The 144179-nt window shown below is 43.2% G+C and overlaps 1 protein-coding gene across 2 annotated transcripts; it reads right to left on the bottom strand.

Moving 5' to 3' along the window:
* Nucleotides 1–4770: 4770 nt before the first annotated feature.
* Nucleotides 4771–101299, bottom strand: SLC9A3 (solute carrier family 9 member A3). 2 transcript variants are annotated; one of them, XM_019485508.2, is made up of 17 exons: nt 101089–101299; nt 50066–50368; nt 39515–39675; nt 37958–38036; nt 36072–36249; nt 34193–34413; nt 31924–32126; nt 31040–31129; nt 28160–28230; nt 26384–26513; nt 22181–22296; nt 19012–19141; nt 18242–18418; nt 17905–17980; nt 15896–16009; nt 13566–13809; nt 4771–11041 (listed from the first exon to the last, which is right to left on the bottom strand). In XM_019485508.2, exons 1-17 carry the CDS (start codon nt 101219–101221, stop codon nt 11038–11040), a joined length of 2430 nt encoding a protein of 809 aa, XP_019341053.1. In that variant the 5' UTR covers nt 101222–101299; the 3' UTR covers nt 4771–11037. The 2 variants fall into 2 exon arrangements, with proteins under 2 accessions (XP_019341053.1, XP_006259297.1); XM_006259235.3 differs by lacking the exon at nt 4771–11041 and having other exon boundaries at nt 13562–13809.
* Nucleotides 101300–144179: the final 42880 nt, after the last annotated feature.

Genomic DNA, 144179 nt, shown 5'->3' on the forward strand with positions numbered 1-144179 from the left:
TACTCATAGGATTTTAAAATTTAGTGGGTGCATTTACATATGCATTTACTCCAGCCTAAGTTTACTCTGGTGTAAAATACTGTGGAGTAAGTGTTTTTGGGCAGGAATCTACACATGTGGGGATTAGGGAACAGATTTGCTGCTCTTTGCTCCAAGTTGCAGACCTGCAATGGGCCCCCTGCCACCACTCAGGGGAGCTCCAGGCTCCCTCTGGGTGCTGGCCATGGGGCTGGCAGGGAGCACCAAGCCAGGAGACAGCTGTCTCTTGGCCTGGGGGGTTGGGGGGGGGTGCGGGGCAGGAACAATGTTCCCCTGCCCCAGCAGCAGGGAGCTCCTGGCTCTGGCTCCCTGATTAGGGGCAGGAGACTTGGAAAGAGTTGCAGGGGAGGAGCATATCCCAGTCCCCTGCCCTGATCCACCCATGAGGCAGCAAACTAGCTCCTAGCTGCCCCACCAGCAGATTAGGGCAGGAGGCTGGGACCTTCCCCACCCCTGCAGCTTCTTCCAAGCTCCATGCCTCAATCACCCAATTGGGGCATGGGGCTGGGACCTGTACCTGACCAAGTCAGTTCCCAGCCCCCACCCACATGCTGGAAAGGGGTTGAGGAGCTTGTTCTCTGCTCAGCTTCATGGCTGTGGAGATCAGAGGCGAGAGGGTGTCTCCCAGTAGCAGCCCCATGGTTGCAGACCCACTGCTCATCTCTCAGCAGTGGGTCTGCAACCATGGGGCTGCTATTGGGAGACCTTTATCTTTCATCACTGTGTCTGTGACTGTGGGGCTGCTGCTGGGAGACACGGGTCTCCAAGAGGTGGCCCTGTGGTCCTGGAACCACTGTTGGGAGATAAGGGTCTCCCAGACCCCCCCACTCCTCAATCACAATGGCGGAGCTGGGGGATTGGTGGAGCTGCCTGCTGCCAGGGCAGGGACCCATAGTCCCTACCTGGGCTCCTGTGGCAGAGCCCAGCCTGGTGGACTGCTGACCAGGAGCAGATTTTGCTCCCGGTTAGGTGCCTACACAAGCACTATGGCACTGTTATTAATCTTGATTAAATTTACTGCTTGCATTTGCAGGTAGCAAATTTACTTGGGATTAGGGAGGTTTACTGCATATTAAGCATGTGCACATGTAGATGCACGTGTTTACTTCACAGTAAACTATGCTAATGCGAAGGTAAGCATCTCGTGTAGACATGCCCAGTGATTCTAAGTTGTAAGACAGCTTATTTCTGTAAAATTGATAAGCATTACATTGTAAAAGTATATCTAGATATATATTTGTGAAATGCATTATCTGCATTATATTATCCTGTATTGTTACCGATATTCATATTTAGAGATTTTTAATAAAGTTTGCTGCACACCAACTCTGCTGGAGGATTTATTATTTTGCTGAGAATGGGGGCTGTCAAAAGTAACCCTCAGATTCCCTTGTGGGAGGTGGTTAACACATCTAGGGGAATCCCCTGTCCTGAGTAGGGGGCCTAAGTTCCCTATACTAATGCATAGGAGGAATTAGGTGCCAAAAAGTAGGATCCAGAAGATAAGCATGCAGGATACCTCAGTCAGGAGTAGGATGCTGACCTCTGGAAGATAGGGAGGTGCTCATCTCCAAATGGGAGCCACAACCACAAACTCTCACCTGAAAGTAGGCAACCTTGCTTTTGGAGGCCCGTAGGCCTTTGTTTTTGGAGGTGTGAGACCAGTGTTCTAGTTATACATCTACAATTTATGTGCAATATTAAGAAAAGAGCCAAATTTTAGACTCATTATAATCACTCCAACTCACTCCAATCACTGCAACTCCAAAAAGAAAAAAAGCATTTCAAATCTACCTGAATGAGATTGTTTTCTGAAAATTATAAATAAATGAAATTCATTTTGAGATTAAAATGCTTTAAAAGTGGCCTCTGTGACAGACATGGAGCTGATATGCAACAGTGTTATGATTAGTTATATGTCACAATTTTCTGAATGCTGTATGTAACTGAATTCTTGAGAAGTTAATGTGTACTGGATTGTTAGAGCTTCCTACATGGCTCTATTGACATAACTGATACTGGAGGAAAGGTTTATTACAGCACATTGGAGCTGCCTCGCTGCTTGTGTATAGACAAATGCACAAATTCAATATGCACATGCCTAAGACAATGGCCTCCTGAATAAGAACACCAAATCACACACGTAAAAAAAAAAATGGGGCTGATATGTTGTGAATTCAGCAACAACACTCTGGACACTCCTGTGTTGAACTAAGTTATTTATTATTATAAGTCCCTGAAATTGTATCCAGAGTGGATCTTAATAGTTCCCCTAGTATGTATGCCAAACGTATACTTTCTCTGTCCCTGACCTTGACCCAGCCCAGTCCTGGTGAGTGAGAGGAACCAAGAATATGTCCCCTGGTCCTTCGAGGCAGGGAAGATGAAGTCCCCAGTGCTGCAAAACTGCCGCAGAACAAAACTGAACCTTGCAGTGCTGAAAGTGAGGGCTTTGGCCTTGAGGGATAGTGCAAGGAAAATACAAGAACACACAACAGGGGCAAACTGCAAGCTGCAATCTTCAAGAAGCTGCAAACCTTGTTTTGCTGAAGTTAGGAGTTAACAGATCGAAAATGCTATAATCTATTAAAAAGAAGCTTAAGTCCAAAGAAGATCAATGATTTAATAGGTACTGTCTAAGGAAGCAAGCCGACAGTGTGAAGCTCTGAGGAAGAAACTATAAAGAAGGGGTCCACTAAGGCCCCTCTGAGGAAGATGTTTAGATGCATAGTGAGCTAGATGTGCACATCATTTGTTTTACTGTTTTTAAGATCCATTTCCCTTTTAACAACTTTGTTTTAATACTTGTAACAAACAACAATTTGCTGTAAGTGAGGGCTGTGCAAAGCTTCAGTCCCTGATTCGATTTGGCAGATATTTGGCTCGATTCGGTGGCCGAATTTCTGAATCCGAATCAAATCAGGAGACCCTTTAATCTCTCCAAATCAAATCAGAACACTCTGAATCGATTTGGAGAGATTCAGAAAGATTTGGAGATTCAGACATAGACGCAGCTTTAAATGTTTTTTCTACATACCTCAAGGTAGCAGGTGGCTCATGAATGCTGAGGTGCTGGGGCACATACAGCGTCCCACAGGAGCATGTGGGGGGCCCCCAGCACGCTTGGCAGGAGACCCGGAAGTGGACCAGAAGCAATTCCGGTCCACTTCCAGGTCCTCCGGGGAGCGTATGGGGGGCCCCCTGCACCCCCCCCGGCTCAGCGACTGGTGCCTCCTGGGTCTGGAGGGGCACCTGAGGTCCCCCTGTGGCCAATCGCTGAGCCAGGGGAGTGTGTGTGTGTGTGTGGGGGGGGGGGCCTAGCATGCTCCCTGGAGGACCTGGAAGTACTTCTGGTCCACTTCGGGGTTTGCCGCTGAGCATGTGGAGGGTCCTCCCCGCATTCCTATAGGATGCTCCATCTGCCCCAGCATCACAGCATTCACAAGCCACACCTGGTACCTAGAGGTATGGAGAAAAAACATTTAAAGCTGTGTCTATGGCCGAATCGCTGTTTCTCTGAATCAGCATCAAATCTTCAGATTTGGATTTGGCCAAATCAAATCAGGGACAGTGATCCGAATCAACGAATCGTATCACTGTCCCTGATTCAGGCCAAATCCAGATCTGAATCAAATATGGTTCGTTTCACACACCCTTACTGTAAGTAGGCTATCTGGGCATTAGATACCAGTGCCATTGTCCTGAATAAAACAGAGTAGCTAGGTGCTGGTCTGAACCCGCTGAAGTAATTCATGGTTGGGGGCTACAACTCAGGGGCCTTCTTACATATCAGATTTACCCAAAGAACCATGTCTTCTTATGTGATTGTGCTCCAAAAGACAGATGATGGTTTGGAGCCAGAGACCTAGGTGAGATAATAAATCAGACAGCCCAAGAGGGTCAAAAGTTCATCTGCTCCAGTAACTGTGATTTCTTACATTTTTTTAAATGCCCAGTTTCTCATTATGTCCCTCTGTTTACTGACTAAAGTTACATGATGCCACAACATTTCAAACAAAGATGGGAGTTAGGCACTGGCTCTCACAAACGGTAGTTTTTTTGAGGCTAGAAATAATAAAATGTTTTAAAAATTGGCAACACTTGAAAACAACATAAATCATTTTTATCACTGAAGCCAACAGAAAAATATCCAAGGATATTCTCAGTGCCAATGAGCTACTCTTCAAAAGTAAAAGGAAGCTCCAAGTCTCTTGATGAACACCTCATGCTGGTGTGTCCCCTTCTAAAATACACTACAAAGGAACAGGATATGTGGACAGATTTACTTTGCAGATTGGGTCATGGTAAAGTTCCTACTCAGAAAGCTTTCAGCACAGCTGGGAACAGATCCCTGGCCCAGGAGAGTGTACGCCAATGTTTTACCTGTTAAAGCATACTTTGCTCCTCGGGTGAAATCTTGGCCGCACTGAATTCAGTGGTAAAACTTCACTTGATTTGCTTTTATTTGTAGGTAGCATAACAGCCTTCCAGCTTCCTTAACTTTTCTTTTATGGCTAGGAGGCATTGCAACTCATTCTGCTGTCTTATTCCCCAATAGTTTTTTCTTCATTCTAGATAATTCTAGTGTATTTAATTAAGAGATTTGATAAAGAATGAAAGGGAACACACACACAAAATATATTCAGCATCATTTCTGGCTCCCAAACAGTAGCCATAATTTTCTAACCCATGCTGCAACAGAACATTTTAAAATAGCCTGAACAATAAAACCATGTTTCAATAAATTATTTTAATGATGGAGCGTCTTGTTGGTTTCATGTGGGTGAGCTAAATAAGCCAGCTTTACCATTGTAGCATGATTATACCAATTTCATGCAATTTATTACCAAAGTTTTCATCATGATATCCTTTAAAACATATTTATAAAGACATTTTAAAAACAGATTTACTGTTTTAAAATATACAAAGGGAGTTGACAGTTTGGAACGTGCACACTAGATCTCCAAACAGAAGTTTCTTCAGAAAAGGACATTTTAAGGCACATCATTATTTTACCATCTCTGTTACATAAAATTCTGATTAGATCATACATTTATAAAACAGCATTTCAGATAATTATCGTCACAGCTCACAGAGACATAATTCATCTTAATTTGGACTACACACTTTCATTTTTTTAACATTAGTAGGTTAATAGTGCAGCACAAAATAAACATTGTAAAAAATCCTATCTTTGGAGCAAATTTTATAGAAAAGACATTACATATTTATGTATTTCATCTTTGTGCAATAAAGTAGGCCATTATTACCTATTTAATAAATAGAGACTGTGGAATTTCCCACAAACTATAAAACAACGGCAAGAGAACACATTAATAAAAAAAACTAGAGCCAGATTCTCAGCCTGTGTAGACCAGCTATGGCTATATTGGCCTCAATAGAGCTCTGCTGATCTACCAACTGGAAACTTTAACCCTACACTCCAGTTCTTCACAGCTTTTCACCTTGTCTGACTTGGCAACATTTAATCTTCAATTTGTTCAGGTGAAACAAACTGTGCAAGGTGCCATAGCCCATCAGGCCTATTATGCTTTAAACATTTCCTGTAAAGTTGCATTTTTACATGATGCGATACCAAAACACAAATTACTAAAACACACAAGGGCTGAGCCTCAGCTGGCATAAATCCATGTGGCTGCACTGAAGTAAAGGAATGACATTGATTTACATCTGCTGAAGAACTGGCTCAGTATCTGCACTACAAGGATATATATTGCACCTCAACAGTTTGTGGGAAAGATAAGGAGCTAAAGTGAGTTATACTATGACAATTTTGGGCCCAATTCTCCTTGCAGTGATCTTAAGGTATACCAAGAGTAATGCTTTTGGAGAAAATGGAGCTACACTAAAATAATGTCAAGTCTGCATTTAAACATTTTCCCAACCCAGCTTTGTTGACCAGGGGGGTGAGAAATATCACACCCTTAAGCAAGCAAAAGACCTATTGGAAAGAAGTTATAGCACAAAAAATCTTCTGTCGTTGCAGCTTGTTTTGTTCTCGGAGCAGTTATAAGCTACATTAAGAAAAAGATTCTCCACATGGAGGGCTGGGAGAGGTAAGAGGCTGGAAGCTACGGGTGGAAGAGGCTGGTAGAAACTCCACCTGTCCAACTCCACTGAACAAATCTTTCTGGCATGAACAAGTAAAAGGAGAATTAGATCCTGTGTCTACAAGTCTCTCTCTGTTACTTCTATTAAGAAAATGCCTTCCTATTCATTTTTACATAGCAGCAAATTAACATGATCCATAGCACTCTACGTTTGTAGACTCCTATTTTTTCAGCTATTGTTATATTTCTACAGATAGTTTTATTGCCTCACCCTTCTTGTTTGCTACAGAAACACATGAGAACAGGATGCAATGAAGAGGGATTTTATAAACAGGCTTCAAATACTTTAAGGGTGATTATAAAGAAGATGGAGATGGGCTTTTTCTGCAGCCATAGGGTACATCCCAATAAGCACACAAGTGCTGGCACCAGACTTCCCCTACCCCACGCAGGTCTATTTGCTGTATTCTGGAGCATGCATGCAGGGGCTCACCTGGGAAGAAATAGTGGCACAAATATGTGCCACTGCTATTTGTTGTACCAGAAACGTGCATCTCTGCATGTGTACATTTGTCAGGATGCGCCCATAGGGAACAGGACTAGGAGCAATGGACTCAAGCTACAGCAGGGGAAATTCAGGTTGGATAGGAGGAACTTTCATTCTATGAGGGTGGTCAAGCATTGGAATAGGCTACCTAGAGAAGCTGTGAAACCTCCATCGCTGGAAATTTTCAATAGCAGGTTAGATAGACACTTGACTAAAGGGGTTTAGTCAGGGATAATCCTGTCCTGGGCAAGGGGCTGGACTAAATGACCTGGGGAGGTCCCTTCCAGCCCTACATTCCCATGATCCTATGATCATGGACAGAAAGCAACATGTTCAAATATATGAGCATGCTCAACTTGCACATGCATAAACACTAACATGCAAATCAGGGCTTGCTGATGTGCACTGCAGGTCACATGGACAAAAATCATACACAAAAGCTTTCGTAAGCAAACTTTGGGAAATGCAGTTTGCAGTGCAAGCCCTTATGAAGTGGTGATATGTGAAGTGCTGTTCCTTTCTACAATGACATAATAAGGAAATCTTCACAACAGTGCAAGGAATTGGATGTTTGTGATAGGAAACCTGCATCTTAAAATAGCATCTAACCCATTCAGACTTGGTGCTCACATTTAGGAGTTATGCTGTCATAATACAGAAGGGACAATGAAAATTACCCTCAAAAAGGTTGGCCAATTCACCAGAACATCTTGACTGCGTTAGGCTACTCTGTGGATGCAAACAGTCATTGGGTTGCTTGACTGGGGTGTTGGCTGCTTTGCCTCATCAAAGTAAAGCAAAACAGCCAGGGCATATTTCTGAATGTGTCCCAAAACATTCTGAATAAAGACAAGGTTTGATTCTTCAGTGTCTTGCACCTTGTGTAGTCCCTCAAACCCATGCACAGCAGGTATACAATGCTATATAATTCGGATTTTCCATGGGTGGGGGCACTTCTCACCCACTCATCATGGGTGTAATTGACTAGAATAGATTCAAGGCATTCGGGGTGTCTGTATACATGCTCTGGTGCGAGGGTGGGGGGTGGGGTGGGCACTTTAATTAGAGCAGCTCTGAGAGCCGCTCTAATTACAGTGCCTGTAGTGTCATGCGTATTCAGCGTCCCGCATTTCAAAATGGCAGTGGGAGCACTTTAATTAAAGCTTGTTCAATGAGCTTTAGTTAAAGTGCCCCCAGTCATTTTGAAATATGGGGATGCTGAATACACATGACACAGAGGCTGCTGGAGCACGCTAATTAGTATGCTCCAGCAGACTTGATTGACTGAGTCTGCTCTGACTCATGCTAATTAGCAAACGTTGGAGCAGAGCTCCGTCACATGTATAGATGTCTTAGGACATCTAGCCTTCAGTCTTCTTCTTGTACTGTCAGTCAGAGGTGTAGCTGTCTAATCACAGTGATGAGGAGTATTTCCAACATCGCTCTAACTAGAATGATACCTAGCACTGCTATGTTACAAATATGTTTTTCTTCTTCATCAAAATAATAATAAAAAAATACATTCTTATTGACTCAGATCAAAAATAGTTACATGTACATAATCAAATTACAAAACCAACTTCTATACACATAGGGTTCTTAAGGACTTTAACCAAGCAGCATAGTATTTCCCACTGAAAGTGACAATAGGATGGCAAAAGCCAGCAAGGGGGTCAGTGTTGAGCCGCAGAGGCTTTGTCTACATTACAAAGTTCTGTTGGCAGAGGTATGTCAGCTGGGGTGACAAAATCACAGTACATAACCAGCACGGTTCTGCTGGGAAAATACTTCAGTACAGCCACAGCTCTGCTGGTAGAAGATAGCTTCTGCCATCACAGCTTCTGTTGGTTGATGTCTATGCCCATACCAGGGGGCCCGGCTGCCATTGTGAGGCCACCACAGCTGAAGTGGCAGCAGCTCCATAGTGCAGATGCAGCAACAGGCTTTAAAGGCACTGGCATGAATCAGTGCCTAGAATAACTCGAAGCAGAGACCTGTTTGATGGCTGGTATGAAATGAGTTCATAATTTGAATCTGGTCCCCAGACTGTAGCTTGTTTATCTATCTAAGCTTCTACAGCATCCACCATCACCATGGAATCCAAGCACCTGCAGTAGCTAAACCTGCCTTCTTAGCAGAGGCTGAAGATGGAAAAGAGTAGAGGGGCAGCAGTTTCACAGGTGGCCACAGACTCTAGGGCCAGAGTCTATTCCACTTATTAGGTGCTCAAGTGGACTTAGGTGCCCAAGTGCAACTCTATTCCACCTTGCTCAAGTTCCAGATAAAGTATGGGGGGGTTCTTCTCCTCACTGCTTTTTGGGACTCACTCTTCAGGCCAAGATAACAGCAAATGTTACAAAACTAGATGCATGCATGGACTTTCAGGGGCTCAGGAAGGTAGAACAGAATCACACTTAGGTGCCTAAGTCAATGTGTGCCAAATATATGGAGTAGAAACTAGTGTTAGATTCCTCCATTTTCAGGTTTCCACTGTTCCTAAGACCTACAATCTGAAGAAGCTTACACACATGCGGCATCAGTTGAGGTTTTGCCTGCAATAGGAAGCACTCAGAACATTTCCACTTGTACTTCTATTCTTATACAAGGCTAATCCAGCGACCTTTCCCACTGGCTTGGATGTGGGTTAGAGCAAGTTTGTAGGGAGCAGAGATCAGGTGTAACTTTTTCATCATTTTGCATAAAAACAGAAAGTAACTCAAATTCCAAACAGGTACAAATATATACATACAGTACAGCCCAAACTATGAGGGTACAGTACTTTGAAATAACATCCTGAGTCGTCATGGCACTTAAACAATGTGGCAAAGAATGCAGAAGATGAGACTACTAGGAAAAAATCACTGTGTTAAGCAAATATTGGAGAAAGGGGGAGGTATAAATAACTGAGATGATCTAATAAAGCTTTGGAAGACACACAAGAGCAGCCAAATACATCTCCTGTGTTTTGTACTTCCATGTGAGGGAGGCCATTTGGAAGAGAGCAACTTAATTAAAAACATAAAATGAGATGTTCAGGACCACATAAAATTAAAATTCTACATTAGCTCTGTACATTTGGTAATTCCCAGCACCACTTAACAGAGAAAACAACAGCAAAATCCTGCCCCCTGCCCCAGAAGTAAATTATAAAATGGTTGTTACTTTCAATAGGTCCGAGAGCTCATCTTAAGAGTTTGCAACAGAGACTCAAAATCCCATAATTAAATAAGCATTAGACAGTGTTACAAGAAATGCAACAGTAGGAAAATATTTCTTCTTCAGCTTTCACATTTTATAAAAAGGCACTAATCCCTTTTAACCCAAACAGACTCAGCTAGCAAGACACTACCCACTGGCTTCTTGTCTAGAAATTGCATGCAGCATGAATATGGAGCTCAATTATTAAGGCAACAGACACAGCTTATTGCTTCTATGGTGTTATATAGAAACACATGGCATGCTAAAAGCAACAGCGATCAGCTTCTGTTTTGAAAAGCTCCTTGTCTTAGCCTTTAGAAAATAGGTTTATCTTTGTAACAGTCCAGATGAAAAAAAAATATCAAGGAAGCATACTTTCCCTTACTGAAACATCCCCATAGATCCCTGTAAAATAAACAAGGAATTACAAGTATGCACATAGGGCCAAAACAGACTCCAGGTTTCCAAAGGGTCTTTTCCTTTTTCTTTCAAGAAACAGTTCCAGAAAGGGTCTCAATGTTTTCATAAATTTTTCTTTTCCCTTCTTCCACCAAACTTTTGTCCCAACCTATTCTTTCTCCCCTTTCTTGCCCTAAGTAAATCATGGCTCACAGCTGCGTTTCCTCTTGTTCCAAAGAATGTGGAGGAATGTGACAAGATGGTGGGAGAGATGCTAACTTCTGAAGTTTGGGATGTTGCAAAGGTTTTGGCCTGTGGAAGGAACGCCGACTTTGGACACGCCTGGCAGCAGCAGACCTATAATTACCTGGAACACTAAGCAGTGATTTCATCTCTTGGGTGTCTTTGGAATTAAAGTCCTCTAGCCCCTCTTGCATAGCTATCGAGTAGTCCTGCTGTGATTTCACTGGCTCATAATTAGTTTCTGAACAATATCCTGAATTTGTTGGTTGATTGTCATTTCTATCCGAGTCTGCTTTCCAGTAGAGTTCAGTTATGTTTGAGTCATGAGAATTTATATAATCTGAGGCAGTAGAAAGAGATATACCTCCTCTGTTGTCCAGTGAAGAATATCTTTCTGTCCAAGGCCCTTGAAGACAAGATGGAATGAAGTGGAGGGGTTTCTCAGCAATAGGGGCATTTTGGTTTGCTTGGTCAGATTTATACGGAGACAGCTTCTCCTCTGGAGATGAGTATCCTGTCAGGTCAGCATCATGAGTCGTGTCACCTATATTGATAAAATTAAATACAGAAATGTGTAAGCAGCGACTTCTTTTATGAGATTCATTTTCATTCTAAATAGTGATTTCAAATGGATCCCTCAATGGCTGCTATTTTGCAGAAGGGCCTTAAACAGAATCTGTTCCCTTAGTCAGCAAGGCTCACTTCCACTTGCAAAACTGAAGCTAATCAAATTTCCCTGGCTGGAAACCAGGGCAATATTTAGCCCTGTTTGTTAAGTATATCAGCCTATTCAGATCCTAAGGTAAGGGTGCCATCATGTGGCTGTTTAAATGTACTTATCAGCAATTTTCCTTTGGGCCACTTAGTTGTAAGGCTCACCTGAGGAATTCTAACCAGTGAATTAATAAGCAAATCAGGAATTGGTCCATTGTGCTATTATAAATGATGCTCTACAGGGATAGGTCACGAGGGAATTTGCTTGGCTAGAGCCATAAATCAGTTTAATATTTCAGTGAGAAGACGCTCAGAAAGCCAGGCCCTGCATACATAATTTGAAAATACAATTTCTTTCAAAGACACTAGTTGGCCATTTACAGGCTTTCAAAGCCTTTTCTAGTGCCATTTTACTTCAGGCCGGTTCATTGCATAAGATGCGTTTAAAGAGGACATTTTGACATACAGGGCATAAGGAGCACGAACAACGGTCTTTATAAGAATGCAAAGTAGAGCTTACTCTTTCATAACCATTTTTTCAAAAATCAAGTGATAATCTACTTTCATTTGGTGAGCTAACTCCCAAGAGCCACCTTTACCTCTAGTCAGTATAGTCATTCTAAAGCTACCAAACATTTTATCTGCACAAGAAGATATCAAGAGACAAGTCTGCTGTTTTAAATAGTAAAATCCATGCCAATCAGGGTGATAGAACAGAAAAAAGGATAAAAGTTGGTAAGGACAAGGCTCAGCAAGCAATAAGCGATAGAAGTGAATACTGTACAGTAGAGATAAAGGTTTCCAAGAGAAAAAAAACCCACTTCAGAATCTTTCAAAAGAAAAAATGATGATATCTATTATTGGAGGGAGATATCTTAACACTTGAATGCCATTTCTTATGTGGCAGCTTTAATTTTAATTATTCCATTAAGTTGGCATTTATTTCAAGTCACTATTTCTAAAATAATGTAAAAAGATTGATAGTCAGTTAAAGCAACCCCAGAGCATCCATTCTTGAAAATGACACATCACAACCCACTACCTAGAACTAATCAGGTATATCACTGCTCCCCACAGGACAGAAGCCATGGCTGTAAGGAAGATTATTTAAATCTTATTTCAGATGTCTGTGAAACTCTTCTTGAATCAGGATTGCATAAGTGCTCAATAAATAGAGAACAAAATGAGGTTCTCATCTTTTAAATGGAAAGTTAACGCAGTAATTGATTTGACAGTGAATAAACCATGCCTTTGTACTTTGCATGCGCCTTAAATACTGTCCTGGACATCAAGAACCATTTGGTTGTATTTTTGCATCATCTCTATATTGCTCTGGAGTTTACTTTATTATTAATACTGAATCCTACTATGAACCACCCTCCATATAGCAATGACTGTACCTGTGACAGAGACCTATTGAACAATGGGCTGATTTTACAATTTGGAAGAATATCAGTGAGGACTAATGAGAGCAAAATCTTCATTTCATGTGAGAATGAATTCAGGTTTAAGCTACCCACCTTCAAAGGTAACAAAGTACTGTATCAATAACTTGCATCAATATATTACTCAAGACTTAAAAATAAAGACTGCGATAAATAGAATGAAAAGGGCAAAATGAATGTCAGTGCTCTAACAAAAATATGAGGTCTTGGTCTCGATGGCCTAGTTTGTTTGTTAGTCACCTCCCTCTGTGTCAGGTAAAATGTAATGTTTATTGCAAGCTGTACCTGATTTTTAAACTTTTTGTTAAGTATTCATGTGCTTATTAGTATTAATTAGTCCTTCTACTAAACACATGCTTAGAAGCCCCAATCTCATTGGGCTACGGGCTGTACAAAAACGTAACAAAGAAAATCCTTGCCCACAGTTACCGTGGATAATAATTATCACTTCTGGAGATATTGATTCAAATGTAAATTCCTTCAAAGTTATTTAAGTGAGCTATTCAGCCTCCTAGTTGAGAGAAGAACTAGAACCATTACTGAAAGCGACAGATGAGCATACTGCCAAGCAAAACCAGAAAAAAACAGTAGTAGAAGTATCCTATCAGTGTTGGAAAGAGTTTTGTTTTGAAAATAGCAAAAAAGATGCTGAAACCAAAATGAAGGCCTAACTCCTTGGCTGGTGTATCATAGTCTTGTCAGGGTTTTTACCAGCTGAGGATCTGGCGCTAATTATTTAAATATTGGCCTCTTTTTTTAAAAGCACTGGATTTAAATAGAAGAGCAGCAGAATGTTTAACTTCAGAAAAATCAAGGAAGAGAAGGACAAGGGAATGGCTTGTCAGGTGGCCAGAGAAAAGCAGAGAGATTGATTGAAAATAAAAAGGAAGCTGTATTTTAAAGTATTACATATGTGTTGATTCTGGGAGAAAAGATCTGGGTCGTTCCTCTGGGCCATCTGCTAGCAAAAAGGAATCTACTGATTTATTGCTGAGACGAAATGGGGTGAGCCGTCTGAAGTTGTTTGGAGAGTACGGTATCTGCACTCGGGCCCTTTGTGATGGTACTACGGTATCTTCGTTAGATAACCATGGCGGGAACTTCATGTAGATACTTTGATCATCATCAGCTGAAAATACTGGGTTATCAATTCCTACAAAAGTTTATGAGTGACAAATTCAGTTGGTAAAGAAAATAAATACATTTCTTGGCAGTAAATGGAATGTTTGGCTTTGGACCGCAGCCATATTGAAACAAAACATAGGCAAATAGAGCATTTCTGGCATGTACCCTACTTGTAAGCCTGGTTCGCAACAGTCGCTTTTTTTAAAGAGACTCAGTGAATTTCCAAAAAAACACAAATCATTCTCAGTTAAGGTTGAACTTCTCCCCTAAAGACTGGAGTTATATCAAGCATGCCTTGAACCAAACATGCTCACTTTCAGTTTGGCGTTGACATGTAGAACATTGAAAATGAAACATACCATATTTACTCGATTCCAAGATGAGTTGTGTTCCCCCCCTCGATTTAATATGAGGGGGAAAGCCCCTCATCCTGGAATCAACTATGAGGTGCTGGGGTAGCAGGCAGATGCTATGACTGCTGCCAGTCCCCCCGCTGCCTCTGCACCCCTTGCCTCCCCATCTCTTCCTGCAGCCTCAGACCCCTCGCTCCATCTCCTTCCGGTGCTACTTCTGCCTCCTGCTCATCCCTGCTTACCTCTGCTTCAGCACAGACACGTTTCCAACCCAGCAGTGGTGCTGGCACTGCGCTGCTGCTACAGGACCAGATTGAAACCATGCTCCCTACTCCAGGTTGCAGCATGGATGGACCTTGCCAGCACAGACGAAAGGTAAACAGGAATGAGGGGACAGAGGTCTGAGGCTGGGGGCAGAAGTGGTACGGGGGAGAAGAGAGAAGTGGGGGGAAGGGAGGTAGGGGCTTCAGTTTACAGGTGGAAGTAGTCATGGGGTCAGGCAACAGGAGGCAAGCTGTTGCTTTTCTCACCACCTCCACATTCCCTTCCCCCTACCACCTGTCATCTCCACCACCTGCCCTCTTACTGCCTCCCTCATTGCCTGTCTCCCCACCACCTGCAGTGGTGGTAGGGGGATGAATTTAAGATGATCCTCCAATAATAATTATATTCTATACATGGAAAGTTATAACAAATGTATAAGTTTTCCATGTATAGAATCTAATGGGGGGGTGGGTCTTAAATTCAGAGTCAGCTTGTATGCAAGTACATATGGTGTTTGAAAGATTGATACCTAGGACTAGATTCCTTTTGTAAAAGCCAGGGAAGTTTCACCAGTGCAAAGTGGGCATGAGTCAGCAGAGACCCAGCTGAAGCAGTCAGAAGTGCTTTTTGAATGTATGAAAAATATATGATGGGGCCCTTATAAAACAATTATCAAATCTGTATGTGGTAGGCCATAAAAAATGCACACCTTGTCATCTCACTATCATGGCGATCAATAATGTCCACTTAGTGCACGTCCAAGTTCAAAATTCAACATGATGGGATATGGTAAAAAGGTTTTATCAGCATAAATCTGACTGCATCCAAATAAATGCTAATGCAAGCTTTAAACTACATTGCACCCTCATGTATTCTGCATGTGTCACATGGTATGCAAAACAGCCTGCTATGCTGTAAATCTAACTTTATAGGATTTAGATGGAAAGAAAAAAGTCAGAATATATTTTAAGATATCAGAATGTATATCTTAAGTTGTTTCTTCTATATATAAAAAATGTCATAGTTTAAAAATCTGAGGTCTTCAAGCCTCCTAAGGCTAGAAGAAAGTGCTGAACAGCTGGGAATGACCCTTTTTCAACAATAAAATGACATTACTTCTAGCTCAGCAAGTGTCCGTAGATTGATACTGGAGCTTAAAACTGCATTCGCTCATCCTGGATCTCAGGCTCTTGTAAATTAAGGGGAGGAATTCTATGCAAGGGTGAAAGACGGTGACCAGCTGGAGTCAGACTGATGTAGATATTCTTGACAAGGAAGAAATCAATTCATATGACTAAATATTGCCTTGTCCTTGAAAATAAGGAGAACTCTAGAATCATTTTTTTCTATCTCTAGAAGCAGTTAAATCTTTTACATGTAGGTTATGAAGACATGGTTGCCAACTTTTTCAGCACCCTTAGTTAGAAAGTATAATCACCAAAAGGTTCAATAAATTGCACTGAAGGAAAAATATCTATATGTTGTTTATTTTCTTACCAGTAGTAGCATCTGCAAAATTCTGCTTGGTGACATCAGCTAAAAAGTCAGTCCCTTTGTCCACATGCAGAGATTCATAATCATTGTTTTCTTCTGGATCAGAAAATTCCAAATCTGTCAGAAAATAAAACAATGAGCTTGTGCCAGAGATTCAGAAAGGATTCCTGAAGTAGTTATTTAATGCCAGTAAAGTAAATGCAAAATTGTAAGTAATAGTTGAGGTGTTATAATTAGGTTTTGCGCTCATCAGTTATGTGCTAATCAGAATACTAATATTTGATCCTTGTTTTACTCCTGTATCATCTCATGCTGTGATTATGTTAGACTTCTCAAATAAACGAGGATTCGGTTTCTAGATAGGTGGCAGCATGTTTTCTGCTTACCCAGGACTGAAACAAAACTCTAACTAGTGGTAGGAGGTATTATGCTAGGGAGGCAAAATGAAGACAAAAGGTGCTATAAAAGTATTTTTGTTTCCTTCTCAGCTAGCAAGTTTCCATTTGTAACAGAAATGCAGGCTGACAAAATGATTTAGAGAGTAAATATCAGTTTCAGACTGAAGGCAATCCGTTCTACCTCCCATACCCCCACCTATCTCTTTCTGACAGCTATGGGAAACATGTCTAGCCCCAGACACTCCCCACTTCCCAATGATAAGCAAGGTTCCTGGGTAACCTGGCAGGGGTGGGAAAGGGGAATAAATTTTGACCTATGCCTTTTTTTTTTTGTATTTTTACCATTTCAAGTGACATATATCTTATATAACCTGACCTGTCTGAAGGCATCATTGATTAAGACTGACACTAATAAATGCCACATCCTTGCACAAGACAGATGAAAACACAGATCGACTGCTATTTTGTTTTAAAACCCAAATCAAAAACTTCAGGGTTTCTTTTTTTCCCCTCCCTTTTCTTTAATAGGAGCAATTCCCAAGACAAGGGGTTTTCAAACTTTTTAAAGGAGTGTACCCGTTCTGGGTACACTTCTGGTGGAGTGGGGTGGTGGCGGCTAGATGCAGAACTGGCAGGGGTGGGTGGTGCTGGCTGGATATGGAGTGGGGAGGCTTGCACATGGCAGCAGTGGCGTGGGGTGGTGGATGGCAGCCGCCGCTGCTGCATGCAAGCTCCCCGCCATCATGTCCGGCTGGCTGGGCAGTGCCTGTGTGGCCCACAGAGGGAAGCCACTGCCTTTGCCCCACCCCCCGGCTCTGCTCCTGGGAGGCAGCTGCATAGGGTGGTGAGTGGCGGTGCTCCATCCCTGCCTGCTCGCGTGTACCCCTTAGCTCCTTTCCACGTCCTCCTGGGGGTATGCATACCCCTGGTTGACAACCCCTGGCCAAGACTAATAAACCTAAGGCTAGGTTTCCTCAGCCTTGAGTTACTCAGGTGGCACAAAAGGTAAGTCAGTGCAGAATGTGGTCACTGACTTTCCATCCATACAGATCCTATGCTGTCTTCCTGTTCCAGCCTTCCTTCTGCTTCCAGTTCCATTTAAAATAAATGTGGCAGCATTGGAGTGCTGTTGCAGGAAATAAATGAGAAGCAAGGGCATTTTGATGATACCTTTTACAGGACCAACTGTGCAGTTGGGAAAGATGTTAGACAAGCTTTCAGGCACAAAGGGCAAAAAAAGTTGTGTGTGCCTGAAAGATTTTCTAATAACTGTCCCAACTATACAGTTGGCCCAATAAATGATATCACCAAAAAACATTTAAAAAATAAATGGTAGTATGTCCAGGCCCTTAGGAATCAGACCAAAATCTATAGGGCATGCTGTTATGGGCATCTGCTGGTCATATAGATGAGAAGCTGAGATATTATCTGTACACTCCTCCACCCACACCTGTTTCAAGCCTGGAGAGAAAAATAAAACCTACCCCAGACTATAGGTAGTAGCATAGCTATTATTATCAACATTATTCTCACATTTCTTACTGACACCTCTACCAGAAACATACACGCCTATTCAAATACAGAATTAACCAGGTTGCTTAGTACAGCATTTACCTTTTTCCTTCAATGTAAAATTTTGTACTGGGTTTTCTGTAGGTATTTTCCCATTTGGTATGACATTACCATTTCTCTGAAAAAAAACCCCCAAACAATTTAAAGTTACTACGAGTTGCAATAGATACTTAATAACACTATGTAGGTACAGAAGCCCTCTGCTTATGAAATCACCAGTGATCACCATGATAATACTGAAATAAATAGTGATGAAGCATTTGCAGATATTTTTAGATTTTATTTACCCTTGGTCCTGGCAGACATAGATCCCGGGAAGCCCTTTTCCCTCAGTTTGCATAAATGCTGCCAAAGCAAGACCCTAAGTGTATGACCTTACCTTTCTTTGGCCACGGTCTCTCTTGTGGATTTTATTGTGCTTTTTGGAACGGTTTATTCCAAGTTTGGTACCCTTGAAAGAGTCCAAACGCTTCCTCATTGTTCTGTGGAATATCTCTTTGTCTTGTTTTTCATCTTCATTCTGAATGATTTCATGTCGACTGTACAAGTGTCTATGCTGCAACCAGGAAGATAAGACAATCTTTATTTATTTAGAAATGCAGATAGTTTGCTTTGGTACTGGTCACCAATCAGTTATGCACTGACAAAACCAACTGGTTACAAAACCCAATTAACTGCAAGCCTGAACACACTAAAAAGTCTCTGATTGTTAACAACTCCCCTTACTTCCTTCTATGCGAGATTGCAATAAGTCAGGAAGCAGAAGCTATGGTAATTTAAATAAACTGAAACTCATTCAAATTAAACACACTATGTACAATGGTTGGATTCACTTCAGACTTCCTCGTTTCACAAAATCTTTCACATTCATCCATCCAACCTTTTTCACACCCTTCCATTCCATGCAGACTGGTAACAACCAACTAACACAACATACTTTGGGCCACTCTTAAATTCTTCTGGAATCTGAGAGATGCCTATAAGAGATGACTGCTCACATGAGGAAAGATATCCAGGATCATCACCCACTGTCAGTTAGTGGTTAATCTTAAGGATTTGTCTTTTGGTTTGAGTTGCCCAACAATTTTCTGTGCTTAGTTTCTTATGGTTTTAGGATGAAAACATGTTCCTAACTAAAAGTGCTCTTACCTCTTGCCTGGGCTTGTACAGGTACTGCTGAAGTGTGTGGTGAGTGACAGTATCCTCTGTATCTCGGATGCTTTTCCTCCTCTGCTCTAAGGCTTGCATATCAAGGCAAACTGAACCAGCTTTTTCTCTCCTAAAGCAGATGATCCAAACAACATTTTTATAGATCAGTAATTAGGGAAGAAATGTATGCATTGCAATATATTTAAACAGAATGGAGGAAGCAAGAAAATGATAAGAACAAGTGAATGGCGTCAGGGGGCCAAATACAGACCCTCTGAAATCAGCAGGTCAACTCAAGAAATAAAGTGAGGTTCTTTGGCACATCTACATGTGCATTAAGGTGTTTTTCCTGATCATGTTAAAGTTAGTACCTCCAATGTGAGGTACTAAACAAATTCACATTAGGCTGCCTTAATACAAAGTAACAATTGTGCATGGTTTTTAGGTGACGCTTAATGCTCAGTAGCCTATTTTACTGTGTGTTAGTATAATAGCATGGTTTTTTATGTGACACTTTAATGTGCAGTAAAATAAGCTACTGGGCATTAAAGCACATGTGTAGATGCGCTCAGTGAGAATAGGGATAAAGCAAGCTGGCCCAGTGTATGGCTGGTAATTCAGTGTTACTGGGCAAGCACATTAAAAAAACTACCCATGGTGCTTTGTGATGAAAAGATTACACTAAAAAAATGGAATTTCCAAAACAATGAACTTTCTATAGAACCAGTCGAAATGAAAAAAAATGAACCATTTTGAAACATAACATTTTAATATTTTTTCATAGAAAAGGGGGGCTAGCAAGGACATCTGTAGGTCTAGTCCAACCCCCTGCTCAAGGTAGGACTATCCTTATCTAAACCATCCTGAACAAGTGTTTGTCTAACCTATTCTTAAAAATGTTGCAAACAACCATCTCACAAATCTACCAGACAAAATGCCCAAATCATCAAAAAAAACAACCTCTAATTGAACACAGGTAAAGCATAGGGCACGGTCAATGTCCTGCCACTGCAAAGACAGGAAGTAGTTGTTAAATACACGCAGTCCTCGACTTAAAACGTTTCGAGTTACAACGTTTTGCACTTACAACATTTATAAATTGACACCCTGTTTCAACTTTACGCCAGTTTCGACTTTACAATGCTTGATCCAATGTTACGCCAAGCCAGCGAACAAGTTTGCTGCATCACTCATCTCCCTGGAGAACATCTGTCTAAACTTCCTTGGACACTTTCTTTAAGAAGGCAGACAAGACTCCAGAAAAACCTGCAGCCAAGACTCCTGAGAAGACTCCAGCCAGAAACCCTTCAAAAAGTCCAACCAAGAGTGTTTCAAAAAGTCCAGCAAAGTCACCTCAAAGAAATCCTTCCAAATCAATATGATTGCTATTTATAATATAAATACACTAATGTAGCTATAGTACTCATCTATAATTGATCGAGTACAAAATTCTGGGGTATTTTTGGTGAAAACAGGGTATTGGGCCTTGGTTCAGGAACCAATCCCCCATTTATAACCTTGTTTCTTATGAGAAAATTGGTTCCGAGTTACGTTTTGACTTAAGACGTGGTTTTCAGGAACCAATTGTGTTGTAAGTCCAAGGACTGCCTGTATACTCAAGAGATCCAAGAAAGAGGACTATGCCCCTCACTACAGAGGAAGGCAAGAACCCTCACAGTCCATGCCAATCTGAACTCAAATGTGGCAGTTGGTTTGACCCTGAGTGGAGGAGGAAGACATTCTTCCTAGGAACTGCTGGGAGTTTATACATGTGCTCTGGGAGGCGAGAGCCACTCTAATTAAAGTGCCCAGAACGTCATGTGTATCAGTGTCCCTGCTTTGAAAAATGGCGGCAGGGGTGCTTTAACTAAAGCTCATTGAATGAGCTTTAGTTAAAGAACTCCTGCCACCATTTTTAAACATGAGGACACTGATGCACATGACTCTGGAGTCTGCTGGAGTGCAGTAATTATCACACTCCAGCAAACGCAACTAATCAAGTATGCACCGAAGCATTGTAATTACAGCATGTCGGAGCAGCCTCAATGCACGTGTATAGGCACCCTCTGGGTTTATGTCCCAGCATGAGCATCAGCACACCCAAGTCAAAATCCCAGCCTTGGCTACAGCTAACACCCAACTCATCTATAACCAAAGCTTATTCAACTTCTTAAAAACCTCCAATGAAGAGGATTCTACAACTTTTGTAGGCAGTCTATTCCATTGCCTCACTGTTCTGAAAGGGAAGAAGTTTTTCCCTGATATCCTAGATACATCTACCTGGCTGTAATTTCAAGCCATTACTACATGTCCTATTCTCTGTAATAGGGAAAAAAGTTGTTCTTCCTCTCTTTTTTTTTGGCAGCACTTCAATATTAAAAGTACATTTCTGCCAAAGTGATTGGTAGAAAAATATTTTAGCCATTTTGATGCATTCCTTTCAGACTCAATATCCCATGGAGATAAATGGACAAATTCATACCTTTTGATGCTTTTGTTTCAGGCTGTCAACAGATGCCAACCTTGTTGTTTTAAAACGAATGCTGGAGCACAGTTCCCCAAGATAGGGTAAGAGAAGTTATTCTATGGCTAATTCCATGGATGTGGAATTATAGTATTTACATAGCTCACTACAGAGGTGTACAAAATCATAGTGACAATAAGGCCTGTATTTACATGCACATACGTTTTCTGACAAATTCAGCTTTAGGGCTAAAATTCATGACATCTGGGTTTTGACCAGGGAGATTTAAGTTGGGAAAGGTTGAGTAAAATCTAGTTAGCTGTTCCTGAATTCTCCAAACGTTAAGAAAAATCCATGCTTCCCTTTTTAAAAAATGCACTGCCATTTATTTTTGCCAGGTAGATGGGATATTTTCTATTTCTATTTACATGTATAGCTTTTGACATACATAAAAATATATTCGACAAAGCATACAGGAATGAGATTAGAAAAGAACAGGAGATTCTTTTTTGTTTTGCATCTTTTTGTATCATCTACACCAATGCAAAGTGAACACAAAATATAAGTCATGAAGGAAGCATTTTACATCCATGGTGAATCTGGCTCCTTGAAATCACATTTTTCACACTTTGCAAATAAACTTTTTTATGCAATCATATGCAAGTGAAAAGTGAAACAAAAATAATCACTATCCAAGTGACTTACAATAAATAGGAGACAGAGGCTTCTACAGCAGATTGCCGTGGTGTGCTGAAGTCCACGTTGACTATGTTGTCAGTACTTGGGGATCGAATAAATGCCAAGGATCCTCTACGCTCTCCCTGGTCACAGAAATAAATAAGGCACATTATTGCTCTACAATATTCAGCCAAAGGATATATTAAGTTAATACTTGTATATCAAAATCTTGCCATTCTTTTTGAAACTTCCATGGATGCAAAGCACAAAAGAACAAGGAAGAATTTTTATTTATGTAATTGGATTTTTTTCCTCATGTGATTTATTTACCTAGGGTGAAATTCAACCTTGTGCAAAGGACCGAAAAACAGCATTGCCAATTGAGTCACAGTTGACAGCTGTACATTTCAGTCATAAGTGATTTTACAAGAACTTGGCTCTTTGCAAATTGTTCACCTATGCTTAAAAAGCCATCAAAGAAAGTCATTGAATGTCTTCATTTCCATTTTTTCTCAAAAAGGAATTATTTTCAATAATAGACAAAAAGATTTTCATATAGCAGATCACAACACAGCAGAATATACATATCTGGGTTCTTCTATTGGTACTCATTACTGTTCTAACTGTAATGCCTTCCAAGAAATAACAATTATAGCTTTCTCTTCCTTCACAGCCAGGAGCCAAGTGTTAATTCAGCACTGACTGTGTGTTTGCTAGCAGGAAAAATGCTTGAGTGGAAGATGCACTGAAAAAATGAGTTTTGCTTTTAGTTCTAAGAGTAATTACCCTCAAAGTTAATTCCTTTGAAAATTTGGTCACCTGTATTTACAAACTTCACTCTTCTACTTGGCAATTTTGTTGTTCAGAAAGTTGGTGGCCATTGAGTGGAGTTATAGTTGTAGGGGATGAAAAACGTTCTCAGGTAGTGATGCCAATCCCATATATGTGGCTTTGGTTAGCATAGAGACCTTAGACTTGATTCTACAGCTAAACCTACAATCAATGAGGAATAGAAAAATATCCATCCCCAAAAAGACAGAACTATTTCATTCTTAAAATAAAGCATCATCATTTTATGATTTCTTAAATTATACTCTGCAATGACCATATTAGATTTCCATAAGCACACAACACGGCAAACAAGAGAGCCTAAACACATTGGAGCAAATTTATACCCCATGTCTTTCAGACAGCAAATATTTATAAAGATAGGAAAAGGATTACAAAATAGAAAGATGCAAAGTAAGATATAGCACCTGAAAGTGCTATTGAATCATTTTTGTTTACAGTGGCTATATATCACATCGGCAGTTTCCCTTTTCTTTTAAGACACGTGGGGCCAACTTTTATTATCTACTTCTTCAGAAAGAACCAGGTTTGTGAATCTGTATGTAGCCTGTCAGTAAGACTTAAGAGTTGAAGTCTCACACTCTAACTAGCCAACGCCTAAGATGGTCACTAACAGGATATTAAACTACAGGGGGGGAGAAGACACAATATCTGTGCCATTATCTGTAGTGGAATGAGCAGAGGGACATTAAGGCATGCATGTAATGTAGTCATAGGACATATCTGTATAACACTAGGTTCAGAAAAAATGATTACAGTACTTGAGGATGTCCCTGAAGCTTCTTCATTCAGAACACAAACCAATGCAGTTGTGAAAGAGAGCAGACAATGTACACATAAAGCAACCATTACAAGCCAGCAGTATTTTGTGTATATGGCTGTTTATCTGTGATAAGGAAATCTGGGTGACACAGGTAAACATGTTAACAGTGTGTTCTTCACTGCTTTGTGTGAGGACACACACCACTGCTATGCCACAGTGGTCACAAAGTACATCTGTCAGCTGCCCAGCCTGCTTACACTCTTCACAGGGCAGCTTCTCCTTCATGGGCAGATTTTAGAGAGTGTTAGTGCAGACTCATGAGCCACAGAGTATGTTTCTCTTATGTCCATAACAAATGTTCACGACTCTGTGACAACACCTTTCAGATAATAGGGTCAGGTGTATAATCACATACCCTCATATACAATGTCTCTCACACATACTTGATTGAATTTGACTAATGCAGCACAAGGACAAGTAAGCTCATGAATGTATTCTTGAAATATCACATATGATTTCTTTAACCCTCTGGCAGAATCCAAGACTCAAAACTGCCTTGACATTTTCTGATAACACATTGTTTTTACAGACTTACACTTAATCTTGGTCTCAAGGGAAATTAGTTTCCATTTTTTTTAAAAAGCACTCATTTGGGAGTTACTTCTAATGAGAGATGGGAGTGGAAGTGTTCTTGAGAATTTTTTCCATAACACCCGATCTGATCCATCTCTTAGGCTTAGTGACAGCCAGGGTTAACCATAAAGAGTCTCTCTCTACATTACAATGGGGAAAAGATTCCTCCTAGTTATGACAGGAGGCAGCTTCTTTGCTTGTGATCATCTTGGGAAAGTAACTTAGAGTCATACCATCTTAATTCTAGACTCAAGCTCAGTAAAACTCATTTAGCAGGCTGGTATAATTTAAGGTGGCCTTGGCCACTAGTTATGAAGGTCCTTATATGCGAATGCAACTGAACCAGCTATGTCACTTTAATGATGATTATACAGCAATAACATTAACTGTTCTGCTCTGCTGCCTCTGACATGCAGTGGATATGAGGAATGAGTAACTGCAGTTGCCAATTTGGGTGGAAGGGACACGTTGGAAAAAATCAAAATGTGAAACCAAATACCTGAGGTGAACAGGTATTCCTTTTGTACTTCCTTTGTGAAGTCAATATGTGACATTGGGCACATAAAATAATTAGGCAGGTCCAAATGGACAGTGAGCTGCTTGAAGCACAAAACACTTTTAGAGGATATGTGTTTCACTTAAAACATAATAAATTGCTGGTCACAGGTAGTTTGTCCATCTGTGAAGAGTCAACTGTCATCATACTCTTGGAAGCCCCTCTATGTATGACAACTATAGCAAGGCACCTTGACCTAAGCTTTCTGTAGTGATGGGTGTATACTGGGATGTTTGGTTTGGTGGATGAAATCAAATAAATTAGAAAAAAAATATTAGATTCAAGTTAAATCAAAACAAAATTCTTTCTAAAAAATGACAAAAACACCTAATTTTCATTTTGGTTGGCCCAAACATTTTCTTCAACCAACATTTTTTTTTTTTTTTTTAATTTAGGTCAACTTTAAGTAAATAGGCTATTTTGAAACAAGAAAGTGAAATAAATTTGCATTTCTGAAACTAAAATTTGTTTCAAAATGAAAGGTTCTGACATTTAACAAAATATTTTTCATTTTTCCATCTAAAACTATTTGCTGAATTTGGCCCAATTTCACAAAGAATTTAGGTCCATCCATTTTTTTAGTGACTACTATATGTAGAAAAAACTTTTGCCTGGCAATTCATATGTGGGTCTAGCTGACTGGCTGAAGACTGGCTAAGTGCAAGAGTATGGACTAACTAGACTTTCTCATAATCATAGTCACAAGATGCAGAATCACAGCAGGAGGAAGATGAGGCTATAAAGATAGTATCCCAGTCTGTCAGTGCCTAGAGGTTGGTAGAAATGTAAGATATCTGTAAGCTTCTGGTTCTCAGAATGGGAGCCGTGAACTTGGTCATTCCTAAAGCTCTTCTTTGCATTTCACACAAGAAAGGGGTAGTGAGTTAGAAGAGAGGTTGGTCCCTCAAAAGAGTGTCCTTTTACAATGTGGCTCACAAAATGTGAAAGCTGGAGAACCACTGCAAAAAGATTTTGTTCTTAAGTTACTTTGAATTTGCTGGTGCAGGAAAAAAAATTGTGTTTTGGTGTCAGATTTTCAGACGGATTCTGACGCATTTATGCAGGTTAATATCATGTGCACACTTGCATAATCCCAGTGAAATTATGGTACTGCTCAATGCAAGGTAAGACTGGTGAGCAGCTCCTAAGCGACACCTAACAACAGTACCAGGACATGTAGAGGGCACATTGGCACTGAGGAATTAGGGTAACACAGGGAAACCACACGAACAGGACACAATAGGACACAATGCATTTAAAACACCTTTTATGAGTATGTAAAATATAGATGAAAAGAAATTTGCTTTAGATTCTTCTGCCCTAATACACCAAAGGCAATATCGCGCATGTGCGTGCGTGTGTGTATGTGTAAAATCTACAAAAAAGAGAGATGACATTACTAAGTGCAAGAGAAATAGCTTAGAAGTACCTCAGCCACATAACTAATGGCATCCTTCAGGTTGAGTTCATGGAAAACATTAAGAATCCGGTCTCTTGATTTCTGTGCCGATCTTCTCATCAGTACTTTACTGAGAATTTTCCTATCAAAATTGGTCCACCTAATGATTTAAAACAAACTGTTTTAACAATGGCAATCAATCACAATTACAGCATTTTCCCTTTAGCCTGAGCAGCCATTCCTGGACACTAAGCATTTTGTGCACCTTACTAAATATAGCAAAGCATGTTCTTGAAAAAACCTTGTGTAGAAGTTACAGGGGTTTAGGTTGTAGCCGTGTTGGTCTAAGGACAGAGGCAGACAAGGCTCCTTGGGTGAATTTGATATCTTTTATTAGACCAACCCAAACAGTTGGAGAATAGTTATTAAGCAAGCTTTCGGGTTCAAAAACCCTTCGTCAGGCTAAGGAAGTTTCAGCAGTTGGTGTGTGCTCTTCCTGGATGGAATGAAAAGTAAAGAAGCCAGGGGCTGGGGTGGGGAGTCAGTTGCCAGGCAGATTATAATGTATCAAAAATCCAATGTCTATGTTTAGTCCATGATCTCTAGTATCCAGGAGGTTGATGAAATGGAGCTCATAGGCTTGTCTCTGGGATGTGTTGTGTAACTTTCCCTTGAGGATCAGGACTGAGAGATTGGAGAGAGAGTGGCCCTCCTGTGAGAAATCTGCCCCCACCGGTAATTGGGTGTTTCTGTCTTTGATGGATTTCCGGTGTGCGTTCATTCTGGTGCGCAGTTGTTGTTTGGTGGAAAATATGTAGGAGAGACCAAACTGTGTTCCCAATACTGGCACCAGAGAGGCTACAATTGTGTTCCAGTTCAAATGTGCAAAGGTTTTCCTCCTAAATAGATTTGACAGGAATAGATCCCTTGCTCTAAATGATGAGATTTATAAACTTCATTCAAAGCCTTAGTTGTGGCACTGACTGAAAAGGTTCCAGTGGTAGGAACTGAAAATGCACTACTGTCGTGGTCCATAAATTGATGTTTTCAATTTATAATCCTTTAACCAGGGTATTGAGCATGTCCCAGCCCTTCACATGGATAACCTCAAAAACTTAAAAATCACTAGCTCACAGGCAGGATTTCCTTGCAATAGAAAGTACCAAAGAAGAGTCCATAAATTCCTCTTGAAAAGAACCACTGAATCAGAAAGATGTAATAATGTTTAGACTGTGAATTGTCCCTACACTATTTCTCACATAGGTGAATTCACTGGAAATGACTAGTTTCATTTTTTCAAGCTGAGTGAAATACAAAGAAGTAAGCAAACATGGACAATGAGAAGTAAATCATTTAAAAAAAATCCTTCCTGTTGTATATTCTGCATTGTTACGTGCTTCACAAGTAATACCAGGGTTTGCAAGGACAAAACGTTTAGTCCTAATCTGGGCTGGAGGGGGCAGTTCCACCACTACATGGTGTATTGTCCCCATTCTCTTACTAATGGCATGATATATAAACAGCCCTTCCATTTTTTGGCATGCTTGGCAGGCCAGATGAAATCTCTCTGTGGCCTAATTCAAACCAAGGGCAATAGGTTGCTGACACCTGATCCAAGGGCCTATCTGCAGAAATTCACCAGTTGGAGATACCAGTGCCACCCAAGCTGTCTTCAGCATTAATGTATTTCACAAACATCCATTTTCCTTGCCATTTGGTAGAGGCATACTATCACTACTTTAAATAACATTCCCATTTCCTTAACTATTTCAATTCAGGAAAATAAGGGCAGTTAGCATTACTTACTTGTCTCGCAAGTAATTATGTCCTATTTGTCCTGATATGTCTTCAATAGCAGAAAGAATATGATCAAAAGCCTAGGAAAATAAGGATAGTATTAATGTCACATGGAGCGCATGGAGTTTAAAGTAAAGTGCTGCTTTTGTTTTTGACTATCTAAGCAGCTCGCCGATTATTCCTGTTTTATACAAGTTTAAGTAAAAGGAGGAAAACTCTGATTTTAACTTTCATTTTTATTCCTCTTGTATCATATCTCACTTTTGCATCTCTTTCCCCCCCCACACTTTCGAAGCGCATGAGCCATTGTTACTCTCTCTTTTAAACCAGTTGGTAGTTTCACATTCTGTGTCCTTTTAGTTCCTTGTCCATTCTCTTGGAGAACAGACATTTCCCTCAGCAGAGAAGGAATAGCAATCTTTATTATTAGCTCTGCCTAATAATCAATACCTGGGGCCAAGTTTTGTCCTCAGTGGCTATGTCTACATGAGCGGAGGACAGTGCAGTTGTTACTGTGCAGTCATTTAGGACTTGCTAAGTTTATGCAAGTCCTAAATGACTGTGCAGTAACCAGCATTGCTGTAGGGTTGCTGGGCACTAACTGTGATATGACGCTACTGAGCAGTAACTCATTGCTACTGCGCAGTAGTGTCAGAAAAAAAATGTGTGGCAATGGTTACTGTGAATTAACACTGGTTACTGTGTAGTCATTTAATACTTGCTTATGCACTGGATACTTACGCGAGTACTAAATGACTGTGCAGTAACCAATGTTAGTGCGTAGTACTGTTGCCACACAGTTTTTTTCCCCCTGACACTACTGCACAGTAGCAATGAGCTACTGCTCAGTAGCTTGTTACTACTGCACAATAGCGTCATGTCACAGTTAGTGCCCGGCAATGCTACTGCAAGGTAGCAATGAGCTACTGTGCAGTAGCATTGGGGAAAAAAAAAAAAACACATGGCTATGGTACTGCACAGTAACACTGGTTACTGTGCAGTCATTTACTAACAACTGTGTAGTACCCTACTCATGTAGATGCAGCCACTGAGGACAAAACTTGGTCCCAGGTATTGAGTATTAGGCAGAGTTAAAATAAAGATGGCTGTTCCTTCTCTGCTGAGGGAAATGTCTACTCTCCAGAAGAATGGACAAAGAGCTAAAAGGACAGAGTGTGAAACGACTAACTGGTTTAGAAGAGGCAGTAACAATGGTTTATGCACTTATAAAAGAAAAAAAAGTAATAACTGGGCATGTCTAGATGAGACACTACTGTGCAGTAGCTTGTTGCTACCATACAGTAGCATTGCCAGACACTAACCATGACATGCTCTTACTATGCAGTAGTAACAAACTACTGAGCAGTAGCTCATTCTGCAGTAACACCAATTACTTTTCAGTCATTTCATACTTGCTTATCAAAGAACTAAATAACTGTGCAGTAACAACTGCGCAGTCGGCTGCTTGTACAGTTGTAGCCACTGACAAGGGTATAACTCAATTTATTTACGTGGAATTACTCTGACCCCAGATTTAGGTCAATGAGATTGAGAGCAGAATTTGGCGTTTTGTTTGCATAGTTTCTAAAAAACTTTATCCTGAATATCTGACTGTTTTTAGGGGACCTACTAATCAACAGATTTTGAATAAGGCATTGGGTGACTGTTGCACTTGATTAGCCTTATTACTGAATAGAATATATCTACAATGCTAAATGTGACTTCAGCAAATATATAACACAGCCACAGACGTTCAGCGAAAGGTGATACAAGGAAGATACCTATCTAATACTGGCCAGGAGTATGCATCCTTTCAAGGGCAGCACAGGGCTGCACCTCCTACAAGCTCCTGGAGGCAATGAACAGCCCTGAGACACAATGTCTACTGGGACTCCTGTTGTAGTGGTGCAGTGTTACCCTGGACCCAGTGAAGGAATCTGGTTAATGGCATCACTTCACCCCTAGCTTGTTACTTGCACAAAGGCACCTGACAAAAATGTGACTAGATAGCATTTTAATTGATGGAAAAAAGAATAAAATATGAATGTATATTTACAGGTGGTTTGCATGTTTTTGCTTTTTCGTGGGCATTCATGAAGATTTCCTTTCATTTCTCTTCAAAACAAATGCCATCTCAACAGACCAGCAAGAGTAAGCATAAACATCTTAGCTGTTTGGTAATGTTCAAATTGGAGTCCTCCGACTCACTCAGGAGCAGGACTGAACAATTTTGCAAGTTGCAAGTTCATTGCTCAGCCTATTATGTCTTTACATAAATAGCCAATTGTAAAATAATTTTTGTTTTTTTACTTTACCCTGTGAGCCTAAAGTCAAGATGCCATTACTAATTTGTCCAAAGGAAGAATAAATAGTATCTCCACTGTTCCAGAAGTTGGGTAGGTTGTCTTCCACAGTGCTTTCTGTTTCTGATGATCTATCTGTGATGCACAATGCACTTAAAAGACAAAAAGGCCAACCCAACCATCATTTCTCAAACTGGCTGAAATTACAGCCAATTATTTCAACTATTCAGTTATCTGACTGCAGGATGTGCCCATAACCTGCAGGTGACTTAAAAAAAAGAAAGAAATGTTTTAACAACTGAGGAAAAAAACCCTCACATAATCAACAAACTGAGAAAAAAGCCTGTGGTGTATATTGTGCATGTAAATGTACATTTCATATATCTTTCCTTAACCAAACAATTTGATTTGCAAGCACTTTGGGCCCGATTAACTCAGCAATATTTCAATTCAGTAAAAGTTTCCAATCAAAAAAGGAAAGGTTCTTGATAACCTGTTTAGAAATGTTGTTCTATTTTTCCCCACCACTGTTAATTGTTTCTATTACAAACCACAAACCCTGAGGATAGTGCTTTTAAAACCTTACCCTGCCATGGAGCTTCTCATTCAGTTTGGGGTCCCTGTGTTCACTTTTCTTCACTTTCAGCCACTGGACCAAAGGCTTGATGGTCAAACCCTAGACAATGAGACATTACAATAAACATTTCAACAATCACTTTAGAAACCTGATTGACACCTATTCTAAGCTGTAGGAAAATAACAAATTGTCCAGTGTTCAAAAACCAAGACTCTAAGAACACTGTAATTTTTTTTTGAGAGACCTCCTCAGATGGTGTGTAGCATAGCCCCAAGTACAGTCAATGGTGATTTCTTCAGCTGGAAATTGTAATTTTATTTAGAAGCTAAATAACATCATACTCTATCAAAAGTCTGAACTCATATAAGTGACATGAGGGACACTCCAGTATGAGTATGCTTAGCAACATTTTGGGCCTGCTGAGGTCAAAGGCAAAACTCCTATTTACTGTTGGAGGGCTGGGATTTCACTTCCCTTCCCCTCCTCCCTGCTCTGTCTATACAGCACTTCACTGTTTAGAAGCTAAACCTTGTGCTTAAGATGATGTTTGGTAAAGCATTTTAATATTTAAAAATGTAGTAAACAAGAAATGACTGCTCCCCTCTACTTATTCAGTGGACGTGAAAGATGTCATTAACTTGAACTCTATTAATACACTTCATTCAAGGCAGAACATTTTTTAGAACAGAGCAAATTGTGTTTTGTCCCATGTGGAGCCATGTGAAAGCATAAAGTGGGATCCTTGTTACTAAAATTATAAAGCCAATTATGCTTCTGGCTCACTGAAACTATATAAGCCACAGTTGAGAGCTACTTTCAATTTAGTGCTACCACGATGCCTTTTGGGGGTCTCCTCTTTTTCGGAAAGAAACCAGATCAAGTAACTATATTACCTGGAATATAACAGTGAAGAACACAACGATGATAGTTGTGCTGACAAACAGGTTTTTTGCTTTCATTTTGTTCTTATCCAGAAGTGCAACCAGGGCAAAAGCAACAGCTCCACGTAATCCACCATACGACATCACTACCTGATCTATTATTCCAAGCTGGACCATTCTGTAATGGTTTAGAATCCACGTCTGTATAACGACCCCTATAAACAAAAATGTCAAAGTCTCATCCACATGTTGCAAAAAATAGTCTGATCATCTCTTACAAGCAAAATCCCTTTCTACATTTATGATTCTCTTCTTATAATTACCTTGCAGCCCTTGTGACCTTCTCCTTCACTTCTAATCAAAGGAAATAGATGCAGCTTGCCCTGGTAGCCAGAAATCCTACTCTATCTAAGGGCCAGCTATGGGAGTCATATAGGAGTTGTATGAGGGGTGCTAGCCTCTAGCGTGGGCCCACTGGATACATTCTGATTCATTTGAGGTCAATGGCAAAACTCCCATTAGCCAGGATTTCACCAGAACACTCCACTACCATTGGTAGTAGGGGTCCCAGTCCAGGAGACCCTTGGCAACACAATGTGCTGCACAATGCACAAGTGGAGGAAGAAGAGATGAATTTCTAGTATCTTCTGAAGAAGCCATACCACTGATTTCTTTGACCATACACTAGTGGCATTATGCCAACACTCCATCTACACTGTGGGTCTGTGGAGAGGCTCCCTCAGCAGGAGATCAAGAAAGTGGGAAACATCATGTTGCTTCCAGATGAGTAACTGCAGGCACCCCCATAAAGGGATGCTGTGCATGCTATGGGTAGCAATTAGCAAGCGTCCTCCTTTTTGGGTCACCTCTAGCTGGAAGCAGTCTTTTTTGTTCCAACAAACAGCTATGATCACCGTCTGCTAGTAAGACAGATCTTTGTAAATATATTCAGATAACTGCTGTGAATCCTGCAGGAGAACACGAGCCGTAATTAGTTAAGGCAGCAACACCAGGCCTCCAGTAATTTTAGTCAACCTTGTAGTTTAATTGCTTTAATTTCCACTCTTGTTGTTATTGTTGATTTTGGTAATCACATTTATAAAAAAACGGTCAGCACTGAGATGCTCCCTTCTTTTTATACAGCAACTCTAGTGATGGTATTAGTTTTCTCACTTTACCTCAAAATGATAAAAGACCAAAGTTTAAAAAGTCTATTAAAATGGCATAAGTAGACATGGTTAAGTGGAAAACAGCAAAAACCTAGGCAGAATACCCTACAAATGAACAGACATAGGGAGGGTCCCCCCACAAAAAAGAATGAGTGCCTGTGCCACTGTAGACATCCAGTGTGCAACTGGGATTATATCACTGTATTGTCACTATAAAGATGAATTAGTTTCAAATAATAGTTATTTGGAATTTTTATTTAAGTGTATTCCTATAGTGTAGCTATTAGTAAGTCTATGTTGTTTAATTACTGTTTTGTTAAGTGTTGTGATATTGCAAAAAAGACAGCTGTGTAATATGATCAGGTAACTCTTGGGTAAAAAATGCATGTGTCTTTGTTGTACACATGCAGAAACTGTAAAGAAATTACACCAAGCTTATTTTGTGCAGGTCAGTGGTTCTTGATCTTTTTAGAATCAAAGTACTCTTCCACAATGTTTCAAATTTGGCGCTGCCCCAGTTGAGAACCACCATTGTGCTGCCTCATTGGTTCTCAATTGGGGTGCCTCTGGTGTCAACTAAAGACATTCACTCTTTGTTTTCACCAATCATTGGAAATTATCTCCATGTTATGACAGTGAATCTGAGCTGAAATTGTATATAGCTCTTATGTCACCATGCTCTAAATACGAAGTGTACCTAAAAAAATAAATTAGCTTAATCCAAGCTCTTAATTATTGAGCCGAAAGAGATGGCTGAGTAAAGACATGATTAATATAATGTGCAAGGTTTTTTTTTAGGTTGCAAATTCTAACAAAAATCCCCATTTATCTAACACATCCATGCTGTACATTACAGCAGGAAAATTCAGGGAACTAGTCCTTGGACTAATTAGGTGTGCCACCACACATATCCTATTAAAAACTATCATCATTTCAGTGACTGATGAGGCCTAATCTATTTTTTTTCTAAGGAACAGTCATAACTTTAACCCAAAATAATGAAAGTTACATATGTACAAGCCTCCAAGATCCTCTATGGCATGAAAGTATGTTGTTGCAACAAGACTCCAAATTTTAATATATGGCTACAGCAGGAAAATTGTTTACCTTACCAATGACTCTGAATATTGAGATGAAGACCAATGTTAAGAGTATAAAAGCTGTGTTCCAGGTCCAGATATCAGGATTTACAGCTGAAATTCCCAGGAACATGAAGATAATAGTCTCAGCTCCACTAGCCATCATTTTCATGGTATATCTCACAGTAGTAGAAGACTGCTCAGAAATATTAGCTTTGACATATTTTTGACAGCAGATGCCACAGAAAGTTATCCTGAAAAGAAACCCATTATTTGTTGAGTTATCCTGAAAAGAAATCCATCATCTGTTGAATAACACTTGTTGTAACGTATTTCCCTTTGCCATCCAAGCTGTCAAATTATGACAAAAAATTAAACTGTAAGTTTAAGAATTCTCAGAAACTAAGGCAAAGAGGAATACAAAACTCTAAAATTCTGGGTTCAGAGGTGATACCTTCTATTAGGTCAACTAAAAATAGCAAAAAAAAAAAATCTTTCTTTGCAAGATTTTGGGCGCACACACCCTTCTTTCGGCTGAAGAAAGGCGTGAGTGCCCGAAAGCTTACAAAGAATGTTTTTGCTATTTTTCAGTTGGTTTAATAAAAGGTATCACCTCTGAACCAAGAATATTAGTTTTGTACTCCTCTTTGTCTCAGACCGACACGGCTACAAATCAGACTCCTAAACTTAAGGCAGACACTCCAGTGAACACTGTCAAGTTAGGTTTAGGCAGAATGTGTACCACAAACAATCACCACCTAAAAATCTGTAGATAACAACATTTAATTAGCCCATAAAAGCACTCCTGCTTCTTCTGCCATTTGGGTTTCCATACTATTTCACAGCCAATACTTTAAAGCATGTGTTTACTTAGATATAAATCTAAGCTAATAATTTTTTTGCAGTGGGTTCTCCCAATCTTGAAGATACTTGCTGCAGAACTGCTTTTGATGATGAAAGCATGTAAAACACTAGAGGCTAATAACATCTGAAAGTGGGTAAGCAAAACTGAGATTAAAGGCATGTTCCAACTCAACGTACATCAGTGGGTAAAGATTGTACTGGGACTCCACACAGAACAGGAAAGCTTACCCTGTTTATCCTGTTAGCAAGTTTTGGTTGATTGACTTGGCCACATGGCAAAAGTTTAAAAGAATAATATACAATTTGGATATTCAAAAATTTTAGAGGACAGGCCAGAACAACAGAAAGTGACATTCCCTTGAATCTGGCTGTTTAGTCATCACAAATTGACTGGAAAAAGGGCAGCTGGAATGAGTACTAATACCATTAGAGCAGTGGTTCTCAACCTTTTTTGTACCAGTACCCTTTTGTAAACATTGATGGTCAGTTCTGACCCAATAAACAGTTTAAATAGAAAACAGCCTCCTGGCCCTGATGGTGTCCCTCACTCCTGACCCACTGCCCCCTGCCTTCCCCCGCCACCACTGTGTGGGGCAAGCGGAGCCCTTGGCAACCCCTTGCAGTTTGAACTCTGCCAGCCTGCAAGGCATAGTTTTCCATGTTGTTCTCCTTTAAAGGAGAATCCATTTTTAAAGGTTGCTGACACTCTTTTATATATTCTTGTGACCTACTTTTGGGTTGCAACCCATGGGTTGAGAAACACTGCATTAGAAGACCAAGAAATAAGTTTCTATTCTACCAAAGCAGCCTTCATACTAAAGAGTAGACACTGGAAACGTCAAACTCCTTTTCAGGACTGACTAGAAGAGGTGTTTGGGATTCACAATCCATTAGTGGCTTATAACTGTAACTGAAGAATAAACTTTGTTAGTCTGGCATTCTGTAGTCTTCTTGTCTGGTTTAACTCTTCCCTGTCATTTATGTTAAAAAACTATGCTCCCTCTCCAGTGCTGCCAAGGGGAAAAAACTGATAAAATGAAGGACTTACGCAAGGATGGCAGAAAGAGAAAGCATCTCTGCTGTGAGGTAAGACAGATATGAGATGATAAACACAAATCCGGGTTCAATAATTCTAACGTGTTTGGTAAAACGAGTGACCAGGGACAGCAGGAATGCAAAAGCAACGCCAACGAGTGTCCCACCCAGGCTTACCACAAAGAAAGACACTGAAACAAGAACAAATACAAATTAACAAAGATAGTATTGCAGGATTAATTGGCTTAATTGTTACTAATTTTCCTATCAAATGGCTAATGAGATAAAGAAAAATTTGGAAGATAGCCTAAGAATCCCAACTTCCAAAAATATAATCCAAAGAATGCCACAAATTTACCATTTTTTAGTACATTAACATTTGCAAAATTCCAAGGAAAACACTAGTTAATTCTTGTGAAATTACCCCAAATCCTTAAGTATTCCCCAAGCAAGTTTTCTTCATTGTTCCATAAATGCAAATGCTTCCCAAACCACAGAAAAATAATATACACAGATCACCATTAACGAAGTAGTTCCTGAAACAGTACAGCATTCTCTTAAGCTTGTAATGGGGAAGATCAGTATCGACACTGCTTAATAACCCTTAACAAATGCTGGGTATCTGATGGTAATCACATATAAGCTAGCCCTTGTACTACAGTTCTATGGCAAAAGAAACACTACTTCTGCAGGAAGACAGCAGGTTACAGCTATTGTGCTGAAATGATTCTGAAACAGTAGACCTCGTGTGGCAGGATTATGATCACATATATAACTGTCAAGTCATCTGGTCTTAACCTCCTAAATCAGTTACTGCTTTGGGCTAGGTGCAGACATTCAAAAAGCCTGAGCCTGAATTGATTCAATCTTTGCAGTTTAGTCTAACCTGGTTAGGCTGAATCAGTTTGTAGCTGTGCAGACATCCCATAAATGCAGGTACATGCCTGTAGTGACTCAGGTGAGAAGCCAGGGGGCACCAGAGCAGCCTTCGCTTTCCTTCCACAGTGTTAAGCTGAAGGGGGTGTGGAGAGGCCCCAGCAGGATGCTCTGATTAGGGAGGTGTTCCCCCACTTCTGACCAGCCCAGCAGGGAATTGATAGCACAGAGTTTATCACCCCTAACACAGTGTTTATCACCCCATTAAGAATACAACAATGGGACATTACCAGCTACCTGTTGATTCTGCCACAGCATGTAGCCAGCACATGGTCTGCTAGCTAATGCTGAGAGGTGTCTGTGTAAGGCAGAGGGGATGGGGGAATCCCTGCTTAGAAGGAAGTAGGGAGGGGAGGGGAGTGGGGGGGAGCAGGGGAAAGCCAGGTAGATGCCTGCAGTCTCAGCCAAGCTCCAGCCAGGGAGGGGGGCGGGGCAGCTCTGCTGTGGAACAGAGAGCTCCACCCATCCCAGAGAGAATGCTGGGATGTTGGGGGTATCTGGTTTATCTTAAACCAGCAAGGGGTCTGGGACAGACTTTGCATAAACCAGTTTGACCCAAATCAATTAAGTCTGATACTACATTCAACCAGGTTTATCTCAAATGGTTTTCAGCCATTTTCAAACTGGTTTATGTGCACTGAACATCTGTCTGTTACAGATTTAAACCAGTTTCTGACTACTTAAACTGGTTTATTTGTAATGTCTGTCCCTAGCCCTGGAGCTCAGAAGCCAGGTCCAATACCCAACAGCATCTATAGAGATTAAAATTCCTCTCTCAGAATTCTCAAATGTCCAGGACATGCAAATATGGGTTTATTCTGTGTGCCACCAAAATCTGAGGGTATAGATGGAAGGGGAAAAGTAACAGCAAAAGACCATCATGTGATACAGTTGTAAGTATTTAATCTTTTAAAGTCTACACATGTTTTATCAGTGGTGTAACACAGAGTTAACTTTACTCACCTATGCCTTTTACACAGTCCACCCCAGTTACATTTTCTGCTCCTATTGCAACAAAAGACTCAAAGACATTGTAGAGAACCTAAAAGGAAAAAAGTGACTTCACTTAGTATATATTTTTTAATTAAAACCAGTTAAAATTATCCCAAATATGGGCCTGGCATTAGATAACTTGATTTTTTGTTAAACTGTAACAGTTGGAAAAAAAAAATCACATAGTGAATTAATAACAGGTCAAAACATGGCAAATATGAAATCTAGAAAATATGATAGTTATGCCTCTGGCTAGTGGTTAAGTCTGCGTATCTAAGGGTTTTCTAGACTGTCAATCACCGTGGCATCGCCCGATATCTTATCTCCTGCTTGTCAGACAATTTCTAAAAAGAGGCATAGATAGTGAAGGAGGATCTAGAAAAAGTAGAACAAAACATTCTGCTGCTTCCTGGATTATAATTCTCATTCAAAAATATCCTTTTAAAACCAACATAGTGACTTCAGTGAGGGCTTTTAACAGGTTCACATTTACAGAAACTTTCAACATTTTTTGCTGACAGATTTTTTGCACAAAAAATTCTTAATCAAAATAATAGGAAGGGTTTACACTTTCCAAACTTTTTTTTTGGATGAAAAACCAGAAATAACAAGTTCTTGGTAAAAATATCTTGGCTTTTAGGCAGCTTTAACAGGATTTGCAAACTTTTAGAAATTGGGTTTATCATTGAAAAATAAATTATGAAAAATGTCTTTAAAAATTCATATCAGAATTTACCATCATACTTCCCCTTCAGACCCATGACCATACTCACTCTGGCACTTTTCAAATAGCTCACCTATACACCTAAATTGTCAGGCACCCCACTGGCATAAACTTTACCAAGTAAAGAAAAAGCAGGCATTGATATTAAATGTCTCTGGACAGAAGCAAGAATGTACAGAGCATTTCCCAGTATCAAACATCATGGAGGTAGCACATCTGTTCAATACGGTCCCGATTCAGGAAAACATTCCTGTTTGGGAGAGCATTTAGACATATATTCAACTCACAATAGACATGATGACTAGAAAAGTATTTGTATCAGAAGCATTATTTTAAATATTCATCCAATCAGAGAACAAAAATGCACCAAATAACTTATATTCAACTATTTTATGTTCACAGTACATTTTTGCAAATAAGGCACAGACCCAGGACACTCTAGTAAAACTTCTGGGCAGTACCTGACTCAGAAAACATGAAAAGATACACTGACCGCATTTACATGAGATGTTGACTGGGCAGTTGTTACTGTGCAGTCATTTAGTATTTGCATACACACATACTAAATGACTACACAGTAACCAGAGTTACTGCACAGTAGCATCCCCGAATGGCTTCTTGGTGATGCTGACTGAGCAGTAGCTTGTTACTACTGCGCAGCAGTAACAAGCTACTGTGCAGCAGTAATGAGCTACTGCTCAGTCAGCGTCGCATATAGAAAAGACCACTATATACTATTTTATGTCATAAGGAATGTATTATTTCAGTAAAAACCTTTAGGAATTGTGCACAAATCCTCTTACCACAGTCACAGCATCATTTAGCAGTGATTCTCCAAAAACAATGATGAACAGAACTTCATTGACGTGGACTTCCTCAAACACAGCCAAAACCGCAACTGGATCCACTGCTGCAATCAGACTGCCAAACAGGAGAAAGTCCAGTAGCCCAATGTTAAGGTCGCCTACAAAAACAAAGAAACCTATTTACAAGGGGAGTCTACACATGCATTTACTCTGGCCTAGATTTACTCTGGTGTAAACTAATTCGGAGTAAATGTTCTTGGGCAGGCATCTACAAATGTGAGGATTAGGGAGCATATTTGCACCAAGTTTCCTATAGCCCTGCAATAGGCCCCAGCTGACACTGGGGGGAGCTCCAGGCTCCCCGGGGTGCTAGTCCAGGGGCTGGCAGAGAGCACTGTGTCAGGAGACAACTGTCACACAGCCAGGGCGGGGTGGGAGGGGGGCTGCCTGCTGCTGGGGCAGGGACAATGACCCCTTGCCCCAGCAGCAGGGATCTCCTGGCCCTGGTTCCCTGAGCAGGGGCAGGGGACTTGGAAAGAGCTGCAGGGGAGGGGCAGGTCCCAGCCCCCTGCCCCGATTTGCCAGTAGGGCAGCTAGCAGCCAGCTCTACCAGACAGTAGTCCCTAGTGCTATCAGGAAACCCCCCCCCCCCCCCCCATAATTTTAGCTTCAGATTTTACTAGGTTAGAATCAATATTTCACTTTTTAGAATAGGCAAAAGATAACACGGTATTCAGACTGTAGTGGAAATTAACACTGAAATAATTTGATCATCAAATCAATGCCTCAGTATAGCATTTCTTTAGACAAAATGTAGGCTGAAGCAAAGAAGTGAATTCTATCTAATTTGCTATGCAGCAAGTGGATCTCTGGGAAAAAAATAAACATTAGACTTTGGAAATTTTGACTATTATATGGAGATTTCTGATAATACTTTACTGCAGTAATCAATGCAATAAGGGGCCACTGATGAGATATTATAAAAATAGATTTAGTAGTACACATAGAAAGGCTTGTGAGTTTTTAAGTTTTCACAAACCGCAAAATTCTGACATCAGAATTACCAATCTCCAGTGTCAAAAATCATGATATTGGCTTAAAAATTATTAGGCCATAATGAAAGTTTCTTATCTCAGAGTTGATCTGACAAGATATACACTTCAACTGAACTGCTTGTTTTTAAACCCTACATAATACCTCAGACACTTGGTAGAAGGATAAATTTGTCCCAGTCATGGGATAATCTCGCTTTTCCATAACGTTTCCAGGAAATGGAATCACAATTGGGTATTGCAGAAATTCTTGATTGGTGGGGGTTTTTTTGTTTGTTTTTTTTTACAGCAGTCCATGGAGTCAGCTCCTTGCCCCTGCCAGACTCTTATCTCCCAGCATGAGTCCCACGGTCTCCCTGCCTGAGCCCCACAACTGCAGAGCTCAGGCTGGACGATAAGGGTCTCCCAGCCCAAGCCCTGTGACCATGGAGCTCAGGCTGGGAGATAAGGATCTCCTAGCACCAGCCCTGTAGGTGCGGAGCCGGCACTGGGAAGTAAGGGTCTCCCAGCCCCCCATTCCCCAACTGTAATGGCAAAATGGAGGCTGGGAGATAAGGATCTCCCAGCCCCCACTCCCTGTTCCTGATCTCGAAGTTGGGGGCTTGGAGCTCCCTGCTGCTTGGGCAGGGGGACATAGTCACCACCTGGGCTCCTGTGGCAGAGCCCACCCCAGCAGCAGGCAGCTCCTGGGGGCAGGGAGCAATCTCCCATCCCTTGATGGATGGGCTGATCAGGAGCAGATTTTGGTCCTAGTTAGATGTTTACATGAGCACTACGGTGCCATTAGTAATCTCATGTAAATTTGCAATTTCCATTTGCAGGTAGCAAAGTTACTCGGGATTAGGGAGATTTACTGTGAAGTAAGCATGTGCATGTGTAGACGCACATGCTTATTTCTCACTAAACTATGCTAATGTGAAGCTAAGGGTCTTCTGTAGACATGCCCACAGATATGTGAAAAAGGCAAAAGCAATTTCCTCATAGTTCTGAGATAAGGCCCATATTATTACCTTCTTCACACTCAAGCCCAAATTTGTCTCTTAATAACATGGAATCAGCCCCCACTGAAATCAGTAAGAGCTGCACCTATAGAAAGCAGAAACTTTGTCCTTTATCCACTTTTTTTAATTGGGGAAAACTTCTACTGAAACTGAGCAAACTGAAAAGAGTAAGCCACCCACAATAAAACTCTTGTAGGGATCAAATTAACTCAGCAATTAATTTCAATTCTTTGAGTGCTGTTCTCAGCTGTTAACTTTCCTTAGTTCTATAAAAGCAAGACAGAGGAACAGCAAGACACAAACATGCTTCCCCTTTAGAAGGAAGAAAGATGTGAGAAGTCACAAAGACGCATGCTGTAGCGCCTCCCAGCGCTTAGCCTGGACCACTGCAGCCATGTGACTGCACTTCTAGAATCAAAATTGAATTGTCTGCTCACTTGTTTATTGGTTCAACTTATGCAGCTTAGGCTAACCTGCAAAGATTGAAATGATTCAGCCTTGGACTTCTTGACTGTTTGTATTTAGCCCTTGGATTTGGAAGGCAAATGAAAGCAGAACTAAGTTAAGAATCCTTTTGTTCCAAAATGCTTGAAGCTGTATGGTCAGACAGAGAACTCAAAAACTGGAAACTGGGGACAGGACCCCACAGATACTACATACTTCTATTAGGCAGGAGTAAGCACCACCTCTTCAACCTGCCAGAAGGACTCAGGGAAAGGCCTTGAAAACAGGTACTCCTGGTTTTTAAGACCACATAGCTTTTATAAATCATTCATTTTCATTCCTACTCGTGCGAGTATATGTTAGGGACACAGCTAGTTAATTTTTGAGGAACGAGAGACTTTGGTTAGTGGAATCAGATGAAGACCTGGCAAATTTCTGAGGTTATTCCTGTACCTGACTGAGAAAGTTTCCATAGAATTCTTCCCCTCCCTTTTTTAGCTCAGTGACAATAACTATTGATATCAAGGCACCTTTGGGTATGCACATCTAAAATAAATTGACTCTCTGTGATCTCTTATCTTTTTTATATGTTACCAATTGTGATCACTGCTACATTCTTTAAGAAGTTGCGACAGCTAGTTAGCAAATATTTATGAAAAGGTCAAGACACCTCTTTAACTACTATAGAACAGTGTCAAGGGAGGTGGGATTGCTAAACCTGAAATTATCCAACCTCCCATCTAGGCCCAATGATCCAATATGCATAAGCCAAGATGCTAGTGTTAACCTTGTCTCTATTGGTAAGCTTCAGAACAAGTGTCCACTGCCAGTCCAGCTCCACTGGGAATAGAAGCAGGGGGGAGTCCTACTTCTAAGAGTCAGGTAGAAGCAGGCAGTGTGATTTTAGTTTGGATTGTTTGCCCCACTTATGGGTACATTGAGCACAGGCAAATATTTAAGTTGTAGTTCTTCCTAATGAACTTTAAAGGTAGTATTTCCTTCTTATTTTCCCTTTTTCTTGACTTATCTTCTTTAGTTTTAAATGCCTTATAAGGATGAACCTTAAGCATGAGCCTTGAGCATAATATTTAACAAGGATTTTCTCTCATATGTATTGGAATCTATGGCTGCTTATAGATGTGAACCCCCTTCCCTGGCACTTTACTTTCAGCTTGGTGTGCCCTCATGCCGAGCTCAGCGCATGTCCAGAACAGGCATTATGTTAGTTTGACCCAGCTTGCCCAACATCTGTATAGCTCGTGTGTTTCAGCAGGGCTTTTGGCACTTATCTAATAACTGACTGAATCAGCTTTAGATAAAAGCGCCAAATAGCCCTGCTGAAGCGCCCGATCTATACAGACGCTGAGGAGCTGGGTCAAACTAATGTACTTCCTTTTCCGGTAAAGTGCTGTTTTGTTTTTTCATGTCTCTCAGCATTGACTATTATCTAATTTAGCTGACCTGTTCTTAAAATTTGGGATTGGATTAGAGCAGCATTTCCCAAACTTTTGATACCTGGGGCACACTTCTTATCTGTATTCAATCTGGCAGAACTTTTCCATCCAAAAAAGTGTGTGTGTATGGTATATTATATCACGATATGGATATATATAGATATAGATGTGTTATATATGTTTTGGAATATATAGGAATGTGTTATATGTTTTGAAATATATATCTATATGCATTTCAAAACATAGTACAATCCATTCCCCTGCCAGAAAAAAAAATCATATTACTACTGAGATTTACTGTTTAAAAAGTGACACTGAATATATCTTTCTTTAAGCAAAGGATTAATTTCTATACTAGTGGTTCTCAACCTTTTAAGCCTCAAGCCACCCCTCCATAACTTTTCAGAATTTCATGGCACCCCAGCTGAAAATCAGATACAGATCTACATTCAGAATATATATTTTATTATTTTATATTTATATTAAATATTTATATATATATATATATATATATATATATATATATATATTATATGGAGGAGGGTCTTCAGGTTAAAAAAGCTGAGAATCACTGACCTGGTCGGTGACACTTAAGGGCATGGTGGGGACAGGACCTCAACCTCCTGCACCTGCTCTTTCCATCTCTCCTCTCCTGACCCCTGATCTGTACCTTAGGGAGCGAGGGCAAACCCCGCTGATGCTGCTGCTCCTGCAGGGTCTCACATGCTAGTGACCACCCCTGCAGCCCCTTCTGCTGGCCCTGGGGACATAGAAGGAATAGAGGGGATGAGCTGGTTTGGAGGTCTGTCAGTGCATCCACCCTCTTGCAGCAGAGCATGCTATTGAGTGTGTGTGTGTGTGTGTGTGTGTGTGTGTGTGTGTGTGAGAGAGAGAGAGAGAGCAGGGGGAGGCAGCACAGGGACTGCCTGTGGGCAGGGAGGGTATGAGAAGGCAAAAACGTCAGTGACGGCCCCCAGAGAAGCAGTTGCAGGTGCTGCTGAAGTAGCTGGGGCAAGCAAAGGGGGCTGGAGAGAGGAGGAAATCATTTACTTCCTTACACAAGGGGATCTTGCAGCACACTTCCATTGCTCTCATGACACACTAGTGTGCTGCAACACTTTCGGAGTATCAGTCGGGTAATGTCCACCTATTACAAGTTTTATCTACCATTTGAACTAGGAAATGATAACAGATTATCTGATTTCTGTTATTACTTTTATAACAACTAAGGCTACATACACATTCATACTTTTAGCAATATTCATTTAATCTTTTCTTGCCTGAATAATAAAAATTTATGTAACAAGAAAAATACTCTCAAGGCCATAGACAGATGATATATTTGAAGCAGTTGGGTGGACAGAAGTGCACACCCCCTGCGTTGGTGTAAAAATGGAGAAAGTGCTATAAAAAGGGAAGCACTACAAAAATGACCCTCATTGAACCAGGAACTTCTCTGTAGTTCTGCATTTTGTAGCAATGTTTAAGTTCTGTACAGTTACATGTAGCACCATACGGGGTGTCTTGGTCCCTCTGGCGCTTTGTTCTCTCCCTCCCCTTTTAAGTGGAGTGGCGGGAGAGAGAGAAGGGTTGAGAGTCACTGAAAGCTGCCTGGATGCCAGTGATCCGTGACAGCTTGCTGTCAAAGGAAGGGGAAGCAGAGTTGCAGGGCTGAGCAAGCATCCCATTGTCATGTGGCTGGAAAGCATGTCCCAGAACGCCTTCATGATGAGTTTGCAGTGTTCCAGCCAGGGGAGGCTCTGCAAATCTGTTCACACCTGGCAGTGCTACATTTTTGAAGTGCTTAAAAGTGCTATGGCACTTGTAGCAATAAATGAACAGCTGCCCACAGCCTTTAGCAGAGGCTTTCATGAAAGACTGCCCAGTCCTTCAGCTAGTTCCTAGTAAGATTCCAGTAGCTCCCTTCCCAGCAACTGGAATGAGACAGCTTACTTTCTCATTGGCTGCATCTACATGAGATGCTGACTGAACAGTTGTTACTGTGCAGTCATTTAGTATTTGTATAAACAAGTATTAAATGACTGTGCAGTAACTGGAGTTACTGCCATGTGACGCTACTGAGTGGGAGTAACAAGCTACTGTGCAGTCAGCATCTTGTGTAGATGGGGCTATTATGCATCATACCTAGGGCTCTCTGCAATCTTAAGTATCAGTCTGTGGCTATTAGATGTAATCCTCAAGTGAAGAGATATGACATAAAATTTTCAAGCCCTGCTTAGCTCTGTTTGCAAGTGACATAGTTTGAATCAGGGATGAACTTTTCTGGCCTTCTCCATAATTGAAATTAGAACTGAAAAAGCTTTAGTAGGTTATAAAACATGCCTCCTGCCAGTGAAGCCTGGTCCCTACAGTATAAGATGTATAATCTCATTTGAAATGTTTCAAGCAATCAGGACCATCAGTTGACTGTGATGCAGATACTGCTGCCAGCTGGGTGGAGTATCAAAGACATTCTGTAGAAAGAGATGAATCTCACACCGAAACAAAGATCTTTAGAACAGGGTTTGGTAACCCATGGTACAGCAGGTCAGCACTGGGGAGGAGGAGCAGGCTACACCATTAGCAGTAGTCAGTCTTCAGACATAGTTTCATTAAAGCAGCCGCCACTTCTAAAAGGTTGTTGATGCCACTAAGTGCCATTCCTTCAATCAATGGTAGAACCCCCATTGCTATCACAGATAGGTCTGCACCAAGATCAAGCAGAAAATATCACCTTTATAATGAACTACACTTTTTATTATTACTACACCTGGTTGAACCTTTTTACTCTGAGGGAGGGTTGCAAGGGGAAAGAAAATGACCTTTTATCTAAATCAACGTTTTGTGAAAATAAGAAGTACAATATTAAAAAGTTAATGCAAAATTCTAAAATTTAATTACAAGTTTATATAAAAAATATTTGTCAAGAAGGGTCATTCACCAAATCATTTCAATGTCATTTTAAAAAACAATCCATGGTTAAAAAGGTTTTTTTAAATTGCTCTGTTATGAACTCTTCAAAACAAAAACAAAATTTATCAGCTCTAGCTATTAATAGGGTTTTTTTTTTAATTTTGTTGGCATCTCACTCTCTTATTTAGCATCGCTACATGGTGCAATAATCTGACCATTAATACCATAACTATTTCTGCCCATTTTTATTTCTTTCATCATTTTCCTTTTTCTGTATTTTCTTCTTTTACTGTCTTTGTACGTCTTCTATTCTTTCCTCCAAAAGCAGCTCCCCTTTCCCATTCTGGACTTCAGTCCCAACCTCTTCGCTATTCCATCTGCTACAATGATCGGTAATTAAATAATGAATGACAGCAGTCAGACTGGAGAATCATTGTTTCCACAATGGTCCAGGAAATGTAGAAGACTAAAGATTTTTTTGTAATATCTTTTATTAGACTAGCTGTATAGTTGGGAGATCTGTTGGACAAGCTTTTGGTTATCAAATTCCTCTTCCTCAGGTCACCATAACCTTGTTCAACAGCTCTCCCTACTATACAGTTGGTCCAATAGAAGATTTTGCCTAGTTAATGATGACATTTTAAAGAATCATGGTTAGTCTTTACATGTATCAGCACCTCACTGAGTTTAGTGGGACTGATAGGTCATTCACTATGAATCACCTGACTGAATCATTCTTTCAGGCCATCTACAAACTCACGAAAACAATACTATTTGGTTATACTCTGTTCAAATTGTGAAGGTATTCTGCACAAGCATACTAGAAGCTTTCTATTCTTAAAGGAAGAAAAAGAAAACAAAGGTCTTGTTACGCAGTTCTGGTGGCAAAGCTTCGTGGTCACACTCTGTTGATAATACAGCTCTGCTGGCAAAACCCCTGGTGTGGCTTTCTGAGACAGAACCTGTATATTCAGCCACACAAAAGGTCCTTCCTCCAGCTGAGCAACATTCACACCAGTGGCCCTGGCCTGCCACGGTAGTTAAAGCAGCAGCAGGATCCCCTGCAGTGGCAACACAGTCTAAATTTAGACTCTTTGGAAACCTGCATATTTGTCATACAGGACACATCAGTATGTTGGATTAGTAACATTACATGGAGCTGGACAACACTGCTTGAGGCTTGTCTTCCAACTGGAGAGCAGTGCTCCCACAAATACTCAGTGCTCATGTCACGTTGTATAGGTAAAAAGTAATTCAATACACTGTCTAGCACACTAAAGCATATATCTGTAAGAGCAAAAATAAAATAATTTTGTTGTAGTAGTTGCATAGTTCTACTATAATATCACCATAATGCCTCCTGTAAACAAGAGCATTAAACCCTAGTACACCCAGAACAATACCGTGAAATTGAGAAACGAGCCTACCAACATGGCTGCCCAGCTTTACTGAAACCATATGCCAGTGTAAACCTGCCACAATTTTAATCCAGGTTTGTGATAAATACATGCAACCAGATCCTCAAAGGAAACAGATTCCCTCCTCCTAACCTTGCTTTGCAAGGAACATCTTTTTCTCATAGGTTGCTGTTGCCAGTGGAATAGCTTTTTCATTTTTCTTTTATGTAGTTCAGACAATGAAAGATTTTTTTTCTTGTATTCATTTGACCTCTACTTGTTGGCTCTTTACAAAAATCAAGATATTAAGTTAATAAGCTAAACATTGTCTTTATACAGGCTTAGAAACAGCAAAAGTGCCTCCCTGCCCAAATTAAATAATCAGAACTAGAAGAAACCTTTTCTTAAATAAGGACTTTCTTGCTGCAGAAAACTATAGTACATCCTCCATGCTTTGTACCTTTAGCTGGAATTGTTGTGCAACTGTATAATTGTATAACTGTGCACAATAATTTTTAGCTGCTACGTTGCCATAGCAACACGCTATGAGTGTGTTGCTACAGCAACATAGCTGCAGCATCATGGTTTGTGACCCCCGATGCTATGTCGCCATAGTGCATTGCTACAGCAATGTAGCATCATGTGTAGACGCTCCCATTGTTCCTTTTTAAGCTTCACTTGCTATACTACTGCGTTTTTACTCCTAGGCTTGAATCAGTATAGTAACTTGTAACTGTTGCTATTGTATGTTGTTCTCTTAAGCTTAATTTGATACAATACTGAATCTTTACTCTTAAATTTGATATAGCAAGTTGTAACTGCTGGCATTGTATACCAAACTGATCTCTTAAGTTTTACTGTATTTAATATCTCTTACTGTTGGCATGGTTTTACACACTGCATCATGTTTTAGCACGTGGAATTCACAAGAGACAGCATCTTCACTTATCTGAAGGAATTCAACTATCCAAATGGGTTCATTCCAAAAGGGATACAGAAAACTGAGGATGTACCATATCAGTTAGCAACCAGTGAATGTATCTACATGTGCACTTTACTGTGGAGTTGACTAATTACCTCTGCAGCAAAGCAACACCATCTACATGTGCACCTGTATTATGGCACAGTAAATTAATTAACTCCTTTGTAGGATAGTAGTGTCCAGGACAAGTATTATCCTACAGCGGAGTAGTTCCATGCACTGCAATGCACATGTAGACAGTGACTCCACATCACGTTAAGCAGCAGCAGAGCAGCTCCAGGCTGGCAGGATGACCCCTTGGGCTCCCTGCCAATCCAGGGCTGCTTCACCCCAGCTCAGCATGCTGAGGTCCTGAATACACATGTAAAAGTTGTGCCTGGGGAAAATAAATTCTGGTACAAACTATGCCAGAGTTTATTAATACATGCTAATTGCATGTGTAGATGCACCCAGTATATAGCAACTTATATTTTAGGCTGGACATAAGGAAGAACTTCTTTACTGTCCGAGCCCGCAAGGTTTGGAATAGACTGCTGCCGGAAGTGGTTCAAGCACCTACTTTGAATGCCTTCAAGACACTTTTGGATGTTTATCTTGCTGGGATCCTATGATCTCTGCTGACTTCCTGCCCCTGGGGCAGGTGGCTGGATTTGATGATCTTCCAAGGTCCCTTCTAGCCCTAGTGTCTATGAATCTATGAATTTGCTATCTGATAGAGTAGGCTCCGACCAAACTTAAAAGCTTTGAAAGGTTAGAATTCATAATTTGCCTTACTTTAAAAAAAAAATCTAATCTATTTTGGTATAATGTAAAAAAATAAACAAAGAAACACTCAAGTTCTGCTTCTGAATTCAACTGTAGGTACACAACTGGGAATACTATCAGTTGTATCTATAACATGAAAGAAAATCTAAACATCTGGCTACCCAAATTATGGCAATCCTCCATTAGGCCTCTCAGTTTCCATTAAAACTAAAGGAAAACTAGCCTTTTGAACATTTCCACAGAAACAGATGTCCATTAATAGATCAAGCCCTGAGTTTTTCAATTCAGGGAGATGCATCAGTAAGAGGTTAGAGAGATGTGTGTTCAGGGCATGGGACTAGGGTGTGGGAAGCCGAGGGTCAAATCCTTACTCTATCTGATTCTGGGCAGAGTTCTCTGCTTGCTCTGAAACTTCATAAAACATTCAAACAGCTATAGTTAATACTTCTATGAGAAACATCTGTTACCTGTGATACAGCTCTATTGTGCTAGGCAGTACCCAGTTTAATTAGCAGTTTCTTGCTTAAAAAGTGTACTTACCCATGATTCCAGTCAGGTGGACACCATAGAGAGACAAGCCTGTTGTGGCAGCATTCCAGACAGTTCCAATGACAGCATACAAAAGGATGGTGCCAAGGTTTCCAAAAAATAACCTGTTTGGCATGAAGTAGCCAGCATCGAGGACAATGGGTGGCAGCAGATAGAAGAAAAACACATTTGGTGTCAAGGTGAAGGAGGCAATGTGGTCTGCTGCCCATACAATCCCACCCAGGAAGAGGCCGAGGACAATTAGCAGAGCGCTCTCAGGAACCACATGAGTGACTTTGTGGGATAAATGGAAAACTGCAAGGAAAGAAAAAAAAAAATCAGGAAATAAAGGTGCAAAAATGATTTAACTAAGAGGACAGCTCACCCCCATGGGAGTTCTGCCACTGTGGGCTGAGTTAAATCTTCAGGACTTGTCTCTCTAGCAGGGGCAGGCAATGATTTCAGGCCGAGGGCCACTTACTGAGTTTTGGCAAGCCATTGAGGGCCGCATGACAGGCAGCCAGGGACAGCTAAATATTAATTTTCTAAATTTTTAGGGGCCCCGCGGGCCAGATAGAATGGCTTGGCAGGCCGCATTTTCTCCACCCCTATCAATCACATAATTATATTGCCCCCAAAGCATAATAGGTACATAGCTGACACTTAGAACTAGAGGACTTACACAGCTTATAGTCATATGCTAAATTTAAATATGTGATAAGTGAATACAGTTGTGTTTTAAATCAACTTTATTAGGTTCACTTATATAGTAATGAAGCAGACAAGGTCTATGACTTGAGTATAGACTGAGATAATGGATGCCTGGAGATGTGCTGTGGAGCTGCTCTGATGCGCTGTAATTGCAGCATGTCAGAGCAGACTCAATTAATCGAGTTAACTGGAGTGTGGTAATTACGCCAGCCTCCGTGTCTTGTGTATTACCATCCCCACGTTTCAAAACAGTTGCCAGGGCACTGGAACTAAAGCTCGTTGAACTAAAGCTTTAGTTTCAGTGTCCCCACAGCCATTTTGAAACGCGGGGACACTAACTAATACATGAAGCATTGTGGTGCTTTAATTAGAGTGGCTCTTGGAGCTGCTCTAATTAAGGCGCCTCCTGCTCACAGCACATGTAAAAGTGTCCACATATCCTGATTCCCTTTGCTTCCTTGAAGTACTTTCTGGTTGCCTGCTGACATGAGCAGTGGTGATGATGAATGTGTGTATGCACGTAGCGATTTCTCTGACAGCTAGCTGTTCTTTTTAGTAAGATGATCTGAATGTTTGGATTGTTTTGTTTTTAACATTTGTATGAAACTCATTTTGCTAGAATTAGGCAAGAAGAGATCATTGACAAGGGAAACAGTTTCTTGCGTTTATTCCTAGACCTTAAGGGAGAGCAAAAACAGAGAAATTATTCCATAAAAACAGCAGTTCTTGGTGGGGTGTGGTATGTATGCTACATATCTTCATGAACAGGTGCTACCAACTGAACCACAAAATAAACTGATGGAATTCAAGAAAATCTACCCACAGCTATGTTGTTGACACGTTTTCCTTATTGATGCATTTCCCGCGATATGTCACAAAAATGCTCTACAAGTATTTAGTGCAAAACTAGCCATCACAGAAATATTTTAGTTGCAGATGTATATCTATGTTACATCAATCATTATAAATATTAATGTACCTATACACCATTTAACTTTTTTAAAAGAGTGGCTTAATAAGAGTGCAGAGGCAGTGCAAAAAACTAATTAATTTTAAAATGGGGCTCGATAAGCTTCTGTACAATGTACTCATATTTAATGGACAGGCACATAATTCACTTAACTGCATAACATAACACCAGTACCTATTTTTTTGTAACAAACTCCAGTTATCTGCAAATTGGTTAAGTGCATGATTGGCTTAAGTGTATAGGAAACCTTTAGCCTCACTATCTACTTGGTAACCTAATTATGCTCTGGTATGGAGACATTCACACAAGCAAAGCTTTGGCTGGTCTTGTACTTAGTAGGCACATCTATATGTGCCTAATAATGCACATAAATAAACTGCGGAGCCTAGTGCTCTGGAGTTTATTTCTCCCAAGCGTGTTGTTTACATGTGCACCCTGGGATTGTAGTAAGGAGCCTGGAGTGTCAGCCTGCCAGCCTGGGGCAGGTTCCCCCAGCTCAAAATGCTATGGAAGGTCTGGCTGCGGCAAGAGGGTGCTTTAGAGGAGGGGCAGCCAGCAGGCAGCCCCTGCAATGAAGCACTCTCATGCCTCAGCCAGCCGGGGCATTGTCTATACATGCACCATTTCAGAGTACAAAACTCTACAGCAGGATAGTACTTGCAAGTCCTATCCTGCTGTGGAGTTAATTAGTATACTCCAGACTAATAGGGGCACTCATATAGACCTGCAATGTTTACTGCAAAGATAATTAGTCTACTGTGGAGTAAATGTTGTATGTAGACGCACCTAATGGGCACATCTACACTTGGCCGTACGGCGCCATTGTTACTGCACCATCATTTAGTACTTCCTTTTCAAAGTATTAAATGACAGTGCAGTAACAGTCCGTACTGCACTGTGCCAGCTGTTGCACAGTTATTTTTAGCTGCTATGTCACCAAAGCAGCACACTGTAATGCAGGAGTGTGTTGCTACAGCGATGTAGCTGCAGCATCACAGTTTTTGCCTGTCAACACTATGTTGCTGTAGTGTGTTGCTACAGTGACATAGCACCATGTATAGACACACCCAGTGAGTATTATTTAAACTGAGTTCAGGTAAGTGCATACGCCCAGTAAAACTTTTCAGTTCGGAGGCTATGCACTTTTATGGAATACACCCTAATTGAATGATGTGTCTGCCTATGATAGTGAAGAGCTAGAGTCAAACTTCAGGAAGTTCCTTCTAGATCTGTGTCCTATAAATTTGCCTTGAAGGATTGCAGTTTACTGAGTGAACTTGTACCCATTCAATGGGAACTTTGACCTGAATGGTAACAGTAGCTTTATCCATTCTTCCATTAGTGAAGTTTGGCAGATATTAATAATAATTCTCTGAAGTTAAACTTTCTTTTATACTGATTTTATCAAAAAAAATGGTATCCCAGGCTGTTTTGACAAGTCCAATAATTTAAGGAGATGGACAGTGTTTGGCATAAGTCATAGGGGAAAAAACTGACCAGAGGGAAGGAGAAACTTAAAAAGTTCAGGATAAAATCTGGAAGAGAAAAAGGTGAGAAGACAGAGAAAAGGCCACTTAGGGTGTTTTGAACAGTAGGAGCACAAACAATAGCCGGATTGTGAGGAAAGAAAAGACAGAGGGAAGATGGGTGTCAAATAAGGAAAGAGAGAGGTGGTTAGCCATATTAGTCTGAAATCAGGCAGAAGGCAGGGTGCAGATGCACTTTAGAGACTAACTAAACCAGAGATGCAAAAGCTTTTATAAGCTGGAGTTCACTTAATCAGATCTTGATGAAGATATGGAAAGCACACGGGAGAGAGCAGAATGAGAGCAAGTCTCTGAGGTATAATAAACAGGGAGGCAAGACAGGAGTTTGGCAAAGGAGACCTGCTGAATGGATCTCAGCAATTTCACATGGTAGCAGCTTGGATGAACCTTTCTGGTGATCTGGATCTCCATCATTTCTTTCAGGGCCCTGACTACTTATGAGCCTGACCCATTTTATAAAAACTTGAACTCACTGAAAAGCTGAATTTCCCTGCACCCTGAAGTTCAGTCACAAAACCATTGAGCTTAATGGTTTTAATAAAACAATTCGCTCAAAACTGAGCCCAACTTTGCTTAAAACTTGTTCAAACAACAAATGGTCAGGACACCAAGTTTTAATATTTATCTGAAAAATCATCATCCATCAGCATGCTGGGATATAAGGCCAAAGCACACTAAATAAATACCATAGCTATTTCTTGTAACATGCTGTGCTTTCCCTAGAAGCTTTTTTAAAAACTGCTGATCCTGGTCAAATATTTATTACACTAGTTATTAGTTATAGACTGTTTAACATTTAAAGAAACTGAGTCTTCTCTTTCCTCAATTACACTTCAAGGTTTATCTAAGCCTTAGAAACTTTTACCTTGGTACTTTTAAGAAAATTTCCAATCCATATTACTAGTATAGGATAGCCAGTGGCATTTTTTCCCATTGAGTTGCCTAAGACATACCAAAGCAAGCAATAACAACAGCAATTTGCCCAGGCCAATGTTACCACCAAACTTCACACTGCTATAAATGCACCCTTACTAGAGTACTAATGGATACCATGCAATTTCCAGTGAAAGCCATATTACCAGAATAGACCATGTTATTACATCAGTCCACTCCAGCCACTATGAATGAGACAAAACCAGGTTACAACTGGATTAAGGAAAAGGAAGCAAACTACATTGCATAAATATGTCTTATAAACATTTTTAAACACAGTCAAGTTTCTAAAGCATCAGGGTCATCAATTTAACAGATAGGAAGCACCATCTACAACACAAGTGTAAAAAAATTCAAAGTCAAATGTCTTCTGCTTCTAACAGCTCATTGGACTAATATTATTTAGGCACATCAGTTTCTGTAGCTGATGGATACAGGAGTGACGTGGCTAACATCATATTTGGCCATGTTCGATTCCCCTGCCTGAATGACCAGGTGACCATTTAGAGCTGGGTGGACTGGGCACAGCTGTTGACATGAATTTAAGAGTGAGGCTTCAAACATATGTCTTTTAAAGGAACTCCTCCATCACTATGAAACCTCTTGCTCAACTGAATGGAAAAGTAAGAAAACTATTGCTGGGTGCTACAAGAACCAGCTTCTCTTTTTTTTTTTTTCTGTAGTACTCCAGAGACTATCTGGCATTCTGAGCAGCCAATTATTTTGTGTTTACAGGCAAAGAAGCAAGGGTGTTTTTGGCAATATATTTTATTGGACCAACTGAATAGTTGGAAGAGATGCTAGATGGGTGTTCAGGTGTAAACTGCCCTTCCTCAGATCTAAGAAAGAAGTAGAAACAGCCTAAATTAGATCCCAGATGAAACAATTCCTTTTCAAGCATTCCACTTTTCAAAGGTTTTTTTCTGGTAGTCATTCTCTCCATTCCTTACCTCTCTAGTCAGTAAATTATCAACTGATTTATCACCTTCCAGAAAAGGGATTGCTGCTTTATCCCTCAGAATGAATTTTGCTGAGCTAGGCTTCTTTAGGTCAGTTTTCTTTGTTGCTGTTTGCAGAGAGAGATATGGGTGAAAAAAGCCCCAAGATAAAAGTGTGAAACAAGGATTCTCAAGACATAAAAAAAGACAATATTATGAAGTAGATACTTGAATTTATGCAAAAAAGTCACTATTCTATTGAACCGGAACACTGAATCAGAACATCTATAACTGAGGGTTTGTTATCCTAGTGAATATTTGAGTCAAGCTGTTTCTGGGATAGACATTATTCCCTCTCGAAAAACTCCACTATATTCTTTTGGGTACATTGATATGCTGACCTAACAGGAATTGGGCTCACTGACATCTCGGCTCTGTAACCCCGACAGAAGCATAAAAGAGCAGTTGGAGAGATCTCTTACTCTCCATTCAATTTCTGCAGCAGCTTCCACCATCACCAGGCCAGACTTACTCCACAGGGAACCATGCAGATTAACTTCCATAAGAAGATAAGCCTCAGGATGAGTGATGGGGTCAAGACCTCTATGAACTTGGCAATGTGCAGGAGATATCATGAGCACTGCAATACGACGAAATGTTTTTTAAATATGATGCAACTGGAACTTAGAGCAGCTATATTCACTGTTTCAATTCACGTGCTATATCAGACGCTCTTCACCATGAGTAAAGGTGTCTGACACTGCCTGTTAGACTGACTGAGAGCCATACACTATGGCTAGGGACAGACATTACACATAAATTGGCTTAAGTGATCAGAAACTGGTTTAAATCTGTAACAGAAGATAAGTTCAGTGTACATAAACCAGTTTCAAAATGGCCAAACTGGTTTGAGATAAACCTGGATGAATGTAGTATCAAACTAAACTGACTGAGCTCAAACTGCTTGATACAATGCCAGTCCCAGACCCCTTCCGGGTTTAAACCAGAGTCCCCCAGCATCCTCTCTGGGCTGGACTCTGCTCTAGCAGAGCAGGGCTGCCCCCACCCCTCTGCTCTCTAGCCTGAGCAAGGGCACGGATATGGCAAGACAAGAGCTGGCATGGCCCCATTAAGGCACAGTGGGCAGGGAGGAGATTAATTCTTCCCTCCTTCCCCTCCCCCACCACAGCTGGGGTTTGCCTGTCTGCAAGGGAGGGGAGAGCAGCAGAGGAGAGGGGGAGGGCTGGCAGACCCTGGCTGCAGTTCCGGGGGGCAGAAGGGACAGAGGGAGGAATTAATTCTGTCCCTGCCCCTTTCACCTTGGTGGGGCCATGCCAGGATGGCGTCTGACCACACACATCCTACTGCTGAAGCAGCAAGGGGATGGGGAAGGGCAGCAGCCTCTGTCATGCTGCCCAGGAGAGGTTTTATTCTGCCCCTCCCTTTCCTGTCCCAACGACAGGACTGCAGCTAAGACCCATTAAGGTTAAGGAGGCAGGAATCAGGTTAATTCCCCAATTCCCACCCCCCCTCCACTGGGGGACTGCAGCTGGTGCAGAGAAACCCTCCCCCCCCCAATGCAGGGTGGGGAGGGGGGCTATGTGAGGGGCTACCTGAACCCAGAGGTGGACTCTTCCCCTTCCCAGGTGGGATGGGGGAGTGGGGGGGCTCTGTGCAGGACTGCCTGGCCTGGCTCAGCCTGGGCATGGGGAGTAGCTGTCACGGAGCCAGAGCCCCTTGGGGTGGCCCTGCTCCTGCGGCCCGCCTCTCCCAGCCCAGCTGCACCCCAGCCAAGGCAGCTGCATGGCTGGGCTGGGCCAGGCAAGGCCATGGGGTTGAGGCCACCCCGGTGGCAGCAGCTCAGTGACAGGGATGCTGAGCTCTGTCAGCAGTGCAGCCTGGCTCGGCATGCATGGGCAGCAGCTGGCCAGGCAGCGGCCTGCTTGAGCCAGTTGAGCCCTGACCAAGGAGGCCACATGGTGGGGCTGGGCTGCAGGGGCTGCAGGGGCGGGGCCAACCCCAAGGGCTACAGTTCAGTGACAACCACTCCATGTGCTGATCCCGGCAGCCCCACACAGAGCCTCCCCTCCCCTCCCCTCTCCGATCCATGGCAGCAGGAGGCAAGGGAGGAAGAGGAGGAGGAAGAAGAGTCCCCCTCCAGCACCAAACAGATCCCCCCTCCTGGGGCAGGGAGGGGGAAGGAGCAGAGGCAAGGGTCTGAACAGAACTTCCCCCCACCCTGTGGGGGAGGGGGAAGAGTCCCCCTCTGGGGCTGGGCAGCCCCGAAGAGAGCCCCCCTCCCCACCACGCACTGGCAGGGTGTGGGGGGGGGTGAAGGAGGAGGAAGACGGGGCGGGGAACTCCCCCTCCAGCACTTCACAGAGCCCTCATCCCCACCCCATGGCCTTGGGGGAGTGGGAGGAGTGGGAAGTGTCCCCCTCTGGGGCCAGGCAGCACTCTGTACCTGAATTACTCCTGGCAGTAAGGGAGCTGCTGGGGTGGGCAAAGCTCTCCCCTCCTCCTCGTTCCCACCCCCCTGCCACAGGAGTCTGACCCCACTCCCTTTTTCCCCACTCTCCAAACCCCACAGGCCAAGGTGGGGGTTTAAACCCCTCCTCAGTCTTACTCAGGCCTGCCGGGGCCTGGCCACAAAGCTCAGCTTCCCGGAGAAAGGGAAGGGAGGGCTGCTGTAGTGCCTGGCCTGCGCCACCGCAGGCATGTGCCTGAATTTCTGAAATGAAAAGGGAATGTATATTCACTTGCAAACCAGTTCAATCTTTGCAGGTTAGACTAACCTAGAAAGATCCAATCAATTTAGGCTTGGGCCTTTTGAATGTCCATCCCTAGCCTATTACAAGCCCTAGCCTATTTTTTCCTGAGCCGCAGGTCCAGTTTTTCATGCACTTGATTAAGAGGTGAACTGCCAGCCACCAATTCTGAACCTCAGTTTACTTACGAAGGTATAGTTGGAAAAGTATAGTTGCCCAAAGGGAAATAGGTTATTAACAGTGAAATTACACCTGTATTCCAATGAGGCAAATGCTGAAATATCTTAAATGAGAGGTCGGAGATTACCATATACTATAGCAAGGTAATTTTTTCACCTCTGTACATGTCTGTACAAATCTTAATTAGATAAGATGCTCTTGGTGATTTTAGTCTCTGGCCATGGCTACACAAGGCCATTTGGCCTGTAAGCAGATTGAAGAACATGGTGGTAAGAGGAGAAAGCCAGCCCACACCGACACTTCCAATCCTGTTTCCCATGCCTAAGAATTATGGTAATACTGTTCTATCACCATAACCTTTTGGGATTCTTGAAGGAAAACAAATAAAAAAGTATCCTACAATCCCTATGCCCTAGTTTTCTTTGCAGCAACATAGTAGTTTGGGTTTCAAGAGCAGAAAGAAAAGTCAATCCTCTTATGAGGTGATAGAAATTTTATTTTTCTCCTTACCTCTCCTGTCCCTATGTTCTACCTCAGCTTCATTTCAAGAGGTGGAACTAAATTTAATTCTCATGGAGCTACATGTTACCAGAGAACAGTGTCATTGTGTAGTAGAATATGGTTTGGTATGTTGGTTGGGAATTATTAGGGGTGTGCAAAGCAGGCCTTATTTGATTCAGATTTGGATTCAGCCCAAATCGGACAGCGATTCAATTTGTTGATTCGGATCACTGTCTCTGATTCGATTCAGCTGAAACTAAATTGGAAGACTGAATCAGTGATTTGGCCATAGACATAGCTTTAAATGTTTTTTCTACATACCTCGAGGTACCAGTGTGGCTTGTGAATGCTGCGATGCTGGGGTGCATGGAGCTTCCCACAGGAGTGCGGGGGGCCCTCCAGGTGCTTGGCGGTGAACCCGGAAGTGGAGTGGAACTACTTCCGGTCCACTTCTTGGTCTGCTGGGGAGCGTGTGGGGAAGTCCCCCAGCACCACCCCGACTTGGTGATTGGCTGTGGGGGGACCCCAGGTGCCCCCCCACCCCAGACCCAGGAGGCACCAGTTGCTGAGTCGGGGAGGGGGAGGCGGTGGGGTGCCCCCCAGCACACTCCCTGGCGGACCCGGAAGGGGATTAGAAATGCTTTTGGTCCACTTCTGGGTCTTCTGCTGAGTGCACTGGGGAGCCCCCCATGCTTCTGTGGGACACTCCATGTGCCCCAGCACCGCAGCATTCACAAGCCACCTGCTACCTAGAGGTATGTAGAAAAAAACATTTAAAGCTGTGTCTACGGCTGAATCACTGAATTGATTTGGAGGGTTCTGATTTGATTTGGAGAGAGTAAAGGGTCCTCTGATTCAATTCGGAGATTTGGCCACCATATTAGGCCAAATCTCTGCTGAATCGAATCAGGACCGAAGCTTTGCACAGCCCTAATAATTATTTCTGGTAATATGTGGTCTCTTGAACCCCAAGCCTTCAGTACACAACAGCCCTTCACAAACAATTCAGTTCGACAAGCAGAGTCTGCTCAGGAACTCAAGAACCCAAATTAAGCACTGGGATACACTAACATATCTCAGTGAGTTTGAAGCCTGCTCCTTGCATTAGTGTCTCTGGTCTGTCACTTTTTTGGATAGTGCATTGCAGTCACCCAAAACTTGGGCTAGCAAATAGTAGCCAGGTCCCTAGCATAGTAGAAACATAAGTATACACGGAAATCTTGACATTTCCTAGAATTTTAATGTTGGTAATTTAGACCCTATCTACACTAAGCCAGACACATTATTTGCTAAACTAGTTAAACATCCACTTTTAAGCAAGTACATGCTAACTCAGCTTAATTTATATCAGGACAGGTTGCGTATCAGTGAAGAACTGGCCTTTCAGAAAGAAAAGTGTACAGACCATCAGCATAAACTAAGTGTGGCTGCTTTCCTGACACCTCTTCTGGGATCTGAGTAAAAGAACCATAAATTGAAATTGGCCGAGAACACAATGAAAAGTTCTAGATACATAGATCCAGTCTCTTTTGGATCTTTAAGGAAAGCAAAGTACTTTGAGAAGGAAGTTCTTAGGGATATCTTGAGCTAGTTATTTTTTGTTTCATTTTAAGAATGCATGAATAAGAAAAAGCTTGCAAAGGAAATAAGGGCAATTAACAACCTGTTTGTTGCTTTCTATGATAGTCTGCAACTATTTTGCAGGAAATGATTCAACAGAAATACCATTTGATAAATGTTACCAGTTAAAATGAAAATTAAAATGTTAATACTTTCAGATTGGTTATTGAAGTTTTCTGATATACAATTAAACAAGTAAGGAAGGGATGATACTCTGTTCCTGCCCATTTCAATCCTTGTGAGTTTTATTCTTAGTTAATACACAAATATAAATAATTTTTCCAGAGTAAATTTTCAATCATAAACAGCCTTAACAACAGAACTGCACTTAATAATAAACCATGTATGGTTCATTAAACAGGCTATTTTATCGACTTAGCTTATTACTCTATATTTTATTTCTATAGGAAATAAATCTACTTTTGAATAGTTATAATCCAATGTAATGGAGCAGACTGAGCAACTATAAAAATCTGGAGATGCAGAAAAGTACATATACCTCCACAAATATCAACAATCAATCCTGATAAACACAAGAAAAAACAAAGAGCCTCAAGGATAAAACCCATTAACATCTGTGATGGAAGACTTAAGGTCTAGATTGGGGTAGGCAACCTTCGGCATAGGTGCCAGAATGTGGCTCATGAAAACATTTTGCTTGGCACACATGCCTCAGAGTGGATGATAGGGAAGGGGCCAGGGCTGCACTGCCACAATAAGGGCCTCTCATGGCTCCCCCACCATCCACCCCTGGCACTCCAACATCTTACAAGTCGAGGTGGTGGGTGTTTTTGGCAAACTACCCAAAAACGTTGCTGACCCCTGGTTAAGAAAGTAAACCTTTCTTTGAGTGGTATCTTTGCCCTGGTAATCATTGATCAAAAAACCTTGCACAAAATCCCCTAATATGTGCAAGCAATATATAAGCTGTTATAGTATATGGTTCAGATTTAAAAAAAAGAACAGACTTAAAACCAAACGCTTGAACCTCAAATGAACTCCGTCAGAAATTCACAAATGGTTCATTCTCATGCACCTTTGGACAAAAGCAGAAGTGCTGAGAATCTCACAACAAAGACAGTTCCTGTGGGATTTTTTGGCCCTTTCTTTTCCTGAACCCAAATTTTGGGTAGTTCAGACAAGGTTTGTACAAGCATAGGAACAAATTTGCACTTGTGATTCACCCCAACTAACTGGCAGTGAAGCACCTGGATTATTTATTGGACCTGCTGTTTTGTCAGTTAGTCTGTGTGTGCAGTTGATCTGTACTGCTTTAGCTCACCCATAAGCAAAGGAATTGCCCTACCAGATGCAACCAGTGGTCTGGCCAGTTCAGCATCTGGGGCCCAGCTGGCTATGGATACATGAAGCTGCTTCAAAAGAGGAACATATCAGAAGGATGGCAGCATTTAGGCTCTAATTATTGTGTGTGTCAAGCTGGGAACACTAAAAGTGTAGGAAAACCACTCCAATTTCAGGGTTGCTTCATTCTGGGTAAAGTTAGAGTGGTTTTGTTACAGTTGCTGCCCTTTTGAAAACGGCTTCAACTGTACAGGTCCATACCCTCTCGCTGCCTTTTGGCTTCTGCAATTGAGCAAAGCAAGGGCAAAATGCTACCACTCCTATGAAGCAATTCTTAATGTTCACTTTGCACTGTAAACGACCAGCAGATGACCATCTCATGCACAAGTTTTTACAGTGCAAACAGGAGCATCCGATTTAATCTCTCCATGCCCTTCCAGTGTCTCCCCTCATTTATCACCTCTCTAAACTAAACCATTAGTCTTTTAATGGTCTCTGTATGCAAAAATCTGTCCATACCTCTAATCCTTTTTCGTCTAGGTATCTTTTTTGTCTAGATTTTTTTGTTTAGATAATATCCATGATCCATAAGAGAAATGAACACACTAGTACAGTGGTGCTCAACCTATGTGATTCCCCAGGCCAGGTCCCACACATCAGGTCAACCTGTAGTGTTGGTCCACATGTGTGAGCCCATGCAGTCCCGTAGCAAGAGGGCAGCAAGCAGGGTGACTGCCCCAGGTGCCAAAGCAAAGGGGTGCCAACAGGTATTGCCCAGCCAGGGCTGGGTGCAGGATGGAGCTGTGAGTGGCTTGTTTGGGGAGGTGCGGGGATGGGGGAAGGGTGGCTCCCACCACTGCATGCAATCTTGGGCAAGCATGGGGTGGGGGAGGGGTGGTACCCCCCAGATTTGTGCACAGGGCAAGGGTGGGCTGCCGTTGTGGGCTTTGCCCCAGGTGCCAAACTTTGTTGCTATGGCACTAAGCCCATGCACCAGGCCAACCACACACATGGTCTGACTCCAGACACTGGCTTGACCATGCACTGGCACAATCAAGCACACAGATCCACATCATCCAGGCTGCAGGGCTCTTCATGAGTCCGGAAATTTGGCAGCAGGGAAGTGACAATTAACACTGCTACCACTCCCCTGCCACCAAATTTCTGGACCCATAGGAATACCCACAGGCCAGATGGCACAGCTCCATGAACCAGATAACCAAATAACCAGAACTTCTCCACCCCCCGAGTGTTAAGATTAAACTTAACAATAAGCATTTTGAATTCTTTCTTTGAACTTTCCATATGTCAACCCTAAATTGCATCTGTCATCATGCTGCCCACTCACGTAACTTTGTTAGGTCCCTGTAGAGCTTTTTGTGGCATTCTTTAGTCTTGATTAATTTAAATAATTGTGTGCCATTTGCAAAATGTGGCACTTTCGTGCCCACCCCAATGTCCAGACTGTTTCTAACTACTTACTAAACAGCAATGAATGTAATATGAATACTTGAAAGAACTCACTCCACAATTAACCTTTGCCATGTTGAAAATTACCTATTTATTCCTACAAATTGATTTTTGCTTCTTATCTAATTTCTAGCCTGCGATAACATTTTATACCGTACACCTGTAGATACTTCATTTCCTTACTCTAAACTGTGTTCCCAGAAGGCATCCAATTAGTTTATACATGGGTAATAGAAGCTGTGTATTATGCCATCAGTACTGTTTTCCTGATTAGGAGGCTGTTAGTGTTACATACAATATAATCTATTATTTTAACCAGAGAAGTAAAAGAGAAACCAAAGCAAGTTCCTCCAAACTATGCATCGATTTGTTGGGATATTATCAGTCAGGCAACATTACCAAGAGCAGGTGCATACAACAGAGAATACAGAGATATAATCACTACTGGGTGGTGAGAACTCAGGCCCCTCAGAATACATCCTCATAGCTGAGCCAAATTCCAGATTCCCACACCCATGCTTTTGTATATAGATCAGACTCAAGTTTCTGTATTCCTGCCCATTTCTCTCATAGAACGGCATCTTGGCCAATTTAGTAGGAACCAGGGAAACTGAGTCATGACCTGTGACCACTGTTCTTTCCTGGAGTTGTCTTATTAGCATTGGATGTGATCAGAGACCTATGCATCTCAACTCCCTTGAAACTGTTCCTCACAATCCCCCTTCTCTCGCATGCTAATTATTGTGATTCAGATTGAACTGCTTCTGGGCTCAGAGTATCTCTGAGGAGGAATGTAGCGACACACCCAGCACAGCAAAAAGGGGGAAGGTTGTTCAGGACTCCCCAGTATTAGGATAACACCAACAATAATATTTGTATTCTTGGAACATGAGAATTGGATCCATGTAGATTTATTCCATGTTCCTCTCCCCCGGCTTGTAAACTGACCACCTGTTATAGCTTATAGCCAAATATTACTGAATTGTTACAGAAAAATCTTGCTAATTTATTCTAACCATTATTATTCAAGCAAAACCCAACCTTTGTCATAATCAATGGCTTACTCTTTTGTTAAGTCTTACAAGTAAAAAAAGGTTTAGTTTAAAAGACTCTTTGATAGTATAGGCCACAACTAATGTGTTTCTCATATGTATCAGTACAATGGGATCTCCATTTTGATTTGGACCTTGGGTGCTATTGTAAGATAAGTGAAAGGTAATTAATATTAATATAAATGAATGAATACAGGTATTGTGAAGTATTAATATTAATGATCCATGCTAAATCTTGAACATGTCTTTTTTAGCACTCCCTACACTTAAAGTACACAGATGTCCTTCACAGTAAACTTTTTATACGAGCTGGTTAGAATTTGTTTTTTTCCAGCTTATCAAGGCTTTTTTTTTTGCCAGACACTTAATGATCACCATTTAAAAAGGCATACATTGTAATGAGCTCATTAAATAGAAGATTTAGGTCACTGTTCTCTGTGGGTGAACAATTAACAAAACACATTAGCAATTAAAAATGTGACCAACATTTTAGGATCAACAGGTCAAGGTTCCTGTTTGATAGGTCTTGAAGGCCACAAGTATATTTTAGCCTCAAGTCAAATGCCAAAGGATCGTGTGACTGGGCAACTATTACACTATGAGCAGTTCAAGGTTTAAATAGGAAGGGGGAAATTCTGATGCTTATGCTGAGCAGTTATTTGCTACAGGAGTAGTCCAAGGCCACTCCTGACCTACTCCGAAGTAGTGCATAGGATTCAGTGTAAAGAGTAAGTGCTAGTGAGCTGCTTGGCAATAGTGACTGCAATGCAACTGAGTTTGACATCCATGCAAGAGGGGAGACAAGAAGAAAATCTACCACAGTAGACTTTAATTTTAAAAAGGGAGAGTACACCAAAATGAGGAAGCTAATTTGATAGATGTTAAAAGGGGGCTCTATGAAGATGAAGAACTTGTAAGCAGCATGGGAACTGCTTAACATCATAGTGGAGGCACAAAGTAAATGCACACTGCAAATCAAAAAAAAAAACAACCCAACCCAAAAGAAAAGGAAAGCAGACCAAAAAAAAGCTAGTGTGGTTTAATGGCAGAGTTGTAGAGGCAATAAATAGAAAAAAAGGCTTCTTTCAAAAGGGAGAAGTCACATCCTAATGAGAGAAATAAAAAAGGAGCATAAACTCTGGTAAATCAAATATAAAACTGTAATAGGACAAGCTAAAAAAGAATTTGAGGAGAAACTTGCTAGAGAGACACAAAAGGCAGCACTAAAAATGTCTTTAAGTACATTAGAAACTGAGGATCTGTCATGGGGTTAGTTGGGTCTTTGAATAATCAGGGTCTAAAAGCGGTGCTAAAGGATGACTTGGCCATTGCCAATAAATTAAATGCATTCTTCGTATCGGTCTTCGCTGTGGAAGATGCTAGGGAGATTCCCTCATCAGATCCGCTCCTATCTAGGGACAAGCCAGTGGACCTGACACAAACTGAGGTTTCAGTAGATGAGGTAGAGGAAATTGGTAAACTAAACAATAGCAAAACACCAGTACCTGATGGCATTCACCCTAGGGTCCTGAAGGAGCTCAGATCAGAAATCGCTGAACTCCTAGCCATGGTGTGCAACCTATCACTAAAAACAGCCTTGATACCAGAGGACTGGAGGGTTGCCAATGTGACTCCCATATTTTAAAAAAGGCTCTAGAGGGGATGCAGAGAGACTACAGACTAGTGAGTCTAACTGCTGTTTCTGGAAAGCCAGTAGAAACAATAAGTAATAAAAAGAATTGTTCAGCACATGGATGAATATGACTTGCTAGGGAGGAATCAACATGCCTTTGTCAAAGGGAAATCATGCCTCACCAACCTACTAGAGTTCTTTAAGTATGTCAATAAGTAGGTGGATTGGTGGGATCCAGTTGACATAGTATAGCTGGACTTCAAAAAGCCTTTGACAAGGTCACCTATCAAAGTCTCTTAATGAAGTTAGGTAATCAAAGGATTACAGAGAACATCCAGTCATGGATTAGAAATTGGCTCCAGGATAGAAAGCAAAGAGTGAATACAGGTTTCAGAGTGGAAAGAGGTAAACAGTGGGGTCCCTCAGGGATCGGTGTTGGAACCAGTGCTGTTTAACTTATCCCTAAATGATCTGGAAAAGGGGGTAAGTAGTAAGGTGGCCAAATCTGCAGATGACACAAATTATTTCAAGTGGTAAAGATCAAGGTAGACTGTGAGGAATTACAGAAGGATTTGGCACAATTGAGCAAATGGGCAACTAAATGGCATATGAAATTCAATGTGGAGAAGGGTAAAGTGGTGCACCTGGCAAAAATAACCCAAACTATACATACAATATGATAGGCTCCACATTAGCTGTCAAACAGGAGAGAGATCTGGGAGTCACTGTGGACAGTTCACTAAAAACATCAGCTCAATGCTTAGCAGCTATCACAAAAGGCAAACAAAATGTTGGAGATTATTAGGAAAGAAATTGTAAACAAAACTTTATAAATGGATGGTGTGTCCACACCTTGAATAGTGTGTCCAGTTCTGGTCTCCACACTTCAAAAAGGATATAGAAGAACTAGAGAAGGTACAAAGAAGGGCAACAAGGATGATTGGTGGTATGAAGGGGCTTCCATATGAGTAGAGACTAAGGAGGCTAGGCCTATTCCATTTAGGAAAGGAGATCTGGGGGTGGGGAGGACACATGGGACATAAGGGTTTACAAAATTCATATGGAAAAGAGAAAGTAAATAGGGATTTATTAGTTACTACCTCTCACAATACAAGAACTGGGGGTCCCAAAATGAAACTGGTAGGTAGTAAGTTTTAAAACTAACAAAAAGAACTTTTTGACACAGCGGGCACGTCAACATGAGACGCTTAAACTGCAGAAGACTTATTTGTTTGTGCATTAGCATGGCAGGCAATGCCCGTGCTAATGCACAGTAGATTTAGTCCAATGTGCAATAGTGTCACCAAAAAAGTTTATCTGTGCTAATGTGCAGTAGTGCTGATTATGCCGCATTGTTAGTACCTGTCATTACAAGTATTAAACTTAATGCACAATAATTACAGCACATTAATTAATGTGTAGACATGCCTAGTGTGTAAATAAAGTGTAAAACTCATTGCCACTAGATGTAGAAGCTGACAGACTAGCCAAATGCAAAAAAGGGGCTGGACAATTTCTTGGAGGAAAGGGGCATCACTAGCTATTGAGCATGAGAGTTGGGGATACAGCCTCTGAATGTTACACTTTACTTCTTACACCTTAAATGCTGGAGGCTGCAAATGAGAGAGGAACAATGGAAAACAACCTGGTCATACCCTGTTCAATCTCCCTTTCAGCATCCATTCTCTGCCACTGTGACCTAGGAAACTGGACAAGATGGACCTACGGCCTGACCAATTAAACGGCAGTTCTTAAATTGTTATGCAAGAATAGCAAAGGTGGGTCTTCATGAAGCAGAACAAAAATGCAGCCATGAAAGGAGCAATGAGAACAGTCAAAAATAATGTTTGAAAATGAGAGACAACATAGATTAGAACAGGGGTGGGAAAAATAAGGCCTGTGGGCTGGATCTAGCCCACGAAGGGATTCTGTTCGGCCTGCAGCAGGTCTCTTGGCCCCAACTGGCCCAGACACGAGGGGCAGCCTGGGCCGTGGTATGTGCAGCCAGTCCTACTGCCCTTGGGCATGCAGCAGGTCTGGGGTGGTGTAGCACTCAGCTACTTGGTGCTCAGCTACTTGGCAGCCCTGGAAACAGCAGCTCCTTCTGGCTGCTGCTGCCAGTGTTGCCACTGTCACTGGACCCAGCTCATTGCCCCGGCACCCCTCACCTACTGCAGAGGGCACTGAATGGAGTAGGTGGGCAAGGTTTCCATGGAGACTGGCCTGGGACCCCTGCGGGCAGGGTATGCTTGGCCAGGCAGATGGGATAGGACTATGGGCAGGTAGCGAACAGCATCCAGGAGAGGGGTGGGCGTGCAGGTGCCAGGGCTGGGGATGAGCCTGCTGTACTCAGAAAAGACCCCTGAAGAACAGAACTGAAGTACAATAGCAGTAGATGCTAGAGCTGCTCTGTAGTGCAAATGGGGTAACACAGGCCTTTGATTTTTATTACAAACCTTTTTAGGTAATGTTAAAGGTCAGCAATAACTGCACATAGTGTTAGCAGTAATGGTCTGTCCAGCAAGGCTGTTTGTCCTAAATTGGTTGCCTGAAGCCCCCATAAAAATGCATCAGCTGATCTTACAATACACATTAAAACAGCGCTCTGGAACATTAGTGCAAAGTGGAATTTATACCCTGTTAAAATTATACAGAGCAACCCTCTTGGCTTTAAAATTATTTTTAGAAATAATTTGCCCACTCCCTGTAATTGGCTTAAATAGGCTAGGAGAGTATTCCATCTTTCTTTTTACATTAAAGTATTTTAATTAACATTAAAAGGACTACTTGAAATGGAGAAATGCAAAGAAATTCTGAGTGATCCACTCCATCCTGCATTCTGAACTTTTAGAAGGTCCCCCCTTCCAACAATGCTTCAGCTCATAACTGATGGGGGAACAAAACATGGAGCCATAACTTAGACATATTCTTGCATGGAATGTAGTTGAAGTTGGGGATGGATGCAGCTTTATTAATGTAAAAAAAAGTTATATCCTTCCAGAAAGAATCACTAGTGAAGCAGAAAGTGCACAGTGAAACAACTCACGTCACCTTCCTCCTCCCTACCTGAGCTGGTTCCATTCTGCTATAAAAGAAGCAGCAAAAGAAAAGACACTTCTTCCTGACATGCTGTTCTTGCAGAGACAGCATGAGAAACTCCTGGTATTTTTGTGTACTTCTCATTGCCCACTGTGAGCATGCAAAATCAGCAAGGTGTCCCTTGCCAGACACCCATCATGTGGTTATAATACTGGTCTATGATGATGGTGTTTCTTCCTGCTCCAAATTCTATGGACACCCCACCCACCACCGAGATAAGCCTACCTACTTTGGCTGGTACAACAGAATGGTAAGAGATTGCAGTGGAATAACTCCTTATTTACATAAGTAGAAATGATGCTAGAATCAGGCCCTTCAAAGTTAACTATAGGAGCACAGGGAATCTACCAATAGTAAGTGGCTACGACCCAGAATTAAAGACAATTAACTGGGGGTGGAGGTGTTTAAAAGTTCAGATAATGTTTCTTCCAGTTATTTTTTTTCTCATTTTTATACATCTCAACTACTTTAAACCAAGTTTATGCTCAGGTGGCGTGTCTACACATGCAAAAGATCTGGGAGCAGTTTACTTGAGTAAACTACTTGAGAGTAAATGCTTCTAGGCACGTGTCTACACATGCAGAGCCATGGGAGTGGATTCACTGCTACTAGTAGCAGACTACTTCTGCTCCCTGCAGCCCTGCAACTGGTGCCTGCAGCAAACAGGAGAAGCTCTAGGCTCCTCCTGGGTGCTAGCCCAGGGGCCAGGAGACAGCTATCTCCTGGTGGGGGCTGGGATATTCCTCCCTGCCCCTGGGAGCTGCCTGCTGCTGGGGCAGGCTCTGTCACCAGAGCCCAGTCAGGGACAATGTCCCCATGCCCCAACAGCAGGGAGTTCCCAGTCCCCGCTCTGTGGTTGCAGGGCTGGGGCTGGGAGATCCTCATCTTCCAGTCTGAGCCCCATGGTCACAGGACCCGGGCTGGGAGATCTTTATCTTCCAGTACTTGCTCTGTGGTCATGGGGCCAGTGCTGGGAGATCCTCATCTCCCAACCTAAGCCCTGTGGTTGTGGGACCCAGGCTGGAAGATAAGGATCTTCTCCTAGCCCATGTCCTGCAACAATGGGGCTCAGACTGGGAGATAAGGATCTCGCAGCCTGGGTCCCATGACTGCGTGGTTCAGGCTCCCTGTTGCTGGGGCAGGGGGACATTGTCCCCACCTGGGCTCCGGTGGCAGAACCTGCCCTGGCAGCAGGGAGCTCCCAGGTGCAGGGGGCTATCTCCTGCCCCCTGCTGCCCGGGAGCACATTTGCTCCCAGTCAGGCACCTACACATGCGTTACTGTGCAGTTACTAATCAAGAGTAAATTTGCTAATTGCATTTACAGGTAGCAAATTTACTTGCCATTAGAGAAATGTACTGAGCAGTAAGCATCTGCATGTGTAGATGTGGATGCTTACTGCACAGTAATTAGCTCTACTGTGCAGTAAAGCATTTTGTGTAGATATGCCCAGTAAATAGCTGCATTGAATGTTTTTTTCGAACCGTGTTGCAGGAGGACCTAACAGATCCTCAGGAGCAAAAACAGTTGGAAACATACTCTGCAAAAAAGGTGGTTCTGGTACTCCAGATATGATTGGGGCAGAAGGTACTGCAAGAAAACCTGCTTTTACAAGATGTCCAAATATTTGGAAAGGACAGATACAGTTCACATAAACCCTGGACCTTTGACATGCTTATTCTAACCAAGGCCTAAACCATCCTGCAACAGCTCAGATAGTAATCAATTTGATAACTCTCTTATGAAAGATTTCAAGAAAACGTGTTTGCCTCGTTTCTGCTCAAGTGAATGGTAGCAGCATTTTGGAGGCTTGCAAAAAGGTAACCAAACCTCCTTGGACATTCCATCATTGACTGCAGCATAGCTGTCCTTAAACAAGAGAACATTACAAACCAATTTGAACAAATAGTTGCAGACTATGAAAGCAACCACAGACTGGATTGTGTTACCCATAGTCTCAACAAGTAGTATGGATTCTTATCCCATTACCTGGACTATCCGTTAACTCCAGCATCCTTCAAAGTGGTACCAGCCTTTTTCATCTCAGCTGATCTAGTCCATTCATTTTTACCTCTCTTAACAGTATTTTCTCTCCCTTCCCCTTCTATTTAATCCCCTTCCTTCTGCCAGTCCATTCACAGCATCTAATGAAGTTGGTTGTTGCCTATGAAACCTTATACCTCTCTGAATCAAACTCTGGTAGGCCACCCTACCCTGCCTTCTGCCTAACAGCAGAATGAATTACTGTATTTACTCAAATACAAGATGAGGTGTCCCCTGCCCTCCCGATTAGCATGGGGAAAAAAGCCCCTTATCTTATAATTGTATACAAGGAAACCTCATTAAATATATTGTCTACCCTTAAATTGCTGCCAAAAGCAGCATATGATTAAATGCAACTAACACTGAACATGATTATAAAATACATGGTTTACACTGGGCAAACATGCTGATGGGAACTTTTTTTTTGGCCCTTAAAAATCATGGGTGGGTGTTCCCTCCAAGGGGGACTGGCACTGGGCCTGGAGGTACCACAGTACCAGGCCAGCATTGGGGGACTAGAGCCAACCCTGACACCTTTCCCTTGATGTCCAAAATGCTTGATCTTAGTTAAAAGAGACACTGATGGAAACTTATCACAAGAATAAGTTAGTGAAGGCAACCTGAATAACATATATGGTAGTGTCCCTTAAGCACAGTCCTCCTTAGAAATAACTCTTTTTTTCAGGTCATAGTGAGCCAGCACAATGAATACATTTTTACTTCCTTTTCACTCCCACAGCTCAGCTGCACTTTTCTTTCCCATTTTCAATAATTCCTATTTCTTAGCAAGCCTTAAGTGCCCGGCAAACATCACAAAATGGGGCCCCAAACAGTTCACCCAGAATTCTTCTGTTGCCCCCTCTTTCAGCCAGGCACGTATGATTCATGTGGCTCTGCCTTCCATGAGGTGAAGCCAGACCAGGCTGCCCTGTACCTTATCTGTATATACATTTTTGGAGCATCCCACAACTCATAACAAGAACACTGGGTGCCAGTCATGACTGGGGGCTAATTAGCACATGGATCTTTGTTTGGGGGGGGGAGGGGTGTTATCTGGAGTGCACACACATACTGAGCACTGCTGAGCGGTAGAGTCACCCTGGCTTGAAATGCTGTTGACTGGTGGGGCCCAGCGCAATAAACTATATGGTATATCACAAGGTTTGAGTTAATATGATGCATGGCTAAAGTCTTGGCCAAGGAATTCAAATCTGTCATACATGCTGTAATACATGAAGGCCAGTCATGTGTGGTGCTAGAGTGACATATCCACAGGGTGTGAAATGTGCTGTGGTACCAATAGAAGAGAAGACTGAATATTGTTGCGCTGAACATTGACCTGGAGAAAGCCTATGACTGAGTGTCCCACTAGTAGTTCCTGTTTGAGATATTGAAGATGGGGGTTTCCCCAACCTTTATTACCCAGATAAAGTTGCTATACACAAATGAGAGAAGCAGGGTGCTGGTGAATGGGTTTCTGACTGTCCTAATCACAGTGGAGTCAGGCATCTAGCAGGGTTACTCACTCGCCCTGATCCTATTCATCTGCGTGGTGGAACGGGTATAGCCCTGCAGCTCAGATGAAGTAAAGATCCCTGGGGGAAACAAGACACAGAGACAAGGGTCCTAGCCTACATGAATGTCCTCAGTGTCCTAAACTGTGACAAGTGCTCAGTAGAAAAAGTGTTACAACACACCCAGATATATGGAGCTGAATGGACAGAAGGAGTGGGAAAAGACCAAGGATAAAAATCAAGCAGAGACTGGGACTGTGGAACATGCACTGCCTGTCAATGTGGGGCACGTGGCACTCATAAGGGCAGTGTTGCTACCAGTGCTTCTGTACACCAGGCTAGTACTTTACAGAACTGTAAAGATATAGAGATATATTTTTGTAAAAAAAAAAAAAAAAAAGAATAGTTTGTACTATACATAGTTTTTGGCTAAGATCAAGTGAGGCTGGAGGCATCTGAACCCCAAGGCCTCTGGGCCTGGGCCCTGCATGTAGGATGCCTGCCTGGGTTTGGGGAGTATTCAAAACCCCAGACCGATGCGTCTGGGAGGGAGGATATTTGCCTGGTGACAGAGCCACACAGACTTGACGATTCTGCTCAGCTGAATTTTAGAAATTGACTACTGGATTTTCCACAATCGAATCTGAAACTGATTTGGCCTTGATTTAAAAAAAGCCAAAACATAGCTTGTACTACATATAAGTAGGTGACAAAGATGCTGCTCAAAAGTGTGTTTATGGAATACTTGTGCTAAAACTTGTAGTTTCAAAAAAGGTAACATGTATCAACTCTGGATGAACTAAGGGCATGGGTACTATATGCAAATTGCTATAGCCATATTTAATTTCGGTGTCATTGTTTTCAAATTTGTTCCTCACTTCCTTGTGCTTAGGGAGAGCAGGGTCTGACAGTAAGGAAAGTTGGGAAGGGGCTGCTAGGGGAAAAGGTTGGAGGAAGCAGAGAGCAAAGGGGCTACCTGACTCCCCAGATTTATTTTCTCTGCTGTAGCAGTGAGAGGGGGACAAATTCAAAGCAAACTTCCAATAATTACATTCTATACTTGGAAAACTATAACAATTTTATAAATTGTCCATATATAAAATCTAATAATTGGGGGTCATCTTCTATTTGAGTAAATATGGTATTTAATGACTGCAATGCTAAGGAGAAAGCAGGAGTTAGCAGCTAAACCTCAGGCTAAGATAATTTAGCAAAGGATTCCTAAACTGCAGTACATATACAGTGCCCCATTCATTCACCCCACAGTCTTTTTAAGAAGGTGCTACATTAACTAAGAGGCAAGGTACAGATAGCTAGTCAAAAAGCCCAAAGCCAAACTGATTCAGTCTTTGCAGGTTAGTCTAAACTGCCCAGATTACACTGAAACAGAAGTGAACAGACATTTACCTTTGATACAGGATATACAAACACTTGCCTACAGTGGCTCAAGCCAGAAGCCCAGGGGCACTAGAGCATGGCTCTCTGGCTCTGTGTTCACTTCCTCTTCCTGCTGCCCCTGAGATCACTGGGATTTGCAGTCCAGAATTACAGCAGCAAGACTCTACAAGGTTGCTCAGCACTTCCTCTTCCTGCTTCCAGGTGCTTCTGGGATGTGTAGTCCACAGTTGTAGCCAGCAGAAAGTTTGAGCAGGGGAAGGGGTGTTTAACCCCCCTCCCTGGCCCCAGGTGGGGTTTGCCTGGTGGGAGGGCAGTTCCTCCCCCCTTGCAGACTGGGCTGTATCACCAGCCAGGCTCCCTATCAGCCAGCCCTCATTGCCCCAGCTAGGGAGCAGAGGGGTAGAGCCAGCCTTGCTTTCTGGAGCAGACAGCCCAGCCCAGGGCTGAAAAGCATATTGGGATGAGGGAGAACTGTGATTTAACTTGAACCAGGAAGGTAAAGCTTGGAATCCTCTAACCTAGATGATATGAAGAAAATAGCCTTTGCAGGCCACATCTAGTCTCCCTTGCTGTATGTACTGCCTCTTCCTTCCTTCAAAGACAAGTTGCTATTAAGTCTCTTGATTTACTTTTCTGCAGCCTCTGGAAAGCTAGCACTTGGCCTGTTTAATTTTTTTCTTCCATATCTTACTAGGAGAATGCTGTTCTCAAATGCCCTTGAACACTGTTTCACATTTTTTTATATAAGGCTTTTCTTCTGAGATAATTTATTAACCTAGCTCTTATGCCTTCTTCATTGTCTTTCTTAAAGAGGTGAAGACCACAAAGATAACAGGAAGAACATGCCTCAAAATTTAACAAACAGAAAAAAGCTCTGGGGTAGAAGGAGGGAAGATGGTACCAAAATAGCTTTATCCTCAGAGCTGTGTATTATTCTCGGTCTAGTTTACATCTATGGGAGAAAAGAAGGGTTAGCTTTACAAAGCACACAGTACGAAATGCACAAGGAAGTTAGGTTATGTTTATCTGCTCTGAGTGAATTAAAAAAGAAAAACTGACTAAACCTGGCTTTAAAGCTGCTTGTAACTCAAACCATCAAGTTATAGCTAGTTTCAAATGACTACCAAATAAAATTCACAGTTGGGTGGTCTCCTATGTTTCGGTGAAATAAGTAACAACTACATAAAAATAAGCTGAAAAAATCTTATTTTAATTAAACATCCTTAATGTTTTATACATGGTATAAAAATTCATACGAAGTACACAATGATATATTGCAACAGTATCAAATTGTAGGATTGTAGCTATGGCATAAAAATGGGATAAGAAACATTAGGTACATATTCAGCCTATTTCAGAGAAATACTCACATTTTGTTTTGATTTATAAGACTTAATCAAGCCTTTGTTTAAAATTTGCATAGTATTATCTTTTTGCTTAGCGGAGCAGCTTGTCTTTGCAAGCAGAGTTCTGTTGCATAAAGCCAACTGCTTTTTCTTCTAGCATTTACATACTCATTTCACTCCAGCACAAATAACTGCATTACTTATACCAGAGCATACTGTATTTACTTGCACATGACATGTACCATCCCCCCCCCCCCCCCCAAAAAAAAAATTAGCTGCTGGAAGTTGGGGTGTCTGTGGGGAATGGAGGGACTGATTCTGTGGCAACTGAACTGTCTGGCACCTTTTTGAGCCAGGGGACAGTGAGTGGCACCTCTTGAGTCAGCTGAGGCCAACTCACCTCAAGAATCAGGGCTGGGCAGTTCACTTTAGCCAGTGGTGTCAGCTGAGGGTCCGATGCTACCGGAGAAGAATTGCTTGGCTCTGCTTCTCAAGCAAAATGGACCCCTCATCCTGCACCTAGTGGGTTAATAGAACAGCCACAGGTTTTTGTTCTATTTCATCCCTAGTGCAGCTGCCTGTTTTTTCCCCTGTGAAAATACCCCACTTACTGGTATTTTCAAGAAAAAATCTTTTTTTCCCTTCATTCCACCTTCCAAAAACAAGGCACATGTCTTACATGGAAGTATGCTGTAAGTGAGAAAATGTGGCATTAGGAGTAAAGAGGAAAAGCAGGTCTGAAAAGGTTATAATGAACATAGGTCCAGATTCAAGCAGTAGCAGTTTCATAAGCCAGGTGTTCTGAAAAACTTAGAAATAAGTATATTTTAGAAGAGAGGGACTCAGGTAGGTTCACATGGTCAGACAAGTTCTAGATAAACCTGCACACACAGGTTTAACTTCTTACTGTTGTGTAAAGTGAAAAAGGTTCTGAAAAACTACAACATTCACTTTTCTTGTAATAAGTGGATATCATAGTATTTACTTGAAATTCTTTTGCCAGACTATACTGTCAGCCTTGGCAGAGGATGAAGGTTGAACCAATGTCAAAAGATCTGACAATTGAAATCTGAATTCCCCTTGGGATCAGTGAACTCTGCACCTTCAGTTGTTTATTTCTCTTACCAGAGCTTTTGTCCCACTGATATCAAGTGCAACAAGCAAATGAAGAGCATATCCACTTGTTCATCTTCCTTCCCCTCCACTTCTTCCTTAGGTGTCTGATGACTCACTAAGGGACCTTTTCTCTCCTCAGCGGGAGTCAGGTACAGAGTACACAAATGTGGAAACTGGTTTTCAATGAGGTGAAATGATGTGTGTTACTATATTGATTGGAGTAATGCAAGTTGAATAGGTTGATAATTTTACCCGTTTAATGATTTGTTTGTGCTGCAGTAATTACAATGACTATGTTGAGTCATACCAAAGAAGTAAACATCCTCAGTGTATAGGGGCAGTTTAACAAAAAGTTGGCTTAAAACACCTGAGCACTATGCCTAATAACTATTCTCCAACTATTTGGGTTGGTCTAATAAAAGATATCAAATTCACCCAAGGAACCTTGTCTGCCTATGAGCACTATGAACACACTCCTGGGGTTGCTATCACATGTGGCAATACACCTTTGGCATAACAGCAAAAGGACTTTTACCAAGAGAAATAAGCAAAAATGAGATTCTATCGACTCCAGGGGCTCCAGGATCAGTCCATGTATGTATCTCAGTACCCAGATACAGTTGACTCTCCAACTGTATTGGCAGCCTTATCTCAGATTGTTCTTAATCCTTACTTCTGAACCAAAAATAAATAAAAGGAAGCGTCAAGCTTCCTCCTGCTGCTTTGGCATCCTTATGCCCCCAGGACTCCAGACAGCATTATTCAAGTGAATAGACTTTGAAGACTATGCTTTTGAACAAGGTAAATGGCATGTTGTATTCTGAAGAGAAGAGAGTGAAGAATTAAAATGGCTTAACTTGGCTCTGGACTGTTCAGCATGAACAGCTTTGGCTCAGAGAGAAAGCTATATCTTTTCACTTAATTACCTTTTACTGAAGTACAAAAATTCAAGGTATGAAAACACAGTGTACTTATATTTCTGAAATGCTTGGGAACACAAGTGTTGTAAGATCATTTATTGTGTACTACTGAAAATTAAAAAAAAATGACAAATCAGGTGGTCCTTTTATTAGATTAATACAGGCGAAGACTGAAAAGTAACACCCTTTTCACCAGGCTACTGGCTACCCCTCGGAATACAGCAGTATAGCATGGTTGAAAATGGATTCAATTATAAACATCATGCTATCTCAGCTATCTACTGCTATGCTCATTTCTGTGCCCGTTAGCCTGATGAAAGACATTTTGTTTGAGCTCTTGCTACGTTAAGCATTTCTCATAAAATATTGAAGGATTTGTAGAACTTTTTTCTTCACTGGACAGGAAAGCAGCATCAGTAGCCCTCTCTATACTCTGCCTTTTATATCGCAGCTGCAGTGGAACCCTAGCACCCCAGGGAACAAGTTCCAGTATCTACTGAAGCATAAACCTCACTAGCAGCTACTAGCTGTCATCATTCTAGGTTCACAGGAAATCTCTCATACTTGTTTTCCTTGCAGTCTCAAATTATGTAACTAAGCTGCATCCAAGAATATGGAATATGCAGAAGAACTAGAACCCTGGGCGAAAACAAGGAGAGACATGGATGTTGCTTTAAGCATTCTTTTTTTCTTCCCCCCCACCTCACACACTTGTGTGTGATCTTGTGTTGTTTTGTATAAACACAGGATCTGATAAAGCAAAGATTTTTGTGCATGATATCTTTTATTGGATTAGCTGCATGGTTGGGAGAGATTTAGATGAGCTTTTGAATACAAGGCTTAAGGTCAAGTTAACCTAAAAAGTATGCCATCTACCCAAAAGCATATTTTAATCTCTCCCAACCCTGCAGTTGGTCCAAAAAAACCCAACCAACCAACCAAACAAAAAAAAAGATATCACTCACAAAAATCCTTGCCTCTTACATACTTCCTGGACCATACAACATCACTCCAACAGTACCTCAGTACACTGATAAATAATAGAATCCCTTGAAACAGTCAAACTAAAAGAGTCTGTCTACAGTGATGGCCGCCTGATCAAGTATTCATTAGTATGGGATTGGAAAGCACAGAGATGATGATGGCACATGTAGTCTAGAAGCCATCCCAGAAGAAATGGCTTAATACAGAGCGAGAGAAAACAGCAGGAACATTCTTCTGTTCCTTTAAGACAGGGGCAGGCAATTATTTTGGGCAGAGGGCTGCTTACTGAGTTTCGGCAAGCCAGTGAGGGCTGCATGACAGGCAGCTCAGAGCAGATTAATATTAATTTTCTAAATTTTTTAGGGGCCCCACAGGCCGGATAGAATGGCCTGGTGGGCATCTGGCCCTGGGCCACATTTTGCCCACCCCTGCTTTAAGGGTGGCAGGCCCATCTGGTGGATTTTGCTGCCGCATATAACATCCAAGCTTGGGGTTCATTTTGATACCAGTGTGTGCAAGGAAGTACAGAATGGAGTTTCTTCCTGCATTACAACTACATAGCTTATACCTTGAAGATATATTTATAGAAGATGTCAGATTGGTTTATGATCAAGTATCTTTAGTAAACTATAGAAATGTTAGAATCAAGAAATTACTTTTTAATGACCAAAATTAAATGCATTTTCAGAGATTCTGAATTTGAGGACATTAAAATTGTAACACTACTCTCCATTCTTTCCTACTCTCTTAAAAGCCATTTTATTGCAATTTATAGGTTTCATTCATACACCATTTCCCTCTTCCTTCCCTTATAATGTTTTATTTGTTCCACCTCCTCCTTGTTGATCAATACCCTCCATTGAATACAACTGTTTTTGATTTTTAAATGTATAGTATTTTAGCCATCTGGCTACATAATACTTGAAAGATTGTGCTTATACTTGTTTACATTGCATGTCCATGTACAAATCTATTGATCCTATATTTTGAACTGGTGATAATTAAACATAGAATAAACACACTTTGAAGCCAATATGTTATTTCCTGTAGGACATATGCTAGCTGTGCACAGTGCCTTGCAAAGAATAACTTCCCAAAATGGAAGTCAAATTATTTCCACTTAACCCCTTCTCGCCCCCCCCAATCCTCTGTTAACCATCAGCAGCACCACTAATTTAAACAGAGCCATCAGCTGCACCATACAAACTTCCCATCTACTTTAGTCCGATACCAATACAGGCATTAGAAACACCCAGTTCTAACATCTCTATGTGGCTGAAATTAAGAATTGCATGTTCTACTGTGAAGTGGAAGAATGAGAGGAGACCTACACTTCATAAAGAAGGGAAAGGGAAGAAAAAAATAATTGTTATGGGCTTCTGTGACTGTCTAAGAACATAACTGAAGACTTCCTGACCTGTCTATGGTTGTACTGGTAGAGTGTTCACTCATATAACCCTAGCTGGGATGTTTCTGACCCAACATTATTTTTGTTGGTTTGGTTAGTTTTTTAGTGTTTCTTTTGACAAATTCTATTACCAATGAGGAAACTGACCCTGAGCAGCAAAACTTCATAGTGATTCTTCAGATCAGTGACAGAGCTGTGGATAAAATCTAGCTTTCCTGTTACCCAGACCCTTGACTAGCTGCTGTATTGGCTATACCTAATGAACATCCGAAAAATTTCCCCGATAAAGGCTCTCTAAATGGTTTTGCTTTGGAGAAAGGGTGCAGAAGCCTACATTCTGACCCATAATTGCAGCTAGAATTGAAAGCATAAGCATATGAAAATATTTCTCTTAAGTAAAAAATAGCAAGGCTTTGGAGCAGTTCAAATGACCTGTAGTAACTGCCTGTATATATGTTCTTACCCCAGGGCAAATGGACACTAGCCCAGAGGAGCTTAACCCTTCTAAAAACACAAAAGGAAGCAGACTTCTGTTGAAAGCCTGGTCCCCACTGGTGCAGACAGACATAACAACTGAATCATTCCAAGAATGTCATTGACTGGGAGCCAGTTCACAACTGCACGTGGACAAAGGCGTATACAGTACTGCTAACGGTTCTAAGTAGAACTGTCCCCTTTAAGGGATTGCATTGCTGCCAAAACACCACTCAGACCATCTTGTCTTCCAGGGGTCAGTGCCTAATTTTCCCAGGATTCCCCTAGAAGGAGAAAAAGACCTAGCTTGGCTAGATGCCAAGAAAGAGGAAGACACCATTGCCGGCAATTGAAACTTCCTGTTGCTCCTTCTTAAAATATTAAGTTATTAATAAATAGTAATTGACTTGAATAAAGATTATTGTTTTTGTTATACTTTACCAGAATATATGCTTGACTCGGGTGCATAAGTGTGTGTTTGGAAGGAATGGCCTGGACCCCATCACAGGAAAGCCAGGGTCATTTAGGGTGGGAATGTAGTGGAAGATGGAAGGTTATCAGGTACTGGGGGGGGGGGGGGGGGGTAGGCTGTGTGACCCCCTGCTCATGATTCCTAAGGTGGGGAGCTGGGTGCTATTGGGTTCCCCGCCAAGAACTCCAAAGCTTTTCAACCCCTGCTCTAAAAGCTGTTTCCATCAATTTCACCTTCCTGCTACAGACCTTGCAGCTGCTGGGTCCAAGGCTTATTTGGGGCATGGCTAGGGGGTAAGAGTGGGTTGCCAGGTGCTGGGGGAGGCTGTGACCTCCTGCTTGTGGTGCCCAGAGACCGGGTGCTCCAGGGGCTATCCAAGATCACCACATTTTCAGTTTTCCAAGACTTGCATTGGAAAGGATTTTGACAGTTTCATTTCCCTGCACACACCCTTTGCTACAAGGCTCCAGATTCATTTGGGGCATGGGGGAGGGAGGGGCTTCCAGACCCCCCTGCTCATTATTCCCAGGGAGTGGGCAGGGCCGGGTGCTCTGGGGGACCAACAACTCTGGAGCTTGTCAATCCCTGCCCTGAAAGCTACTTAATCAATTTCACCTTCCTGCTATGGACCCTGCAGCTGTGAGATCCCAGGCTCATTTAGGGCAAAGATGGGAGTGGAGGGGTAGCGAAATGCTGGGGGGATGCCCAATATCCCTAGCAGGGAGGTGAAACTAACCAGGTGGTTTTCCAGGGCAGGGGTTGGAAAAGCTAGGTGGTTTTTGCAGGGGCCCAGTGCACCCGGCCCCCAGAGAGCCACAAGCAGGGGCCCTACGCCCACCTAGAACCTGATAACCTCTCTGCTTCCACTATACCCTGCCCCAAATGAGCCTGAAACCTTTCAGCACAGGGTCCATGCAGAGAAGTGAATGTGACAAAATGCTTTCCAGCGCAGGTAAAAAAGCAGAGTTTTGGTGGGGGGAAGGACCCGATTTATATAGACATTGGGTGAGCTGGGTTCCGCTAACACAATGTCTCTTCTGGGCATGTGCTGAGCTCAGCATGGGGGTATGTGAAGTTTAAATAAAGCACCAATTTGGAAGGAGGTGGGGGTTGTGTCTGTAAGCAGCCTTGAAGTTTAAGGGGTACTTAGAATGTTCTAAGATTTTTTGGTGAGGGTTACTGAATACCATACCCAAGTATCACTAAATGTCTGTATCAGGCCAGCTGCTGGTGAAATAGCCATTCATTAGTGAATGAATTCCTTACCTCCAGGCAGGTAATGCTACCTGCCTTCACATCAGTTGTGGCTGGAAAGTGGTTTGCACAGAGTAAAACAAGAAAGGGAGCTCTCACTGCATCAGCCAAAACTGATGCAGATGAAAAACTGAGGACAGGCCTCCAAGGAGAGGTCGAACCTAGGTAGGATAGACGGGGCACCTTCTGCTTTGGAGGAGACAGCAGACCTGTGCTCCTCCACCCTTTCCTTATTTTAACTCTGATACTGGGTCATCACTCCAAGACAATCTGTGCTTCCTTCCACTCAGTTAATTAGTGAGGGACAGTCAGTCTCCAAAATAAACCAGTCTATGAAAGCCTCATTCCAGGAACTCTCTGCAGTAGTAGTAGGAAGGTTCATCCAACATGCAGGGATTTTTGCTACAGTAGTGTGGGGATGAAGTTTCCCTCCTCCAGGATGGGACTTTCAGACCTGGCCAATCCAAATATCAGGACCAAGTGAGATCTTTTCCATGCAAGGCCCAAACCAGCATGACCTCACTAAGCAGAGCACTATGCTACAGGAAAGACTTCCATGGTCCCAACAGAAACCCTTGTATGTGACGACCTTCCTGGAACTCTTCTACACTCTGTGACCAACAGCCAGCCTCTTCTTTCCAGTCACCTAGCAGTCTCCCTATTGAGTCGGGACTGTTCACAAGGTGCAGATTTTTCTGGCATAACTAGTTTGGTTAAAGTATGATATTTTTTTCATCACAGCAGGTAAGACTGAAACACCCCTAGTGTGGATGCACTTTATATAAAGTTTTATACATAAAAGTGTGGAAGGTATAACGTTACTTTCTATAGCTGCATAGGATAGTTAGTCTACTTCTCTATATGGAAATAGCTATTATCCTAATCATTTATGCAGATATAAGTTACCTTTAAAGTACAGTCTAATTGCACCTACATGGTGGGGAGACGGATTGTTTTACTTTACCAGTTTAGATCAAGCAGAACAAGTTTTGTGTTGAAACAAAGCTTTAGAGCTTGTTAGAAAGTATATAGTATAGTTAATTTGGTTTGCAGTTTAAAGATTTTCATCATAACTAGTGCAAATCTAGCCAACTATCTACTTGTTTCACATGCATTTCATGACAGTTTAATGTTTTTTGTCAACTGCTCCCCGCAGCCCCAAGCACATTCCTGAATCAAATGGCTAGATAAATATCTTGCTCTTGGAGGTGAGGGGGTTGTCTTTATTAGCTGTAAAACACTTGAAAACATGACTTGAGTGCACCCTATAGAAACAAACACCAGCACACACAGAGAACCTAAAAAGGTACTTATTTATTTATTAATTTCAGTAAGTCTTTCAACCTTTAAGGCGGCAGTTCTTATATATAACAACTCCTCTATCTTCCCAGTCTTCCCCCACCTCTGGTAAATGAAAACAGAAGAAGCAGTGCCCCTGGGAAGCATTGCTATCTTTTCTGGACAAATGGATAATTTATACCATGATGATAAACATCATATTGTAACTCCCTATAATCCTTAACAGACCATTGCTTGCCTAGGACTACTACTGCTTGCCAGGTGAAAAGATATTTGATAGAAATAGAAGATGGTATGGTTGTCTCATCATCACCTTGCAGGTAGTATCAGGGGTGTTTCAACTGTGAGCCCCTTCTATGTAAAGATGTTGCTTTTGGCATTTGCTCTTCAAAATGTTTTCCTTCTCCCCGTGCGGTCTTTAAATATTAGCATCTTAATTAAAAATGTTTCCACTGGACGTCTTGCATTCCATCTTGGCTCTTCCTTCTGAGATCACAGTTTCAGTATTTATGACTTTACAACACTTCACCTTGAAGCAGTGGTAGTATCAAGTCACAACTTTCTCTGGGATGAATATTTATAAGTAGTATTACAAAATGATTTAAAAATAAATAAGAAACATAGCTTAAACAGCCATGGATCTTTTATGGTAAAGATAATGTTATTAGTTTTGTATCTTATGTCCAGGGACTCAGGCACCAAGATAAAGAACAAGGGCAAGATCACTGTCTTTTATGACCGTGGTTTGCTTTCACTAGTGCACAGAGATGGGGAGACATCTGCAAACCAGCTATAGGTTTTCTGTAAGACATGTAGGAAAAGGGCAATTAAAACCTAGCACTTCAATATAAGATATGATTTAGAGGTAGTTTTTCTATAGCCTCTGTAAATCCCTTCTTATCTCAATACAGGAGAAACAATAATAAATCTGGGAGTAAATCTGACTCCCAAAATGTTTTATTAAACAAGCTGAGAGCAAAACCTACGGACATTTGACATGGCAGTTTTTGGTGACATGGGATGAACAGACCAGAAGGATGACCTTCTATTTAATAGACCCAAGTAACAGAATTGCAAGAATTTATATCCCCACATGGCTAGTAGCCAGACCTCAAACCTTAAGTTTCACATGAACCAAGGAAAGGAAAACCCTACAGATTCCTGTAACTTACAGTTGATCTCTATCTAAAAGGGTTTCTTGGTAGAGCTATACTGGTAAAGAGACACTTTACACCAGAGCCCTTTAATTAGTTCCCCAATAAGGGTTAAGTTCCACTAGCAAAAGGACTTTTTTGCTTGTATAAGTGCAACTATATCAGGGGATTTGCCAGGTCGGCTGTGTTGGCTATGAGTACTAACTGACATAGCTATGACAGCAGAACTCTTGTGTGTCTCAATCCTCAAATGTCTTGAAAGAGTGATAGCCAAAGGCAAGGTACTGGCATCCCCTGGTCTGCTGAACCACCCACAAAGAGAACAAATTTGAGGCTTGGAGGTCACTCTCAATAATTAGTGGTTTCACCTCTGAAAATAGTATATCAGTGGTTTCAACAGTCCTAAAATTACCATATAAAAAGGATGCCATTGTTCCAGAGAAGACACAAATCACTTTCTACCCAGGTACCCGAAGGTAACCAAGGGCAGAGATTCTCTCTTAGGTATGCATGCCTGAAATGCATTCAATTCCATGCAGCCCTTTAAATGCCTTTGTTTCCTTATGTAATTCACACAAGTTGCCATTGTGTATCTGTTGTTCACTGAAAGGTGTAATCTGACTCTTGCAGTACTGTGTGCTTTCTTCCTATCCTGTTTCTCACTGTAAATAATTAAGATTTGCCACTCACAAGCTGCTGTATACTGTGTGTATATGCTGTGTGCAATACTACATAGTTAAGCAAGCGAAGAAAGAGAAGGACACACACTGACAAGTCTCTTGAATGTATTAAATTAGATGGAAACAAAATGCGATCATAGGCATCCATTTACAGCATATAAATTTAACATGGGCATTGTTTACACAATCATTTCCTAAAACTGGGAACACTAACCTTTTACTCTCAGGTTGGAAAAGTTCTTTTCAATTACATAAAATGTCACGTACAAAGATAATTCTTAAAAAGGATTTCTTACATTGTTTAACTTTGGCAGCATGGCCTCAGAAGACCTCTAAATGCCAGATGATATAATGATCATACTGTGTAATCATCAGATAATCCAGGAATGGCCAGTCCATGGTATGTGTGCCACAAGTTACATTGGCAGCCTCTATGAATGGCATGCAGCAGACTGGGGAGGGAGCAGGGAAGACAAATGGCAGAAAAGGCAGGGAGCAGAAAGCAGAGTAGCAGATAGGGCAAAGGAAAGGAATCGGAGTGGGGTCTAGGGAGGGGGCAGGCCTTACATTGTGGCATGCCTGTCAAAAAGGATGACCCCATTGAGATAAATCATAGAGTAAACCATGTGAGGCAACCTGTAGGCTAGGGACAGAAGTTACATATAAACCAGTTTAAGTCATCAGAAACTGGTTTAAACCTGTAACAGAACAGAAGTTCAGTACACATAAATCAGCTTCAAAATGACTGAAACTGATTTAAGATAAACCTGGATTTAATGTAGCATCAGACTTAACTGATTTGGGTACAACTGGTTTATGAAACTTCTGTCCTAGACCCCTTTCTGGTTCAAGTTAAATCAGAGTTCCCCAGTGTGGTGGAGCACCTTTGGGGTGCTCTCCATGTAGCAGGGGCTGGAGTAGGCTGGGACAAAGCCAGCAGAGAAGGCAGCCAAGCGAAGCCCCTGAATGTCATTCAAGGGGGAGGGGGGGGAGAGGTGTGTGGTGGAGCACCTTTGGGGGTGCTTGCCACTTGAGGGCTTTCACAGGCTCTGAGGGGAGCCTGCTTTGGAGGAGCAGCAAGGGAACCTCCCCCAGGAACTATTTTAAGGGGGAAGGTGTGCGGCAGGACACTGTTGGTGCCTGCCACTTTAAGAGCGGAGCCAAGCAGCCAGCAGGTGCTTGATTGTGGTGGTCATTTTAGATCTCTGGCCACCCATATAAACAGGGCAGTTTGCTGCTGGCAGGGCAGGTAGTAACATAGCCTGGCTACAAGGCTTCATAACATCCTGGAAGTAAGTACAGGAGCTGTAGGGGATGGCTTGGAGGCTCCTGGTCCTGAGCATGACTTAAAACTGCACCCTGTTGGGAGTCGGTGGCTTGGTGGGGCTCTTAATGGTGCAGGAGCCCCCAGGAAATGCTAGGCTGGTTATCACCCCGGTAAAAGATGGGTAGGGGCTCCTTAACCCTCACCTTTGGATGTGTTATGTAACATCAGAGGGAGTGGGGCCAGGCACAGCTGCAACCATCTGAGCCCTGTGGGGTGCCTGACCCCGAGGAGGAAGAGTGGGGGCCAGGCACAGCTGAGGCCACCTGTGGGGTACAGGACCCTGAGGAAAGGGAGTTGGGGCCAGGCATGGCTATGGCTATCTGAGCCCTAAGTGGGGGAGCGGTGTGAAGCCCTAAGCGAGGGGAGTAGGCTTAAATATGTCTCTGGACACATGAGGCTGTAGTTTGGGCCAGAGGCTGAGTAAGGGGGCTTAGTCCGAGAGATAGGGGTGAGTCCTTACCCTTGCAAGTCCTCCACCACTGGGAAGCCGAGTGTGGGTCGAAAGCAAGACCTATAGTTGAGCACAATGACCTGTTGCTCCAGGGGGTGGGGTGGGGAGTGAGTCTCCATGAGACCCCAGAACACCAGTTGTGGCATGAGTTAAGAACGCCCTGGTGAGGGGTGGCCCTAGAAAGGGGGCAGAGAGGAGGGACCCCAGTGTGGGAGGAGAAGAACCGGAGGACTGGGAGCCCAGTATGTTGGAGTATATGGAGTTGCCCTGGGAAGGGGCCAGGGCAAACTTGGACCCACTCGGGTAATTGGCTCACCACTACCCAGGTGAGGGTTGCAGAAGAGGCCTAAAAGATGGTACGTCTGCTACCCAAGGTATGAGCTAGCTAAAGCCTATGACCTAAGGGGCCCACTCCAAGAGGGAGCAAGGCAGTATAAGTTGTTGACACATGAAAGAGACCCTGTGAGAGAGGGTGGAGTGTGTGAGGCCCTAGTGAGAGGGGGCGGTATGAATGTGTGCGACTGAGGGCTGACCACAAGGCCTAAGATTAGTCCAGCTGTAAGCTGGGAGCATTGTCATCTGGATGCCATCTGCAAGGCATGGGCTGCAGTGTAGGGGAGGAATGGAACTGCAGGTAGCACCCCCTGGCATCAGGGCAAGAATAGGCAGCCTCCTGCCTTAATATCCTAATTAATTAACAAGGTGTGGCAGGAGAGTCAGGTGGGTGGCGTGCCCAAAGGCAAGTGGGGAAACTAGCACTGTGGCTAGTTGGGGAGCCCCAAGCAACATCTCAGTATGCTTTGCAGTCTTGGGTTGGGCTGGGCTGGTTGCCTGCTCCAGAGAGCAAGGCTGACCCCACCCCTCTGTTCCCCAGCTGGAGCAGTGAGGACTGGTTCACTGGCTGGCTTACTGCTCACCTTGAGGCAAACCCCCACTGAGGTCTGGGGCCAGGGAGGTAGGTTAAACACCCCTTCCCCTGCTCTAACTTACTGCTGGCTGCAACTGTGAACTACAAGTCCCAGAGCACCTGGAAGCAGGAAGAAGTAATGAGCAACCCTGCAGAGTCCTGCTGCTGTAATTCTGGACTGCAAATGCCAGAAACCTCTGGGGCAGCAAGAAGAGGAAGTGAATACATAGCTGGAAAGCCATGCTCTAGTGTCCCCAGGCTTTTGGCCTGAGATACTACAGGCATGTGGTTGCGTTTCTGGAATCTAAGGTCAACGTCTGTTCACTTCTGTTTCAATGTTATCTGTGCAGCTTATACTAACCTGCAAAGACTAAATCAATTCAGGCTTTTTGACTGTCTGTACTTAGCCCAGGTGCTGGAGGTAAAACAAAGCACAACATTTGCTCTTCTGTAACTTCCTAATGTTAGGAGAAGGGAAGATCCAGTGCAAAGCAAGGAAAGTCAAGCCCCAGGTGCTTCAATGCCAAGCACTCTTACCATTTACCACTTGATGTTTACACAGATAACACTTTACAAACACAAATTGGAGCGGGGAGGATTGGTTCTGTACCCTTATGGCCTCTGGCAATACTCTCACCCCAGGCTCTCCCTCTTGTAGACTTAAACACCTAAAACAATACGCAATTCTACTAAACCATTCTTCTACAGGCCTTTCTGATGATACTTTTTCTTCAGTAAAACATTAACAGAATAGCTATTACCAAGTTCTCTACCTAGGTGACTGGTGACTATTGATGGTGGAGAGACCGAGGGGGTGGGGACACAATTTAAAGGTTCTGGTGGTATGCAGTGGGGTTCAGGGCAGGTATTCTGGAATGCCAGATTAGCACTGTGACATTGGAGCTATGCACCATGCTCTGGCATGCCAAGACCAGCCCTGTGCCATCACAGCTATGCGCCAGGCTCTGGTGTGTACAGGCAAGACCACCCCTCTGCATGTACACATGCATGTGGGGCCCCTTACCTCAGATTTTTCCCCTCTACCTCCCTTTCTGTAAAGTTCAATGTTTACCAATGTTTATTGATTGAAAAAAATAATCAATTGATGAACATTAAATCTGGGGGAGTAAGTGCTCCCCATGCCCCTCCACTACATCACCAATGGCTGTCTAGTTTTGGCACTTTTTTAAAAGCAATTTATAAGGTCACTTTCCTTAAGTAAGTTCATGCTTTTCACAACTTTTATGCTGAATTAAAATGCCAAGAAATGAAATGGGTGATTTGGGTTCTTGTTTTGACTGTTCAGCCTGAAGGGAGGGGGTAATAATTTCTGTGAAAATGTTTATAGATTCATAGATTGTAGAGCTGGAAGGGATCACAAAGAATCATCGTGTCTAACTTCCTGCCCCTGGCAGGAAAGAGGACTGAGGTCAGATGACCCCAGCCAGGTGTCTATCAAGCCTCCTCTTGAAGACCTCCAAGTTAAGTGATAGCACCACCTCTCTTGGAAGTCCATTCCAGACTCTGTCCACCCTTATTGTAAAAAAATTCTTCCTAATGTCTAACCTGAATCTACTCTCCACTAGTTTGCACCCCTTATTCCGAGTTACTCCTAGGGGTGCTCTGGTAAATAGTGCATCTCCAATTCCCTGTTGCCCTCTCTTGATAAACTTATAGGCGGCTATGTTATAGCCCAAGAGGTTTAGAGCAGGTAGGCTAGTGGAGTCTTGCATTTTACAGCTTCTTCCCTACTCATTTGCATATTTAAAATTTCTTGCAAAGTATCACTGTTAACAGAACTTTTAAACCCTGTCTGACAGTATAAAGAGACAAGACAGTTACACCAAGTTAAAAGTGAAGGTACTGATCTGCTGTAACTGTATGTCCTTTCTTTCCTGTGGCAAGTGGAAGCTAAAGCAAAAAATACCTTGTTTCATCCAGGGGTAAACCACCTTCCACCTTCTGCAGGATAGATCAGGCACAGGGAACAGTTATTGTTGATTGACTAACTTGTAGCAAGTCTTGCCTTTCCTTACACTTGTTATAAATTGTTTCATCTCACTAAGAGTCACTTCCCTAGCATTTTACCACTACTTAGAGTAGTACTAGACAACCAGAGGCTCTTGACGGTGGGTGCCATCTGCCAGCACGAGTGCTGAAGTTTTGCAGCAAAATTTTGTAGTCTACACAAAGTTAAAGAAGCTAGAAAAGCCCATCTGATCAAGAGAGTTCATTGATATATTTTTCTAATTTTTAAAATTAGAGTCCTTGGGGCATGTCCACACATGCAGGCACGTACGCATGTAGCAGCTCAAATAAGAGTGGCACAAATCTGAGCTGAGGATTTCTGCCTTAGCACATGTGCCCAGATAGGCACTTTGGTGTGGGGCAAGTTGTGCCACTTGGGACAAAATAACCCTGCCCAACTCCTCCTGGAGCTGCAGCCAGGGGGAGCTAGAGCCTGGGGCCAGCACCTGTGCTGACCCCATCAGTATAAAAAAACCCCAAAAAACAAACCTGCCCAGGGCTACATGCTCTCGGGAGCTTCTTGGGGTGCTGGGATCTGCTTGGTGAGGGTGTAGCTAAAGTGCCTCACTGCCTGAGCCTGTACTCCATCCTCATCCCACGAGCTACTGAGGACCTCAGCGGGTGGCTCTTCTATACAGCCGTTGGCACTGGTGTGTATGTGGCGAGTTTCACTGACACCCCGGTTTCCTGCCCCTTCTGCAAGCAGAGGGAGACCCTGGTGCACATGATGCTGAAATGCGCCAGGCTACAGCCCCTCCACCTCCACCTCTGGAACCCCTTTCCGAGGTTCTAGATGAACTTTACCCCCACCTTTTTATTTTTGGACACCCCATCCACAGCCCCACCAAGTCCTGGGACCTCCTAGTTAACCTCCTCCTGGCCCTGGCCAAGTGGACCCTGTATGTGACCAGGAAAGAGGCTCTGGCTGGAAAGGAGCCCGGGGACCATGGGACTGATCTCACTGGTCTGCACACACATCTGAGTGGAGCGCCACTGGACGGTGTCCACTGGCTCATTGGACACCTTTGAGGACGGGTGGGCACAGCCCAGGGGACTCTGCTCGGTGTCCCCCTCAGGAGCACTCATTTTCATGTTTTGACCCCTTGGCCCACATGACACTCCTGTCCTGTTTTTTTTACTCTGTTGCCCCCAGAATTTTGTAGTTTAATTCATCCATTAGCCCCTGTAAAGTAGGAGCTACTAGTTAGTCAAGTGGGCCTTAGGGCCCACGGTAATTGAATGAAACAAATAGATAGGAGCTTCTGGGGCCTGGCCGATTGGTATCTGGGGGCACTACCCATTGTGCCAGCTGGACTGCTGAAGCAGCCCTAAAGCAGTCCTGCTGAAGCGGTTCCTTGCACACTCTACCCACTGCAGCACTCTGGCAGTGGGGGCTGCTGACTGGCTATGATCTGCTGCTACCTGCAACAGCATGTGGCCCCAAAGCTGTGTACCTGCCAGACCCAGACAGGACCATATGGCCATAGCAGAGGCATCTGCATCTCTGGGCCAGCTGCCAGTGGACTGTGGCTGTATAGTTGGCCTTTGTGCAGCACTACTGCCATGTGTGCCATCACCCTGTCATCTGGACAGCCTAGATGATATTCTCAGTGTGGTAGCCTGCTTTGAACTGTCAAACCATGTCCTTCTAGCCCCAAGTGGCCAGGTCAGCCACCTCCAGCTAGGTCCCAGGTGCCAGCTCTGAGCAGGCTTCTCTGCCTGGGTCCTGCCACTTGCCTCATGAGCAGGAATTCTGGTGTTCCCCATTTAAAAACTACAAAATCTCTGATAGAAAAGTCCCAAATTTATTCTTTAAAATACCCCAAAATCTATGTTTTTCCACAATCAGAACAAAAGACCACTATCATATATATCTATATATACCTAGATAGATAAATAGAGGGAGAGAGAGATCGGTTGGGCAATGTTTTATTGCTCTATGTACAACATTAAAGCAGTTTGGAAGCCTACCAGTGTCTCTATCATTATAATTAAATAAATTCTAAATATTTATGTTTTGATGTTTGCTTTTGGTTTTCTTATCATACAATGGGTGTGTGATGGGGGATGTAGGGGTTGCAGGATGGGGGTGGGAAGGGTTGTGGGGGGATGCAGGTGGGTGTGTGGAGGAATGTGGAGGGAATGCGGGTCAGTGTGGGGGGACTGTGGGTGTGCTGTGTGTGGGGGGCTCCTCAGAAGGGGTGGGTCCCCTGCCCCCAGAGGGCACAGTCCCCCCCCACCCCAGGGTCCCAGCCCTCCCACAGGGCCTCAGCTCCCCATCACAGCAGCAGTGGCCATGGGGCCTGCTGCTGTCAGAGTTCCCCCATGGCCCCAACTGCCTCAGATCCAGGGCTGTCTGTGCCACTCCTTGCAGGTGCCTTCCAGCACAGCGCTGCATGCCTTTCTGCAGCCCCGGGCCACTTGCGGGCTGGTGCTGCTCGTGGGAACCACATATCATACTGGGCTGGGTCCTGCCTCCACAGAACTGGCCTGGCCACGCATGGGACCCATGCATGTACAGCCCAGCACAACATGTGGTCCCTGTGAGCAGTGCTGGCCCCTGGGTGATGGCACAAGCAGCCCAGAACTGCAGAAAGGTGCATGGCACTATGTGGCACTATGCTGAGCCAGGCCACACCTACAATGAGCAGTACAAGCAGCACCAGCTCTGGGGTAATTGGGGCTGCACTGTGGGGGGGCTCTGACAGCAGTGGGCCCTGAGCGCCCCACAGCCACTGATGCTGGGGGAGGGGGGGAGGAAGAGAGCTGTGTGCCCTGTGGGGGACCCACACCCCAACCCCCACAACCTGCCCGCCCCACACCCCAGCCCCCTCAGTTTCTCCAGAGGACCAGCTTCCTGGTTACCTGCCCTGCTTTTTCCCCCAGGGGTATTTTTTGATACCTGGATATCCAGGTATCAAATTTTGAGCCCCCGCTGCAAATATGCAGCGTGGGGAACATTTTTTCCATTTGCAGCGTGCTTCTTGCAGTGTCTCAAACACTGAAGTTATGAGATGCCCTACAAGGGAAAACAAAGAATAAACTAGAGATCTCCAGTACCTACTATAATTTACATGCTTTTTCTCAACATGTTGTCCACACTTTTGGAGTTTCAGGAGAGACTTTATGTTCCAAAACATTAGTGATGTCCAAAATCAGCCTTCTCTGTTCCTTGAGGCATCTTACTTCTCTTCTGCTCAGAGGGACGGAATTCCCAGGGAGAGTGATCGACATTGCATCTTGTCCCAACAGGGAGCAAATCTTTGACTTCATGTTATGCTAGTAGGGTAAACCCCCAAACAAGCCATAACTCAAAAAATGTTGGAGGCGAAGGATCATTTCTGAGCTTCATTTACATACCAAACCATCCAAGCCCCTAGCTATGAACAGAGCCCCAAGATGCTGAGAGAATGGGAACCTAGTGGAGAATTCTTTACTCTGCTAAAGACCACTATTAGGAAAAAAAGCTTTTGCTGGTTGAGTACTGCCACATACGATTCCTTTTTCCCACATTTCTATACCAGCCAAAGCCTCAGTGTAGCAGCAGTTATTGAGCAGAAGATATTTCACTTGCTGAACCAGTATATGGCACTTTTTTTGCCAGCACAAAGGTATAGATAAATGAACAATTTAAAAAGGTTTTAAATTATAGTGCTTTGCACCTGATCCACCATATCTATTTCATCTGTCCACTCCTATATTGGTAGTGGTGGTTACACCACTGTAACTTTAAACTTTTTTCACTGAAGTGTAAGTTACAGCAGTTTAGCTCCACCATAGCTGTACCGGAGCAGACAGACAGAACAATTACAGGCAGTTCTCAGACTTACGACACAACTGGTTCCTGAAAACCACGTCTTAAGTTGAAACGTCACAAGTTAGAAGCAATTTTCCCATATGAACGGTGTTATAAATGGGGGATTGGTTTCTTTACAATGGTTGATATAGCTGTGTCCAGCTGGTAAGTCCATTGTAGAAGGAGAGGAGAAGGGAAGAAGTGTGGGAGGGCAGATCAACGCCCCCCCCCATAGTGAGGGAGGGACGGGGGCAAGAGCTGCCCAACCAGGGCTGGAAGGGTGTGAGACTGAGCCACAGCTCATCGAGGGCATATAGAGAGGGAGGGGGCGGTGGCTTCCAACATTGCATGCTGCTTGTTTTTGGCTCATCTGGCAGTTTCTGCTGCTGCTCCTGCTGCTTGTCTGGGAGAGCATGAGGGGTGGCATGTGCCCCAGATGTACACAGGGTGGGGCGGGCAGGGCCAGGGCTGCACTGGGCTATGCTCCAGGCAGGCGGTGGTGGCGCTGGGAGAGGGGGCTATGCCCGCCCAGTCAGGGTGGGGCAGGCATGGGACAGAGCTGCTTCCGGACAAGCGGCACACAGCGGTGGGAGCCACCCTGACCTCCCTGGATGAGGCATGGCTTTGTCCTGTGCCTCTCCGCCCCAGCTGAGCAAGCAGCAGCAGAGCATGGATGGGGTGTGTGCCCCCAGGTTGGGGCAGGGTAGGTGATGGAGTGGGGGCTATGAGGGGGCTGCAGCCACCCCAAAAAATTCACCATAGCCCCCGCTGCCTACCCAGAGTGCAGCCCAGTGTAGCCCCAGCCCTGTCCACCCTGCCCTGCATAGATCTAGGGGTACTCTACCACCCCCCCCCCCATGCTTTCCCGGACAAATAGAGCAGTGGAGGAACCACCAGATGAGCCACCAGACGACCAGCACGCAGTGGTAGGAGCCACAGCCCGCTTCCTCCCTCCCTCCCTCCTCCCAAAAAGCCACAGCTTAGTCCCGCACCTGCCTGGCCCCAGCTGGGCAGCGCTTGCCCCAGGCCCGGTCCCAGTCCCAGCCCATCCCTCACCATGGGAGGCATTGATCTGCTCCCCCTCCATGCGCCTTCCCTTCCCACTCTCCTTCCACCACAACAGACTTACCAGTTTGACAGAGCTGTATCGACCATGGTAAAGTTGAAGCCCATGCCAGAACGTTGAAATAGGGTGTCAATTTATAAGCGTCATAAGTGATGTTCATTATAACTTGAAACATCGTAAGTTGAGGACTGCCTGTATATCAGTTCAGCTGACCCCAGTGGTAAGTCTCCACCCTCATTTCAAAATGATTTACAGTCAGTCAAGAAGCCCAAGGCTGAATCAATTCAATCATCATAGGTTAGTCTAAAGCTACATAGATTGAACTGAGAGTAAACAGACATTGATTTTTAATTCTGGAAAAGCAGCCACTTGCCTGCAGTAGCCTAGAACAGAAGCTGGGGGGTGCTAGAGCATGCCTCCCTGCTTGGCTGGAGCAGACAGCTTGGGCCTGCACCCCCTGAGAGAAGAGGGGCTTGTGGGGGAGGTGCAAAGCATTCTGGGGTGCTGAGGGACTGTGAGGTACCTTGAATCTGGAGGGGATCTGGGACAGAAGTTTATAAACCAATTTAACCTAAATTCGTTACGTCTGATACTACATCCATCCTGGTTTATCTTAAACTGGTTTTGGCCATTTTGAAAGTGGTTTATATGCACTTAACTTCTGTTGTGTTACAGATCTGAACCAGTTTCCAGTCACTTCTACTAGTTTATGTGCAATTTCTGCCCCCAGCCTTAATCTTAAGGTTGTCCACAGCCTGAGCTGCTTCTCCACTAGAACTTGTAGGCATGGCTATCCTGTCAAACCTTTTCTAATATACACCTGGTATGAGTAAGTCTGAAAATAATGAAGGGTAAGACTGCACAAGGGGAAGTAGTAACTTTGGCTGCCTGTCCTTAAGACAAAGTCAGTTTTATGGTTAAACAGCCAAGGCAACTAATTAATGCCATAGACCAAAAGGAAGGGCGGAGGGGGGAAGAAGGGAACCACACCAGGGTGATATCCAGTGAGTGTGTCTACATGAGATACTAACTGTGCAGTAGCCTAATAACACTGCACAGTAGTGTGCCAGGCAAAAACTGTGCTAATACGCTACTGCACAGTAGTAGTAGGCTAACGTGCAGTTAGTGTCACTAAAAGTAAGTGTACCGGTGCTACTGCACTGTAGTGTGAGTTACTGCACATTGATTTAGTACTTGGTTATCCAAGTACCAAACTTAATGCGCCACAAGTACGGTGCATTAGTGAACATGTAGATGTGCCTAGTGTGAGGTTAAGAGTAGGGAGAGTCCGCATGCCTTAATCCTGCCCATGGACCCCATAAATCTAAGATAAGCCATGCAGCCCAGTCCACTGTCAGTGAATGTACCTTTACTACAAAAGTTTCCTCCACCCCGCTTTTTTTTAAACAAACAAATAAACATAGGTTAAACAAGTATAAGCTACCCACTGCAAAAATCTAAGCAGAGACAAAGCACAAAACTTTCCATCATGAGGTAAAGCATGAATGAATGTATAGCATCAACTTCACAAGTAAAACAAAATACAGCCCTTGCCTCCATTAGGATATTACAGCAAGAAAACTGCAGAAAATGCACATAGCTATGCCTGAACTTCCTGTCAGCTGTTGGCATAAGCCCTCCATCACTTGCAGAGTTGGTGACACCCTGGCAGCAGAGCAAGGAGGTCCTTCCACTGCAGGGAGGTTGTAAGTGTGGACACATTCATGGTTCTGCTAGCAGAGCTTGAGTGACTCAAAGCTATGTAATGTAGACCAGGTCTAGGAGAGCTTGCTGATTTATACATCGTGTCCATTCTTGGGTACATTTACACAAACACAATTAGTTCATTGGCTTTACTGCATAACTGATAAGAAAGTCTATTGCTTGCCATAGTACTACATACCCTAGCACTGGGAGCAGGAATTAAAGAAAGCATCAAATTGAACTAAGTATTACATGTGATACAGCAAAACAATTGCCACACCTGACTCTCCCCAGACATAGATAACTTTGTGTGTTCAGAGGAACAGTGAAGGCCAGATATGTGGCAACTCTTGCTTCCTCATCTACATTCACAGCGACACTGTTTAAGCAAGAGGAAGCAGTATTCATGATGCAGAAAAACTGGAAAAGGGATGGGAAACTGAAATACAGGTGCAACTTTCTGAAGACTGAAACATTTAGATAAACAGAATTCTAAGGTATTACTTTAAAACAATTTTGAAGTAAAGGGGCAACCCAGGATCTCCCACGCCCCCTGCCTCACCCCCGCCCTGCCCCTCTGCCCGCCCTCTGCCGTGCAGGCCATTTTGTGGGGAAGGGAAAGGGTGGAGAGCCGATTGAGGCCCCCCATGGTGAGGGACAGAGTGGAGCAGGGGTGAGTGGGGCCCTGGCCTGGCTGGGTGGTGGGAGGGTCGGAGCCTGGACGGTTCACCCAGGTGCATGGTGAGTCTCCTGCTGCTGCACACACCCTGGCAGAGGTGTGGGGGGCATGCACCTCCCCCAATCTGTGCGCGGGATGGAGGCGGATGTGAGTTGGGAGTGTGGGGCAGGCACCAGAAGGGCTGGGGGGCAGTGGCTGCAGGTGCGGAGTGAGAGGCACTGGCAGTGCTAGTGGGGAGTGGGGCAGGGGCTTGCAAGTGAGGGGCAGAGGCAGGGCATAGGCATACCATTGCCCCCCAATCACTGCCACCCTGATTTACTACACCTCCCTGCCTCCTCTCCCACTTTGTCCCCTGCCCGCCTGGTGGTAGGACACACACAGCGCTGGGCTGAATGGACCCATCCAGGGCTGTGCGAGGGGGGAGTGGGGGGGCCTCAAGCGGTGGGAGCCCCCTCACCAGACAGCCCCAGATGAGCAGATTGTCCCAGCACCTGGCCCAGGAGCAGCCTGGCACCATGTGCACCCTGCTGCTGGGCCGAGCCCCATCTCCTGCCTGCCCAGCGGTGGGGTGTGCGCGGCACTGGGCCGCTCCCAGGCCAGGTGCTGGGACAATCAGCAAATCCGGGGCTGCGTGGGGGAGGGGGATCTCCCACCACTGGGCTGAGCCTCGTCCCCTGCCCACCCAGTGACAGGATGCTCGCAGTGCTACGCCCTGGATGGGCTCAGTGCTGGGACAACTGGCCTGTCCAGGGCCGCGTGGGGGGGCCCCAGTGGCAGAAGCCCCCCACAACGGCCCCAGACGAGCCAACTGCCACAGCCCCCCCACCCTGTGTACAGATAGGGGTGCAGGGTGCTGCTGCAGCCTGGGCCCAGCTACACTCGGGGTAGGCAGCAGCACTGGGAGGGAGGCTGGGGGATGCTGCAGCCACCCAACCTCCTCTCTCAGCACCACCACCTGCCATGAGCACAGCGTGGTCCAGCCCCCGCCAGGAAGAGCCCAACACAGCCCTAGCCCACAGCAGCAGCCCGCCCTGACCTGTGTGCAGATCCGGGGGCACATGCTCCCCATGCCCTCCTGGGGCACACCCCCCTGGTGCTCCCCGTTCTTGGTCCTCCCACCCCTGGGGCCCCACTTACCTGACCCCTTGCTCCTGCCTCTGCCTCGCTCCCTTCCCCACTGCAGGAGCCTCGATCTGGTCCCCACCCATTCCCTCCCCACCTGCTGGGTTGTGGGGACAGGGCTCAGCACTGCCAACCTCAGATTGACTCTGAGTCTCTGAGATCGACCAGTAAGTCGATCGACTGGTTGGTGACCATTGCTGTAAAATTTCTGTTCCATCATATCTCAGCAGCAGTACATTGCATTTGGTAGCATATAGAAATGGACATCAAAACTGCCAGACATTTTGACTGCATTTACACGATTCCCAATATGCACCCAGATATACAAAGTTATTAATTACATCAGCAGCAGTACTGGTGGAAAAAGTAACGCCCAAGGTTCTTTCCCTATATAGAAGACGCTTGTGGTTATTTGCCTTCTCAACCTGTATTCCTACACTAATCACATCATGATTTTATTTACAGACACAAAAAGTTTTAATCCTTTTGTCACTGCATGCCTCCAAAGAAACTTAGTAATGGAGTCACTAGCAGCATATTTAAGGAGTCAAATTTATTTATGCCTACACAAAGGTGATATTTTCATATTAGATACTTTTAAACTTGTTTTATCAAATAACCTGCAGGACAGACTTCTGCTGTGTTGAGCACAAGCTATAACAGCTGGTTATGGCTCATCAATTCTCTGCCCACTCTCATACTGGTTAAAATTCCCTCTGGGTTGCTTTACCTAGACAAGTTGGCCATGGTTCCCAAAGGACCAGTCAGGGTTTGCGGGAACACATCATACTCCAGTCATTCCTTTGGTCTATTGGCATAATCCCATTGTAGGAAGGGCAATATAAGAGCAGCACCATGTCTGCTAGTGTCTCCACCATGCTGAGGTCTCATCAGGTAGGAGGCTGCAGTTAATCTCTACTACCTTTGCACAACCTTAGGAGGACAGAGCAGAGCAAAAATGTTTGTGATGACTTTTGTGTTTACTTTTTAAATTTTTTCTGTGTCTAGTAGTCAACCACCTCTCCCTAGTGGCTGTGTTTCCCCTTAAAAGCCTTGCACTACATCCTTTTCCTGTCTATCACCCTTCCAGCAAGCACTCCCTGGCACACTCAGGGCTGCAACCAGTTGAAGAGCTGTCCCCCCTCAATTCCAGAGTTAATTTTCTCCCAATCTTCATGAGTCAGCTGTTGAGCTGGGAGTACAGTCCCTTCTCTACATCATTATCTGACTGCTGGCGAGCAGCTGAACATGACATGCTCATATGCTCCTCACCCAATGCAGCTACTGCTCAATGCCTCTTTACAGCCCATCTCAAGTGGGACAGGTCTACAGAAATGGCAGGGGAGGAGGGAAGAAGAGAGAGACATTTAGGAGCACTGTCTACCAGCATCGGACCTGAATATGCATGGCAGTGAAAAAAGCCACAGGCAATTTAAGAAGTGAGCCATATACAGCACCTTACCCCAGTCTTAAAATAGTGCTGTAACAAATCCAAGAACATCCAGGACTTTGCAGATCCCACTCTGTTGCACAGTGTGACCACATGGGACTCCGGGGTGAGATTCGAGATAGAACTGGTCATCCTCTGAAAGCAATGAATGCTACTACTTCACTGTAGAAGAAACCAGTAGCTTTTAGCTGCAATGCCCGCAAAACACAGAGGTGTACAAGCTCAGATGCTATCCAGAGCAAAGCAGTGGTACACTAACAGAGCCAATTCACAGCAGCACCAGTGACAGGCTCCAAAACATGTATGTTAAAAGATTACTCCAATAGGAGATTCAAATGAGGTACCAATAATTTCTGAAATCAATATGACTTCATCTAGTGCCCCCTACCCTTTCTGTAATGATCACATTACCTTTTTCATAGCCAAAAACTAGCCAAAGACTATCCAATACCAGTATATAAGAACACAAGAATTGCCATTTACTGGGTCAGACCAGGGGTCTATCTTGCCCAGTGTCACAGTGGCAGAGAGTGGATGCTGAAAGGGGGTGAACTGGGTAAAACCAGGGTTCTTCCCACTGTAACTCTCTCACTGGCAGCCTCCAGCATTTAAAGCCTAGCAAGTTCTGATTCAGAGGCTGTGTATCCCTAACTCCCATGCTCAATAGCTTCTCATGCCTTTTCCACCAAGAATTTGTCCAGTCCCCCCACCCACACACACTTCTTTTTTAAATCTGGCTAAACTGTCAGCTTCCACAACAGCTGGTGGCAATGAGCTCCACACTTTCGCTACATGCTAAGCGGAAAAAAAACCCAAAAAACTTCCTTTGGTCAGTTTTAAAGAGACTGCCTACTAGCTTCATTTTGTGACACCTGGTTCTTGCAGTGACAGAGTGTACCTAATAAATCCCTCTTTACTTTCTCTCTGCCATTGAATATTTTGTAAAGCCTTATCAAGTCCACACCCTGAGAAACAGGGCCATTTTAATACTCTTTCTAATCCACATAATTTGTCAAAGCCAACAGTACATGCAGCCACATGCATGCTGTGGAAGTTCTACATTTGCACCTCTGTACAATCCAGATGCCTGCTTCAACTACGTGACTAAACTTTACAAGCAAGTGCTGTTCTGACGTTCAGTAACTTTGCCAGCAGAAAGATATTGAACCCCAACTCTTTTGTGGTTAAAAAAAGAAAAAGGGAAGGGGGGTTTCTTAACACCAAGCTTTCTTTAATAATCGAATCATCTGCTGTTACAGGCTGATGGGAAGGGACCCGGTGTAAGCCGCTTACAACCCAAACGCTGAGCAACATGTAGCAGTGAATTAATGCGAAGTTTTCTCGGCTACCTGGCAGCAGTACCCCTACCGGTCCAAGTACAGAAACTTGGCAGGGTGCGACAGAAGTGACCACTAGCCCCTTGCGTTGGGGAAGGGGGGCCCTCGTCTGGTGAGGCTCGGAGAGCCAGCTTTGGGGACACGATGTCAAACGTGCAACATCGAGGCCGGCGAAGCGGCAGGACATCGCTCGGTGCCGATCAGGAGGCGGGTGTAGACACCCGGGCGCAGCCCCAGGGTGAAGGCACGACCGGGCTCACCCGGCACGGCCTCGGCTGCGGGGGTGGGCGCGGGGGACACCCGGGCAGGAGGAGAGCGGGGAGGAGCGAGCCACCATACGCCCTCCCGGGTCCCGCTCTGCCGGGGGGCGCCGCGCACTCACCGATCTTGGCCAGGCTGGCCACGAGGATCCAGAGGGCGATGATGTAGGGGTCCTGCACGTGGTGCCACTGGAAGGAGACGATGTGGAAGGGCTCGGCGGCGCCGACCCCCGAACTCCGCTCCGCCGGCCCCATCACCCGCGCCCGGGCAGCTCCTCGCGCCCGCCCGCAGGTGCCTGAGGAGGCGGCGGCGCAGCTCCCGCCGCCTGCCCGCGGCCGCCTTTATGGGGCCGGCCCAGCGCGCCCAGAGGCGGAGCCTCCCTGGCCTGGCGCGGCCCAGGAGGCAGCGCTGGGGGCCGGCACAGCCCGGCCAGCCCCTGCCCCCGGCACCCGCGTCTCGGACCGGCCGGCCCGGGCCTCCCTCCCGCCCGAGGTCACGAGCTGCAGCCGGGCTGAGGCAGTGTCGGGCCGAAGTCCGCCCGGGTGCGGTTCTCAGCTCCCGCAACAGGCCTCAGCCCCCCGGCGAAGGGGAAGATGACCCTGCGCCTCCTCGCCCCTTGGACCACGAGCAGGATGGGGGCGTTAATTAAATGTAACCCCACGCGGGTTTCCCCCCACTAAGTAAGGGAGGGTGGGGATGGCTCCGTCCAGCAAGAAGCAGGGGGGCTGCTGGGCCATGAGAGAGCAGCTCTGCCCCTGCCCAGGATCGCAGTCGCGGGCAGGCCCCCTCGGCTCCGGGCCCAGGTGGCTGCAGAGGTGGGCTAGGATGGCTGCAGCCAATCGGCTTCCCGTGCGCCAGGGCTCAGCGCCGCAACTGCACAGCTAGGTGTCAGCACACGGCCAGCCTGCGCGAGCGCCGGGCTCCTGCAGGAAGGAGGATGGAGCTACGTGCTGGGATGTCTGCGGCATGGGAGGCGCGGGGTGCAAAGCCTCTCCTCCTCTTTTACACCATAACTTGTTTCTGTATTTTCCGTCTCAGCCTTTAAAACGGAAGGCGAGCGTGTGAAGCATTCCTGATGGAAGGCAACAGGCTGGCTGGGAGTACAGGTTTCCCTCCTTTATGCTGTACATGCACTCCTGGAAAACGGCACATAACTCGAATTCGCACGAAGGGAACCCACTTTACGATGTAACAAATAGGGAATCTTTCCAAGACCTCGACTGTACTGACCCCCAGGCCCATTTCTACCACTTTTACAAGACCATTTTGGTACTCACCAACAGCAGGCAGTACACACAAACTCGGGGCACTATCATAATGGGGACTGCAACTACAGAAACACATTGCAGTCAACTAGCGAAGAGCACAGATCCACACAAGAGACTATATTTTGGTGCATCTCTCTCGCACACTGCACCCCACACAGCAGCTGACTGTGGGTTTCCGCTACACCGATCACATAAGACTGAATTTCCCTCACGTATAACAAATGTTTGGTATAAAAAAGATCATCGCATACAGGGGTGATGCGTAGCAGGTGCATGTGGGTGCACGTGCACCCCCTGAGCGTGGCAGTGCACCCCCTACGAAAAAGCGCTGTCAACAGTGCCTGCAGGCAGTCACCACTCATCACCCTCCCTCCCTGCCGCTGACCCAGCTAGCATCTGCAGGCGGTCAGTGATCCCTACTGGCCACTGCCAACGCTGCCAGCAGTATTGGCAGGTGGTTGCCGACCCCTGGTTGGCACTCACCACTCCCTTCCCCCGCTTGTCAACAGTGCTGGGGGCATCTGCAGGAGCTCCCACCTACTGCCAACGTGCTTCTTACGCTGTTGCTGTGCCCCCACAGCTGCCGGGGGCACATGTCGTTCATGATCACATAAGAGTAAATTCACACATACAGAATCCGCATAAAGCGAGGGAAGCCTGTATTGTGATGGACTCCTCTGGCCCTGATTTGGGGAGTGTTACTTAACCACCAAGTCCCTGCATACACGTCAACCTGTCAAACCTTCCTCAGTTGATAATATCAGTTCTTCTTTACTAGCATTAGCAATCTGAGAAAGATGACTGCCGACTGGCTGCATGCCGCTACCACTGCTCTCTGCATTCTGGCTCGCTCTTGCTAGTCAAGGAAGGACCAGTGAACATAATAAAGTCAGCTGAGCCACTGTGGCCGTGTCTACACAAGACGCTGCATACCCAAGTACTAAATGACTGCACAGTAACCAGCGTTAGTGCATGGTAGCATCCCCAAATAACTCTTTGGTGATGCTAATTGCTCAGTAGCTCATTACTACTGCGCAGTAGCATCACATCACACTGCATGCCATGTGGCACTACTACGCAGTAGTAATGAGCTACTGAGCAGTCAGCATCTAATGTAGACACAGTCTGTAACTCTTTCTTCTGTCTGCTCCTGTCCCATAATTTATGGGAGGCTGAACTGCTGATTTACTCTTGAAGGAAATGGAGGGGGGCGTAATTATTGTGGTTTAGCTTCTATGTACCCCAGCATAGACAGTGCAGATGAAATAGTTACAGCAGAACTGCCAAAAGTGGCATAGTTGTTTTGTCTGTCTGCACCTTAAATAACAAGGCATTAAAACAGTTCCAACAGACAGCAGCCAGACAGGTTCCTAGTGACGTTAATGCTCATGGAGACAAAAGAGCTTTAGCAACCATGAAAAATATCAGAGATGTTCCTTTCAAGTAGCCAGGCCCATGATTACCTGTCTAACAAATGATCTTAACACTTACCTGTCTTAAAGGTGAGAATTAGAATTTGTGACGTTCTTTGAAGTGCTAGGTATAAACTGCTGTGGAAGTATGTAGTGTTACTGTTATTTTTTTTTCAGTTCACAAAAACTCCACAAAACAAGGTTTGCAACATTGTTAAGATGCCATCTATTGTAATGCATGACCAACGGTGAGCCCATAGGGCAAGGTGGATTTTATGGTAGATTTCTGCTGTCATTGTGACAGTTTACTGTATTCTTTCAAGCAGACTGGATATTAAAACATAAAATTTCTGCTTTCTGACATGCAGGATTCTTCATTTCATTAGCCTGCTTACCAACAAGAACAGAGTAGGCACATAACATTGACAGGATGTACATGCATAAACCTGCTAAATCACTATTCTCCAGTATATGTGGGCACATCAGTATAAAATATACAGTTATACATTAAATACAAAACTCACATGAAGAGAACGAATGGCAAAACTACATTAACACTCAAAAGCCAGGAAATACACCTATCCTCATGTGGCTTATGTATCCCTATGGTGTCTTTGGTTAAGTCAGAGATGTCAAAGATATAGCCTGTGATCAAAAAGCCATAGGATCTGGTCGGTGAGTCATAGACCAACCCCACACACTGTATGCAGTACGTGTTTTCCCCACCCCCATGCACTGAATGCAACAGACATACCAGTTTAGCCCTGTGTGCTGGCTCTGGAGCAGGACTGGGCCCACAGATCAATCCTATGTTCCAGAGCCAGTGGACAGAGGCATTCTGGCATGGGTGCTGCACTGGCTCCATGTGGCATGTGCAGCATAAGCTCTGAACTGGGGCTGGACAATCAGATACACATGCTGTCTGTAGCACCCCACTGAACTGGCCTTGCATGCTGGCTTTGAGGCTGATGTAGATCAGGCCCTCACACTGGCCCCACACTGGAGCCAGTGCACAGGGCTGGTCCAGGGGGGTGCTGCAAGCATAGCAAACTCCATACCAGCTTCACTTGCAAGCTCTGGACTAGACCAGTGCTGTGTGCTGGCTCTGGTACATAAGGCTAATCCATGGGTCCAAAGCAGCCCAGAGACCAGCCTCACACTCCTCATCTGACCCATGATGCTGAATGAATTTGACACCCCTGTATTATAGAACAACAGAAATGTCAACATTATGCTGTTTGATAATGCTGTATAAGTAATTTTAGAGATTTCTATACCCATAGATTTGGTTCTTATGTTTTTTTAGAGATGAAGGACAATTTCAAATTAAAAAATAATTTGAAGGTCTCTTAAAAATATTTTGTTTTTGCAATAAGTATTAACATTATATAAAAATATTTATTTTAATTACCTGGATTCCATCCTTAAGCAGAAAAGGAAATTATAATTCATATACATTTTATGCTAATATTCACAGATTTTGCTTAAGAAACATTATGATTAAACATATGTTACAATGGAATCCAAACAACAGTCATACCTTTTTATAAATTAAAAAGGAACAAAATATTAAAGAGCAGTTAAAAAGAACAGATAAGAAAAGGACAGTTGAATACTCTAGCTACAATACAATCCTTCTTCACTCCTTGCTGCTATTCTTGTACTTCACAAGTGGTCTTAAATTTATACTCTTAAACATTATATGATCATTATTCAAACATATAACAAAGATATACCAAAGATTTCTAAAGAAATATAGTCCCAGAGTACATTAAGATAGTTAAGAGTTAGTATGGCATTGTATGGAGTGGATTATTTTCATTAATAGAATTGGAACAACTTCTTTGTTTGAGGTACAATGTGTTGGGCAATAAACACTCGGGAAAGCTGTCAGGCAAACTTTCAGAAAAGAAAAGAAAGAAAATGGGTGGTAGGGGTAGGCTGGGGTTTTTAACCACACTTTGAAACTTAAGTCTTTTTTTTAACAAACTCTCTTAAACACGATAGTTAGGGGACAACCTTAGAATTAAGACCTCCTAGGCCTCTGAAAGCTAAAGGATGTGGGAGGAGAAGGGGCAGGAAACAGATCAGTCTGAATATGCCCTGCTTAAATGCTGTTCTCCTTAGCAGTCACTGTCTATCACTGTGAGATTCTAGAATAGATAAAACTCTGGTCTACCCCACTATAGTACTTCTTATACTCTTTGGTTTCATAAGGTGGGTAATCCTCCTGCATTCCTTTAATAAACATCAGAACTTTAGGTCATGTTAGCACCTAAGCAGTGGTTCTCAATCATTTTAGACTTGAGGCACCCTTCATAAGCCTCATAGCTTTTGTGAACTGTGTGGTGCCCAATTTAAAAAACAAATGTATATATTACTATTACCATGCTTACCTCCTTGCAGAGAGGATAGGAAGTGCAGATGGAGGATTGCTCAGGCAAGGAGGAGCCTCAGCCTGCACTTACCTACTTACTTCCTCACACCTTGCAGCATGATCTGGTGGCATCTTGGTTAAGAATCACTGATCTAAGGTCAGTGCAAGAGGAACCTGTAGAAGGATTTTTTCTTATGCAATATATCAGGGTAATTGGACAGTAAAGGGGAAAGAGAAGAGATGGAGGAGGAGATGTGCACCATGTACCTTAAGTGCTTCAAGTTTTATGTTTAGGAAAACAAAACCTATTTGCAAAGTTTCCACAAATCTAAGACTCCCCTTTCCCTCACCTCCTGCTGTTATTTATTGTTTCTGTAGTGGTAATGCCCAGGAGTCCTACTCATGGATCAAAACCCTCTTGAGTGAGGTGCAATACAAGCCCAGAACACACAGGCAACCCCAGCCCTGAGATCATGCAAGCTAAACACCTACTCTGCCACCTCAGCCTCCCAAACATGCCTCCTTCCCCTTCCATCTCCAGTCATCTGTAGTACTTTTCAGTGTTCCTGTTCCTGTCCCTCCCATGCCTCACACTGTGAGACCTGATTCTCTGCACTCTCACTTCCCTTTCACACCCTGCAAGCTCCTGTGACTTCTGTTTTTCCTCCTCTACCCTTCCCTAGGAACTCCCAAATTCTAAGACAGGGCAGGATAATTCTATGCCACCCATCCACATGCCTCTGCAGTTCACCTTCATTTCAGTTCCTTACACCCCTTATGCCTCTCTTTATCTTCCTTCCAGCCTTCTTCTTTCAACAGTTCCCTGGAAGTCCTTGTTTATTCCATTCAACGAGCACATACATGGTTCATATTAGCAACTGCAGGAACACAGCTTGGAACAGGATCGGAAAGGCCTCTCAGGTCACCGAGTCTAGTCCCCTGCATTCACAGGCAATCATTTTCTCCAAAAGTTCCATAAGAACATCTCCTCCGATGTTTCTCACATATTACAACCATAAAAGCACCCTCTACAACACAGGTAAGGAGCAGAGGAGACAAGCGCACTGTCAATGCCCTGCCACTGCAGTGGCCCGGAATTCATTAGCTTAAAATATATTCAGATACAAAATATACCCTGCACAACAGGGGAAGGCAAGGAACCCTGATAGTCCTTGCTGATCTGACTGCTATGTGCATGAATCACACAAACAGCTGCACTGGGGTTTGAAGCCCCAGCTGGGCTCTGTGGCAGCGGCAGTTGCATGCACACCTACAGGCAGATGGTAGGGGAGGGCCTGCAATGCGGATTGGGCCCCTTGCAGCTCCCCTGACATCTGCCCCTGGCACACCAAGTCTAGGTGTGGGTGAGGATTGGGGTGTTTTTGGTACTCCCTCCAGCCAAAAATGTTACGTTGCCAATCCCTGCCCTAGATAGTACTTGGAAGCTTCTCAAGTGTCTATTAGGAGCACCACAGCAACCCACCCACTCTCCTTTATCCTCTTTACCCTCCTTTACCCACCTACCTTTACTTATGTCAGTGCATTAGAGGAAAGTGGGAGTAAGGAAGGGAAAAACCTCACAAACCAATAATACATAAATGAGGAAAAATGCCTTTCTGCCCCTTAGAGGTGACTGGCAAAAGCCCTGGAACATGATATTTCCAGACACTTTCCAAGCAGGAGATTGAGTATCCATTCAACCTTTTCATTGAGATACTTAACAGTCAAGTCTACTTATAAGACATTCATATTATTATACCAAAACCACCTCTGTCCTATCTATCATACAGTATTTTCTGGGAACCCATTAAGCATCAATCTAGAATAATGATTCTCAACCAGGATGCTGGTGCCATGAAATTTAAGAGTACCACATGGTGCTACTCTATATTAGCACTATTAGGTGTGCAAACACCTACACATGATTCACAAGATAAACCCAGAGATTTCAGATAGGAATCCATAGTGTCAAAAACACTCTGACCCATTCTAGTTTTTCTAAGTTCTGTGCAACAGAAGAACTGCTCTATTATTTTTCTGTAGTCAAAAACAGGCTAAAAGCTAAGAACTAGCATTTGCTGAGGAAAGCCTTGAGTCCAAAAAGGGTGAGAACTATTGATTTCGAAGAAATTCAGGTTCCTTGCCCATGATACCTATTTGGAAGACTGTTCCATAACTTCGCTTCTCTGGTTTTCAGAAACCTCCTTTTACTTTCCAATCTAAATTCTGACTGTTTTGTACTAATTTGATTGTGTGGTGATATTGTTCTTTAATTTAAGCAACTCTTCTCCCTCTCTGATCATCACCCTACAAACATATTAGAAAAGAGCAATTATATCCCCACTCAACTTTCATTTTGCCAAGTTCTTTTAATCTCTTTTCATGGGATAGATTTTCCATTCCCATAATCATATTAATCGCCCTTCTTTATCTTTTGCAGTTTAATTTTTTTTAACATAGGGGACAAGACCATGCATGCTATTATAAACAGAATTTTACTAATGCCAGATAAAATGCTACTAATACTTCCCTGGCTCTATTCTGCTAAAAATACATGCCACTAATTAAGGTTATTTTGGCTGCTTGCAGACATTAACCCCCCACCCCCACTCCCCCCACCTCAAAAAAGTGCTTTACCAGAAGCAGCGGCTGATTACTTCAACTTATATAGATCAGGTGCTTCAGCAGGGTTTTTTAGTACTTTTATCTAATAGCTGATTCAATCAGGTATTAAATAAGAGTGCCAAAAAAGCCACACTAAAGTGCCCAATCTATACAGACATTGGGCAAGTTGGGTCCAACCAACGCACCACCTCTTCTGGGCATGTGCTGGGCTTGGCATGGGACCGCCATTTGTGAGTTGTTTTTTTTTAACATCCGGCTGCTTGGCTTATCACAAGCAGCACTTGTGATAAGCCAATATACTCAGGCACTTCTGTTGTAGATAAATTCTTACCTTACAGCAAAAGTTCTTGGTATTTGGTCCTTAAATACCTGACTTCGCACTTTGTACTATTACATTTCATACCATTTTAATGTTATACACTGCAACTCTGATTCTTCCTGTAAATAATCAGATCCTCCTCTGTACTCACAATTCCCCCAGCTCTGTGCTGTCTATTCATTTAATAAATACACATCCAATTTTTGCAGCGATGTCACTAATTAAAATGTTTAACAGGACAGGTCAAAGAATGACCTGTCAGGAAAACAATAACATCTCTTCTGTTTGACAACTTGCCTTTCAACATAACCTGCTCTTGTCTTTCTTTTAGCTAAATTTTTATGTACCTGATGGGCATGTCTACACATGTAATTATGGTGCATGAATAAACTGCAGAGTTTATTGCTCCCAGGCACACTGTATGAATGTGCATGCTGGAGGAATTAATTTCAGAGCAATAAACTGCACAGTTCATTAATGTGCAGCATATGGAGCTGGGTCAGAGCAACCCCAGCAGGAAGGGAGCCCCAGGGGTCAGCCTGCCATCCCAGGACTGGTCCCCCTGGCTCAATGTGCTGTGCAAGGATGGCTGGAGCATGAGAAAGCTTCAGTGCAGGGCTAGTTGGCAGGCAGCCTCTGCATTAAAGCACCCTAATGCCCCAGGCGGGCCTTCCAGCATCTACATCTGCACTGTTGCAGAGTTTAGTACTTGTAAATGCAAGTACTATCCTGCTACAGAGTAAATTAGTTTACTCCAGCCTAATAGGGGTGCCCATGTAATGCTGAGATGTTTACTGTGCAGCTAATTAGTTAACTGCATAGTAAATATCTCGCATAGATGCACCCGATGATTACACAATTAATCCCCATCTTCTGGGTGTAGCTAACAACTCTCGATGAGGCACTGTGTCAAATGTTTTGCTTACATTAGATTGATTAGGTCCACTACACTGGTCTTACCTAAGAAGTCAATTATTCTCTACTCCTAGTAACATATCCAACTGGTCTGACAAGAATCTTTCTTGGATAAAACTATGTAGCATTTTGTCCCTTTTTTTTTTGTTTCCTTCAATATCTGTTCTTAGACCTTGCATGATACTGAAGCCATGTTAACAGGCTTGTAGTTATCTAGAATGCTTTCACCCCTTTTTTCTAAATATAGACACCATGGCACTGACAGATGGGGGGGGGGGGGGTGGCATGGTGGGCGCTCTACAGAAGCAGCAGCACATTACTTCAACCTGGCTCTGCATCATCTGTATAGACTGGGTGCTTCAGTGGGGCTTTTTGGTGCTTTTATCTCATAGCTAATTCAATCAGTTATTAGATAAAAGCCACCCAAAAGTCCCACTAAAGCACCCAATCTACACAGACATTGGGAAAGCCAGGTGTAACTACCATGCTGCCTCTTCTGGGCATGTCCTTGGCTTGGCATGCACGCGCATTGAGTTTAAAATAAAGCCTTTTTTCACCCACATCTACAGACAGCCTACATTTGCTATTCTGCAATCATAGAGTATTATTCCGAAGTTGACAGATTCATTAAAGACATATGCAACAAAGGTGGCTATTTCATGTGCCTGTTCATTCAACATGCTGGGGTGGGGATTATCCTCCCTATTTTGTCACAGTAAGGGATTTAAGTTTTGCTTTCTCCTTGGATGAAGTAATTTCCATTCTCATATCCTCATTTGCACTTGGTACTGTACCATTAGCCTCACTGACATCTTCATCCTTACTTAAGACTAAGGAAAAGTGTCCACTCAGTTCTTGGGCCAGATTTAGATTATTTTAGGGTATGGACACACATACACTGGGTGCCATTTCCTAAAGGGAATGTTTTAAAAGGGCAGCAACTGTTACGTTCTAATAGTTCACACGTAGACAAGCCAGAAACAATACACATGTAGCAAAAATGCTGCAACTTTAATGCTACTTCCTCCAAGATTAAAGTTGGAGCATGTTTGTTTCATTTGTATAATTTCCAGCTTGTCCACACACAAAAAATTAGAATCTAATAGCTGCTGCCCTTTAGAAATGTTCCCCTTTGCAAACAGCTCCAAATGCACGTGATTTCATACTCTTAGCCTCTACCCCTTTTATGTACAGTGACCCCAGGTCCTCCCTCTTGGTTCTTGTTTTTTTAAATTTTGTTGACTGAAGAACCTTTTGCTGTCTAATTTGCTTGGCAAGGCCCAGGTGAATGAAGGGGCTATAAGTCAGTTTATAATTGTTAAAGAATTAACTGTAAGTGTTGCTGGTTAAGTAAACAGTTGTGGAGGAGCAGGGCAGAAACCCTTGACACGGGTTGCAGAAATGATGTAAAAATAAGAGGAAAAATATTGCAACTTTCCCCATTAAAGCCCCCATGTTAAAAGTAATGTAACCTCTACACTACAAACCTCCGCCCAACGTGTAAATGGTAAGGACCAGACTTTCTTCAGCTTTTTCCAGGAAGAGCAAGAGAGCAAATAATAGATGACTATTATAACCAGAGGAAAAACAGACAGTCCTTCCCTGTCTTAGAGGCAGTTAAAATAAATAGTAGAGTTTCCGTGTAAGACAATCAGTTTCCAGTTATCACTTTGTTCTCGACCTTATCATAGATGCTTCCTGATTGGACTACGAAAGAATTTTCCTATTAGGTTTCCAACCCTATCCCTGAAAGATTCTTTCTTCAAAACCCTAGTTAGCCCCCTGCAGAGTCTACCCTAACTCTGGGTATGCATACTCCATAATGCACTCTTCAGCCACAATGGTAAATACCAGGAACAAGCATTCTGGAATGGCAGGTATTTTAGTGCTATGCAGTGCTCCATGTCTGCAGGTGTGTAGGCTTAGGACCAGGATTGAACTGGTGCTGAGCTGGTAAAGATGCCTAGGGAATTCCCTCCAGTCTAAGTGGTCACTTAGGCCTGGTAGATAAGCCTAAGGGGAGCCTTTCTCACCCTTTAGCACCAGATGGCTGTTTTTTGCATCTCCATGGAGCAAGGGCACCAGGTGTGCAGGGATACTGCTTGGGAAAGGATAGAGTGGCTAAGCAGCAAAGGGGAAGTGACATTGTCTGATGTCCAGTTGAAGGCCCCCCATTCCACAGCCAAGATACTTCCCACCTCTCTGCTCATGCTCCCTTGTCTATAGTAGGTCATCGTCTTCTTTTTTTTTTTTTCTCATTTTCTCCAAGGGCTACTCAATGTTTTCTTTTCCCTTGATCTAAATTATGTAAAAACAGAAACAAAGTGAAGCCTGGCAGGAGTTCAACAATAATCCTAATAACAATCAGTAAGACGTTTGAACTTAATTTAGATAAGTGAAAGAGCCAAGCCTTTGTATGTAGCTCAGCCACATATGAAATGCATCCGGACATCATTTAGTGACATACTGAATTGTTTCTTGTAATCTGAATACTTGTAAAGATGTACATAATAGTAATGGCTTCCTTGTTTACTTTCTGATGCACTGTCTAAAGTCTTTCGATATTTAAGAGGAGTTCTATAATTAGAACTGCTTGAATTTTTCACTGGAAAATGCTGATTTATTGAAACCAAAGTTGTTTTTACCAATGTGTACTTGTTTTGACAAAACTTTCATCAGAGAGATTTTTCAGGTTCAGAAGGGCATTTTTCATCAAAGCAAAACCAAGAGAGACACACCCCTGAACAGTGTTCCCTCTAAGTTGTGTGGCATGTGTGGCTGCGCAGGTGCGCCTGGCAGCATCGCAGGAGTGCACCTGCACGGCCGCGCACACCACACAGCTTAGAGGGAACGCTGCCTCTGAATAGTCAATAGGTTAGGGACTTGATTATGGATATCCCACATCCTATAGCCCAGAGCTGGGCTACTGGTTATTCTTCGATAAGACAGTACAGGCACGAACACACACAGAACAAAAAGTCATGGTTTCTTTTGCATTGAAATATATGGAAATGTGAAAACCTCCGTATTTTTTAGCAAACTAGAATTCATGTTTTTCAACTAGCCCTAATAATAGTCAAACATTTTAGGTTCTGTTTTACTATAGCATACAGAAATGTTAAACCTGGCGTGTCAAACTCACCTGGTGCTCTGTGCTGGATCTGGACCACGAGGCTCCTTATAAGGCCTGGGACACAGAGTGGCAGTTGCAGCCACTATAATGGTGGCACTGGCAGCATCAGCAGCCACTGTAGCATGAATGGGGAAAGTGGCTATGGGCAAATTGGGCACCTGCCATGGCTGACAAGCAGGTCAGATAGCTTCAGGAAACTGAGGGCTGGGTGGCGCAGCCATTGTTTGCCACCCAGCCACTGTTGGCCATGTCCACCACGGCCATGCCCACTGCTAGCCAGACTCCCAAGCTCCCTGGCCACCTGGTAGTCTGTCAGGCCAGATGGAGTCATTCCACAGGCGAAAGGCAGCTCATGGGCCATATGTTTGACACCCCTATGTTAAACCTATTAAGGCTTGAAATACCTATGCACAAAGAGAAATTTACATGTGCTACTTAAAATCTCAGTTTTATAAGGAGGTGGTAAGTGAATCCATAAAGTGGGAGATTACTGGGCTAATATCTATGTGTTCCCTTGCCCTCAAATAGATAATAGAGCAATTGTGTGGTGGTCCTTCTGCTGCTGATGCAAGAGTTGATAGAAAGTCTTTTTTGCCTCAAGGAGGGGGATTCTGTGCTTTGGTGTGAGAATAATGTGAATACCTTACTTGTTTATCCCAACCACACAGCTGGTCCAATAAAAGATATCACTCACAAGAATTCTTGCCTCTCACAGATTTGTCATTAGGAAGTTCCTAAGTGTTGATGGATACAATATATTGTAGATTGCAGGGAAAGAAAAATGAAAACTACTCATGCTAGGAAGTTCCAAAGGCCACAGGTGCAGCACACCTATATATAGTATACCCACCCGTACAACACACCAACCCAATCCAAATAATTAGTAATGCAATTAAGAATGGTACGTCTGTAGATGTAATCAATGAAGAAAATATTTTTAAATATGCAAAAAGGTTTGATAGTGTCCTATTCAATTATTGTTGACAATCTGTTTTGTCATTTAGTGATATAAAGCAAAAACAGATTGGAACTACTATAAAAATGCAAAGTTGCATAAGAAGTTTCATATTTTCCTGAAAATAACAGGAAAAGAAAAGCAGTGATTATATTAGAATAATCTTATCACAAAAACAAGAATGAAACTCACAAGAACAGTAAAGTCCTAAATCCATTCAAATGGACTCAATGATATTCGTAAGATGTCAGGATTGAGTTTTGTTCTTATTGTGTATTTTTTATCTTCTGTCTCATATTCAATTATGTTTTTAGAGAGGCAGAAATATAACCCCCACAAATTCCAGAGAAGGGCTATTCATATAATCTGGTCAATCAAAATAAGAATCCACCCACACAATAAACAAGCCGCTTGGAAAACCTTTCAAAGCCTTAATGGTTGGAACCTGCCTGGAAGGCACAGCTCTGCAGCAGGATGGAAATGCCAAGACACACACTGCCCCAGCAGGAGCTCCTGGAAAGGCTTGTGCCTGAGGTTCAATAGAAACACAGCTCCTGGAAGCAGGAGCTCCCCCTTTCAAAGGACATAGCTTCAGCTCCCAGCCATTGGGAGCCAGTTTTGGCAGCCAGTGTTGAAAAGGACAAGGCCACAGGTGAGCAATAAGGTGATCCACTTGAGAGGATAGCAGCATTGTGAGCACTGGTTTGGAGCAGTCCTTGCCCTCCCCAATTCCTGCCCCTTATTAGTGTTCTGACGAAACCATCTCTAGCTAATAGTTTTGATAATATTAGCCTAAAAATGCTGTTCTGAACAATCTGTATGCTTCATATTTGTCTCCTTTAAACAAACAGAAAACTTTCTTAATTGATATGCAGAACGGTTTTGCCATCTTCACTTTAATTTTTCTATTTAACTGGAATACTTCTTCACTTTCTCCAGGTTCTGTGTGGCTCTAGAATCCCATTCTAGCTGCCTTCTTTCTTTGTTCTATATCACTTTGGTTTCTGATTAGAGAAATGCCACAAAGGACAAAAAGAAACGGAAGAAGCATGAACACTCCTGAGAGGCACAGGGGTGGAGAGAGATGGAACAAGATTAGTAACTTGGCTTTCCCAAGAAAGGAGACACAAGAAGGCATCATCTGCTCTTGTGCCATGCTGGGTGCACATGTTGAAAGGGGCTGTGCTCAGGGTGCACCTCTTTGTTTTGAAGGAACTGGCAAAAAAGAGTGTATTTAATACTCTGATTTTTTTTACTGTCAAGCTGACTGAAGATTCCTCTCTTTCTAATTTTCTTGCCTAGTGCCGCAGTGTTTTATTAAGTCTCACATTTTTGAGAAGGTATAGAAGGAAGACGCAGATCCCTGAGAAAGAGCAAATTCCTCACCGAGTTAGAAGTCATGGGAACATAAGCGTGATCCCTCCCCATCATACCTGCTAGAAAAGAGGCAGTTCTAGATCAGGAAACAAAAAGGCATTTCTTTTGAGACATTTTTTCTAAGAGGCAGTAGCATAAGTAAGAGGGGTGGGGAGGAAGGGGAGACTCGGGTAGCAGTCCTGGGACCCGCCTTTTGTGGGAAGGTGCAAAAATAGTTGCTGTTGCGTGTAACGCAGCAGCTAGCACCATCCCATGCAGAGCCACTGCCCAGGGCACAGGGCTGCCTGTTACACCCCTGCCAAAGGGATTTTTTTTGATGCAGAGAATCCAGTCTGAGGGTCATAGTAAAGCTATAACTGTCTTGTTTTGCTGAGTCTCCTATAAGCAGGCCAGAAAAACTCTATATTTAAATTATGAAACCAGGAAGATATAAGGTATTCAATAACTATTTTGTATCTATTTTAGATGAACCTTGAGGCAAATCTTCAGTAATGCAGACATCTTGTTGCAATATATGACTACTATGTTGCAATTAAACATGTTTATCTGCAAAGAAATGTTGTGATACTGTTATTTTGCCTACCTCCACATTGCTTCCTTTTGTCATAATTTCCTAAAAGGTGTCAAGGAAATTTAATGCATAAGCTCTGCTTATTAAATGTTTCTAATGATGTTTTAAATATACAAAATAAGTTGTGGTACTTGGAGACACCACGATATTGCTCAAGGAACTTCAAAAATAGACATTTAATTCAATGTGCAATATGCAGTAAATGACAGTTCTACACACAAGAGGCCTAATTTACAGCTAATGTTAAAATCTGAGTTTCCTGACTTAATGTACAATGAACCAGGGACAATGCTGCATTGCTGTAAAGGAGCACTTTGGTGCTGCGGTTGGTCAGGGACAGAGGCAGGGATGGGGGCAATTATAGTTTTTCTTATACCTGTTTAAACTGAACAGTGTGTTTCTTTGCAGGGAATGGAAGGAGTGGGCTTTGGGGACAGCCATGGCCTCCCGCTGTGAGAAAGGGAGGTAGGTTTTAAGACGTAGTAAATGAGGATTGGAAAAAAGAGCTTGGGTTGGACAAGGGTTATGCTCTCCTAGGTGAGAGGTAACAAAGCAGGACTTTTGGAGAGTGGGATGGATTGTTTTTTTAACTTAGGGGTATTTTGGGAGGAGTTTATTTTGGTATACTTTCTTATTTTCATGTATTATTCTTTTTTATATATTAGTTGTCTTTTATTGTAAGCTGCCCTGAGCTCTTTATGGGAAGAGTGTCATAGAAACCTAATAAATACATAAATAAGATATATCTATATATAGACGTGTCAGTCTGACAAATACATTCTAGAGTAGGCAGGTATGCAAAAGGTATATATCTAGAATGCAGCATGTATCTATTATAGCAATGCATATACAAGCTACATATCACAGACCTCATCCTCCACTTAAATCATAAGTCATGCTCAGGCCCACCCAAATGTGGACTCTTAAGTTCTGAGAAGACAGCTGAAACCCATAATAGTCTCTATCATGGATTTACAAATACTGAACTCCCTGAACCAGCTAAGAAAACGGATTGCATCCCAATGCCTGTGCTGTATCCATTAGATTGGATGCAGTATAACCATGAAATTACTGAAAAACAGATCTATGAAACTATGTATTTTATGATAACCTTGTATCAGTGCTATGAATGAAATGATCTAATTATGATAATTAACTGAATATGAATTTATTCATTATATAGCATGGTGGAACTGTATCTTAAAATGCTTTAGTTTCCTTTAGAGCCTTCCCCAATACCTGAGCAACTAGGACACTCACCTGGGAAGACTTGGGCTCCAGGCCCCCTCTACCCAGAGCGGACTTTAACTGGAATATTTCTGACTTCCTAGCCCAGCACTCTAACCAGCGTTGTTAGATCAGCCATTATCCATACCTTTCTTGAGTTTCTTTTGAAGCTGAGCCCCTAAATAGCCATTGGAATAAGATAGAAAGCTTCTGCCCCACTGGAGACAAGGGTTCAGGTTACAAGCCAGAGCCCTTTACCTTCCAAGCCAGCAGCCACCTTATTGAGCCACACAATCCCTAGCCACACATATCTTCTGCAAACCCTACTCTGCATGGCTGTCCAGGGACCAATTTAAAAAGCAGCACTGGAGAAGAGACTTGATAATGGATGACCTGTTGTGCAGTGGTTAGAGCGCTGTGCTGGGAAGCCATAGAGACTGAGGCTTAAGCCACTTCAAGGGGTGGGGCTGGAATCAAGGTTTTCTGGTCTCCCAGGTGAGTAGTCTAGCCATTTAATTATTGGTGGGAAAATGATGGACTGTTTCTCTCTGTCTCCCTCCCACCCTTTTCCATTCCTGGTAGTCATGTATTTAATTGACACCTTTTTCAGGTGTCATAGGCTGCTACATGTCCACCAGGGATGTTTGTATGTGCTGCAGCTGCAATAGCACATGCCCAGCCTGAGTATCTACATAGCTGTCCACAGTTGCCCATGTATGCAGGGCTACATGTCCAGGAAAAGAATTCCAATGTCTGTATAAGTGATAATTTTGGCACTTAGACATGCAAAAATGTCATATAGATAAGCAAATTAGGACATTTAGAAGACCAGGAAAGGAACATAATGCTATGCAAAGCTCAATTAAGTTCAGGTAAATTATTTTATGGGTGTGTGTATATACAAACACACACACCACCCTACTACTGAATGAGACATGCTGCTCACAAAACATAATTCACTTCTCTGTTATACCAGTGTGAATTAGGAGAAATTCCTCTGAAGTTTAAAAATTGTGGGAAAGGAGAAGGAGAAATCCAGATCCTCAGCCATATTTCAGTGTGAATTAGGTGTCTAAAAGGCTTTGAGCCTGAATACATCTAAATGGCTTTGAGCCTGAATTTAACAAAGTATAAATTGACTTTATCTCAAGGTAAAAAAAATTGAGTTAATATGCAGGGTAAACCTCTTGATGCTACAGTTAGGCAATGGACTAAAATCCTGTGTAGAACTATTCCAGCAAAAAATATTGGTGTAAATTAAACAAGTGTAAATCTCATATGTCAATAGTTATCCAGGCATAACCATTTGCTGAATGAGCCTACTCTCCTACCACCTAGTATCCATACAAGACTGAGAAAAACTTCAAAAGCCATGCCTTAGCCAAGCTAAACAAATAACAATAGGATGGATGACAAAGTTCAGTGTTGATAGATGCAATATATTGTGCATTGCAGGAAAATAAAAATCCAAACTACTCATACTGCTCAGCTTAACCATGGGACCTCAGAAAAGGAAATGTGCATCAGTATCAGTACAATGGGTATCAGTACAATAGTGCCCATAGCAGAAGCTACCCCAAGATAATGGCTGCCTTGTCCACTGTGCATTTCAATGTGATTTAAATTAGTGTACAAAACTGATATAATTTATATGGGTATTAATATGACATTGTCCAGGTTTTAGAAGATTTGGGGTCAAAACTAGAGAGAAGAAATGAGAAAACTCAGTATTCACAAATCACCAACTGACCTTATACAGGAGGTCCAATTAGAAATATGAGTTGGAAAATAGAAAGGAAAAAACACACAAACTTACACCTTTTTTCATTCATTGTGGATTTCAACTCTCTAGAAATTCAGAAAGTAACAATACTCCATTTAGTTCAACTATTAGCATTCATCAATAACATAAAAGACAACTTTATTAACTAGGTTACTAGGAAATAGAGAATCCAACCAGGGAGAAGGAAGCAAGTACTAGTTTATTTTTTATCAGTGGGAGAAATTGAATGAGTATTTGATTACTGTTGTGAGAGACAATATGGACATTTCTGAAATAGGATTAATGAGAAAGGAACAGGACAGTAAAATATTATATCATAACATTTTTGAATGAATCATAAGGGACTAGCTTGACATCATGTAGGTTGCACCACACCTTGAAAAAATCAGGCTCTAAATGAGCAAAGTTCAAGATGAGGAATTATTATAACTCATAAATAGGAGACATGAGTGGAGCTTTCTGAAATTAAGATTCCCACAGAATACAGATTTGTTGAACAGACTGCAAGAATTTATTGCTTTGTTAGGATTATTCCAGTACTGATGAGCAATGGGCAAGATGACCCTACTGACATTCCCTTTATTAATTTCTCTGATTCTAATTATGCACTGGGAGAAAATTCTCTTTATTTTTTCCTCTGAATCTTTGAACTTCATTTCCACTGAGTGTCTTCTTGATCTAATGGCATGAAACAAGGAAAACACAAATTTCCAGTCTCCTATATTTTAAGTACACTTATTGCACCTGCTATTTCATTTAAGGTAAACTATCCCACTCTTTTTTTATACTTTCTCCTCATGGAAGAGTTCAGAATCATTTTCTTCAACCTTCTTGTGGCCCTCTCCATTTCTGAAAAAACCTATTTGAGACTCAGCAACAGTAGAGTACACAGTGTTTTATATGAGGATATGCCACTGATTTATACAGAACCATTACGTTATTTGCATTATTTCCCAACCTGTGTTTTATTAATCCCCAGATCTTTATTTCTTTTCTGACCATACAGAAAAGTTGTCTCCGTTGACCTCTCTATACTGATGCCCATTCCCTTTTCTGATATCCCATGGTTAATTTGAGCAGTATGAGTAGTTTGGATTTTTCTTTCCCTGCAATGTACAATATTGTGCATCCATCAACACTGAACTTTATCAGCCATCCTATTGTTATTTGTTTAGCTTGGCCAAGTCACGGCTTTTGATGTTTTCTTCAGTCTCGCCTTGATAAACTTTACCAATAGCACAAAGCTACTGCAGTTAATTAAGGGGAATAAAGTAAAAGTTATTAAGTTGTTAATTTAGTAAGTTTGAACTTAAGTGTCTTTAACAAAAAAGTGATGCATAAAATAACAATTTAATCTTCAAAGAAGCTAAATTAGTTCTTGGTATCCATTGATTCAATGGGCTCTGGAGTGGACCTTGATCATTTGCAATTGGAAAACATATCAACTGAAAGTTTTAGTTTTGTGAGCAGTGTTTTCCAAAGCCAAAAATAGTTCTGCAGTTTTTCAGTAATAAAAATATTATTAATATTTTCAATAGAAAGAAACAGTTGTATTTTATATCAACTAACATTTTGCTTAATCTTGCAGGCTGATAATAGACCTTCAACAAACTCTAATCTTGGCAGGGTAACAAATGCAACAACAACAAAGCCTATTTTAAAAGTTTTTCTTCCTTAAAGCCATGAGTAATTTCCTAGCTGTTAAACACAAGGCAAAATATAATCTCAGTCATTTCTCTCCCATTTGGGGGTCTTTGTAAATTGAAATGGTTTAGGAAATTGAATACAGTGACTCTCCAAAGATACTATAGGAGGATGGGGAATGCACACTTGGCAAAGAGATCACCTTGGTTGTAGGAAACATATTTTGACCTCCCACATGTTATGATTTAATAATCATATTGTTATCTGGCATATTTGAAATGTTTTAACAGTAGCTGCAGGATTCCATTCAAAAGAGTATTGCAAGGCTTGTTCTGCCTTGGTGTTTGTTGACTGGATCCATGTGCTACATCTTTTTCTGAAAATGACCTTGTTTAATTTCGTTTAGTACAGAAAAATATGCATACTTTCCAGTGTCACCATTGAAATGCATGTCATAATTACTTGTCATAAAGCTTATCATTTTTATTTATTACAAATGGATCATTTCTGGAAAAGAAAATGTTTATTTTGAATATGAGAGATGGAAGGACTTTAATGACTGGGCTAAGTAATAGGTTTGGATGAGTTGGATCTTAAAGATGATCTGCAAGTAAACGAAAAAAAGAATTGTCTTTTCTGTTTCTTATTAAGAAATGAAGAGTACTTTAAAGAGGATCTTTCCTACTTCTTTTTTCTTTCCCCCCATGTTTTTTAAGAAATTAAAATTTTAGCCACCTTGAAAGATTCTATGGTAGATAAGAAATAAATGTGACTATAACATCGCTAGAAGTTGAAAGTTGAGGAAATAGAAAGGGCTTTTTTTTTAGTTGTTTCACTAAAAAAAAATTCTGTTGTTTCTTTTTTGTTTTTTAATTAATGTGCTATTTAACACCAAAGACTAATGAATTTTTTTGAGAAAAGAGGCTTAGATAAAAATCAGCATTAACACATCTTACATGAAAGCAAACCTAGATAGCAAGGGAATGCAGTAAAAAAGGGATATTGTGAAATTTGTTAGGGGACACCAGCTAATTCCTTCTGACTACTTCTGAGTTTTACTTGTTTAATTTTTAAGAAAAGTGCTATTTTCATACCATTTATTGCACAAGTAGATGTGTTGATAACTCCTTACCTTGCTCTTATTTCTATCTGCTCAGCCTCATTTTTATAATTCGCTACACTTTCAGAGAATGCAGAATTGTATAAATTACCAAGAAGTATGAGGTCCATATACAGCCAGTTATCGATGCCATTAGGTAATATACTCACTGATGACAAGCAAAAAGACATTTTTCAAAACCCCTTCCATCCCAAGAAACCTGGGAATCCAGCCCTCTCCCAGTACAATCCTGGGAAGAAGGCTATATGATTGTACTGGGGAGCGGGGGGGGAGAAGGAGGAAAGAATTCCAGAGTTAGGGCCCTTCTATGAGATTTAATGAACCACCTGTCCACAGTCTGTGAAATTTAGGAAGCCTTAGCTCAAGACCCTAAGCTTAGGTGTGACAGCTCACAGTAAGAGAGGCAAAATGTTACTAGTTCTCCGATTATCACTTTATTATTTAAGAAGAAGGCTCTGACAATGAAGATCCTATCATACTGGGCACTGTACAAACATATGGGATGAGAGGGACACCAATCCAGGGTCTACAATCCTAGTCCTAGTCTATGCACAGTTTTACATAATTAAATCAGGTGAGTTCAACTGTTGCAAACCCCTGTGTGGCCATGCTTATTTTGACTATGATTAAATCTGTTCCAAATCAATTTAAGCTAAACTAAAGCATACACTCATAAACCAAAATAACTGTCTATGGAGGGCACACATTTAACTAAGTCAGTTCAACAACCAGTATAAATTAAACCCGGAATCAAACACATCAGGCCCTGTGGGCTGGATGAGTAGTATGGGGCTGGTCCATGTGCCAGATCGAGCCTGCAGACTGGCCCTGAACAGGCACCATGTACAGTGTACACCATGGCCCTAGCCCTGCACGTGGCCTTTATGGGAGTTAGATACAAAAAGAGCCACCACCACAGCAGTGGTTGATCCCACTTTTGCAACTGGCACAGCAGCAGCCTGTGCTACCCCAGGCAGTGGAGCTGCCCTGCTACATCTCTTTGGGTGCAAACAGAAGTACAGCTCCCTGCTGTAACTGAGAACACTTTGCAGGAAGCAATCTGAGTTAACAAACGATACCTCTGGACCAAACAGAAGTTCACTGTTGGTTCCAAGAAGACGGGGAATCCAGCTGCTGGCTGTGAGCCTGAAGCCTGTTTCCCCTAGCAACAACTCCTCCTTCCTGCCAGCCCCCACTGTTTTCAGAATGGGAGGGGGGCAAGGGAGGAGAGAGTAGTGTTACCCTATGTCTGGATTTTTGCGGACATGTCTTCTTTTTTGAGTATGTGAGTGCACATGTGTGTGCGTTCGTGTGAGCTGCATGGGCATTAGGGCTGGAGGGGCAAGGGCTGCAGGTTGCGATTGAGGGGCACCGGCAAGGCTGTGGGGCAGGGGACTGTGGGTCAGAAGAGAGGGGCACTGGCAGGGCTGGCAGGGCAGGGGTTTAGGAGTGAGGGGCAGAGGCAGGGCATGGGCATATCACTGCTCCCTCCACAATCATCTATCCCTCCCCCCTTTCCATCCCCCTCTCACCTCCTTCCCCCCAACAGGTGTCCTCTTTTTTGATACTGGAAATATAGTAACCCTAGGAAAGGGAGCTCATTCTAGGGGTTCCTCAGCCTGTGCTGGAGGGTGGGTTGAGTGAATTAGAGTCCCCCCACCTTGGGAGGACTCCAATACACCTGCCCCACCCTTCAGCAGGGACTGAAACCCCCCCAGACCAAGCTCCCTCTGCTCCCTTTCCCCCCTCCCATTCTGAAAACAGCTTGGAGGCTGGCAGGCTGGCAGATACAAGTTACAGAAGATGCTATGTTTTGAAACATCTTCACCTGACCCCTCATGTGATGCCTGTACACTAATGCCTGTGCACTAATGCCAGGAGCATGGGGACCAAGCAGGAGGAGCTAGCCCTCCTACTCTCCAGTGGGCATTACAATCTAGTAGGGATTACGGAGACCTGGTGGGACTCCTCACATGATTGGAGCATAGCCAGAGAGGGCTACACCCTGCATAGAAGGGACCAAGTAGGGAAGAAAGATGGAGGTGTAGCTCTCTATGTGAAGGAGCAGTACACTTCCTTGGAGGCTGACGTTGGCTCCAAAGAAGAATGGGTTGAAACCCTCTGGGTCAAACTGTAGAGGGGTTGGGGGATGGCCATGCAGCAAGAGAGGCCTAACTGTAGGTATATACTATAGACCACTAAATCAATTTAGGTTAACAGGTAGAGGAATTCGATCTAGAGTTCTCCCAAGAGCTGACAGAGGCCATGCGTGCACGAGACATGGTCGTCATGGGAAACTACAATTATCCAGACATCTATTGGGAGGAACACTTGGCCAAGTCAGACCAGTCACGTTCCTTCCTGACCTTCATCAAAGAGCTTTTTCTGACTCAGGAGGTGCATAGGCCAACCAAAGGTAATGCTCTTCTAGACTTGGTCCTTGCCAAAGGAGATGACCTGGGGACCAACTTAAATATAGAGGGCATCCCGAGCGATAGCGACCATGAAACCATCAAGTTCACTGTCCATTGCAAGGCAGAGAAATTAGATAGCAGGATTGAAGTTTTGGATTTCCAAAATGCAAATTTCAACAAGCTCAGGTCACTAGTAGGGAAAGTACTGTGGGGCCAGGGACTGAAGGCGAAAGGAGTACATGAAGAGTGGTTATTCCTTAAGGACATGATCCTTGAAGCACAAAGGAAGTCCATTTCCATGTAGAGGAAAGGTAGCAAAAGGGCTGGGAAGCCTTCTTGGCTAAACAGAGAAATCATGGTCCTCTTGAGAAAGAAGAAAGAGGCATACAGGCAATGGAAGCTAGGGACACAGTCCCCAAGGAGGACTATACAACAATGGTCCGCACTTGTAGGGAACAGATTAGAAAGGCTAAGGTGGCGACTGAGCTAAAATTAGCCACAAGAATTAAAGACAACAAGAAGTCCTTTTTTAGGTACATAGGGAACAGGAGGAAAATAAATGGGAGTGTGGGGCCATTGCTCAACAACTCAGGAGAGCTCGTTACCAGCACTCAGGAGAAAACTGAACTCCTGAATGACTACTTTGCTTCGGTCTTTCACCAGGCCAAGGGAAAAATCACGCCAGATAGGGTACAGAATGAGCAGGATAAGAACGATTGCCTTCCTACTATTGCTGTAGAACTGGTGTATGATCAATTAAAAATATTAGACATGTATAAGTCAGCAAGACCAGATGAACTTCATCCAAGAGTCCTGAAAGAGCTGGCCAAAGTCATCGCAGAGCCCCTGGTGAAACTCTTCCAAAACTCGTGGTGCTCCAGAGAGGTCCCTGAGGAATAGAAGATGGCCAATGTTGTGCCCATCTTCAAGAAGGGGAGAAGGAAGGATCTGGGTAACTATAAGCCAATTAGCCTAACTTCTATCCCAGGGAAAATCCTGAAAAAAATCATTAAGGAGTCTATGTGTGATAGGCTTGCAGAAGGTATAATTCTGAATGACATCCAAAATGGTTTCATCATGCACGAGTCTTGTCTTACCAACCTCATCTCCTTTTATGATCAGGTAACTTGGCACCTGGATAAGAGACAAGAAGTTAACATTGTATACTTTGACTTCCAAAAAGTTTTTGATCTGGTATCCCACAATGTTCTCATGAGAAAATTGGAGGATTGTGGGCTTAAAAGCAAGACAGTTAGGTGGGTACAAAGCTGGCTGCGGGGTAGGACCCAGAGACTCTTAATGAATGGATCTGTGTTGTCTTGGCAAGAAGTGGCCAGTGGTGTTTGTCAGGGGTCGGTGCTTCGTCCAGCACTATTCAACATTTTCATCAAAGATTTGGATGTGGGGGTAAAGAGCTCATTGGCCAAATTCATGGATGACACCAAGTTATGGGGAAGTGTGGTCACACTTGAAGATAGGTTGCAGATACAGGTGGACCTAAATAGGCTGGGAAATTGGGTGGATCAGAACCAAATGAAGTTCAACATCGAGAAATGTGAAGTGCTCCCCCTGGGGACAAACAATCCCCTACATGCCTACAGGCTTGGCAAAGCCAATCCGACCAGCACTATGAATAAGGGGCGCTACACTGGGGGTAATAATAGACAACAGTATGAACATGTGCTGGCAGTGACATGCTGTAGCCAACAGGGCAAATAATACTTTGGCATGCATCAATCAATACATCTCCAGCAAAACCAAGAAAGCGATTCTTCCACTCTACTCAGCTTTGGTGAGACTGCAGCTGGAGTACTGCATCCAATTCTGGATGCCGCACTTTAACAAGGACGTGGTAAAGCTTGAGAGAGTCCAGAGAAGAGCCACTCGTATGATTAGAGACTTGCATGGCAAGTCATACAAGGAAAGGCTGAGAGACCTGGGATTCTTCAGCCTGAAAAAGAGAAGGCTGAGAGGTGACTTGGTAGTAGCTTACTGCTACATCAGAGGTGTACATCAAGGGCTCAGTGAACAACTGTTCACAGGGCATTCTTGGGGAAAATGAGGAGTAATGGTCACAAACTTCTAGAATAATGTTTCAGGTTCAAGATTAGGAAAAACTTCTTCATAACTAGGGTGTCCAGACTGTGGAATAAGCTCCCTCCAGAGGTGGTGCAATCGCCTACCCTGGAAATCTTCAAGAGGAGACTGGACAGTCACCTTGCTGGGGTCACCTGACCCTAGTTGTCTTTCCTGCTTCATGCAGGGGGGCTGGACTTGATGATCTTCTGAAGTCCCTTCGAGTCTCACAATCTATGAATCTGTGAAGTGAGACAGGTGACCGAAAGAAATTATAACTAGAGTTAATATGGTTTTAAGCACAGCACTGATACCTTTGGCAAATATATGTTGTTCTTGTGTATATCCCCAAAGAATTCAAACTGAATCCTTCCAAATTGCACTATTACAGCAGCCCTTGTTATAACACTCAGAATTATATTGCTACATTGGAAGAGTAGGACATCTCCAAAGGTTGTAATATGGCACCATGAGATGGCACAGCTGGTATCTATGGAAAGAGGCATGTTTCACAGGCTTGACTTCTTTGAAGTCTGATGCAATTTGGAAGGAATTCTTGGAATATTTTCATAGCTAGATTGCTGCTCATTGCACACTTCTCTTTTCTTCTATCCTTCCCTCTTTCCTTCTCCTTTTTAATTTTTTTTATTCTTTCCTTTTTTTGTTTGTGACATAGTTCAATTTTACATGTACAGCTGATACACATGTTCTTCTGATTTTTTTATTGTATTTAAAAAATCAGTAATTTTATTTAAAGCAGTTTATTTAAAACTCCTGCAACAAGTGACATAGTAATATATGATTCTGTGCTTCTCTCTTGACTCAGGGCGCATCTACACGTGCATCGTTATTGCTCACTAACTTAGGTTATTGTGCAGTAACTGAAAATTACTGTGCAGTATGGGCACACGTCTACACATGCACTCCCGTACTGCGCAGTAACTATGGCAACTTAAGCTAACGTGGGCGTAAATTTTCTACCTGCATGCTACAGGTAGCAAATTTATGCCCAAGTAGTTACTGCACAGTAAGGCATATGTAGACACCTGGCTGCACAGTAATCCTATTTGTATGGACTGACTTGGGAAAAACTTTAGTCCCAAGTCAGTCCACACACACCGTTACTGAGCTGTAACACCTGCATGTGTAGATGCCAGAGTAAAAGTAAATGCACGTGTAGACACACTTTGTGGGAATATAACTAGAACTGTGTAGGTTTAGTGGTCAAAGCAAGACAGGAAACACATACACACACACACTTTTATATACACACACACATATATCCATATCCATATATATAGTTCAGATAAACCTGAAATCTTTCATTGAATAAAAAAAAAGTTTATTTCATATTTCAAGTAGTTTAATTCTGTGAGATATCTTTGTGTTGCTGGGTTTTCTTCCATTTTGTTTTTAAATGTAAGTTAATTTTTAGGGGGAAAAAATCAACCCAAAAGTCAAAATATTTCATTTTGAGAACTGGTTTGTTATTATCAAAATGTTCCCTCTATTTTTCAGATTAAACTGTTCACTGAATTAATATCCCCTTGTAATTGCATTTTAAATTGAATTCACTATGAAAGAAAAATAAAATAAAATTGCCAAGTTCTAGGTAAAGCTGACTGAAAGAAGCGTGGTCCATGACAATTTGCATTGTACTCATTTAATCATTTAAAAACTATGACCACAGCCCTCACTTTCTGAGTCTGCTGTATTGTTAGTGGTGAAATGCCTGTTCCTGCAGTATGAATCTAGCAACAGAGCTGAAAGGTAAAACTTACATTTTCTCTGTAAGTGACAGTTTTTCATGATTTATCATCAGGCCAGGCAGATTCCAGATATAAAAAAGGCTTGGCTGAGATTGGTTTTCCTTCCGGTTTTCTCCAGTTTGTTTCTCAGCAGGTGGGTAAGTGGGATAACTAGACATAAGGATGATTTCTCAGCACTGGTTTCTTTTCTGACAATCAAAGTCATTTCAAGATCAAGTGTTCCTGCATAGTTCATGGGGTGGAGTGGAAAACAGTGCCTTCCCATTGTAAACTGTAATGCACAGGAAGGTAAATGGAGTGACACTGATCAATAATAACAGAACTACTTGAAAAACAAACTTGCATTGTATTAGAATGGAGGTCTAATCCTCTTACATTGCTTATGTCTTGTAAGTTAGAGTAGGTCACTATACTAGTACAACTTATTATTCTTGCATAATGGACTAATTCCAGAAGAAGCAGATGAGCTTGCAGGTAGTATATCAGAGGGAGAGTTGGCCGATGTGATTGTAGAGTCACTGGCCATCATCTCTGAAAACTCATGGTGATTGGGAAAGGTCCCAGACAATTGGAAATGGACAATTTTGTGCCCATCTTTAAGAAAGGGAAAAAGGAGGATCCAGGGAACTACAGACCAGTCAGCCACACCTCAGTCCTTGGAAAAATCATGAAGCAGGTCCTCAAAGAATCCATTTCTAAGCACTTGGAGAAGAAGAAAGTGATTAGGAACAGGCAGCATAGATTCACCAGGGGCAAGTCATGCCTGACCAACCTGATTGCCTTCTCTATGTATGCAGGAAGAGCAGTGCATGTGAGACACCTTATTTTTAGCAAGGCTTTTGGTACTGTCTCCCACACCATTCTCTCAAGCAAGCTAAGAAAATATGGATTTGGATGAATGGTCCATAAGGTGGACAGAAAACTGGCTGGATCACTGGGCTCAGAGGGTAGTAGTCAATGGCTCAATGTCTAGTTGGCAGCTGGTATCAAGTGGAATGCCATAGGGGTTGGTCCTGGGGCTGGTTTTGTTCAATATTTTCCTCAATGACCTGGAAAGTGAGATGGAGTGCACCTTCAGCAAATTTGCAGATGACACCAAGCTGCGGGGAGTAGTATATACACTGGAGGGTAGAGCTAGGATTCAGAGATCTAGACAAATTGGAGGATTGGACCAAAAGAAATCTTATGCGGTTCAATAAGGAGAAGTGCAAAGTCCTGCACTGGTACAGGCTGGGGACTGACTGGCTATGCTTCAGCTCTACAGAAAAGGAACTGGGGGTTACAGTGGACAAGAAGCTGAATATGAGCCAAAAGTGTGTCCTTGTTGCTAAAAAGATTAATGGCATACTGGGCTGCATTAGTAGAGGCATTGCCAGCAGATTGAGGGGAGTGATTCCTCTCCTCTCTTCAGCACTGGTGAGGATATACCTTGAGTACTGTGTCCAGTTTTGGGCCCTCACTACAGAAAAGATGTAGACAAATTGGAAAGAGTCCAGTGGAGGGCAACAAAAATGGTTAGGGGGCTGGCGCACACAACTTTTGAGACAAGGCTGAGGGAACTGGTCTTATTTACTCTGGAGAAGAGAAGACCAAGGGCACATCCAGATGTGCACACATGTGTAGTTTGTGGTGTCACAAACATCCTTGTCAGTGCCACAAACTGCACGTTTCATGTTAAACTGTGTGCAATGCTGGTTATTTGCAGCATGGGGGAAAAAATTGCCACTGGGATTTTCCAGCAGCAAAAATCCATCCCTGGAAAAAAAAAAAGCAGCATAAAGCATGCAAAACTATCATGTGCCTGAACAAATGTAGAGACACGGCTGCCTGTTCCCCCATCTTTGTGTGTTGCAAAGCCCCTGCACTGAGGCACACTATGCCTGCCCAGCCATCTCAAGATGAGGGAACAGGCAGCCCTGGGTTGGCTGTTCCCCTGTCTCCATAGGGACAGACATTCAAAAAGCCTGAACCTGAATTGATTCAATCTTTGAAGGTTAGTCTAACCTGGCTAGGCTAAATCAGTTTTGTAACTGGACAAGACATCCCAGAAATGCAGGCACAAGCCTGCGGTGGCTCAGGCTAGAAGCCAGGGAGCGCTAAAGCAGCCCTCCCTTCCTTCCAAAGCATGGAGCTGAGGGGGGCATGGCCAGGTTCCAGCAGGATGCTGTGATTAGCCCAGAAGGGAATTGACAGCAGTGTTTATCACCCAATTAAGAAAACAACAGAGGGATGTTACCAGCTACTTGTTGATTCTACCTGTTGATTCAGCAGGGACTGTAGCCATCATGTGGTCTGCTAGCTAATACACAGACACCTCTGTGCAAGGCAGAGGGGAGGGGGGGAATTCCTGCTTAGCAGGGAGTGGTGAGGGGGATGGGGTGAACAGCCAGCGGTCTATGCTGGAGTTGTAGCCAGGGAGCAGAGGAGAGAGGCCAGCTCTGCTGTGGACCAGAGTCCTGCACAGCCCAGAGAGCATGCCAGGATGCTGGGGATGTCTGGTTTATCCTAAACTAGCAGAGGGTCTGGGACAGACATTGCATAAACCAGTTTAACCCAAATCAGCTAAGTTTGATACTACTACATTCAACCAGGTTTATCTCAAAGTGGTTTCAGCTATTTTCAAACTGTTTTATGTGCACTGAACATTTGTTCTGTTTCAGGTTTAAACCAGTTTCTGATCACTTAAATTGGTTTATGTGTAATGTCTGTCTGTCCCTAGTGCAGGGGCTCTGTAATGCACAGAGACAGGGGAGCAAGCAACCCTGGGCTATCTGTTCCCCCATCTCCATGTGCCACTTCCCAGCTGGCTGGGGTGCAGGGTGCTTCAACGCAGGGGCTGCCTGCCAGCTAGCCCCACACTGAGGCATCCTGTGCCTCCCCCCCCCAACACATGGAGTGCCAGGAGGAGCTGGGCACTTCTTGCAACAAAGGGCACATGCAGGGGTGTGCGCTGCGACACAAAGTAGCAGCAGATTTGTGCTTGCATAGTCCCAATCTTTGTGCCTCTGCAAGTGCACACCCCTGCTCATCTGGACAGGTCCTAAGGGAGGGTTTAATAGCAGCCTGCAACTACCTGAAGGGTGGCTCCAAAGAGGATGAAGCTACACTGTTCTCAGTGGTGGCAGATGACAGAACAAGGAGCAATGGTCTCAAAGTTCAGCAAGGGAAGTGTAAGTCAGATATTAGGAAGAACTTTCTCACTAGGAGGGTAGTAAAGCACTAGAACAGGATACTCTGAGAGACTGTGGAATCTACATCCTTGGAGGATTTTAAGACATGGCTAGACATGAACGATGCATGCCCCCATGGCTGGGGGGGCACAGCAGTGGCAGGAATGCGGCAGCAGTAAGTGGGGGAGCTCCCGCAGATGCCTCCGGGGGGTGGGGGTGGTGAGCACCAACCAGGCAGTGTCTGCGGCCAGCAGGGATCATGGACCGCCCACAGATGCCACCAACAGTGCTTTTTTGTAGGAGGTGCACCGGCACACTCAGGGGTGCACGTGCACCCGCATGCACCCCCTATGCGTCACCCCTGAGGCTAGACAAAACCTTGGCTGGAATTATATAGTTGAGGACAGGGGGTGGACTAGATGACCTCCTGAGGTCCCTTCCAACCATAGGCGACGCATGGAGGGGTATGGGCCCTGCACCCCGGTCGGCAATCAGCCACTGGTACCTTCCCAGGATCAGGAGGCACCAGCTGTCCATGCTTCCATTGCTAATTTTCTATGATTCTATAACTAGCAGATTAAGTTTGAACAAAGTATCTGATCAATATAACATGTAGTGTTTGTTTCATCAGTAAACAGAGCCCTGTTGATTTTGGGGAAAGCTGGAAAACCAAAAGGAGACACACACAGAGCCCCAGCTATCTGTATTACAGAACCATAGCTTTGAGCATCCCTACAACTGTCTACTTATCAAACAACCAGTATATGCCAGCTGTTATTGGCAGAAGAGTGGAAACTGGAGTGAATCATGGGAGACATGGTCTGACAAGTGAGCCTGGCTGATAGAGGGAAAACATTGGGACTCAAGGCACCCGTGTAGCATTCTGAATCAAACAATATCAGTTTTCAGCCATATTATTTCATTTTGCAATTGTTCTGCAGACAAATCAAAATTTTCTGGGGGACAAAAAACATTTTCTCAGCATCAATAAAGGGAAGCTAAAAATCCTGCCTCCCTTCATACTTTTGTAAGTGAAATGAGTTAGATAAGCTAGGTGTGTGTCCCTGTCCCCATCCAAAATCCTCAGAGTGCCCCTGTGAACAGTAATGTGATGACAGTATATAGGATTTGGTTATACACATGTAATATTGTTTTGCAGGCCTGTGCAACAATACTTAGGTATGCAGTGTGGAAAATTGGTCCTGCTGCTTCTTCTTTCACCTTCTGTATACTTGCACAGAGCTGCCTAATATTTCACAAACAAATTTATCCTTTCTTTAACTGGTTCTTCTATTTCTTCACAATAAGAAGCTATTAGAAATGCAAGGCAGAGTAAAGGGGGTGAAGAGTTTTTTGACTGAGAGGAAGTAGTGTTTACTCAAAATGCTTTCCCTGTCTTGGTAAAGGAGCCACTGTTCTCCAGAGCAGCATAACTGCTGATCCAGGGAAATCATTGCTGCTACTATATGGTTTATAGATAGCACTCTTGAATGATTTAGGAGCTTTCCTCTTCATCTGGAAAAAATAAAGATGTTTATTCATGTCTCCTGTGTTTCATGTTTCCTGTGAGTAAGAGCAGCAAAGGATCCCATGGCAGCTCTTTAAGCCAAGAGAAAACTACTCAGAAGGATGCTTCAGTTCAGCTGGCATTACAGCCATGCATATACAGTGGGAGCATCTACATGAACTGCCCACTGAGCAGCTGTTACTGCACAGTCATCTAGTACTTGTATAACCAAGTACTAAATGCCTGTGCAGCAACTAGCATTATTGTGCAGTAGTATTCCAGTACAGTTGTCTAGTGATGCTTACTGTGCAGTAGCTCATTACTACTGCACAGTTGCTCATTACTACTGTGCAGTAGCATCACATCAGAATTTGTGCCTGGCAATGCTACTGCACAGTAGTAATGAGCTAATACACAGCAAGCATCTTGTATAGACATGGCCAGTGACTCTCTCAAGTTCTTTCTAAACTCTTCTTCATGCAACCTGTGCTCATCCATCCCTTGGCGTTCCATGTGTCTGGTCATCTCCAGGATGAAGCTCTTGCCTCACTGCAGGTAAAGCTCTGGTGTAATGGCATCTGCAGTACTGACAGCTGAAGCTACTCAGACAGAATTAACTGCCATAAAACTCTGACAACCCAGTACGAAACAGATGAAAGTTGTTCTTCCCTGGATATCCCTTCTCTTTTCTTCTATAAGGGTTGCTATGGTGCCATCCAACAGTAAGTGAGGCACATTTATCGTCTGAAGATACATAGGCCAATACTGTTGATGATAATAAATATGATTAGTCAGAGCCAAGATCCAGAATAATGGTCCTCTCCCTTTGACCTGTTTTTACACTAGCAATAAGGTGCTCATCATCACAAATCTGATTAAAAGTACCCTAATTGCAAATGTGGACTACCTTCCTCAGAACAAGTTCAGACCTGATGAAGAATGCTTTGCATTCAGAAGCTTGTCTAACTTTTTCCCAACCATGAAACCAGTCCAATAAAGGATATCATCCACAAAAATCCTTACCTCTTACATAATTCTTGGGCCATCGCAGCTACAACATCACTCTAAACACCTCTGAACAAGTCGACTAATTCTGAGAACGTGGAACATAACATGGTCCTTACTCAGGTGCAGGCAAAGTCAACTAAGACAAAAACAATATGACCACCACCAGCACAGGTAGGGCGGGATTTCCAGAGGAATAAATGAAGTTACCACTTCTCTTTACTTTGCTATTTCTACTACAGGTGTCCTTACTCTCCTCTCATTGACATTGGTTTAATGCACTGACTGCACTGCAAATACTAATTTATAATAACATATGAAAAGAGAATCAGACCCTTTCTCATTCTGAGATTCACTTTCAAAGCTATCTGATGTAACAGATGATCTTACCATCATCAACCCGCATCTCCAGTTCTCCTTCCTCTCCATAAACAGCTGCAGGGCTTTGGTGAAACCACAAAATCTATTACTCTAAGGTCTTAAGTTGAAAAATGAAATGCATGTCTGTGGCAGGCGGGAACTGGGGTTTTTATTGTTTTCCATCAGTATTTAAGTTGTGTTAACTATTTCTTCCAGACCCTTGTTTCACACATCAGTGTCTGAGAACTTTAGTGCAGTACTTAACTAGAAAGACAATCCTCCTGTCTCAGCAGCACTGTCTGTGGAGGATGGCAAAACTTCTGCTTCTGTTTTAGGTTTCTTAATAAAAACGGTTTTAGGTTTCTTAATAAAAACTTAATAAAAACGGTGACATTTTCTACAATAGATCTTCTTCTACAAACTGCTGATGGCTGCCACTACTAGCATGTTTTGAGGATGGGCCCTGCAGCTGTATTTCAACTGAATCTCTTCTACAGACACATTTTTTTAATAGGCAGGAGAACTCTAGTAGAAAGGTACTCTCATTGTCTCAGTGTAACTGCTCTAGGTGGGTGCATCTACATGTTTAATTAATGTGCCTGAATTTTCTGCACAGAAAATTCAGGCTCATTAAACTGCAGCCCCACAAACATCTGAACGTACACCTGTTGGTGCCAGCCCTGGGCTGGCAGGGGGTACAGGCAGGGCTGTCCCTAGAGTCTGTGCGCACCTCTGCAGCTGCAAGCAGGTAAGTTTGGGGGTTGGGTGGCTGGGCTGGGGCTGCAGCAGGGCAGGGAGGTGGGAGAGAAGTGCCTGCCCCTCCACCGGGGAAAGAGGTGTGGGGGGACCAGTAATACCAACTCTCACAAAACAGTTATAAGACTCCTGATTTCCAAATCAAATTAATCCTAACTCACGATCTCAGGATCCAACCCTCAAATCTCCAGATTTTCCTTCTGACGCATGTAGAGAATGCCCAGCTGGTAATTCGGGGGGAAGGGGGAGGGGAAGGGGGGAAAATCAAGGACCCCACAGCGAGGGAATAGTGGGGCAGGGGCTGGGGTGAGTGGGGCCCTGAGGTCAGGCTGGGTTGTATGGTGGACAATTTGTCCAGGGGGGCAGGGGTAGGGCATGGCTCCTTGCAGCAACGCACACCCCTGGGGGAGGCATGGGGGAACATGCCCCCAGTGGGGCAGAGGCAGGCTGCCGCTGTGGACTGGGGCTCTATCACCTGCTGCCTTTGCCCTGGGAGCTCAGCCACATCATGCCATTGCTGCCTGCCAGGCAGGCAGGCAGGGGACGTGGGGTGGCCACACAGTGAGTCCCCTGTGCCTGTTTCTCTGCGCGCGCGCGCGCGTGTATGTGTGTGCACGCACACTCCTCATTGCCAAGCCGCAACCATCCCAGCCCTGCTGGTGCCTCTCACTCCTGACCCACAGTACCCCACATCCTGCCAGGGTGTGCGAGGACCCTCTCTCCCTGGGCTCCAACCACCCCCGCCCCACACCTTCACAAATAACGCCCCCCCCACCACACAAGTACTGGCATATCACTGCTCCTCCCCACCAGTCATATTTCTCCCCCCTGCACAACAGGTGTCGTCTTTTTTGGAATTGTAAATATGGTAACCCTAGCTTTGGCACATTAGTTTAATGTGCCGATTTCCAGTATATGTACCTACGGGTACTAGAAAATGGTGCGTTAGACTAATCTACTGGGCAGTAATTGCTGCATATGTGTAGATATTGACACTTTACAGCACATTAGATCCATCTAATGCACAGTAAAGTGTCTTGTGTAGACACACCCAGCAAAAGCATAAGAATTTTTCAGGTATCACAGGACAGCATTAACAAGAAAAACAAAAGACAGAGCTTTATAGGATTAGTGGCAACTACAGAACTGAAAACTGCAAATGAAAATTGAGAAAAGGAATATAACTGAACTTTTTGGAAATCATGCTCTGGTCAATTGTTCATGGTTGGGACATGTGGAATGGGTGGTCTAATAACACAAGGGGTACAAATCTGGCTCCATGCTCTTGCCTGCCTACTCTGCTCATTTTAGTCTGATGAATTTTTATTTTGAAACCAACTCTAAATTTCCTAAGGCAAAGCCAGTGGAGCACCATTTAATTTTCCAGAGGCCAACTACAATTCTATTTCTTGTGGAACCTAGGCAGTTTTATTCATATGTTTCCAGTTTACTAAAGGCAATGTTTTAAAAGTAAAAGTTTAAAAAAATATAGTAAACATTACATAGAAATAAAGGGATTATCCTAACCTGCCTATAGTTTTTGACAAAAATGACTGAGAATTAAACCATTTGGCTCAGATAGAGACAGAGACAGAGATGGATAACTCAAAGCATCCTGGGTTTGGCCTTCATTTACACTAATGCCTTTTTGCCCCACCCAGGCACTGTAAAGGGGCTTCAGAATGGGCAGGGCCCAACTTTGTGAATCTGCTATGCAATCCAAAACCAAACAAACAGGATTCCTGAGAGCATGCTCTTTAACTGAGCTATCCACCTTTTGAAAATTGGTGGCAGCCTGGCAAGTAATACTATCACATACCATGAAATAACATATCACCGTCAGGAGCAAGTTAATGGACACACGAAGATTACTTGTATGGTTCATATACCATTCCTTATAGGTTACCTCAAAGAGTGAATTATAGTTCATACTGATGCACAGAACAAGATGTACAGAAAAGTTAGGCCTGACCTGGGATTTCAGGTTCTTTGTAAGCTAACCCTTGTGACAATCATAATAGAGGGTTCTGAGCTATACAACTGAGGTGAAGCCTGCTTAATCATTCAGTAATAACTATATTCTGTTCTACCAATGAAGATGGAAGATACTTTTTTTTTGGCTGGATCATGATTAACCATTAGGAAAGTTCTGGTGGGATGGGTCTTCTTTAAAAAAAATACTCATGTATTGTATGCTTGTATAGATTACTCCTTTGGACCAGGATTATAAACCAACAACATTCTCTTTTTGTTGACTTTTCCTGATGATTTGGCAAATCTGTACAAATCATTTCAAGACACATTTATTTCTGTTATCATCTTTTGCATACTAGACTCCCTGACAAAAGCATTTGGGGACAGATGATTTTCAGTTGTTTAATATCTGCTTTGACAATAAAGTGAGACAGACCAGAAGGAATTGGGAGATTAATAACCATAGCTAACAGTAAAGAGTGGGAGGTTTGCCAAGTATCTGTCTTAGGGGACTATTTAAAGTTGTATGCATTGGGTTCCTGGCAAAGGTCTTTCTCCTGCAGATTTATCACTTACAATTGTGCATAATGCTTTAACACTTCATTACCTTTTGTTTTTTCAGAGCTAGGAAGTATTGATATTTCCATTGATAACTCCCATGGAGGCATGGGTCAGTCCATCATTAATCAGAGGAGCAAAGGGCCATTTCACAGCCTTTGGCTCTTTCCTGGCGAACTTTCAGACTAACCTAAAAGTAATGTGCTGGAGTGGAGGGGTAATAACCACTTGCAGGAAACTCTGTGGTGCTTGCCCTTTTATTAGTCATCTTTATTTGTTCCCTAAAATGCCATCAGTTACTGACAGAAGGGGACATAGGCATTAATTAATAAAACATTAAATATTTGAAAAGAACAGATCATTAGCATCAGGCACTCCCTCCTTACTACCTCCTCAAGAAAAGCCTGAGGAAAAGAGAGGAGTCTTATAATTACGACCAAAGATAAATGACTCAGGCCAACAGGGAAATGCAAATAGCAGAGATAAGATTGCTCAACCAAAGATGAGCCACTATTTGTCAACATGCTAATGAAGCTGATGATTTTAGCTCAAGGGCTCCAGCTAATCAATACTGCTATTGCAGAACATAGGGAAAGGAGCCTTTTCTTAGATCATTCCCAACCAAAGTCAATAGAACAAATTCTACCCAGCTGCAAAGAACAGAGGGAATAGGTTGCTCCTTATGGCAAAGACTGCCAAGCAGGTTTGCAGCTCTTCTGCAGTGTTAATGAGCAGCACCCCAAAAAACTGCACTGTGGTGGTCCAAGGAAGATCACAGAAAGAGCACAGAGGCAGGTGGACTTGTTCAGATAGCAAAAAAAAATTATCCAGTAGATTATGTACCAATAGCACTAATAGAATGTATTTGTGGCATTGTGGAATGGCATTAGAATGCACACAGAGGTGATCAAATGCTGCAAACAATATTCACCACATAAATTATGTGGAAAGTCCTAGCACTGAATAGTGGATCTGACACATTCTAGTCCAGGGGTCCCCACCCCTGGCCCATAGGCCAGATCCAGCCTGTGAAGCAATGCCACCTGGCTTACAAAGGTCCTTGGGTTCTAAAATATTGGTGGCACAGGAGAGCTGGCAGCAAGTGGCATACACCAGTCCATGAACAACGTGTGGCCCCAGTGGCTGGGAGTGTGGCGGGAGTGGGAGTGCGGCAATGGCAATGGGAGCACGGCAGCGGTAAGCATGGAGTTCCTGCAGACCCAGCCAGCGGTGTCAGTGGTGGGGGCAGGGGGCTGGCAAGCGGCGGCCACCCACAGGCACCGCTAACAATGTTGGTGGTGCCTTTTCATAGGGGGTGCACCCCCTACACGTTGCCAGGGCTCCAGACCTAGGGGGAGTCCCACTAACATGCTATATCGCCATACCTGGGACCCAATTCAGGCACACAAGAGTCCAGCTGAAGGAGGTATGGGCCCTGATCATGCAGCTCAGAACCCCAGGAAGTGTCACAGGGCTGCAGAAGGTGGCACAGAGCCCCAGGTGGTGGCACAGAGCCTAATCCTGGTTCATGGGACCCAATCCTGCCCTCGGACTGACCCTGAGCCACTCACCCAGCCTGTAGCAGCAGCCGTTTGGAAGCCACTGATCTAATCTATCGACATGAGTAGCAAGGCTGAAAGAAAATTGGAAAAACCTGGACACAAATGTACATAAGTCCAGAAAGAAAGCAGGAGTTCCAAAGCATCCCCAAATCATGACCACTCTAATAGAGGTAAATTTCTTTAAATAACACCAAAGGGAAGGAGAAATTCTTAAGAACCTTTCCTCCACTCACGATAAATGCTTCCATCTTGCACAGGTTAATAGATTCACATTCAGCAAGCTTGTTCTTCAAGCTCAAATCTCAGCCAAAGGCAAAAACAATGAGGAAAATTGTGCTGCAATAGGGGACGTCATCTGCATGCTTCAGATGCTGTACCCCACATCAGCTCAGCTTTGTAAATTCAGCACAAGGGTTAACAGAAGCAAAGGCAATTTAAAATTTTTTAGAACCCTGGACATGAGGGACTAGGGGCTCCTCTCCCCTGCAGCAGCTAAACCCCAGCAAGAAAAAGAACACCTTTCTGTCCCTCTTCTCCCTCCCCACTCTTCTTTGAAGGTGTTACCCAGTTCTCACTCACTCATTGCTGAGGTACAGTGAGCAATATAAAGTAAATAAAGAGGACTTATTTGCATGCTTATTTGCATGTTATCTGGTGTATGGTATACAAAATACGTATACAAATAAATCTTCTTATTTGTTTTATATTGCTCATCCTAACTGGCCAGTGAGTGAATGAGAAATTACTCCTTTGGACCAGGATTATAAACTGACAATATTCTCTTTTTGTTGACTTTTCCTGATGATTTGGCAAATCTGTACAAATCATTTCAAGATACATTTATTTCTGTTGTTATCATCTTTTGTATACTAGACTCCCTGACAAAAGCATTTGGAGACAGATGATTTTCAGTTGTTTAATATCTGCTTTGACAATAAAGTGAGACAGACCAGAAGGAATTGGGAAATTAATAACCATAGCTAACAGTAAAAATGGGTCAAAACTGAAGAATAATGATCATATATCTGGCAATACTGAACCTAGGCATCCAGGGGGAATCCTAAGCATCTGACTGGTGACTGGCCTTCTGAGACCATGGGGGCTGGCCTTCTGAGACCATGCGCCGACCAACAGGAGACCGCGTACCACGGAGCACCCGTGGTTCTACAAAGTCCTGAATGAGTTCTGAAGTGAGTACGAGCGACTACGTCCAACCACAGGAAGATGCAGGAGGCGGTCAGAGCCACAGACATGCTGTTGACCATGGAGCTGCTCCCCAGAAACAGCTGCCAGGCTGTGTGGGAGTGGATCTTAAACCAGAACCTACGAAAGGACCACAGAGACCTGAACTAGCTAATAGTCCACCGTGAACTCCCAGTGAGGGCATGGAGACACAGGAAGGGGCAGAGAGGTCAACCAGATGCCCCAGGGAAATCTGCCAAGGCGCAACAGAGACTATTGACCACCTCCTATGACTCTGCCCATATGCCAGGGAGCTGTGAAAAAGGTAAACTGGCTCTGCAAAGTGGTGACAAAGGTTGGACAGATGATGAGAGAAACAGTGCTATACGGGCACCTGACTAAATGTCAGAGTACCATGATAGCCCGCTTCGATCAGTTTGCATCCTACATCAGGAGCACCTTGTTGAGGTCCAGGAACCTCCTGATATACAGGCACATGAAACTTGAGGTGGCAGACTGTGTTAAAACAGTATTGAGCAAGCTCCAGTCCTACTACCAGAAAATGATAGGAGAGGATGGAGAGGGGATGGCTAACACCACCTGGCAGAGGGACAGTTGGCACAGGCTTTACAAAGACCCCCCTCAAAGGAAAATGGACAGTGACAGTGAAGGAGATGATGAGGCAACTGGGTCGAGTGACAGCAACGAGGACAGCAAAGATGACAACAGTAGCAGTGGAACCACCAGTGAGAGGGACAGTGACATGAACTAAGAGCTCAAAGCTCGTAACTGGACCTAGAACTAAAGGGGCGGTGTAAATGTAACAAGGAAAGGAATGCAGAGGGGTGTGTGGAAGCATGGGTGCGATCACTGTAATGGAAGTGATGGAAGTGAGAGTTTTGGTACAAGTATAAAGTTTTGAAAGTGGATTAAGGTTTGTGAGGAACAGTATGCTAGATGGTGTGTGTGTGTGTGTGTGTGTGTGTGTGTGTGTGTGTGTGTATACATACATATATATACACACACATATATAACTATCTATATAAACATATATTTTTTCAAAGCCCCCCCACAAAAAAAACAAAAAACAAAACAAAACCAAACAAACAACCTAGGCTTCCGGGGACCCTTGTTTGGCAGAGGCCTCTGGGCCTGGTCCCTGCCGGCCCATGCGTTAATCCACCTATGACAACACAGAACTATGGCAACACAGAATCCAAACCAGAGATTTTTAGGGGAGGTAAGCAATTGCCTTAACACTTTCTAGGACCATTAGAAGAGGGAAGGATAGAACTTTTTCTCCAGCTGAGTACCATGACTGCTTGCACGTACTTACAACCGTAAATATGATGCTGGATCTGCTGTCAAACTAGATTGTGCCTCTTCAACATAACCGTAGGCAAAGGTTGCTGTATAAACTCTATGACCCCAGCTGTAGCCTCAGGAGGTAGAGTGCTTCAGAGACACTTACACTTCTCTGAGGCACAGTCTAGACCCTGTTTGCTCATTGCTTGAGGGACAGAAGAATTGATATAGCAGCAACAAATTCCAACCCCTACCAGTTGTGCTGGGTGCTATCACAGGGAGCAGAAGTAGTGAAGCCCAGATTCTGCTTCCTTTCTTCATCTGGACTCTAGGGGCACCTATATACATGCAGGAAGTCTGCTCCATTGTGCTATACTTACAGTGAGTCGGAGGAGACTCAATTAATTGAGTCTGCTGGAGTATGGTAACTATTGTGCTGCAACAGACTCCAGCATCACGTGTATCAGTGTCTCCACGCTGAAAAACGGTGGCAGGGGCACTTTAACTAAAGTTCGTTCACTGCCATTTTTCAGTGCAGGGCCACTGATACAGGTGATGCTCTGGGTGCTTTAATTAGAGCAGCTATTGGAGTGGCTTTAATTAAAGTGTCATTCCTGCCCCCCCCAACACACTCCTTGAGCACATCTCCAAATACCCTAAGATGGTGACTGTTGCTCGCACACTGAGTAGCCTGCACAGAGATGTAAGGAGTATGTGGAGGTGTGGAAAATGGTAAAGTGGTTCTGCAAAGTGGTGACTGGGGTCAGGCAGCTGACCAGAGAAGCTGTACAGGCACCTCTCCAAACACCAGGGGAACCCATTGGCCCACTTTGACCAGCTTGCATCCTGCATCAGGAGTGCCCTGGGTAAAGCCAGGAACCTCCTGATGTACTGACTTAGAGGTGGTGGACTGTGTTAAAATGGTGCTGTGCGAACTCTGGACCTACTACCAGAGATCAGTAGCAGAGGACAGAGTGGACATGGGATTCTCCAACTTCCCCCAGCAGGGAAATGGACTGTGACAGTGAAGAGGGTGAAGAGACTACTAGATCTGAGGACAGCAGTAGCAACAGCAGCAAGTCCTCCAGCAAGAGCTGGAGCTACCGCAACAAGGACAACAAATGAACTGAGATTGGTAACCCCATAACCAGGAGGGAAGCGGAAAACGGGGGGGTTGGGAATGAAGTGACTGTGGTGCCTAGTCTGACAGACCAGCGGACTTGCGTGTGCTTGCATGGGTGCATATATTGCAATGGGTTTGGGAGGCCAGCGGGCCTTTGTATGGGTTCATGTGTGTGTGTATTGTAATGGGTTTATTATTTTCCTTTAAGGTGTGTGACTAGGAGTGTAGATATATATAACTTTATGTGTGTATATATAGAGTGCGTGTTCGTTTTTCCTTTTACTTTACTGCACAGGTGCCTAGTCTAAGTAATAACACAGCTCTTTATGAAGCCGTCGAGAATGTATCCACCCTGGACTCCTCTGAAAACCTTCTTTCTCCAGAAGGAGTTGGCATTTTCCATTATGGTTTTGTTGTTTAGTTCATCTTTCATATTCTGTGTATATTTGTTACATAGGCTCCTTCTCTCTCGCTCTAGTTGTATGGGAAGAGTCAAAAGAGGATATTTATTGGGGAATGGTTAGCCAAAGAATGGCTGAAATGAAAAAACTTTTCCTCTTTGCTTTAATTATTTCAAACAAACCTGCTTATTGATGTGCAATTTGGTGGTGTTTTGGTCATATGTAAAAATAAGAAACAGAGTTTAGAAATTATGGCCTTATCTTTGCTATATTCTTTACCTCCAGGTAACTATTTATCTTAAGGTAAGAACATAATAAAGAGAACTTTATCAGGTGGTAAATTTGCCTAAATAAGCACTCTATGTCTTCCTGGTGTTGAGATTGCCTAATTTACATAATAATAAAATGATTATGCTTATATTTCTTTAGCAGGCAAGGTTCTTTGGGTAGATGTGATATCTTTTATAAGACCAACTGAATAGTTGGCAAAAAGTTCTTTGCAAGCTTTTGGGCTCAATTACCCTTCTTCAGGCACAGGGAGCTGTTCTGAAACTTTTTCACTTTTTACTTTGAATAGCTTGTGTGTATTAGTTATCTTGAGGCAAAAATACAACATTTATTTTTTCATAAATGCTCTTCCTGGCTGAGCTTGGACAACCATAAAAATTCTGTAACTCACAAAGCTATCTCATGTATTTTTTGCACTGAATAAAAAGGCAAATTTTAAATGAGATTTGCGGGACAGTTTTGCTGGTTGGTGTCATAACCCAATGATATTTAGTGCCTCGGCACATTGGAATTTTCCCGCCACATGGAGCTTTCTTTGCACGGTGGATTTCTCAGCTGCAGAGAGAAAACCCTGGTGCAAAGAGTTCCCGCCACACATATGCAAATTAGTGTCCCACTATTGGTCAATTCTAAATTATTCCTACGTGGCGGCTAGCAATTGGCTTGCTAGCCATATAAAAGGTTAGAGCAGTTTCCGCCCAAGTTGGAGGACTCCACAACCATCTCGTGGAGAACTCTAAGTGCGCTGTGGAGCCTAGCAAACTCCACGTGTGTCTTGGAGGAGGACATAGGGGCCTGATCAGCTTCTAGCCACTCCCCATCATACTGGAAAATTTGACGTATCCCCCATGTTGAGCACACGGAGTCGTACATCGACGACTCATCTCGGTTCGGTTCGGAAGAGATCTCACTTCTGTTTGTTTGTGTGCAACTGTAACTCAAGCAAGTTTCCTTCCTGCACTGTGACCATCGGCAGTGTAAATAAAGCTTTCTTTGTACAACCAATACGCTTCCGTGCCTAACTCTACTCCGTCGT

This window comes from Alligator mississippiensis, chromosome 5 (assembly GCF_030867095.1).
Source record: "Alligator mississippiensis isolate rAllMis1 chromosome 5, rAllMis1, whole genome shotgun sequence".
Taxonomy (NCBI): Eukaryota; Metazoa; Chordata; order Crocodylia; family Alligatoridae; genus Alligator; species Alligator mississippiensis.

Bases quoted from the DNA above. Each gene is read 5' to 3' on its own strand.
- SLC9A3 (XM_019485508.2), bottom strand. From the start codon at position 101,221: ATGGGGCCGGCGGAGCGGAGTTCGGGGGTCGGCGCCGCCGAGCCCTTC. The intron at 18,419-19,011 runs GTAAGAGCACTT...TCCTGGTTGCAG, and splicing joins TGTACAAGCCCAGGCAAGAG to CATAGACACTTGTACAGTCG. The intron at 16,010-17,904 runs GTAAATGCTGTA...ATTTTCTGACAG, and splicing joins TTTTACATTGAAGGAAAAAG to ATTTGGAATTTTCTGATCCA.